We start from the raw sequence: 144,179 nt of genomic DNA, 5'->3' as shown, positions 1-144,179 counted from the left end.
GAGGGGTCAACCAGAAAGCTTGCCTGTGGCCATGGTGAAAATGGCGTGGAGAGGCCGAGAGGGCAGATATAAAGTAGGCATTAATGCCCAGCAACAAAAACCAGTAATACTGGGAAGAGATGTTATGGGAGCCCAAGGGAAAATATATGTGGTGACCAGACAGCAACTTGGCAGAGAAAAAGAAGCCATGTTAAGGGGGGCTGAAGCAAACAGGGTGGAAACTGTTAGCGAGCCTCAGGTCGCCATACCAACCACTAGCAGGCCTGCTGAAGGAGATAAACTGTATCAGCTGGTCTCTGGGGAAGAGACAGAGCATTTCAGAGAAGAACTGAATAAGGATACCAGTTTGAATCAAATAAAGGAACAAGCCCTGACCCAACAGATTCCTTTCACTGACAAACTGAGGAATCAAGTTGTGTGTGAGAATGGGATTTTATATAGACTGTGGATGCCTGCTGAGAGAAAGGATGAATGTGAACCAGTGAAACAAATGATGGAAGTGGTGAAAGAGAATCTCAGTCAAGCTCAGCAGAAGCAAAGTTACTGGTATGACAGAACAGCCAGGGAACGTATGATGTGGGAGATATGGTTATGGCGTTCATACCCAGGAAACATGACAAATTACAGGCTAACTGGGAAGGACCATATACCATCAGAGAAAGGCTTGACACAGTGACGTATGTAATCACCACAGACCAATTAAACAAAAGCAAAGTGGTTCATGTAAATATGTTAAAGCCTTACCATACCAGGGATGCACAGGTGTTGCAAGTTACCTTATTCCCTGAGGGAAGTGGGCCTGAACTTCCGGATTTGGTACAGGAAAGCAAAGACAAAGGAGGGGTAGATCAAGTGGAATGGTCAGAGGAGGTGGAGGAGGAAGTAAAAGAAGAGATTCTGAGAGTTTTGAAAAACTATGGGAATCTCTTTAGTAATAAACCTGGCTGAACCAGTATAGCCAAACATTCCATTAATACTGGAGATCATGCCCCAATCAGATCTATGCCATACCGTGTGAATGGGAAAGTTTTGAGTGAGATCAAAAAGGAGGTGGAAGATATGCTGGAATTAGGAGTGATCAGGGAATCCATCAGTCCCTGGGCCTCAAGTATTGTCCTGGTTCCGAAAAAAGATGGAACGACAAGGTTTTGCATTGATTATCGGCTAATCAATAAAATCACGGTCCCAGATGCGTATCCTATGCCCAGGGTAGACGCAATGTTAGAGTTATTGGGGGCAGCAACCATTATCTCTACGTTAGACCTCTGTAAAGGATTTTGGCAAATGGAACTAGACGAGCAATCCAGAGCCAAAACTGCCTTCAGTACACCAGATGGGTTATATGAGTTTGTGACCTTACCCATGGGACTAAGGAATTCACCAAGTTCATTTCAGAGGCTAATCAATACTGTGTTGCGAGGCATGTCAGATTTTGCAGTGGTCTATATCGATGACGTGGCCATTTTTAGCAAATCGGTGCCTGAGCATGTCCAACACCTGACAACAGTATTAGAGGCCTTAAGAAAAGCAGGCCTCACAATAAAAGCTAAGAGATGCCAGTTTGGGCTAAAGGAAGTAATCTATTTAGGACATAAGGTGGGGAGTGGGAAAGTCACCCCCTTATGGAGCAAGGTGGAGGCAATACAAGCGTGGCCTATCCCCTTAACCAAAAAACAAGTAAGGGCATTCCTAGGTGTGGCTGGTTTTTATAGGAAGTTTGTGAGAAATTTTGGGGAAATAGCAACCCCCTTGCATGAATTGACCAAGAAGAAGTGTTCTGAGCGTGTGGTATGGACGGATGAATGTCAGAAGGCTTTTGATCTGCTGAAGCAAGCCTTGTGCCAAGGACCCATATTAATAGCACCAGACTATGAGCAACCATTCATCGTGGCTACAGATGCGTCAGACCTCGCGCTGGGAGTCGTCTTGCTGCAGGAGAGAGAAGGCACCAGACATCCAGTGGCGTATCTGAGTCGCAAGCTGACGCCGAGGGAGAAAAACTATTCGTCGGTCCAAAAGGAGTGCCTAGCGGTCGTGTGGGGACTGAATAAGTTGCGCCCATACGTGTGGGGACGAAGATTCACGGTAACTACGGATCATCGGGCCTTGTTATGGTTGCAGACTATGAAAAACCATAACACTATGCTGCAGAGGTGGTCCTGGGCCCTACAGGACTATCAAGTGGACTTCCAGTTCATAAAAGGCAAGGACAATGTACTGGCCGATGGACTTTCCAGGCAAGTGGCTGGGACTGCAGTGACGTGACCAGACGGAGGAACAAAGAAAGACATTTTCCCCATAGAGACTTGTGATATTGTTAACGCGACGTATAAATCCTGGAACAGGAATAATACTCTGCCGTTGTTTTAAGGGGGGGGAAATGTGATGTTCCTGTATTAGTGTAAATAGGGTAAGTGCTGTTTGTATAGGAGATACATGGTAAGTGGAATGAAAGAGGAAGGGGGAGTGAATGGGCAGTAGAATGCTGGATGATTGGCTGAATGTTTAAAATGGCTGGCAGTATAAAAGGAAGTGGATGTGGTGTGGATGTGAAGTGGATGTGGTGTGGATGTGAAGTGGATGTGAGGTGGACGTTGGTGGGTTTGAGAGAGTTGTTTGTCAGGAGAGCGTAGAGAAGGAGGGGGGTGGAGTTCGGATTAGTATTAGATAAAACCATATGCTTATGTGCCTTATGAAGAAATCTTGTTAATCTTGTTCTCTGTGTTATTTAATAAATACTTAATTTGGTTTACCAGAGGCCTGATCCTTGGCTGGGGTTTCACAGACCAGAAGGGAGGGTGAGGTAAATAACCAAGGCTGAAGAGTGGCAAATGGTGGCAGCGGGTGAAGGGAAGAATATAACACCACAAGTATTCAGAGCAAACCAGAATTATAAGCAGTCTGAGTAAATCAAAGGGATTGGGACAGTTTAAGCATGCAGTCACAGAGGTAACCTAATTGAGGGAGACTCAGGCAGAGTCTCTAGGAATACTGGTTATAGGACGTGACTGGTGGTGCTGCCTAGCAGGGGGATCTGTTGAGATCTATGCTAGAGCGGAGAGGGAAACCATAAAAAGGACAGTCCGGACTGGTGGAGTCCCTGGTGGTGCCTAGAGACAGGCAGTAACCACGAGCAGGTAGGAACCTGACAGGGAGAGCCAGGGAAGGGCATCACAGTGCTCAATTCCTACTTTGGCTCCGTCTTCTCCCAAAAGAGAGCCTCTGACCCTCCTGGGAAACATGAGGTTGAAGGGGCAGGATTGGAGCTTGACATTGATAGACAAATGGTCAAGGAATACCTAATCACTTTGAACGAGTTCAAATTTGCAGGGCCCGATGAACTGCATCCTAGAGTATTGAAGGAACTGGCTGAAGAACTCTCAAAACCACTGTGTATTATCTATGTGAAATCTTGGGATGGGTGCTGGACAATTGGAGGAGGGCTAATGTTGTCCCAATGTTCAAAAAGGGCAACAAGGAGGAACCTGGGAACTACAGACCAGTCAGCCTGATATTGATCCCTGGAAAAATTATGGAGCAGATTATAAAGCAGTCAGTCTGTAAGCACCTTGACAACAATGCAGTGATTACTAGAAACCAACATGGATTTATCAAGAGCAAATCCTGCCAGACTAATTATACAGCCACAAGAGTGGCTGTATACTATAACCAGCATGGATTTTTCACATTCCGCAATGTTAAATTGAAAATACCTCCCATGCCATTCTGATGCTTCCCATAAGCTCATTTCAAAATAAACCTTACAAAACTTAATAGTCCTGAACCCAGAAATGCTTGCTTAACAACTCTCTCAATTCTCATGGCGATAAACAAAACAGTCAGAGAGAATAGAGAGTTCAAAGTCAATAGAGAGAGAGAAAAAACCCAGAGCCCTTTTGGACTTTTTTCTCTGAGTTCTCATAATCTATTGAAATTGATTAAAAATCAGCCATGTTCACAGAGCACCTGTAATCCTATTACTGACCTTGCCCCATACTCTGACCTTCATCTTCTGCAGTTTAAAGGTTAAGAAAAATGCCTGGCTGATTTTTAATTAATTTAAGAAATTTTGCATTGAACTGAATGATAATGTCGGGCATGCTCAGTAAGAACCAACTGTCAGTGTTCTAAAAGCCAGACTCACAGCTGCTGGGCTTGGCTAATCAGGGGGCCACACCCACACCAGACTTAGATTTCACGTGAGCCAGTCATGGCTTCCCTCAGAGAATGCTGGGAAGTGTAGTTTGTGAAGGGTGATGAGAAGAGACTCCTACTCCCCTGTAAGAGCTCCAGTGGCCAGAGTGGTTTAACAGACAGCTGCTGTGATTGGAGCTCTGTGAGGGGAACAGGGCATCTCCTAGCAACTCTCAGCACCCTTCACTAACTATAACCTCACAGGGCTCTCTTTCTCAGGGGTCCCCCCCCCTTCTCTCCGGAGTCAGCGTGAAATAGAGACAGAGCATTGTACAGGGAGACCTGGATTCAAATTTCACACATCTATGAAACTCATTAGGTAACCTTGGCCTCGTCACTAAGCCTCACCTTCACCTACCTTACAGGGTTGTTGTGGGGATAACTCCATGCATGCTGCCCTACCCTCACTGACAAAAGGGGGGGTACTAATGTTAACAATACCTTGATGAACAGCTCTTTTCCTAACATCTTTGTGGTGAAAATGTAGTTTTTTAAAAAGTCAAACTTTGTACAAACTTTTTTTGGCTGTCTGATTAACTCACCCTCACATCTTTTCCAGCTGCACATTTTGATCCTGAAGTCAAACACAACTGATTCAAGATGTTTTATCTTTCTAGTGATTGCTTTATATTGCCTCCAAAAGTATCTCCCTTCACAAAACAGGGCTCCTTTTCAACCTGATGGCTGCCATTACCTTTTAGCAGCAAGTCACACTTCGCAAAGGCTTGATTACCAAAGCACAGTAAAACAATAATTAGATAAGAGTAATTTGCATCAATACTATAAAGTTGCAAAGAACAATATCGCAAGTAATTGGTCTTGACCAATGTAAATAATGCCTGTCCTTTTTATTTACATTTGGTTTCCTCCATAAACTGCCTACTGGGTTGCAAGGAAGTAAGAGCCCAGCAAAAACTGAATCCCCATCTATCAGTATTAATCTCACACTTTACTGAGGCGCCATCCATTTATCTTTCCGACACAAATTAGAAATTCAAGAGTTTTAACAAATGAGCCTGCAAATGTAAACTTATTAGGCCATATATTTTTACTACACACTGTGCAGTGCCCTCCACAAAGCTGTCCCTTCAGAGAGTGTTTTTCTATTTTGTGTTATTGATGGCAGCTAACTAATCACATTTTTAATGTTGTCTTTGGGGAGGGCTGTTTGAGTGCATGGGCAAACTAAACTACCCAGAATAAATCTACCTTATTAAATGGTTGAAATTATGTGTCTTTTACGATAAAGAAACTCTTGAGCATTGTTACATTTGCTAACCTGTTTTTTTTTTCTCCCCCCAGAAATCAAAGAGACTTGGAGTAATTAAAATAATACATCAAAACTGGGGATTGTACAGAACATGTCTGGGTATGAGAGCGAACAGACAAGAAAAATTGGTTAATTGGTCTCTTTATCCCTATTCACATGCCACCTCCACTGAAATAGGCTAGTGTTTAAAGAAACTCTTAAAGCTAACCATAGTAAATCCAGCAAACAGCCAGATCATGGGAGGGTCGGCTGAAACAATGGATACAGTACACTGTTTGCCAGGTCATGTCTGCCTATTTCACAAAACTACTGTAACCAAATCTATTCTTGATCAAAAAATATCCAAGTGAACCTTAAATGGTTCCATCTGAAGCATCTGCAGTTGGCTATTTCAGATTTCATGAACTATCAAGACCATGGATTTAAATTTAGTTTAACAGTTAATTCCTTCTCTTTAACAATCCTGAGTCCTGTGGTTCTTCTCAGGGAAGGGGAATTCTCAGCCTAACAGAATTTCCAGCTTCTTCTTCATACTATAGTTCTCAGAATCTTTAGTCACCTGTCAAAAAAGACATTTATAGCTCAACTTTCTATTTTTAAAACGCATTCAAGGCAGCTTGCATTGCCAAGATTAAAGCAACCAACAAAACAAATAGTGCAAAAAGAAAACTAGCAAACCCCTCTGTGGTGGGGGTGGGTGGGATTGGATTGGGCAGACGTGACCACCAGCCAGCCCTGACATTCATTGTCTGCAAGTAACGCCAGCATCACTCTTCAGGCATGGAGCCCCCCTTCTGCTCACCAAACATATGGGCAGACGCACCAGCAGCCAGCCCTGAAAAGGGGCATTCTGGAGGCTTGGTGGGAGAGGGGCTGAGCTGGCACAGGATCCCGAGCCAGGCCTGCTCACTGTGCCAGCTGGTACAACAGTCTGCCTCCCCTCCCTTTCTGCCCCAGCCACTAGGTGAGGCAGTGCTCCAGATGCGGCAGTGTGTCCCATTGCTTCGTTTAGCCCCACTGGTCAGTGGGGAAAGTAGGATTCCAGCCTAAGCCATTAAGAGACAGGAATGAATGATGTCACTGCTGACCATGCTATGGCGTCACAACCTCTTGAGCTATTTATTTAGAAGATTTATACCCCAGCTTTCAAGTAAATGTTTCTCAAGAAAACTTATAAACAATTGCAGGAGTTTTGTATGATTTTTTTTTAATGGTATAATGTATCAATGTTTACATTTTTAAATGCTTGGAGACCTTTGGGTAATAAGTGACTAACAAGTCTAATACATCATCATCATCATCAGCCTCTTCTGACTGTTTTTTCATATGTCATACATGGGAAACCTATGGCCCTCCAGATGTTGTTGGACTACAATTCCTATAATTTCTGACTATTGGTCATGCTGGTTAGGGATGATAGGGGCTGTAGTCCAACAACATCTGGACGGCCAGTTTCCCCACCGTTGTCATAAGTGAAAATAATAACACTTTTGTATCTATGTAACACCTCTTTCCTTACAACACAATCATTGCTACAAGCAATCCTTCACATTTTACGCATTGCTGAAGTTTTCTCTCTGCCTACCATTACTCCATTCACTTTGATTGCAGGCAAATGTGTTAGGACCAGACCATAACAGTTTTCTTTTAAAAAAGAACTTCGCAATGCATCTGGTTGCACTTAGAAGACAAACACTCATCCAGTAACATTTACTATCTGGATAAGCAGCTCTGGGGTTAAACGTGGAAGGGAGGCTTCTGCACTCTACTGGACACACTAATGAAATTTTTAAAAAAGTATTCCCAAATGGTAAAAAGGGGACAGTGATTTAGTAAGGACAGATACCAGACAATAAGGAACTATCTCTGGTAAGAAAGAACTTATTCATTTGGGAACTTACAAAACATTCCCACAGAATTCTCTATAATACGTGAGAAATTATCTTAGCAGACAAAGCAATGTAGAAATGGTTCCCTGCAGTAGGAACAAAGTCTTTCGATCAAATATCTTGTGGGTACTTTCTAATCGGTGGCTGTGTTTGGATGCAAGACTAAACCATGGCAACTGGTACAGAATGCGGCGGCTCGCCAGTGCTGAAGGAGTTGCACTGGTTGCCGGTTATTTTCCGGGCCCAATTCAAGGTGTTCGTTTTGATCTTTAAAACCCTATGCGGTCTCGGCCCAGTTTATCTGAAAGACCGCCTCCAGCCTCATCAAGGATGCCGCACAACAAGATCAGCCTCAAAAGGCCTCCTCTCTGTCCCACCAGTTAAAACAGCTAGACTGGTGAGGAATAGGGAGAGGGCTTTTTCTATTGTGGCTCCCACTCTGTGGAATTCCCTCCCAAACAATCTCTGTCACGCCCCTGCTATGATGAACTTCCGCTGGGCCTTGAAGACCTGGCTCTTCAGACAGGCTTTTGGGATGGGTTAGATTTTTGATATTGTTGAGATTTTAATGTTTTAATGTATTTGTATGTTTTTATTCTGTACGTCGCCCAGAGTGGCTGGACAACCAGCCAGGTGGGTGACTAATAAATCTAATAAATAAATAAAATAAATGGCTTAGTGCTACATGAATGAGTTTCAGCAAGATTTAGGTAATATAGAAATATAAAATGTGAAAATAAAATACACAGCAAATCTCAAATAACATGCCAAACTCATTTCGACTTGAAACAAGTCTTCTTCAGTGGCACCTATTCGGAGAGCTTCTCTTTGTGTGTGGATTCAGATTATGTAATGCATGTGAACTATGTTGCTGCTGCAGGTATCATTTATGAAAATTACTTAGCAATTCTTCCATAAAGCAGCATAATACAAACCTCCAAATGTGCTAACTTCTTACTCTTATAGTCACTCTTATACAGCATGCTTTATGCTGCTTTATGGAAGAATTGTTAAGTAATTTTCATAAATGATACCTGCAGCAGCAACATAGTTCACATGCGTTATATAATCTGAATCCACACACAAAGAGAAGCTCTCCAAATAGATGCCACTGAAGAAGACTTGTTTCAAGTCAAAACGCGTTTGGCATGTTATTTGAGATTTGCTGTGTATTTTACCTTCACATTTTATTTCTGTACTAGTACACCTCTGCATTTTATTGCCGTGTTGTCATTGGGAGTGTATGTATATCTAACAATTCACATCATACTCTGTGTAATAAAGTGCATGTGCTTACAAAATTGGGCATTATTGTGCATTCTGTTGGCTATAAGCCATAGAGTATATTTTCTACCATTCATTTCTACATATATTTTTCAGAATCATATAATGTCTGATTAGACCTTGACTTTATGTGCTTGTTTATATTTAGTGTTATATTGTGCCAGAGCTTATATCTATCTGCAAGGTTTAAAATTATCATCTGAAAATAATAAAGCACCATTTTTCTTTATTCTATACACACGCCCATGCTTGGTTACTGCAAACCATAAATAAATATTCACTAATAGGCAAAAAACCTTGCGGTTGTACCTGTAGCCCACAACTATTTCTATCAAACTTTAAAAAGCAGGGAAATTGGGCAGCTATAGTGAATGCACCAGGGGAGCAGGAGACCTGAACTCCTCTCTGAGATATTGTACTGCCCTACAAATTGGTCAAAATGCAAACACCATTTGGGTTGGTCTTTCACAGTCCAATCCACTTCCTGTGTAGCTTGGAAGAATTTGGTAACATGTGCCTCTGAGCATATGGTGAGTGGTGGCAACACCTGATCCCGTGGTGCATTCAGTATAGCCGCCCAATTTTCCTTCTTTTTATAGTTTGATAGAAATATCTGTAGCTATAGCTATATTCTTGAACCGCAAGGATTTTTAACTATTAGTGAATTTCCATGCTTTTTATAATGGAGGTGGGGTTCCCTTGCACGTTTAGCGTTCCTTTGCAAGTTTGCTGAGAATGATGAGATCATTCCTTCTCAAGCTTGGGGGAGGTAATGAGCATGGTACCAAAGGGCTCGGTCCTGGGCCCAGTACTCTTCAACGTTTTTCTAAATTACTTCAGTGAGGAGGTGCAGGGAACTCATATCAAATCTGCAGATGATACAAAATTTAGAGGGGTAGCTAATATCCTGGAAGATAGAAACAAAATTCAAAGTGCTCTTAATATGCTGGAGCACTGGGCTGAAAAGAACAGAAAAAAGAACAGAATGGAGTTTAATAGGGATAAGTGCAAAGTTCTACACCTAGCACGAAGAAACCAAATGCACAGTGATAAGATGAGGGATACTTGGCTCAGCAATACTACATATGAGAAGGATTTTGGGATTGTTGTTGATCACAAGCTGAATATGAGCCAACAGTGCAATGTGGCTGCAAAAAAGGCAAATTCTATTTTAGGCTGCATTAACAGAAGCATAGTTCCAAATTACATAAAGTATTAGTTCCCATCTATTCAACACTGGTTAGGCCTCATATTGAGTGTTGCATCCAATTCTAGACACTGCACTTTAAGAAAGCAAACAAACAGGAGCAGGTTCAGAGAAGGACAAGCAGGATGATCAGGGGACTGGAAACAAAGCCCTATGAGGACAGACTGAAAGGAATGGACATGTTCAGCCTTGAGAAAAGAAGATTGAGGGGATATATGATAGCATTCTTCTTCAAAGATTATCACACCGAAGAGGGCCAGGATCTCTTCTCGATTGTCCCAGAGTGCAAGATACGGAATAACGGGCTCAAGTTGCAGGAAGCCAGATTTTCAGTTCAATGGGATTTACTCCCATGCAATCCTGTTTAGGATTGCAGCTTCAAATTTCATAAAAAATATGTTTAACATGATGTGCAAATCTGTGCATCTGTCTTGCTGACATTTTCTTTTATAATATAGAGACTGCTGTATCTGAAATACAAGGAAGCATTAAAGGTCCAATAATTTGATATGCTGTCTGGCAGAAACCACAGACAATTCCAGATCTAAGGTGTCCACTTTTCCTTATTCTTATTTCTTTTAATGGAAAGAGACTGGTTATATTTTTGGCACTCAGTTCATATGAAGCGAGAGCCAGTGTAGTGTAGTGGTTAAGTTGTTCGAGTACGACCTGGGAGACCAGGGTTCAAATCCTCACATAGCCATGAAGCTCACTGGTGACCTTGGGCCAGTCACTGTCTCTCAGCCTCATGAAAACCCAATTCATAGGGTCACCATAAGTCGGAATCTTGTTATACAATTTCTTGGTGCAAAGTACTGTTCAATCAATAATAAACTCTGTAGCAGAAATGGGTGTCTCTGTTCCCTGGCATTAATGAAAGTAAAACCTTCCTTCCCTACAAACCCTTAATCTCCACCTGGATACAGGATACAGAATGAAAAAATGCTGGGTTTTCTCCATCCTTCCTCATGACCATGCTAAAACCACATTTCCACTGAACAGTCTTTGACTGACAAGGAAGACAGAGAAATTTTGCTGTAATCTACATCCTTTCCCCTCATTTCTCCAAGCTTCTCTTGTTTTTAAAAGCTTGTTAATGTTATGTCTACTCCTCACCCTATTTAATTTCTTGGGGGGAGGGGGTACAAAACACTGCCTCTTCTTCTGTTCTGTCAGATTCAAGTAGTGTTTGTCCAATCAGAATGATTCAATTGCTTGTGCAAACTAAAAGACTCCTACTCAGCACACTGTGACTTAATTCCACTGTTGGAGCCTTGAGATCAGACACTGTATGAACACAGTACCAGTGACAGACTGAGAATTCTGTAACCAGAGCAGACAGAACTGTGAGAAGGCACATTTTATAACGTGGTACAACAGAAAAATAAGAGGTAAGCTAGTGCGTGCTTGGAGGACACAATGAAGAGAATCCTATGGCCCTTGCACTTGTGCAACTGCACTGGTATAGCCATTAAAGTCAAGCACAAGGGCTACATGATTGTCCTTAGCATGTCCTCATGTCTACTGGACGCTATTCTGCAGAATCGTCCATGCCATTACTCCACAGCTGTTCTTGAAGGTTTTCAACATAAATTATACAAAATGTTGCTATACTTCACATATTTACAGAAAGAGAAACAAAAGAGTTTACCACAGGAAACTTCATTAAAAATGAAAAGTAAATCAAATAAAATGAATAAAATGAATATCTGAACATCAACTGCTTTAATATTGTTGCTTGCTCCCTCCAAAACCAAGACCACTACAGTGTATACAGCCACTCTCGTGGCTGTATAATGTCTTGTTTCTGTTATTTAGACTGATTGCAGGTGTTGCCAGCACTTACCATATGCTCAGAGGCACTTGTCACCAATTTCTTCCAAGCTACACAAGAATCCAATAGAAAGGCTGAACATGTTTTGTAATTATGTCACATGCTGTTACAAGAAATCTAAACCTAAATAATGCTCCGCTCACCCGTGCAGCATAATAGTAGCATTAGAAAAAAGATTAAAAACCCCATATATAATATGAACGACACTGGCTTTTAAAATTTCACCAAGATACCTTTTCGTTATGTTTCTATTTATTGCCTAGATTTAATGTTGCATTTTATGGCTTCTATTTTCTTTTTAACATGATCTAATCACCAGTGGCCAAAACCTTTTTTTAAAAAAAAGCATATACATTTTATAATATAATAAAATATTTTAAAATAAGCATTCCTTATTTTAGTCTTTTATGTCTTCCCACCACACATCAGCATCCTAAAAACATCCCTTATCTCAGAATACCATCAGGCAGGACAGCTCAGATTTCTGGAGGGGGAAAGGAAAGAGCTGACCAAATCCATTTTTAACAGGTCGGATATGCACTGCACTCCTTGAAAGTAGCGGGCAGAGAAACACTTTCACACAACAACTCCTACAAAACAGCTACAGTTTAAATAAAAGATTTCACCACTTCACTCGCACGTGTTGGCTGGCTGGCTGGCATGGAAACGGCAACAGTAAGAGGTGCTGTAGCCAGGAGAGACAAAAAGGGGAGGGGAAGAATAACGAGGCCCATTTCCCTAGTTGAGGACGCTCTGCTGAGGAAAACAATGGGAGGATGTGCTTGTTGATGTTTCGTTTCCAGCAGTCATAGCCGCCTCAGTTCACTCCTGACGAAAAGGAGGACAGACTGAGGGGCCAGAGAGAGAGAGAAACAGAGAGAGAGGACCTTGCTCATTCCACCTCCTTCCGTCGTCTGTCTCCTTCCTCAGTTGGCTGCCTCTCAGGGGAGTGTCCGCGCCACAGAGAAACAGTAAAACACACACAGACACTATCACTCACCTCCACAGCTCTTCACCTCCATGCTGCTGCTACTGCCTTCACACTTGCCCTCCACGTGGTCTGGTTCTCCACTTAGAAGGGGGAAGGGAACAGCCTTCGACTGCGCATGCGGTACGTTATAACCTGGTCCAATGCATTTTTTAAAACATTAATTAAAAATAAACTATGCCATTTTTTAAATTTAAACCTACTTCAGATGAAGTACTGTGTATGGGGCAAGCTCAGGGATTTGATTAGGGATACCTTACAGTCATCTCCGAGTTGTAATCAATGACAACAGATTATGTCAATTTCAAGGGAAAAAAGTCCAAACGACTTCTAGTTTTTTTTCCTCCCGTTTTTCACTTTAACCTGTGGATTCTCCGTGGGGGGGTTGTGTATCACCAAGAAAACTTCCAGAGTTGTAGAGCAAGCGATTCTGAATCCAACAGTATAAGACTTGTGTTTGTTTTGAATTGGGACTATACAAAGCACCAGAAAGGAGTGGGGGGGTATTTTCATTTAACATGGTAGAACGCGAAAAAGCCCTGCTGACTATAGTATACAGCCACTCTCGTGGCTGTATAATCAGTCAGGAAGATGGTGAATAACCAAATTGTACTGGATCTATTACATTCTACTGTCTCTTGGCAAATACTATAAAGGTATTTCATTCTGAAACTGGTGGCTGCTTTCTACATAGGGGTATCCCTTGAAGGAAAGGTTTGCCTCACATACAATCTAGCAATAACTATATCCACAATGGGTTTGGGGTATCCAGGATAACCCAGAGAAGGGTGGGATACTGTGGAGGGCCCAGCCTGCGAGTGAAAATATTGCACACAAAGGTTGGTAAGTTTTGAATTACATTTTTACATGTGTAGAGGGTAGATTTTACTGTGTGCAGAGGCAGACATCCTCTTCATCTGCTGCAGGAAGGCAGGGATGAGTGCATGGGGAGGTCACAGGAGCACCTCGAATGCCTAAATAGCCTGACCAATGACATCTGTTCCGTATAATCTCATTATTCTTAACATTGAGCAAAATGATGAAATTACTCTAGGAGCTTTTATTATGTCGTGAAATAGCTTGTTAAATCATTTTAACCAGTGATCTGTAGAAATGCTAATTCTCTTTTCGTAGCTCCCTTTCCAGCAGCAAATATGAACATGGACAATGTCTAGATTTTCATCTTTAAACATCACTGGTATTAAAGGATTTCAAAAACTGGGCTGGTCACAAAAAAGCAGGACAAAAAATAGGAAGAGCCTGCTGAATAAAGCCAATGGCCGATCTAGTCCAGCATTCTATTTTCACAGTGACCAACTATTTTCACTGCCTCCCAACAATGGAGGCAGTACATAGCCTTACCCTCCTTGAATTTGTCTAATCCTCTTTTAAAGCCATCCAAGTTGGCAGCCACCACTACCTCTTGTGGGAGCTTAGGCAGGATTTAAGCAGATCTGCTCCTGATAAGCAACCATTTGCCTTCATCCTTTGCTTTGTCCTACCTGCAGGTTGCACAGGAGTCATGTCTAACATTTCCTGCTTTTGGGAAGGTAGCAAACAGAAGATTCACGAAAGTATAATGACTTGACATTTTAGAGAGCTGAAAGCAATAGCCATAGAAATTAAGTCAAATACCAATTGATCCAGTATCAGCCCTGTAGCCAGCCTTTCTTGTTAGGTGGGACAGCCACATTTCTTGGTGGGGCATTGGGGGGAGGAAAGAGGTGCATAGCGCCAGCCAATCCCCCCCCCTTACTGGTGGAGAGGATATGAAGGCCAGGCTAGGGGAAGAGAAAGGCAGTGACCTCCCCCTCACACTCCTCCTCCTTCCAGAATGTGTTAAATTACATGAACGAAGTTTAATCTGTTGAATTGTCTCACCCTTTTTTGAGAGATCCCCAGGAATACCAGACTCAAAAGCTTGACTTTGCCTATAGCTACAGTCCCCTTTCACCTGTGGTCTGTCTCTATGTTCTGATTCTTCATGAACTGAACTACTTTGGTAAAGACAGTAAGCTCCTGAGCTTCGCTTTGATGCTGCATTAGGCATCTCAGTTTAAGATTCCACCTGAAAAACAAACTTTTCCATACAACTTTAGGGGAGGGCAGAAAGAAAATAAATACTATAGGGTATGTTTGTTAACTCCACCTTGAGAGTAAAGGCTAGAAAGAGGCGTTTAGATTTTCCTTCCTATTGGACAAATAAAGGGGGAAAATTTTTAACTGGCTGCTTTATACAAGACTAAGGATGCAATCCAATACATGTCTACTCAGAAGTAAGCTCCATTGCGTTCAATGGGAATTATTTCCAAATAATTGGGTATTGGGTTGCAGCCTATCAAAGCAAATGGAAACAAACTGCAAAAAGCAACTGGGGTTTTTTTTACTGGTTGCTGGGTTGATTTTCCAGTCCAGAAACCCTGAAAAGGTCTCATGCTGAGCTACACATATTGGGAAAATCAGAAATTGGGCCTGAGTTACAACTTAGGTGTCCAGCCAGCCAGCCAGCTAACTGTAGTGTTCACAGCAATATTTCTATTCCTCTAAGGCTGTTTTCATCCTTTGCTATCAAGTAATCAAAAAAGAGAGAAGAAAATAGCCATTTGTGAATATAGTGAGTGCTTTGAAAGAGTAAAGAGTAACCATTTTTATATCACCAGTTATCGCTTTATTTTACCCTTTAGCAATAAGCACCCATTCCTGCTCTACTCATCATCTTAACTGCAAAATAAACAAATTCTTACTGCCAGCAAACAAGCATGCTTCTTCATTGCTGGCTGTGTAAAGAACACAACCGAAGCTGAATAGCAGATCAAAGGGAAGTCCAAGGGGTGGAGTCTAACTCTAGCCCCTAATAGAAAGTTTGAATATTTAACTCTTCAAGGGTCATGCTACTATACAGACTGTTATTTTTTTCAGGATCACTTAATTATAGAGTAGGTGCAATAAGGAAAAATCCATAGTCAGTCAGGAAAAGTCTTGAATGAGCAGACTTTTGGGGGCTCTTCCAGATGAGGCTTTTGTTGTGCACTCACCCTGCCTTATTCACTCAATTTTTCAGAGGATCCTATTCTGAAATTGCTTCTGTTCTTAAAACAAGCTATCATTCTATAAATGGAGGTTGTCATTTGCATGTCACAAATTAAAAAGACAATTCCCCCCCCCAAAAAATCCTGGTGATGGGTAAAGCACAGCTGTAGGTAGGGCGGTGTCTCGATTTGCTCTCCCCTCCCAGGCTACAGGCCTGTCCAGTATTCCTAATCAAACTGTTGATCTTTGCATAACAGTTCTCCCCTCCTTGACCTTTGAGTGTGTGTGTAGGAGATTGACACAGTCAGTGTCCACTGTTTTTGCTGCAATATACATTGCAACTCTTTTAGGGTTGGCTCCAGCCTAAGTTGTTGAACTTGGAACCCACTGAAGTCAACAGGACAAGTTAGTCATGAGTTAACGTTAGTTCTTGCTGAAATCCATGGGAGTTAAATTCAACTAACGTAGCCTGGACCAAACTCTGAGAAGCCTATGGCTGGGTACAGCTTTGAAAACAATGTCTATGCCTGGGGGCTCCTTATACTGTACCCTGACTCAGTCACAGAATGCGAGGAGAGCAGGGCTGTTGAAGGAATATTCTGATAAGCAAGTTTCTGCCTTATTTAATCTTTCCTGCTGCAAGTATGTAAGTAAAACATTTAAATATTCTAATAGACCAATGTTTTCTTATGCATTCGAAATAAATACTGCTTAGTAATGGAAACCCTGCCAGCAACTTCATTTGCCTACATTCATCCTTTGCTATCCTTGCTTCTTCTCTGTAGCTATCCCCACCACCAAAATGTAGATTTGTAAAAAGCCTGGATTCATGCTCTAGCTAAAGCAGGCCACTTCCACTTGGACAAGGGGTGGCCTCATTGATTTCCACTGACCATTCCCCCTTCACAGCTACAAACACTGTTCTAGAGGGTTCCCCCAGCTCTTAGGAATAGTTTTCCAGGAGGAATAGGGGGCTATAGCAGAAAGCTCATGGGAAAGTGGAACTTTGCTTGCCAGGATGTGAGTGAGCTTTCTTCCTGATGGGTACCTTTCTATCTCAGCAGGTCTACCTCAGCAGACAACAACAGTGCTAAGTGGCTTGAAGCTAATAGTTTAAATATCCCATAACACCCTTGACATAGCATCATTCTGAGGCATTATGGGAAATTTAAAGGTAGCTTCCACATTTCCCATTTTTAAGATGGGGGCCCAGAATAGGCATTACCTATGGGCTGTGCTGGGCCATTGGGACCCCAGGAGCTGCTCAAGAATGCTATATGCCTATCTTAGGATCCAAGCCCAGCATTCATACGGTGTTATTCAGAGTAAAAACCTCATTAATCTCCCATTCTGGTCTGATCAGTTGGGTCAAGGTACCACTAAACATGCTACACAATAAATTATAAGTAGGATGAGCAAGCATGCAAAAGGAAGGAAGGAAGGAAAATGGTTTGCACGTAACAGCAGAAGCTTTACTTCTTATAGGCAAACAGATTTCCAACAGCTGGACATGGTTTGCAGCAAATCAAACCATGTGTGTGGGCATTTTCCAAGTTCCAATAGATAGGAGAGAAAAAAGACGAGAAGGGGGATTGTTATTTGTCCAGGTAGACAGGGGAAAATGAGAAAAATCCCTGCACAATTCACAGAGGTACTAATGGAAGCAGGAGAAAGAACTGTTGTTAATCAAATGTCAATAGATGTCTAATAGGAGGATAAGAGGAAACTGTACACGTGAGACCTAGGGGAACTGTGCAAAACAGTTTCCCACTAATATTGGTTCAAAAATGAAATGGATCGTTAGACTTTGCACATATCTTGTGTCAGCTCTGTATGAACAACCCATCAAGAAATTTCACAAATGGGCGAGAAAAAAAAAAGATACCCTAGAATAATGTAAAAGCAAACTTGGGATCATGAGGTTTCACAAGCTCAATTTGTGCATTTTAGGCATTAAGAATAGGCCATCTGGGGTGAGAAACAGATGTGTATACAGCTTAAATGATCTCATCCTTCAGTCTCTGAAACACTACATTTAGAATGGATGGGTTGTTAACATTTCAGTAGCGATAGATTATTCCACCTCCTTTTTAATTAAGGTATGTCGTTTAAATGAAAGTTTTAGAACTAATAGTGCAAAAACTACATTCCTGTAACATTATTTATCCCTTATAGTCCCTTGTATTGTTAACAATAGTTGCTAATCATTATTAAGCATTGAAAATTAACTAAGTACTGAATACAAATTGCAGAAACGAAGAGGACCTGTCCAACTCTGATCAGTTAAATAATACAGTATGTGGGGAGTGGGGAGAGCTGGGGAACAATCAGATATTGCCATTTAATATATACTGAAGTGAGGAATCTGTGGCCCTCCAGATGTTCCAGGATTACAGTTCCCATGATCTCTGACCATTGGTCATGCTGGCTAGGGCTAATGGGATTTGAAATCCAACATCTGGAGGTTCCCCATCTCTGATATATACTGTTCTGTCTTAATGACATTTAGAGGCAGAGACACTGGTCTGATCCACATGTAATGGCAAATCAGAGTTAAACAATGGCTTAACAGGACTTAGCAAGTGTGCTGGTGCATGCAGCTCAAATCATATCTACCCGTTCCTCCCTATGGTGCGCTAGGGGGTAACAAACTTGCACTTAGTATTACATCATAGACACCATCTTTATTGTCTCTTCAGTGCCCACTGAAGATTTTCCTCTTTCAACAAGCCTTCTAAGTGGAGATTTTTATTCTAGTTTGTATCTGAATTTATTTGAAATTGTTTTTATATATGCAGTTATTTTTACATATGCAGTTGGCTAGTATATGTTTTTTGTTGTACTGAGGAATTGTAAAATTGCTTCAGGATGCTTCATAAGAAATGATTCATAAATGAAATAAAGTAGTAGGAGTAATTGATGACGACGATAATAAATGCAAATCTGCTTTCGTGGTTTGTTTCTCTTCAAACAAACGACGAGAGCAAACCAAGAATGGTGAAAGACATGGGTCTTATGAAAGGTTCCAACATAAATGTGTGCTGTTCTTTCCACCCAATGTAGGTATGCTTGGGGAATATTATCTTTGTGAATTCCGATACAAACTAGCCTCTGCAGGATCCAAGTATTTATGGAAGAGCAACTCAGAATCCAAGCCAATGTTTCTTTGTTCTTAAAAGGTGAAGTCTGGATATTATGTGCTCCACTTCTGTTCTCACATTTACATGGTAAATCCATTGCTGTGTAGAGCCTCGTTATAACCTTTGTCATTGTTGTTTCCTTTTTCAATGTTGATTAAGATGTGGGCTCTTAATAGATGTCAATAGTTCTTATAGTGTTCAAAGTTTAAAAGCCAAACAACGCAATTTAACAGTAAAGCTCCCAGATCCCTTGAGGCATATGCTAAAGTGCCTTTCGAAAGTGGTGTAGCACATTATTCAGATATTCATTTTGAATTAAGGTTGGTGAGGCATGGGCATGTGCTTCCTTGGCATCACACAAATGCATTATAGGGGTTCACACATGTAAACGTATGAACAATTCACACCCACAATATCTTGGCTCACACAGCAACCTTTGCATGGTGGCAAGCACACACATTCATGCAGCTTAGCTTCTCAACATGCATTGAACCAATAACATCAGGTCAAATGTCTGAACTGGACCTAAGATGGAATGTATACTTTTTATTTGTTTTATATTTTCAAGTTTAATGTTTATGTATATGGTGTTGAAAGGTATTTTATTCTGAAAGCTATTTTATTATATTTCTATGCAACTCTTCCTATGATAACCTCAGATAATCTATGCATAGCTCCCCAGCAGTCTCCCATCCAAACAACTTACAGGGCCCATTCTGCCTCGTTTCAAGAGAGCAACGTATTCTCTGGGCACGACTTCTTACAATGGTAAGGCTCACCTTGGTTCCTCGTCCTTTTTTTTTAGCATCACACTATAGCAGGGTTCTTAACCTTTGTTGTGCCATGGACCCCTTTGGCAGTCTGGTGAAGCCTATGGACCCCTTCTCAGAATAATGTTTTTAAAAGCATAAAATAAAATACATAGGATTGCAAAGGAAACCAATTATATTGAAATACATTTATCAAAATATTAAAAAAATAAATTTGTGATATAGTAATATATGTGCTTCTTTATTAACTCATTAAATAACAAGACATTTAAAATATAGGCAAGTTAAATTTTATTTTTTAAAGACGTATCAGTGTGAAGGCTGTTGTTGCTTAGCTTGAATAAGAACATTAAAGTATAGGGTGGTCTCTGACAAGGCAACACGCATGTCATGTTGGACATCCAATCAATTTTGAATTTTTGTTTTGATGGTTACAAGTGCTGAAAATCCGGATTCGCAAAGATATATTGTTGCAAATGGAATTAAAGCTTCCATAGCTTGCTTTACAAGGTGAGCATAGGCTTCTCTCAAGGAACACCAGAATCCTCCAAGGCTTTTTGAGTTAAACTCCAATTGTAGTAAGTTTTTCGTCCTAAGATCAATGAGTTCATCTTTGGCTAGGTCAACATCTTCTGTACAGTTTATATCAGAAATAAAAGGATTGCAGATCCATGGTTCAATTTTAATGCCATCAAGATAGAAACAACTTTTGAAAGAGTTCTAAAGTGTTTTCAGGTGTTCGCAGATTTCTCTTTTCAAAGAAATTGACAGAGAATTTTGTATCTCAACTCCATCTTGGTAAAGCATTTCCTCCAACATTTGAAAGTTTGCAAGGATGTCGGCCTCTACTCTCTTCTTCCGTATCAGCAGCTTAGCCAAAAAAGCTTGTAATTTTTCAGTAGCATCCATAATGGTAACTTCAAGACCTTGAATTGAAAGATTTATCTCATTCATGAAAGCCAGTGTGGTGTAGTGGTTAGAGTATTGGACTATGACCTGGGACACCAAGGTTCAAATCCCCACACAGCCATGAACCTCACTGGGTGACCTTAGGCCAGTCACTGCCTCTCAGCCTCATTCATATGGTTAAAAATATCTGCCAGGTAAGCCAACCCATGGATAAAATCCTTTCTTTCAAAGTGTTCCAAGAGTGGGTTTTTTTTTTCTTTCAGAAAAGGTGAAACTTCTGCCCTTGGTTCGAACAAGCGCTTCAAGACCTGTCCTCTTGAAAGCCAGCAAACTTCTGTGTGGTAGAGAAGCACTTCATATTCTGCTCCCATTTCTTGACAAAATATTTTTAAAATGTGATGATTCAGAGACCTGCTTCTGATAAAGTTGATGACTTTTATGGCTGCTGACAAAACTTCTTTCAGGGTTGTTGGAAGAGTCTTTGTTGCCAGTGGATGTCTGTGTAAAAAGCAATGAGTGGTGACGTGAGGAGCTTCCTTTTTCACTAAAGTAGCAAAACCAGATGTATTACCAAGCATCGCAGGAGCTCCATCTGTGCAAAGTGTATGAAGCTTTTCTTTCCAGTCAAAGTTTTGTTTAACTTCATCATTCTGTGGCTGAACGACTACTAGGTGCAGAGTTGCCCGACAGTTGGCCAGCTACGTCACACGAGCGTCTGTAGACAGGAAGACTGCGATCACATGCAATCTAATAACTACCATAATTTCAAAATAGTGATGAGGGTAAACAATATTTTGAGATATCTGCAACAACTGTAATGTGATATGAAAATATCTGTGATTTCTACTGGTGACAAAGTCACAGGTACTGCTAATACTACTGTGGTTTGTTGCCTCCATTCATAATTGAAGGAAATGCTAAATTTCAGTTAGAGGTTAGTGAAAATAAAGATGTAATATTTTTCCCCATCCAAGTTCACGGACCCCCTGAAATCTATCCAGACCCCCCACCCCAGGTAAGAACCCCTGCACTATAGTCTAGATCAGGGGTACACAGCTCTATAGTCTTGTGGAAGGACTGGCAACAGGGGAGTGAGATGAAATGGAAAGTGAAAACAGAGCAAGTGATGGGGGAGAGTATCTCCTGAACAGGACAGTTAGGAAGTTAGAGACAGGGTGAGATGCGTGAGATCAAAGATGGCATAGGTAAAAGATGAGGATAGCCACTGAAGAGGAAAGTCATTAGTGTTATGTTATGTTATAGATAGAACCAATATTTGTAATTCTTTACTAAATGGCTACTTGTTCTGACTATTGTTTTCCGTAAATAAATATAGTCACTGGTACTTAAATTAATGAATGTATTCTGATCTTAGTTAAGCATATAAAAGGAGAATCCTACTGCTCCCTGGAACTCAGTAGAATGTGGGAACATGTGGGAGTGTTAAGGGAAATCTAGACTCAGTGGACCAGTGGCTGATCTAGTGACCTCAATAAATAAGCCAGGGCCTTGTTGTAGACTCCTGGAATAACACATTCTCAATATTATCCAAACATTAGTCTGGGGAGTAATTCAACCCAGCATGAATTATCAGACTCTGGCATCACCTGGTAGCATGATGCTTATATGAAGCATATCAGCTTGGATGGTATGAGATCATTGATTGTGAAGAGTTGATTCCTGAAAGTTCTTCTGAAGAGGCAAATTGGCAGCGATTCTTTCCATAATACACAAGACAGCAATACAGTAAAATGGATGAAACCAGGATAAATATAAAAAAGTAAAAAAGAGAAGGAGTTAAGTTTAGAGGAATTTAAGAGATTAATATGAAAATTTCAACAAGGGTTTGTCTGTTTTTTAAAAAAAGACAAACCATTTTGGAGTGCAAAGACCAGAATATGGTCTGTTGCACTCATATGGCAACTGTATCTAAGAATATTAATCTAATACCCAAACCATTGTGTTTAAGTCTGAACAGAACGCAAGAAGTAGTTTTAACAACAAAGAAGGAGCAATATATTCTGCTAATAAAAAAAATCACACAGAATGAGAAACAGAGAGGAAGCAAATGACACACACCAATACACAACTAAAAAATCAATTTAGGAGGATGTGACTGCAGTTGTCTTACCAGGTTTTTAATTATGTGTTTGTTTGCCATGGTGGCCTAATTTCGTCAAGTAGATGAGCCAACATTAAAAGCTGGTAGGAGAGGTAAGTAATCCCCAGGGCAGGCAGCTTGTGTAGACAGTTTAAAAGGTACATGTACAGTGGCATAACGCCACAGCAAATTTGAGAAGGGGGTCTGCATGATAAACAGTGAAAAGCCAGCAAATCAGATTTTTCACAATTAGTTGAACAACAACTGTGACAGGTTCAGCGCTTAGCGTTTTCATTTGTGTGCTCAAATTTGGTTATCCGTCCTCTTTTATGCAAATGTGATGTGACAGGAGAAGCTGAGAGCACTCAAGCAGGCCGATCACTCACAACAGGAGCTGGAGCCATACAGCTGAGAGGCCTGGATTAAATGGACTGAGAGCTGATGGAGAAGTGACAAGGAGGAGCTCTTGAAATCTCATGAACTGATTTAAAACGTCTCTGGGAAGATGCACACAGAACCTAAAAAATTATAACCTTTAATGCTGCATTCTCATATGTGGATACAGAATGATAACTAATGAATACCAGTTATGTGTGTACTACCAATGCATTTGCTCACCATTATGAAGAAAAAAAAACATGATGAAGATTGTAATAATTGGGTTATATATCTCTCTACAAATGTATGGCACTTTATGGAATGGAGCTTATGGGAGAAAGGAGGGGGAGAGTGGAAAGAAAGAATGTAGACAAAGAAAAACATGCTAGCCTAAGAGTTATTGGACTATAACTTGTTAGAACGATTCACCTTATGCTTAATACATTTCCTTTATGTATATACAAATGGTTCAGCAATAGAAAGAACTGTCCAGTAAATCTTATGGCACTCCAGAGAATACAGTTATTACAATGCCCGATTGAGCTAGAAAGGGTACTTGGTAGCCTGACCCTAAACCTGTCTTTTCAGAAGTTAAGTCCCACTGAATCCTGCAAAGTACTGCAGCCCTTATCACAAAAGAAAATTATTTTTTAAAAAAGATTGTGTGCACAGCTCTACTGAAGAGAAGTATGACTTTGATAGAAGAATTATAGCTCAGAGATTTTAACCATTTGTTAGCAACAAACGCCAACTGGTAATATAAGCCAAGAGAGAACTGCCCAAGAGCTGGATTCTTCTACCTCACCCACTTGAAGAAATAAGCTCCTTAATTCCTCGACTCATAAAACAGTGCAGTCTTCCACTCAAAAGAGAATGATTTTTTAAAAAAACAAATGGTCTTTTTATATACTTCTATTATGGTCATCAACTCACACATAGCCTAGAGCCTGGAGCCATGTATGCCCACTGTGTAGGAGAAAGGAGAGCTTTAGATATTGACTAATCAAATGTAGCAGCTGTCTTTCCATATCCCTGTGGAAGCCCTGGGTGTTTTTGAGTATCATTCCTCTACCCCAGTGGTCTCACCTGAAAGGTGGTTTTCCCAGGTATCATGCCATCGCGTGGGTTATAGCGCCTCCTAGCATCTGAAGGCAAGAATGCATAGGAATCAAGACCCGGGCTTCTTCTTCTGTTCCCACTCCAGTTCATACATGACAAGGCCGAACTGAGACATCTGAACAGCAGTCATAAACAGAACAGGCAGAACAGCAAAGAAAAAAGGTAACTGCGCAAACAAAGGAGCAGCAACAGCCAGAACACATACACAAAGGTTTTGACTTGTTAACACATTATAAACTTATTGAAATTGAAGGAACCTTGCCACTAAATACGAACATGAAAAGGCGATACAGTATAATACACCCTGGCAGCCTCTAACAGGGAGGGCCATGATGGTATGATACCTGGGAAAACCATCTTTCAGGTGAGACCAATGGTCCATTTTCCCCAAGTAGCATGCCATCACATGGGATGTTCCAAAGCAGCTCTAGTAAGGAGGGACTACCCGCTGCATAAACATGAGAAACAACCTGTTGCAGAACATGCCTCCCAAAAGAAACGTCAGCACAGGCATATTGGTCTATCTTATAGTGCCTGATGAATGAGTCTGGAGTAGACCATACTGCTGCTGTGCAAATATCTGTAAGAGGTGCATTAGTTGTGAATGCAGCCATTGTGGCTGCAGATCTAGTAGTGTGTGCCATGATATTGCAAGGCACTGGAAGCTTGAGGGACTCATAGGCCAGGGCAATGCCCACAACCAACAGGATAAGGTGGATTTTGCCACTTTCTTTTCCAGGGTTCTTGGATGAAAGGATACAAACAAGGATTCAGTTAGCCATATGTCTTGAGTAGGGCTTTAAGGGCTCTGTGGACATCTAGAGAATGCCAGGCTTTCTCAAGCGGATAAACAGGATTAGGTCAAAAGGATGGCAGTACAATGTCCTGGTTACAGTGAAACGCAGAGCTTACTTTGGGTCAGAAGGATGGATCAGGATGTAAAACTAATGAGTCCTTAAGAAAAACGCAGAGGTGGCAGGCTGATGACAGTGCTTGCAACTCTGACACCTGTCTAGCCGAAGTAACAACCACTACAAAAAGGATCTTGAAAGAAAGCACCCACAAGGGCTCAATCCTGAGGAGCTCGAATGGGGGGCACTGCAGTGCGTGCCACACCTGCAAGCTGCAGGATGGAAAATGATGACATACTGTCAGAGCAAGCGACGCAGCTCCCCTCAAAAAACATTTAACCAGAGGGTGAGAGCCCATGGGGATACTCAATGAATTAACAGATAAAACAGAAGAGATAGTAGAAGCTCGGCCACGCAAGGTGTTGGGCTTCAGTCCCATCTTCAAACCTTTGTGAAGGAACTGCAAGACCTGTTGGAGGGTTGTAGACCACGGGAGACACACCAGCTGGAAAATGCCGACCATATACTCTGATAAATTTGATTAGTCAACGGCCGTCTAGAGGCCATGATGGCACCAATAATCTCCTGCGATAGGCCGGTGTGGATCAACTGTGTCCACTCAAATGCCAACCAGTCAGACTCAGCCAGTCTGGATCCGGATGCCAGATCGATCCCTGAAATAGACAATCTGGCCTCACTGGCAACCTCCAAGGATCTGCGACTGATAAGGAGAGGAGAACTGAGAACCACAAACAGCATGGCCAGTACGGGGCTAGTAGAACCAATTGAGCCCATTCACATTGAAGCTTCTTCAGTGTTCTGCCTAGCAGGGGAACAGGTGGAAAAGCATATAGGAGGCCATCCAACCAAGGAGTCCAAAGAGCATCTACAGACTCCGCCTTTGTATCTACTTTGAGAAAAACCGGGGAAGCTGAGTGTTGTGTGTGATGTTCCTGTATTAATGTATATATGGTAAGTGCTGTTTGTATAGAAGATACATGGTAAGTGGAATGAAAGAGGAGGGGGGAGTAAATGAGCAGTAGAATGCTGGATGATTGGCTGAGTGTTTGAATGGCTGGGAGTATAAATGGAAGAATGACAGTTGAATCTGGGTGGAGAATCTGTGGTGAATCTGGGTGGACGTTGCTGGGTTGTTGGAGAAGTGTTTGGTGGTGTTTGGAGGTGTATGTCAGGAGAGTGTGGAGAAAGAGAGAGTGTGGAGTTCGGATTAATACTAAGACAAGTATCACAGGAATAGATGAAACCATATGCTTATGTGCCTTTATAAAATAATCTTGTTATTTCTAATATTTAATAAACACTATTTTGGTTTACCGGAGGCCTGATCCTTGGCTGGGGAATATACAGACCAGAGGGGAGGGCAAGGTACTTACCAAGGCTGAAGGGAAACTGTAACAATTGGTGGCAGCGTTGAAGGGAAGAATATAACACCACAAGTATCCAGAGCAACCCAAAATTATATGCATTCTATATAGATCAAAGGGATTGGGACAGCTAAGCACGCAGTCACAGAGGTAACCTGATTGAGAGAGACTCAGGCAGAGTCTCTGGGAATACTGGTTATAGGACGTGACTGGTGGTGCTGCCTAGCAGGGGGATCTGGTGAGGTCTGTGCTAGAGCGGAGAGAGAAACCATAAAAAAGGACAGTCCGGACTGGTGGAGTCCCTGGTGGTGCCTAGTGACAGGCAGTAGCCACGAGCAGGTAGGAACCTGACAGGGAGAGCCAGGGAAGGGCGTCACATTGTGGTCCAAGACAAACACATGCACAGTCAGAATGCCGAAGCAGTATTGGAGAAAGCAAAACACTGCCAGATGTAGCCTCTACTCCCCCAGAATCACTTGCTGCCTGCTTAGCCAGTCTGCAGTAACATTCACAACTCATCTGAGGAGTTCTGCCCTCAAGGACAGCAGGTGCTTCTCGGCCCAATTGAATATCAGAGTGGCCTCTGCCTGAAGAGTTTGAGACCTGGTGCCCCCTTGCCATTTCAAGTGTGATTTCATGCATATGTTGTCGGTTTGGATAAGGACATGGGTGAGATGAAGCATTGTCTGGAAATGACAGAGGGCCAGATGGACCGCCCTTAGCTTCAGTCAGTTTATACTGTGACCCCTTTCTGACATTCTTACCCAGTTTATACTGTGACCCCTTTCTGACATTCTTACCTTTGGCTGCTCAGAGGCACTATAACCCACGTGATGGCATTCTACCTGGGGAAAACCTTCTGCACAAGTTACAGGGACTGGTCCATCTTTGGAGGCTGCCACTTTGTGTGATAAGAGGTGTATAAATTATGCATGGTATGGAGAAAGTGGATAGGAAGATGTTTTTCTCCCTCTCTCATAATACTAGAATTTGGGGACATTCAATGAAGCTGGAAGTTATTATAATTTTATTCATTTATATCCTGCCTTTTCCCCAAAACTGAGACTCAAGGAGGCTTACAAAAATTAAAACAAATACAGATATATTTGTGAAAACATAAAACATGTGTAAGTGAAAACATACAAAAGTTATTGCTAAGATGTAATTAAACTAGCTATAGAATTAAAACCATTTAAAACATATCTATTATAAAAAGCCAAAGATAAAGATAAGTAGAATAGCACACTATTAATAGCCCTTGCAGTCAGTTCTCAAAGCCTGCCCGAATATAAGTTTTCACCTCCAGCAGAAAGACTGCAAGGAGGGAGCCAGTCTAACCTCCCTAAGAAGGGAGTTCCAGAGCCTTTGGGGAGCCACTGAGAAGGCCCTCTCCCATGTACCTGTGAGGGTGGCGTGACTGAGAGAAGGGCCTCCCTCTGAGGATTTCAGAGCTTGAATAAGCTCATATTGGAAGATACGAGCCTTCAGATAGCCTGGACCCAAGCTGTATAGTGCTTTACAAATCATAACCAGCACTGAATTGTGCTCAGAAATACGCCAGTAGCCAGTGGAGCTGTTCTAACAAGGGAGTCATGTACACCCTGTAACTAGCCCCAATTAATAAACTGGCTGCAGCTCTTTGGACCAGCTGGTGTTTTGGAACATTCTTCAAAGGCAGCCACATGTAGAGCATGTTACAGTAATCCAAATGGGATGTGACTAAGGCTGCAATCTCATACATGTCTACTCAGAAGTAAGTTCCATCGGGTTCAATGGGACTTATTCCCAGGCAAGTGTGTATTGGATTGCAGCCTAAGGCATGTGTTACCTGTGGCCAGATCAGGAATGGATGCCATTGGCACACTAATTTTAACTGTGCAAGTGCATTCCTGGACACTACCAAAACCAGAGGATCCAGGTTCAGGGCAGAATCCAGGAGGACACCCCAACTGTGGGCCTGTGTCTTCAGGGGGAGCGTAACCCCGTCCAGTACAGGTTGAATCCCTATTCCGATATGCCTTTTGACTAATCAGGAGTGCCAAAGTTGGAAGATTCAGGACAGACAAAAGAAAGTACTTCTTCACACAGCATATAGTTAAACTTTTGAATTCATTCCCACAAGATGTAATGATGGGCACCAACTTGGATGGCTTTAAAGGAGGATTAGATTCATGGTAGGAAGGATTTAAATTCATGGAAGGTAATCCTATCAATGGCTACTAGTTATGGTGGCCATGTACTTCCTCCAGTATTGGAGATAGTATGCCTCTGAATTCCGCTTGCCATGAATTGCTAGTGAAGAAGAGGGTTGTTTAACTAAAGTCCTGCTTACAGGCTTCCCACAGGTATCTGGTTGGTGACTGTGAAAAGATATACTGGACCAGATGGGCCATTAGCCTGATCCAGCAGGACTATTCTTCTCCTGTTATATCCAGTTACATGGGAGTACACCCCATTGCACTCAATGGGACACACTTCTAGATAGACATGTATAAGACAATAAGGGTTATTGCTCCATCACAAGTCTAGATTTCAATTTATTACTGTAAAGAATGAAGAAATGGTTCATTCATTCCAAGAATGAATGGTTGCACAAAGATGTATGATTAAATGCTGGGCTCTGCAATTGGCCTCTAGCAGAGCTCCCAGTTAAATTTTTTTTTAAAAAGGTAGAAACCACTGATCAGTAGCTGTATATGGACACAAGCCTAGAGGCTAATAGCCCAGTGCTTACCCCAGAGAGACAAGTAATAAACTTCATGCTGTACAGTTCTAAGAATGTTTACTTAGGAATAAGTTACAATTAATTCAATTGTACTAGGTCCTAAGGAAGTGTTCACAGGATGGTACCCTCAGTGCATTCCCTTGAAAAGGTTATTCCAAAACTACCCACCAAGTAAAGTTTTTATAAACAATTAAAAATTACAACACTTAATGTTTTAAAAATCAAACTTCTATTACATAGGTTATCATTTATTAATTCAGAATAGGTACCCTACAGAACAATTCCAGGGATCCTGGGTTGTATCCAACTAAATCATTGTGCATGTGGAAGAACAACTGTGAACACAAAGGAACTTCCCCTCCTTCTCCTACCACATGCATCCCCCAAACCTGCTTTGAGAATTTCCCCAACCCTCAGGAGAAGTTCTGTTGCGCTCATAGAAGGTGTTCTCTGCATGCAGTGATTTAGTTATACAACCCACTAATTTAATATTTTTAAAGGTGTTATAAAATGTGAACTTTAGCAATGCTAACAGTCAATCAAGCTGCCATCAGTCTTGGCTGACTCCAGCAATTCTAGGAGCTGGCAGCTACTGACTGTCTTTAAAACAATTTTTGAAGGTCTTGCTTTAACATCTGGCACTGTTTCTACAATGATCTATTCCTTAATGTCCCCAAAAACCTGATAGCTTAATAGGAGGCTTGAAGGACATTGAATAAAATAAATGTACAATAAGCAAATTTAAACATAACAGTGGCAAGTTGCAAATGCCACTTTAAGTACACTGCTTTAAAATGTTTACTGTCAAACAAATTAGGGAATCATTTAAAGAGTTTTCTGTATAACTGAAATTTCACAAGTCATTTCTGGACAGACTGAATCACTGCTCCAAGAAGCACAAACATTATGAGTAGTCAGCAACAGAACAAATATTGAAAGACATTGTAGTCTGCTTTGTGCATGCACATGGAAGTTTGTTTTTTGGGGGGCTCCTACTGGGAGGAAGGGCGGGTTATCCTACCCTCACAAACACTATGTAAATTTATGCAGAGAAAATCAAATCAGAGCTATCCCGTGATCTTCATAGCTGAGTAGAGAAACAGTGCTTCTAACCACAATGTTTTTCTCCCCTGCAATTCATCTGCTTTAAATAAAAAGGCTATAATATTGGCAAATTAAATCAGAAAAATAGCCTGTAGAAGACTTATGGTAACTTGCCATGAAATCAGCACCACTATTTTCCTGCATTGCAAAATCTGGTCAAACTGCACCAAGTGGACTTCACCCTTGTTAGTTCCTATCTCTGGACACAGATGGAAAAGTTGTCGGCTCTTTCTTAAGGAAAAACAAAGCCACCAAAGAAACAACTTTTTCAACTTCTCAACCTATGGGACCTTATGCATGCTCTTGACATATTGATTGGTTGTGCCTGTTCTGAATGCTATCTTCATAGATACTTTGTTTAAAAAGTCTTATGAATTTATGCTGTAATTAGTCTAACCATCTCTTGCTCAACTTCCTTCCTTCCTTCCTTCCTTCCTTCCTTCCTTCCTTCCTTCCTTCCTTCCTTCCTTTTACTGTCTCAACTAATACCTTCCCCCCTATTCAGATGATAAATTCCCAAGTAAGGATAGTTAAAATCTCTTTCATTAACCAGGAGATTATCATCATCCCACAGGGAGTATATCCTACAGCTGCAACTCTCAGGGCAGGCTGGCCTTCTAAAAAGTGTGATTGTTTGGGGGAAAGGGGGTGCTTCTCCCTCATCATTTTCATTCAGAGGCATGCTGTGGTTGCTGAGCAGGAGAAGATGGGATTTTTTTAGGGAGTGGAGATGGGGTGAAAATGGTGCCACCTTCTTCTCCCTCTGCCACGCCCCCTAAATCTGTTCTAGAAATTCCTCCAACTCTGCAGAGATTTAGGGAAGGGTGTGGAGTGTGTGCAGAAGGGGAGGAGAAGGGGGAAAGTCCCACTGTACAAGCAGAAATCCTTGTGCTGATGGGACAAGTTAATGAAATACTACCCTTAGCAACTTTTGCCTCCTCTCTGACATAATGAAGTCAACAGGAACAGGATGAATGCACAGTTTTTTTTTTAAAAAAAATGAACGTTTCCAATCTTTTCTACAAGATCCCCAAAATAAGGAGCCTTTGAGTGACTAGGTGATTTGTCTATAATATCTGAATCCCATCCTTCCTCCAAGGATCAAAGAACAGAACTGTAACCTCACAACCTTCCTGTGAGGTTGTGACTAGCTCAAGGCCATCCAGTAACCTGGATGGATATAATGCTTATGCACACTAGCAGTTCTCTTATTATACAAAGTAGTATGTAACATTTATTATCTTCTAAAAAGTTGTAAAGAAAGCAAGCCTTGTTACCATTTGCTTACACGTTTGCCTCCTGGACTCCACCCACCACAGCAGCTATGCAATATCAACTGATCTACAAAGGAGAATCATAGAGGATAGGGAGGAGCCATCCCATCGACACGCCCACTCCTGAATCAGCTGGGAGTTGACCCTCATGTTCAGAGGAGTTAATCATTTTCCACCTAGAGACAGAAGACCAGCAAAACAGGTTTAATATACCAAAGGAGAAAAATGTACTTGTTTATTCCAAAATCAAGAGAGGGTGCAGATGTGAAGGGAAAAACGCACCCTAATCCAGGCAAGCAGTCCCAAATTCATAAAAAGAATGAATTCTTCAAAACTTATCCATTCATTTATTTTGCCAAAGCGGCTTTTTGAAAGGACAGGCAGCAACAACGTGATAGTTCACAGTAATATGATCACCAAGCAATTACTGCTCTGTTAGGAGTAGAGAGAAAAGAAATCCAGTTCGTAGCTCAAGACATCAGCAACATTTTCTCCCAGGGTCAGAGCTGACTTCTGCATGCTTTTGTTCTGGTTTTAGCCATTCAGTTGCTGGTAAGCCTGGGGAAGGGCCGTAGCTCAGTGGCAGAACACACACTCTGCATGCAAAAGGTCTCATGTTCAATTCCTGACGTCTCCAGGTATGTCTGGAATCCTGGAGAGCCACAGCCAATCAATGTATGCAATAGTGAGCTAGCTGGACCAATGGTCTGACTTGGTATAAGGCAGCTTCCTATGCAAGGGTGCCTTTTTGTGACTATGTAACAGCAGACTATTGTATTTCTTTCTCATTGTGATTTCCCCCTCCCAGTTCTTCCCATATTAAGAGAAAATATAATCTGCCTCCACTCCTACTATTTAGCTAGAATGAAGAGGATCAGAAATTGATCACTTGACACAGAATATCAGTGGACAAGGGATTTCAGATACTGACAAAATTTGAGAACAGAATTAAGCTGAGAAAGAGAAAACTCAGGGTTTTTTGTTTTGTAATGTTCGTGCATTAACACAAATATGTGAACAAAGTAATTAGAAGAAGGTTGCAATTGAGTAGAGGAGGATCTACGAATGGTTGAAACAACAACTACTACTGACTGAAGGAAGAACTACTCTTCCCACAAAGGAGCAGATCAAGGCTCGGTTCAAACATAGGAGAAAATATTGTTTTAATGCTACATGAATGAGACCAGAATGATCCTCATATTCTCATGACCTCCCTCCTCTTGTATGCAGATTCTTTCCTTCCCTCCCTTCCTGGCTTGCAGTAAACTATGGTTTGTACTAACTTTGCAAACCAGGATTTGCAGCTATGGCGTTCTGCAAATCAGGGAGCAATCACAGCACATCAGGGGACAAGGCAGTGCAAGAGCCCAAGGCTTATTTACACAACATCAAACCATGGTTTGCTGTTTTGTATGAACCAATGTACAACTCCTTGTTTGCCTTAGGAGCAAACCTTAAGTACAGCTTCCACATTTTCTGGTCCCATGCCACTCTGATTAACATTTGTGAAAAATAGGAGCCAAGTGATCTGAACAGCATCACTGGGAAATTGCTCCCATATAGTGTCCATAGTATGCAAAGAAGCATAGGATTCTTAAGAAAAATGATTTTTTTACACACACAAAAAAGATTGCTGCTCCCACTTGTTGGGATTTGACTTGATTTGACTAATACTGTGGGAGTGCTCTAATGTTGGAAAGGGAATGTCAAGAAAATGGTAGTAGAGATATTTTTAAATTATATACAGCCATGGATCAAGCTGTAACATACAGCAGAGATTCACGAATGCTTTTTTGCTACGTCTTACATGCACTTCTCCCCTTGCTTAGATTTCATAGGAGCAGTATGTCAAACAGAGCTATTCTCTGAAAAGGGAAAGAAAATGGGTTGTAGAAGTATTAAATATGACAAGGAAATGAGGAGAGTGGTGAAGGTATAGAACAGGAATGGGGAACCTCAGACCTGGAGGCCCAATACAACCATTTAGGTCTCTCTATCTGGCCCTTAAGACTCTCCTAGCCCAGATGCCCTCCCCTGCCACAGCTTCCTTGGGCTTTTCCCCTGGCTGGAATGTGTCCTTGAAGTCTGACGATTACTCGTTTGCCCAGAGGTAAGATAGAGAGGGATGTATGAGTGCGAGTAGAAACTACCCTACTGTACAAAGGTAAAATTAACCTTCATTGTTCCACTCACGTTTGCCTCTGGCCCTGTCCACCATTGCATGTGGCCCCCAGAAGATTGCCCAGAAGGGAGCATGGGTCTTGGGCTGAAAACGGTTTCCCACCTGTGGTATAGAGGCAACGGAAAAATGAATGATATTCATTAATCATGAAAAGTTGCTGAAGAGACAGAAATGAAATAGGAGAAGGAACGGAATAGAAAGATTACCCAATTTGCCTGCCTTCTGTTAACCAGATCATGCTGCTGATTTTAGCATGCCAATAGCTGAGAACCATTAGACTAAGCTGTCTAAAGCATTATTATCCCAAGTAGGATACTGGGAACAATGAAAGAAATTTTCTAATATCTTAACATGCAGAAAATGTTTTTTGTATGGTCTGGAAAAAGAAAGTTTCGCATTATTAAAAATCTATTTTAAAACTGCCACAACATTATGAAAACTTAGCTGATCTTTATTGCTGAATTTTGGCAAACATGCAAGTTTCTTAATGCTTACCAGGAATTTAAATGCAAAATGCTAACAAAAAAGCTAAAAAGACATAATTTGTGTCATTTTTTTCCCTTGCAAGTTTAAAATTCATTCCCCCCACCCCCGGACACACATACTCGAACAATTTACCATTATTGTTTGCATATCCCCATGATTGACATGCTGGTGATCATTCTGGTATGGTACTGAAATGCGAGGTGACTGCTCAAACATTTTCTAGTAAGTGTAATATGAACATCAAAATGGATGAAAAATTTTCCTATTACTTATGCAGAACAAACAGTCAAACCTGGAGCAGCTGGCTAACCAGGAAGGCATCACTGTGACCATCTGGAGATTATCAGAAAGGAAGACAGAACTGTAACAGCATCTGGAACTGTAAAGGAAGACAGAAATATAACAGCATCTAGAAAACAAAATAGTAAATTGTGCAGTTAAGGAATCTCTCTTTAGGATTATCTATTTCTTTTTCAATTTGCTGAGCGGCTTCTATGTTCAGTACTCCCTTCAGCAGCTACAAGCTACAGCAGCACTGTACGTGAAGATAATACACGTTACTATAGGGAATTCTTGAGTGCTCCCAACATGCCTTCTATCACCAACTATACATTCTACAGAAAGCAATGCAAAGCCGTACAAGATTAGAACATTCAGATTAGCAAAATACAAGCACATACAAATCACATTCTCTCAATGACTCTCATATCAGAGCAGAATGAACTTTTAACTGTTGATGAAACCAGCTTTTAAGGAGGCCTTTGTAAGAGTATGCAATCTCAGTGGAAAATATTGTGGACAAACATTCATTCATTAGATTAGAAAGGCCCAAGAGAGGAAAAAGTAATTGAAGATGAGCTGGTAAGTGCAAGAAAAAGAATTTGGTTTCACTTATGTAGACAGAGTGCCCCCTAGCCTTCAACGAAAAATATGTGCATAGAGTATTAACAGCCTTAAAAATGTTTTTACTTCATTCTCAGATCTGGCTGATGAAGAAAAATGAAACTTTCCTCAAACTTGGCAAAGATCTGCTAAGCATGGATGTTCTCAAAATTAGGTCTTCTAGCAACTTTTCAGAAGGAAGAAGTATGATCCCCAAGAATTGTTAATGTCACCCCCCTCCCCCATGCAAACCAAGTATTGTATCCATCAGTGTGAATGTTCCCATTCAAATATGTTATAGCCAGTTTCATCTATTAATTTTTTCTATCCATCATGCACAAAAAAGGCATAAGATGTCATCAGAGATTTAGAAACTTTACATTTAGCTGCTGATTTTGAGGCATTTAATTTAACTTCTACATAATATCAAGACCTTTACAGAATAGATAGACAAATCTGCACTCACACTTGCATCTCCTGGATTCAGCTGCAAAGTTGCAATGTATTTGACCTGAAATACTGCTTCTCTTCACTTTAAGCACAGTGAAACAAAATTGGACCTTTCCACTCTACCTATATATAGAATATAGAAGAGGTTTTTTGTCATGGCTATGGCTAAACAAAAGCTAAACGTTCCTCTCATAGCTGGCAAGGCAAGCAAATACATTTCTTGAATAGTTTCTACCAAGTGCAGGAAGGTTTGGCAAAGATGACGGGGGGAGGGAGAGGGACAGATTACATGTAATCTGTTATTGTTTTAGAAGCAAAAAAGGGAAAGAAGTTCACTGTTAATTCCTGGCACTCATTTCTTTTCACTGTGTGCAATTTTACATTAACAAGTAAAACACAACTGCCAGGTACACCATGTTCCAGACACCATACAAAAACGGACCTATTAATATTGTAATTGCCTTAAAAATTGACCTTTTTTACTTCTTTTCCCTTAGAAATGCTGAACAGTTTTGTGAAAAGTGACAGGCCGGCCTTCTTCATGTTGAGCAATTAAATGATCACCTGAAAATCCAGAAAGGAAATAGCAGAACAGAACATTATTAGAGAGGGTAAAAACAAGCACACCGTTAGGAAGGCCAATCGACACAAAATAAGCAACAAAAATTGTGAAGTTGCAAAAACAAAAAAAACACCCTCAATAGAGCCAGGATTTTGACAAAAAGAGAATTAAACTTTTAAATCATACTTGGCTGTTTTACCAGCCAGTTTCAGTCTTTCTGAGAGAAACTGGACCTGACCTTGGTTAGTCATGACCTAGTTAGTGCTAAATTAGATTACAGCAATGTGAGGCTTCCTCAAAAGACTTTTGGGAATGAAACTGGTCCAAACTGCAGCTTGGCAGGATGCTTGCTGGAGCCATGAAATTCTATTCCTGTATCAATTGCCCGAAGATCCTCCGTGGTGCAAAGTGGTAAGCGGCAGTAACGCAGCCGAAGCTCTGCTCACGGTCAGAGTTCGATTCCAATGGAAGGAGGAAGTTGAATCTCCAGTAAAAGGGGTTGAGGTCTACTCAACCTTCCATCCATCCGTGGTTGGTAAAATGAGTACCCGGCATATGCTGGGGGGTAAAGAAAGGCCGGGGAAGGAACTGGCAATCCCACTCCATATATACGGTCTGCCTAGTAAATGTTGCAAGACGTCATCCTAAGAGTCGGAAACGACTCGCACTGTAAGTGCGGGGACACCTTTACCTTATCAATTGCCTATTTGTTTCTGGATTCAACTTAAAATTTAGCTGATTATTTACATCTAGTTTTTCCTATTATAATAGCAATCAAAAGTGGCTAAAGTGTTGGTCTTAAAATATTTTTAACAGCCTGGGACTAGGATGCCTCAATCATTGCTTTCTCCCATATGAACCTACTTACATCCAAAGATTATCTTAAAAGGCCTGCTCTTCATCCCATCATGGCTCGAGATACAAGAGTCAGGTACAAGAGACACAGAGCTTCTTGGGAGCTGTCCTTAAAGCTTTGGAAGTTAATTGTCATACATTACAAGACATTTTGAACAGGAAAAGATTACGTATTACATGGACAAGTTGCTCTTCATACTAAGGCAAAAAATTAAAGAAGTTTAGGCAGAATTTATATAGTCCCCCATTACTAGCTACTCTTTCTGTATTTAAGAACATAAGAGCAGCTGGATCAAATTCAAAGATCCTATCCAGTCCAGCATCCTGTTTCCCATAGAAGCCAGCCAGGTGCCTGTGGGTAGCCCAAACGCCAGGCATGAGGGCAATAGCTCTCTCCTCCCTTTCTAGCCACTGATACTTTTCCTCCATGAATTTGTCAAATCCCCTTTTTAAAGTAATCTAAATTGGGGGCCATCACTACGATCTTCTGACAGTGAAATACATAAATGGAACTATGCACTATGTGAAGTGCTTCCCTTAGTCTGTGCTGCATCTCCTTACCAATCAGTTTCACTTGATATCCCCAATATTCAGAAATTATGGGGGGAGGGGGAGAGAGTCTTCTATATCTACTCGCTCAATACCATGCATAATAGTATGGTATTACAAATGGCAAAAATGCATTTACATTTTACAGGAGAAAAATCTTTCAGAATGCCATAAACACTTTTGGATAAGGCTGGTCCAATGGTTTTCCCCAATGTGACTCTATTATGAAGCATACAAATTGGCTACCTCTAGAGTGGTAGAACACAAGCAGAAAAAGTGACTTGAGTCAACAAAATATGTACCCCCTGCCAAACGATATACTGCAGTTTCCAACCAAGGAAATATTTTAACCATTCTAAACCATTTTAACCATTTCAAAATTCAATCTTTGTTTTAAGCTCTTTAACAACAAGGAAAATAAATCACAATTAATATTTTAATCAACAAATTGATAACAAATAATATTGGACAACTCATTTTTTTTGTGGGGGAAGTGGTTTACATACAGAGCTGTTTTCAATAAAAAAATTTTTTATACTTAACGGATCAAACAGAGCAAATGAGTTATATTCATTGCAATATTTTCAAACTTGACATTATGTTGTGAAGCTGATGAGGAAATATGGTCCAAATAGAGGCCTTACAAAAACTGAGGAACAATAAAATAAGTAATTGATAAATCCTCCCTCTTACAATATGAAAACATTGCTATTTCTGTTGGCTATTAAACCGAGAAAGCAGAGGTTAAATTTCCACAAGTGAGCTACGTGACTTAGCAGCGAAAGTTGGCAGAGCTCGAGCCATCTTCAAGGACACGTTGCTAAGAAACCTAGGCTCGGGCAGCTGGCCTTATCTATATAGAGGGCCAGCAGACACTTATGAGTGTGGGGGTCGAGGAGTTTGTACAGAGAGAGCTTGTGATATATTGTCAGTAAAGTGACTCTTAAAACTTATTGCTTGTCCGGCTCATTGCTTCAACTGGCATCTAGCCTGTCACTATATTGTTCTGCATCCTGGGCATCTGCTTGCGCCAGATACAACATCCAACAAGTGGTAGCAGAGAATGGTTTCCTGGTGCTGATGGTACCTGGTGCTGATGGTTACCTGGTGCTGAGGATTACCTGGAGCGGAGGATTGCAGAAAAGCGGCAGAGAAAAGCCAGAACTGCAGACCAGCGGGAAAAACAGCAGAGAGACAGAGAAACCGAAAGCTGAGCTGAAAGCTGTGAGAGAGCCGTGGGAAAGAAAAAAAACTAACTGAAGGACAGAGGTGAGAAGCTCTAATTACAAAGGCGGTGAACTGTGAAAAGTGAAAGTATGTCTGTTACGTTATCGGCCGGGATTCCCTTGGAAAGGCTGACAGGGAAAAATTATGGCACTTGGAAACAGAGAATGCAGGCTTTTCTAGTGAAAGACCTGTGGAAAGCTATCGCAGAAGACCCACCTGCCGGGGTGCCTATTCCAGCAGATTGGAGAAGGCTGGATGAGAGGGCAAAGGCGTTAATTGTTCTTGCTATTGATGATTCTCAATTACTGCACGTGCGTGATGCAACAACGGCAAAAGAAACCTGGGAAACTTTAAGAAATATTCATGTGAGAAAGACTGCCAGTTCTAAAATATATCTTGCCAGAAGATTGTATCAGATGCGCTTATCTGGAGATACAACCATGTCAGAGCATTTGTTGGAAATAAACAGACTGTTTACTGAGTTGTCAGAACGTGAAATTGAACATTCTCAAACGCAAAAAGTGTATATCACATTAGCTTCACTAGATTCAAGTTATGATAGTCTGGTGAGCTCTTTGGAAGCAATGGACGATGCCAATCTCAATATGGATTATATAGAAGGCAAACTTTTACAAGAATTCCAAAGGAGGCAAGAAATGACAAAGCAGGAAAAGACTGAGTCTAAACACAGCGTGGAAAAGCAGAACAACAAAGCAGCACAAGAGAGACTGTATGGACAAAAGGCATGTTATTTTTGTGGTTCCAAGCAACATCTTCAAAGGAATTGTGAAGCAAGAAGAAGAGAAAGAGGAAGAAAACCATGTGTACAGGTGATCTATGCTAGTAAGAATAAGCAATGTATTAACAATGAGCAGGGAAATAACTGTAAAGATTTATGGGCAATTGACAGTGGGGCAGCAAATAGTATAATCAAAGATAAATCCATGTTTCATACATTTTGTGACGTAGAGGATCATGTAATAATGGCTGATGGGACTAAGAAACTTATCAAAAGTAGGGGTACAGTGAAATAGCAGGTTTCAATACCATTATGACAGATGTGCTGTTTGTTCCTGATATCAAATGTAACATTATGGCTGTGTCGAAACTCAATGAAATGGGGTTCACAGTGATGTTCAAAAGGGGTTCAGTGCATGTAATGAGAGGGGAAAAAATATTCATGAAAGGGATAGTAAAGAAGTCACTGTTCTATATGCAGCTGAGAGTCCTCAGTAAAGACACAGACAGGACACATAGAGGTTCAATAGGGATTAACCTGACGCAGTCAGTGAAAGCACAGACGCCAGTGATTGATGCTGATGTCGTGGCTTATAAAACAGAGCAGGAAAAAGAACCCTCAAGCCTTGGGGATATAAAACAATTACCCATAGCCGAACAGAATGAATGGCATGCAGCGATGAAAGAGGAGCTGGAAGCAATGCGAAATAATGGCACATGGACGCTAGTACCTCTGCCCCCAGGGAAGAAAGCTATAGGGTGTAAGTGGATATTTAAACGTAAGCGGTCGAGTACTGGACAGATACAAAGATATAGGGCACGCCTAGTAGCTAAGGGCTTTACATAGCAATTCGGGATGGACTATGATGCAGTTTTCGCTCCCGTGGTGAAACATGAGTCAATCAGGGTTTTGCTAAAAATAGCTGCCATAGAAAACATGCATGTAAGCCACTATGACATTGGCACGGCATTTTTACATGGGGAGTTGAAAGAAGAAATCTATATGGAACAGCCTCCCGGAAGTGAAACACAGCCAGGTCTAGTTTGCAAGTTACAGAAATCCTTGTATGGTCTGCGCCAGAGTGCGCGCTGTTGGAACGAAAAACTAGATGATGTTCTGCAGTCAATGAATTTCAAGCGTTGTGTGGCAGACCCCTGTGTGTATGTGAAAGAAAGAAAGGGGGGGCTCACATACTGCCTAGTTTATGTAGATGACATCCTGTACTTGTCCCATGAGGAGGAAGACGAAAGAGAGTTCCATAATAGTCTGAAACAACATGTGGTAATGAAAAGTTTGGGACCTGTAAGTCATTATTTAGGTACAGAGGTCATACGGGGTTCAGACGGGAGTTTCGTGTTAAAACAGGAAGGAAAGATAAAACAAATACTAGCAGATTGTGGGATGTCTGAATGTAAGGGAGTAGGGACTCCCATGACAACATCATTTCAACAAGAAAACACAGAGACAGCTTGTGAAAACACTGCTAGGTACAGACACATCATAGGACAGTTGCAATATCTTGTTAAGGTAACAAGACCTGACATTTGTAATGCTGTTAGCATCTTAAGTCAAAAAGTAGAACAGCCTACTGAGACAGATTGGCAAGGAATAAAACGAGTCCTGAGGTATTTGCAAGGTACTAGCAGTAAAGGTCTAGTGTTGTCCAACAGTAAACACGTGAGTATGTGCTGCTATGTAGATGCGGATCATGCTGGCGATCCCAGTAGCCGCAAGTCTACTACTGGTGTTGTCATTCTATTATATGATTCAGTGATTGATTGGTGCAGCAAGCGGCAAACTATAGTGGCAACATCAAGTTCAGAAGCTGAATATATAGCGTTGTCTCTGGTTTGTAACGAACTTACCTGGTTCGACCATCTACTGTTTGAAATTGGAAAAGGCATAGACAAACCAATCAAAATATATGAGGACAATCAGACCTGCATTAAGCTAGCTCAGTCAGAAGCACACACCAAGAGAACCAAGCATATCAGCATCAAATATCACCATGTCAGAGAAACGATTAAACAAGGGTTTGTGGAATTAACTTATTGTAACACTGCTGATATGCTGGCTGACGTTATGACAAAACCACTAAGTGAAGACAAGTTCTCAAAACTGATAAATCAAGTAGGTATGACTGGAAAAAGTGGGATGATGGAAATCATGAAGAGCAATGAAATGTAATGAAAATGATGCTGAGATTGCAATGGAGTAACTGTATTACAAATGAAAGTGATGTAAACTGGAATAAAAGGAAATGTATCAGAAGAATAAAACCAAATGATGTAAATGTACTGACATGTAAAATGTAACACATGTAAATGGAAGAGAAATGTAACTGGCTGAATGTGGAAATTTAAGGTGGGGGATTGTTGGCTATTAAACCGAGAAAGCAGAGGTTAAATTTCCACAAGTGAGCTACGTGACTTAGCGGCGAAAGTTGGCAGAGCTCGAGCCATCTTCAAGGACACGTTGCTAAGAAACCTAGGCTCGGGCAGCTGGCCATATCTATATAGAGGGCCAGCAGACACTTATGAGTGTGGGGGTCGAGGAGTTTGTACAGAGAGAGCTTGTGATATATTGTCAGTAAAGTGACTCTTAAAACTTATTGCTTGTCCGGCTCATTGCTTCAACTGGCATCTAGCCTGTCACTATATTGTTCTGCATCCTGGGCATCTGCTTGCGCCAGATACAACAGAATATGGGAAACATCTAGGGACTCCAATGCCATAACGCATTTGGCAATGGATATTAAAAATACATTTAGTACCTAGATAGGTACCAACCTGAAAGTGGATTTTCAATAGATTTTTGTTAAAAATCAGTGCTACTTGGCACCACACTAATTGGGAAAAAAAACACCCTATGCTGGATAATGATGGTTGTTGAGCGGAACATATTATGCTTATCCAATTCATGTATTTTGGAAATGCGAAAGAGGAAAAAATGGGGAAGTGTTTGATTTTATATTGAACAGATTACAGAAGATGCAATCGTTATTTTATTAAATTGACTTTAAATGTACTAGTTGAGAAGGATGATAGAAAGTGATGGCTAACTTACTAAACTGCAGCAAAAGCACTGGTTGCTTATTACTGGAGGATGATCATTGCTCCATTGGTATCAGGATATTCTGTAGAATCCAGGGCATAATTTCAACTTGTCAAAGTTGACACCTTATATTCAAGCTTGAAAACGTTCTGTAAAACAAGTAGGTTCATTCAAGGATAAGCAAAGTTTTCTTAATATTAGTATGATAAATTATGTGATTACATTTACTCTATACACTTTTTTTCTTAGGGAAATTACTTTCAATTCTGATGATTTGATATTTTATTGTTTTCAAGAATTAACTAATGGTATCTGGGCATCTTTTCTATTCTGTACTTGTTTCTTCTGGAACCAACATTGCAGCTGTTTAAGGATGGAAAAAGATAAAATGGCAAGAGCTAAAACAAAAATTGAGTACTATATCAACTTCTTACAAGCAATTTCTTGGAGGAGCTTTAGAAAGCCAAGCTCCAGGATTAAGGTTCCAGCCCTCATGATTTGTACAGATGCACATGTAAGGATTGGTATATTTGAATCTTAACTAAAAATATTGTACATTTTAACAATGCCAGCATTGTTTTCACAGCTTACAATATATTAATTATTATTACCACCTGCCCTTCACCCAAAGGTTCCAGGGCGGGTTACTGCAGCTTTAAAACACAGAATTAAAAAAAGTTAAAAGCAACCTAAACAATATCACAGAAAATAGGGAGGACCCTAAAAATATACATACATGGATATAGCAGGACAAAGATCTTGCTAATCACAGGAGGCTAAAGATTCTAGCTGTGAAAAGGGGACTCATCCACAGCAGATTCCCTGGCTTGCTTTGCATCCATGTCAGTTTAATGAAATAAGCAAGTTAGCTATAAACTTGTGCCTCATGATATGTTTTCCGGTATGACACTGTACTGAACATGCTACTTTTCCTGGAGCATACTTTTCCAAGCAGGTGTTTCAATCTTCCTTTCAGACAAATTCCAAGGAACTTTTCAGAAAATTGACCTATCTAGTAATCATACATACCTGATTAATTACAAATTAAGGGTACCTTCATAAATCATTTCCCAAGGGCAAAGGTTTATGTGGCCCTCCATTTGTGTAATAATTTTAAAACAACTTTTGCAATGTTGCAGTGATTGCCAGATGATATAATGGAAGACTGCAAGGCAGAAGTCTCTTCACTTTTCCACCTTTGTTTAGTAGACTCAAAGAATGGTAAAATGCAAGTGAATGCTCATTGTACTGAGGTTACCTAAGGAGGAAAAAGACATGACAAGGGTACATGTGCATTTTTAAGGTGGTACAACAGTCTCGTACCAATGCCTCATCCACTTCATAGCTATTGACAACACAACTGATGTGGACTATAAAAGCATCCAGTCACACCAAGAAATAAAATATGGAGTGGATTTAGATTACAATTTACCAGTAATTTACAGTGTAGTGTAGTGGTTAAGGTGTTGGACTACGACCTGGGAGACCAGGGTTCGAATCCCCATAGCCATGCAGCTCACTGGGTGACCTTGGGCCAGTCACTGCCTCTCAGCCTCATGAAAACCCTATTCATAGGGTCGCCATAAGTCGGAATCGACTTGAAGGCAGTACACACACACACACAATTTACAAGTGTGCATGTAGCCACTTGGTAAGCTAAGTCAATCTATGCTGCCCTTTATAGTGGCAAGGAGAAATCCTACCATGCTTCTTGCTTCTGGTGGGATACAAAACTCTGGTAGTTATCCTCACCTCATGTCAGAATGATACAACTGGCTTTCCAAGAGGCTGCATGCACACTATGTAAGTTACCACATGGTAAATTGTATTACTGTTGTTCATAGTAAAACAAGTTGGCTATCATTGACACATTGTTTGAAGTTATTAAATAAGAATATGACTTCCATAAAAAGTCAGTCATCAGAAGAAAGCCTATAGAATTTAATATGCATTTCATTCTTCACTGTATTAAATTTAGGCTTATATGTTTACTTGAGGAATGACTTATTTAGAACTTTTTATCAATATTTTCTTAAACTTCAGTTTATTTTTGTGCACAAAATGAGATGTCTCTTGCAGGGAAGCATTTGCCTCACACTTGTGAATTTTTTAGTGGTGTACAAACCAGTAACCCCACAATTGTGGGTATATTTAATTATTAGATTTAAACCCCACATTTCTTTAAGAGAACTGAGGGAGGCATACATAGGTTTCTCAGCAAGTCTCCTATCCAAATACTAACTAGATCCAGACTTGTTTAGCTTCAACAAGGTTGATGTATTATGTCCCTTCAGATCATAGCTCTGGCAGACTAGAAACTACATTTCATATGTAGAAGGGTGGGATATAAAGCTAATAATAAATAAATAAACACACTCAATGACATGGATCCAAAGATAAATGCCCCTAATTGCAGCCACTGTAACTTCTGAAAAGCCTATCCGAAGGTTCAGAGGACGCCCAAATGTGGGACTGGGCACAGCAGGCTGTTGCAGGAACTTTCCTCCTGCAAATTTCCTTAAGTTAACTTATTGCTTAACTTGGTTATCCAAGTCTTATATTGGGCTATTCCCTCCCCCCCCCCGTCTCCTGTGCCCCATCCCAAATTGTTCAGGAGGCCCCTCAACCTTCAAAAGAGGCTTTTAGGTGCACAGTTAGCTTCAGAGAGAAGAATGGGATGGAAAACTTGCATTCAGATAACTTTCTTAATCCTCTCACACTTTTTAAAAATAGTTCTCTATCTGCATTGAGATGCAATGGACTCCTTCAAAGTCCTAGCTTGAAAAGTCCTAGCTCTGAAGTCTGAGCTTGGAAATACATTCCTGACTGCAAAATGGCTCCAGTTTACAATACAAAAATAAATTTTATTGGTATCATGTTCCAGAAACACAGTCTGACACAAGGGTTATTGGGGTACATTAGAACTGTGTCAAGCCAATTCCTCATTGTGCTATCATAAAACCTCAGAGAAGAAAACAGAAATACTGCACAAATGAAATACCAGGATCACAACAAAAGATAAAATAAGAAACCGAATAAATGTCCAGCTGAAATACTGGGCTCTTAGAAATAATGGAAGGCATCCAATGTACCCCAGTAGTCAACAGAATCCCCTCCAAAATTACAAGAAAGACATTTGCACTATGAGTATTCATAGTTAATTCCTGTGTCAAGCCAACTTGGAGCAGAAGTAAGCACCTAGGGCAATATTTGCCAACCTTTTGAGGCCCATGGGCACATCTGCAAACTAGAAAAACTACCATGGGCACCGCACACACATTTGCTACCCTGTGCTTCTCCTGGGAGGAAGGGTGGGATATAAATCTCAATAATAATAATAATAATAATAATAATAATAATAATAATAATAATAATACACATTCTATTCTACTGGCTACAACAGAATGCTTCTTTCAAGTCTAATTTCAGTGGGAGGATAGGGAGGAAACTCTGTGGGTGCCAGGAAAGGCCTCTGCAGCACATGTGCACCTGCTACATTGATAACCCCTGCACTAGGGTAACATTAACTCCTGGGGTTCAATACACCACTGACTGGTGCTGGTTGTAATGGGGTGAGATGGGGTTTCTTTGGTACACAGAGGACTGCACAGAAAAGAAGGGTTGAACCCTATTAAGTTTTACTCAGAGTAGACCCACTGAAATTAATAGCTCTTAGTTAGCCGTGTCTCTCAATTTCAATGGTTCTACTCTGCATGGGACTAAGATTGGATACAACCCAAAGTTTACAAAAAAAACAGAGAAAAATCTACTCCGGAAGTTGTATAACTACACTCAAACAATTTATGATACAGGCAAAATGCTAAGCTAAAATTTTCCTAGCCTATTTTGAGAAATTGTTTGAGACAGAATGGACCCCAGTTGGCCTAAGTGTTTGGTAATTTAACATTTTCATTCACTGCCGCCCTGGATGTCTTTGGGAGGAAGGGTAGGATATTCATTCATTCATTCATTTGATCAATCAATCAGTAAATAAAATTTCAATTCAGGTAAATTGGACCCTTGATAGCAAGTCACAGGATCTGAAGTGGTTCACGGTTGCTAAAAACGTTTTACAATATTTGAAATAGCTGCTAAAGTCCAAAGCAACCCCATTAGCTTCCAAGTGTTAACCTTCTTAGGTTCCAAGTTTACATGTTTTTCTAAGGCATGTACCAATACAGGTTCAATGCAAAGTATCAACCCAAAATTGAAGAATACTGACAAAGATTGAAAGGGAGGAACAGTTACAGCTTCCTTTGTTGTTTTTCAAACCATCTGCCTTAAATTTAAAAAGTAGGCTATCAGAACAACTGTTCAACAGATAATAACATGTAAAGAATGGCATGCATAATTTACAGTTAAGGAAATATAACAGCAAACAATTCTGTATTTAACAGGTTTAATGGATCTAAAATTAGAGTAATTTATACTATTATTACTATTATTTATAAACTTTATATCTCACCCTTCCTCCCAGAAGCCAGGGCAGCAAACAAAAACACTAAACACATCTTTCATTTACAGCTGATGGTAGTCAGAACAAGTGGTTCACTCACTTACAGAGTGATGAAGTAGAAAAGGCCTTCTGTAAAAAGCAGGGGAATATTGTTGTCTCTTTAAAAATAATAGTTAACATTAGAGAAAGATTCAAAAAGCTGTAAGAACAAAATAGATACATTGAAACTACAAGGTGAAAGGGAAGAACAAGTAGGCCCGATTGGCCTGGTTGGGACCAACTAGTTTTGGGTTCCTCTCAGGGAAGACTCCATGAGGCCATTCCTGTTCATCATTTGTAAAGAGGCAGAACCCGTTTTCTGAATGTTGTTTTCTTCTTCAATCCACTGTCCTTTATGTCTTGTTGATTAGATTATAAATCATTTTGGCAAGAACCTCTTTATCCTGATTTTTGAAAAATTTTAAATGCTTAATAAAAAAATATATAAAATACCTACCAGTCAATTCATTTTGCTATGTTTCTTCAGATTTGAGCCTTGACGAAAAAAGGAAACAAGTCTTCTTCAGCTCCCCAAATGTAAGGGTGATTATCTCATTTTTGAAGAACTCCCACTGAAAGTCTCATTCCGAAGTTAGGTAGCCAGTGTGCAATTGAAAGTGTGTTTCAAAAGATTTCCAGCACACAATATATATGTACATTAAACATATGGCTTCAATGTCACTATTGTTTTATTGTTTATGAAGTTGAAATTGAGTGATTCAGCTCTTTTTTTGAATATGGGGGGTGGGGGTCACCACATGGAATGGTCTTAATTTTTTTTTTCCCCAATTTTTTTTCTCCGTTATCATGGGCTATAGTATAACTTCATTATTGCTTTTTTCTTTTTTTCCCAAGACCATTCCATTTCTTTATTTTTTTTAAACATCTTAAAGTGATAAGGAGATATATGCAAAGCAGTCATACACTGTATAGTTAAAACTCATACGTAAAATACGTACACAAATCCAACAAAAGGCTAGTACATAGTAAAGCCTAAGCATACTACTATGCAATATTATGAATACATAACTTTAGAGACTTCAGTTTAGTACTGTTTTCTATCATTTCTGAAAATATTCACAAAGATCTTAAATGTCAGTTTTCATTCCATATTTGGAATAAAACAAAACAAAAATTCTATGTTATAACAACTCTTGGTCATTTTGTTGTGTGACCAATTCTTTAAATTACAAAGAACCCAAAGAATTCTGTAATGTTTCTGTAGAAGTAATAAAACCATTGCATAATGTTCCTAATATGATGTCTTCAGCAATCATTTACCGAAATGTAAATGCAACTCGAACATCAATCACTCAAAATACAGGATCAATGAGCTGCTTGTGTCTTATCTGAAACCCAACTTCATCACTTTCACCCAAACTCCTTGAAGTACAAATATGCAAAAGTACATTAGGAAATGCTAATGCAACACAGATACAGTTCTAGCAGTCAGTAATCAGTTGAATCATCTTCTCCAAGAACGAGATTCATTGTCGTCGTCATCCTCATCATCATCTTGAAGCAATGAGTCATCTACCAGGGATTCTTCCTGAAACTAAAATGGAAATGCTTCATAAGTAGCTGCCTGAAGAGCTGAAGCTATGAAATCCTCTTACAAAATGGAACACGGGGGGTTGCATCTGAACACTTTTTAAGACTGTGCAAATTACAACTGCAGCTTGAAAGAATGGAAGACACAAGAATTATGAAAATCACAACATTTAATACCTTTCACCAAGAGTAGTTATTTCATTCTTTATAAAGACAACAAAAGGGAGAAAATTTCTATAGACCAAGAGATAATCATCTGATGTTGTGATTCAATTGAGACCCAGCGTAGTGTAGTGGTTAAGAGTGTTGGACTACAACCTGGGAGACCAGGGTTCAAATCCCAAAACAGCCATGAAGCTCACTGGGTGACCTTGGGCCAGTCACTGCCTCTAAGCCTTAGAGGAAGGCAATGGTAAACCACCTCAGAATACTGCTTACCATGAAAACCCTATTCATAGGGTCGCCATAAGTTGGAATCGACTTGAAGGCAGTCCATTTCCATTTTTTGTGATTTATTTATTTATGTCAAGCTGTTATGCTGCTGCAAACCATACAATACTTTGAAAAGCTATCTAAAATTGTAAGCATATTTGATTATTACCTAAGTGACATAAGTAAATATCACAGATATCTGTAGTAGGTCTTGTCTGAACAAACCAACTTCAAAATGTGGTTAGTGACCCTGTCTAGTTCTAACAAACCACTGTTGACATGGTTAGTTGCAAATGGAAGAGAAAACTTCCAATCTCCTCCTTGCAACTTCACCAAAGGATGAGAGGGGCACCTAAGCCTGAAGCTTATGCATTTAAAGTTAAATTACAGTTGAGCTTTACATCCGAACCCAGCCGTTATTATACTGACCAGCCCACATAGGGATTACCAGAGCTGAGGTTCTGTGATCTCTAAACATTCAGAAAATAGCTATAAGGTAGATGCATATTTGTGCCTGGTTCACATGCCACATTAAACCACAGTTAAAGTAAACTATGGTTTAATGTGAATGTGGAGATACACTTGCTAAAATTACAGGTACATCATTCCCCTCCTCCTTTCTTGCTGCTGCCATAACTGCAGGGGAATAAGCCATGACCTGGCTTGTCATTAAGTCCAAACCTGGGCTCTCTCCAAACAAACTACAAAAACAAACCTTCTTATCTATTAATACACATTTTTTACTATCTCCCCTTAATGTTTTGGATAGAGCAGATCAGAACCTGAATTAGAAGCAAGCACCTTGAGCTGGTGAACCAACTGAACCAAAATATTCCTAATCACAAAAAGTAACTTTATCAGCTTATCCAAATAAATATAACCTTTCTGCAATTAACACATGCTACTGGTTCGGAACTAGAGATAATCAATTCTGGTGAGAAGTTACAAGAGTAATTTTCATAAATGAAATATGCATCTTCTAGGAGGTGCTTACACAAAGGTCAGAACTAAAGACCATAAATAATAGAAAATATCCTGACATTGAAATAGCAACTCTGACAAAATTTATGGTGAAAGCAACGCAGGCTCTCACTTATAATTTACTCTACAGCTGATACATTCAGGACCTGGTGATTACAAATATTCTTTTTCAATATCCCTTGGTGTCTATGGTAGAAGCACTGGTGAACTTTTATCTTAGGAAAAGCTGACATTTAAGAAATGCAAAATGCTTGAGGGAACTTTGATTGGAAATCCATTATGTATGGGAATTTATTGAAGAAAGAGGGGACTAGTTCAGTAATAGCGAAAGAGAACATAAATTAATATAACCTGGTTAAGTAAACCAGAAAAAAGGCCAACACATGTAAGACAGGAAACATGGCTTAAGTAATAGAACATATTTTAAGAATATGAGCTAGTAAAAGAAAAGATTTGGAAAATATAGATGCAAGCTGTGCCAAACCTACAAGAAATACAACATACACAATTTTAGAGGAAGCTAAGGATTCCCAATTACAATTCAGGAAGACAGCAAGAGAGGTTGTGCTTCATAGTGAAGGTAAGAATACTGCAAGAGAAGATCTGAATGTTAACTATTTTCAATAGTTCTGTATGAAGATTTTTATATGAGCATGTTACTTTGAGATCACTAGTTTGATGCCACACATAGAATATGAAGACTCACGTTTAAATCTCCACTTAGGCATAAAGCAATCTGGATAACCATGGAGAAATTACTCTCTCACAGAGCTCCTGTGAGGGTAAACAAGGTAACTCTTAAACTACTTTAAAGAGAGGGGGGACAGGACACAAAATGCCATTCCAATGCAGAGTATGGAAAATCAATGAAATGTAGGGATATAAACCTTCTTAAAAAATCTTTAGAACACTCAATTTTCAGAGATCCCTCACCACTTAAGAATCCTGCCCCCTTCTGAAATGCTGCTCTTGAGGATTGGGGGACCCTCCAGAATAAAACTGGTTATGGCTCAGGGGGCTGCAGGTCACAGGGCAGGGGGACTGGTGAAAACTGGGTCCCTCAATTTGCAAAAGCTGAAGCATTTTCTGCTGAGGCAAAGCCACCATTTCATATAGCCCATGGTCTTTTCAAAGTCATGAACCACAAACGTATACTACTCTTGCTGAAATCACTTCTCCCTATCATGAGGGATACCACAGGGCAACTAGGGATGCATATCAATGGAGGTATGGGAGACAAAAATAGTAGAAGTGTGACTTTCCAAGGGGTTTCCGTTTTACTACTTCAACAGATGTCATTATTTCATTATAATAAGTAGAGGGTGGCTAGCATCCAAATGAGAAATCAAAAAGAGGAGGTCAAAGACCAAGATGCTGGAAAATGGGAACTTTTATTTTTGATAAAACCCAACGCGTTTCAGCCTGATACGTTTGATATTGGTACAGTACAGAAAGCGATTTGCTTGTCTTATAATCTTACAAGCTATTATCCCCTGATGAAGGCCTGTAGATAACAGGCTGAAACGCGTTGGGTTTTATAAAAAATAAAAGTTCCCATTTTCCAGCATCTTGGTCTTTGACCTCCTCTTTTTGATTTATTATTTCATTATAACCTCCAGGCTGGATTACTGTAATGTGCTCTATGTGGGGCTGCCCTTGAGGTTGGTCCAGAAGTTGCAATTGGTGCAAAATGAGGCGATGAGACTGCTCACTGGGACAGGGTATTGCCAACATGTCACCCCGCTGCTGAAAGAATTGCACTGGCTGCCCATTTGCTACCGGGCCAAGTTCAAGGTTCTAGTTCTGGTATACAAAGCCCTATACAGCTTGGGACCAGGATACCTGAAAGACCATCTGATCCCTTATATACCCAGTCGATCACTGCGCTTTGCAGGTGAGGGCCTCCTGCGGATACCACCTTATCAGGAGGTCCATTCTGCGCAACATAGGAAACGGACCTTTAGTGTGGTGGCACCTACCCTGTGGAATTCCCTCCCCTTAAATATTAGGCAGGCGCCATCTCTGTTATCTTTTGGCGCCTATTGAAGACTTTCCTCTTTCAACAAGCCTTTTAAGTTAAGACCTATCCCAGTCTGTGTCTGTGTTGGAATTGCTTTTATTATGTTTTTTTTAAAACATTTTTTTTCTAAACAATATTTTTAACCCTTTTTATTTAAGATATTTTTAAAGCTTTTTTAAAGAATGTTTTTTAAAGTTGTTTTGTATTAATGTATTTTAAGGTCTGTCTTTATGATGTTTTAAAGTGTATTTAGTGCTTTTGTTTGCCGCCCTGGGCTCCTGCTGGGAGGAAGGGTGGGATATAAATTAAATAATTAATAAATAAATGAAATAATGCCCACCTCTATTTACAACCTCAGAACATGTTTTTCAAAAATAGCTTGTGAACTTTCCTACCCAGTTCAGCTGGACAAAGCTGAAATTATGTATATTTCAAGTGTGATATCTGACCAAGTCATACTCAAACTAGACCCACTGAAATCAATGAACACAAGTCAGCTGATTTCAATGGGTCAACTTTGAGTATGATTTAGCTGAATATTAAATCATTCAGTTGGATATTGACACTCTTGATAATTGAAAAAGGCACAAGTTCCTCTAAAGAAAACAAGTGGTGTGGATCCCAGACCATATTAGCATCATGAGACTACCAGAGCTGTTATGCTCTGCATAACAAACAGCACAAGCTGTCTTTATACAAACAAAGTTTTCTATTCCTTCATCTTTTTGTAAGGGAGAAGACAAGACATGCTTACTTCTTCTTCATCTGGTTCAGTCTCCTCTGTTTCCATTGTTGACATATTTGTGACTGGCTTGTTCCAGGCTAACTTCAAGTCTTGCCCTTTGAACCGAGCTCCGTGGATAGCAGCCTAAAGAGAACAACAATATTCTCCATGAACACTCCTTTAGAAAAAAAAATGTGTCCTTTCTAATTAACAGCCCAATGCCACCAAATACCAGGGCCACAACTCAGATAAACTGTAAGCACCTCTGCATACCCAGGATGAGATCTAAAGAACCATCCCAACTATTCCTATGCATCCAAGGGATCTCTGGGCTTATGGTTCTAGGGCAGTTACCATGTCACATACACCACTTTTGAAACTGAGTGTACTAACCAAAACAGGTTGTTCAAACAAAAAATAAACATCCCAATGGCCATGCTCAAGTCCTTGGAGCACACCTTAAGTACCTGTCCCCAGGTTTCAAAGCATGTGTCAGCAGGCCTTTGTCAGGGGCTCACTAGAATGTACCATAATCTTAGTATTCTATCACAGATTTCTATTTCAGAATTGAAAAGGATTGCATACAATCTTTTCCTTTAACAAATGTCTCCATGAACCCAGAGTACATAATGCAATGAAGAAAAATGAACTTTTAAGTCCTGAATTATTTCAACATGCAGGTAACATACTGTATAGAGCAACCAGCTGTTACTGAACAATGTCCTCATTGATGTTTTGCTTTTGAAATACTGATCATTTTTAATCTTCATACATTATTACTACTACCCAAAACAAGACATCCTGAAAATAAAATTGAACTGATGTTAAAAAAAAAATAAACTTAAGAGAATATAACTTATTCTGCTGAAATGCATTCCATTTTCTGCAAAGGCTTGGTAATTGAAATGTAAAAAAAAAATTTAACCTATGGGATATTCATGCCTTCTTAAGTACCAGATGCATTAAGTGGCTGCTTTGGAAATAGTATGTTCAAATTAAAGTAACATGAACTAGCATAAATCAGCGTTAGCAACATTCCGAAATAACTGCCACAGTCACAAAAGATTTATAGTACAATCTGAAAGTACAGCATAATGTGAAATGTGGAAACAATTACATGTTCAATGACATCTGAACATGAATTGTGTGACATTGAAGTCCCCAGGTATAAATTTTAAATCTGTACATATAAATTTATGATAAATTTTAAAAGATTCCACGCCTATTAAAATGCAGCTCGGGAGGGGTTTTTTTGTCCATGGTCTCATCACAATGTTACAAACTGAAATTTTTAAGAATACCTATATATGACATTTGGGGTTCAGAAACAACTTGTAATCTGTGAAAGAAATTACTGCAACATAAAAATGCAACATTTTATAACTAGGGAATCATCTTCTCCCTTCCAAGCTCAAATGCACATGACCATAAAACTAAAACCGCCTTCACTCAAGACAGTAAAACATTAGCTAGCATTCCTTCAAACAAAGCTGTAACTACTTTACAGATTAACTTTTACTGCCAATTACTATTTAAAATACATTTGATTTGCTAACAAGTAGAAACTTAACTTGCTGATTTTTGATTTATACATACTTTTTTTGTTAGTTTCAAGTTAAATCACAAATAGGCAAAAAAAAAAAAAACCTTGCAGTTGAAGAACGTATCTATAGCCAACCCATATTTCTATCAAACTTTAAAAAGCAGGGAAATTGGGCAGCTATAGTGAATGTACCAGGGGTGCAGGAGACCTGACCTCCTCTCTGAGATATTGGACTGCCCTACAAATTTGTCAAAATGCAAATACAATTTGGGTTGGTCTTTCACAATCCAATCTACTTCCTGTGTAGCTTGGAAGAATTTGGTAACATGTGCCTCTGAGCAATTTCAACAAATTATGAGACCACTGAGAGAAAAAAGTCCGTCAGGGTTCTGGATTTCCCCCCCTCTTTAAACTTTAAACTCTAGATTCTCTCTGAGTTTTTTGTGTATAACCATGAAAACCTAGAGGGTTATTAAGCAAGCTTTTCTGAGTTCAGACTATAAGTTTTGTAAGGTTTTGTTTTGAAATGAGCTTATGGCAAGCAGCAGAATGGCATGGGGGTATTTTCAATTTAATGCCTTATTATGTATGATATAAGCAAGTATGTTATTCAATTCACAATGTACATAAGTGACCCATTTTTCTAGGTATTCATGGATTTGGAGTACATATTTGGGATCTGAATCTTTCCAAACTAAAAATGAACTAAGTCAAAGAAAAGCTCCAGTGTGGCAAAAACTAATAATAAAGCGAGTAGAGGTCAATATTTCCAACTGTATCTCTCACACTCTCACTCTCTCTCTCACACACACAAAAAAGAAGGGTTTAAAGTTACATTGCCAGACACTCTTCATTGCAGAAACCCCCCCTATTGCCTCTCCAACCTCTGGGCTCCTACTGGGAGGAAGGGCGGGATATAAATCTAATAATAAACAAACAAACCTCCTCTATCTTAAATTGCAAGGGGAAAATATGAAGGAAAAACTTTCTACACACTCACTTTATTACAGCTGTTTGGTCTTCATTATTTAATTAAATAAGCTAAGCTAGAAAAAAAGTGTATGTTAATACACAACACAGACAATAGGAAGAGGAACAAAGAAGCCCCATGCCATAGTTAAAAGCAGGCCAACTCAACTTTGCCTTCTCCTAACACAAAACATCCCCTCCCCCAAAAAAACAAAAAAGGAGGATATACTTACTGCCTCAGCGTCTGCTCTCGTCTTGAAAGTAATTACAGCATGGAGAGACAAGTCATCTATCTGGCAGTCTTCAATTTCACCATATTGCTTTTTAAGAGAAAGAAAATTGTCCTCTTACTGAAATGTGTCTCCTCCATACGAATGCTACACTCATTAAATGCAAAGACTGTAACAGTTCTGGATTGAGAACACAACCAATTATGATCCCAAATCTTCTATGATAGTAGTAGCACAAATCCCCCCCCCCAAAAAAAGTTTTAAAAATTGAAGAAAGGGAAACTGAAGAATGTGCCACAAAACTTCTGCCACATTTAAATATCAGGGGAAACAGATATTCAGTTTTTAAAAGTTCACAGACTCCACTCTGAAGATAACTTATAGCATTTCAAAGAGTAGCCCAAGAATTTCTTACATTAGATATGCCTGAGGTTTGACGTTTGGATTTAAAAAATTATTTTCAGTTCTAAGTTTTAGCTATGGGCAACTTCGCATGACTTAGGCGGCAATCCAAAACATGTCTATTCAGAAGTAAGTTCCATTGGGTTGACTGGGACTTGCTTCCAGGTAAGTGTGTACTGGATTGCAGCCTTATTCTATAAGAAATAAACTCCTTGTAGAAAAACTCAACTGTTTTACACAGGACGGAATGACTGTGCATGCTAGTTTCTTAATTCATTTCTTCACAAACCCTTGTAGCATACTTCAAATTATGGTATAATAAATTTAGATAATTTCCATGGAGAAAAGTCTACATGTGACAGGTGCCCATTAATTTTCTCTTTGAATTACGATTGTTTTTTTCACTTCTTCAGCAGACAGACAAGTTAGGAATAGTATCAAAGTAAACTGCAGTTATGGCTATAAGAACCTGCCTTCCCTGTCATTTAACTTCCTCCTCTGCACTTAATTTCATATATTCTTTTCCTCTCTATAGATTTATTTTATAGTATTTATCTAACCTAAGAATTTCTTCTAGAAGTTCAAGATGTAAATTTGCTTTACAACACTTTGCTTGACTATCTTATTTTCACTCATTGCAGCCACACTGTCATAGAAGGTTAGGTTTCCAAGACATATCACACTGAGATCAGAACAACAGTGGAGCAATGTACATACCGCAAAATGAGGAAGGAGATCTTCTCGGTCACTCTCTGTAAAAGCAGAGATTTCAAGTGCCCTTGGACGGTGATCCACCACAGCATGAACAGGAACACCTCTTCCTCGGCCTCGGCCTCGGCCCCGACCTCCTCTGCCTCTCCCACGAGACACACCCCGACCTCGTGTATGAATTCCTCTCCCACGACCCGAGGAAAGAATCCCTCGTTTCGCAGCCTAACAAGCAGCGGCAACAAAATTTAATATAGGCCCAAGTTCTTCATACACAGTATGCTATTATAAACCCTACAACACTCTAAGATATGCTAGTATTACCACCACCACATGGCAAAGGGCAACTTGGAGAAAGAAAAGAGACTGCTTAATGCTACCTAGTGAATTCATGGCAGAGGTAAGATATGACCTAGAGACTGCCTGATTGTTTACTCCCTCAGTCACTACACTAAACCACACCAACCCTCTTTAAAGAGCAAAACACTTAAAACTAAAACACATCCAGGGTAATTTCATGCAACAACTTTCACACTGAGGGCAAAGATCCTAGGATCTCTTGTCTTCAAAGGTGTTTAAACATTCCAGAGGCTTATGTCCACCTACTAATTTTCTTTCTCTCTGAATGTGTGGTAGTGAGTGTCAGTCTGTTTACTCTTGGGTCTAACTCATGTACGCTCCATTTAGGAAATATTGTAGGCTTGATGGGGCAACATGCTCTCATGCTCACCCCCACCATAGGTATGTTGTAGTGTGTCAGAGATGCAAGGCAGACAGAAGAATATACAGATGTAAAGTTCCTTGAAGAGTTTGCCAACTTTTTATTTCCAAATTCTTGGGGACAACATGACAGCATGGACATGTTAAAGTTACTTCCAAAGAAATGAAATATGAAAGAATATTAATCAAGTTCACATTACTTTCTACTTCATTTTCAAATGCTTTGCAAACAGACTTATCACAGTTTAGGGACTAATAAATAGCAAATTCAGTAATTTTGCAGACAGACTTATCACAGATTAAGTAGTAATTATTTGCAAAAATATTTTAAATATTTTAAAGAGACAGAGACAACTACTTCAAATGAGATGACCTTCAGCCATTCAGTTCTTTAACTCTAGAAGTCTAGGGTTAACATGAACTCATTTATGCTAATGTATAATTGTTAATATGCTCATACTCTTTTAAAGGCAGTGAACCTCTGAAGAAGAAAAAAAAGACACTTCAGTAGCCGTCACCAGTTCTCAATACCAACAGCACCATCTATGGGCAATTCTTTAAAAATGTATGCTACTTACAAAGTTAGACTGAACAGGTTACTAGACAACTGAATAGAAGTCGAGAGAACTTTTCCCTTAAAACAATGTTAATATTATACAGATTAACTATGGTTAAGGGGAAAAAACATATCTGGAATTTTGCCATGCTGACCATCAAAACTGAAATAAACTTACTTCCAGCTGCAGTTCTGTGTACTTTCGCCTTAGTTCAGTGACTTCTTCCCCTGCCTGCATCTTCTTATACAAGTCCAATTCAGTGTCGAGTAGTTCTTTTTGCATCTAGGGAGTCACTGAAGCCATTTAGTATGCATTTTTAACTGATGTCGAAAACATGACATCAAATAACCAGACCCCACTGACGTATTACAAGGCTTCGAATTCAAAGGGACAAGTCCTTAAGACAGACATCTGCTGACCTTTAGGTGAAGGAAGATTGCTAGGTGAGCAAAAGGGCTCGATGCCAAGAGAACAAAGGAGTTTTCTTTTTCTGGAAGTTCAAAAACCTTTTCCTCCTCTCCCCACAGAAGACAAATAATGCTACTTAGAAAAGCCTTAGGATTTGACATAGTCCAGGTGTTGCCATGACCCACTAGTGGCAGGTGAGTGGGGTAGGGGATAAAGCACTGGATAGGGAAGAACTGGGTTCAAACTCAGTGACTTGCTTTAGGGAAGTCACTACTTCTCAGCCTAATTTGGGATTGTTGTGAAGTGTTGAAAAACAGATATTCCCAAGTATGTTATCTTGAGATCCTTGGAGGATAGGCAAGACACAAATGTGATCAATACATTTGCTCACAGCTTTCTTTAGCAAGCTTATACATTAAAACAAAATAATTTAAAGAAAAACCAGATTTAAAGGATTTAATGAGAGCAAAATACAGATACCTGTGTTTTTGTTTTCATGTTTTTCAGTGGAGTGCTTGCTGGAGAGGAGACTCCTTTCAATTCATCCTTTAACTTAGTGATGCTGTTAGTCAAGGTCTCCAGAGTTTTCATGATTTCAGCTTTGTCTTCTGACTTCATAGTTTTATTTTTCTCCAGTTTTGAAATCAGCATCTATTGGAATTATATATATTACAAACAGGAATCCTTTATGAGTGTACCATTTTTCATCTTCAAAATATACACAAGTAATTTTATCCAAGTTCCCCACCACCACACACAAAAAATGTGTGCTAGGTCCATTTCTGAAGACAAACTTTAAAAAACTAATCTCTCTATACTGGCTAGGAAGGAAAGCTGCTATATATCCAAACTGGTTGCAAAAGATAGCACTGAAAACAGCTGAAATGGAGGGAAGAATGTGACACCCATTAAGTTCTGATGCAGGGATTGCCACTGAACTCAGTATGCACAGAGAGGAACTGAGAATTCTTCATTACAAGATCCCATCATTTGTTCTTAGAATGCTTCTACAGAACTTGTAAACTCTCTTTTGTGAAGACATGAAAAAGCAGGCCTAGGACAATTCAAGAAAAAATTTGACAAGAGGTCTACAGATCTGAACTGAATTTGTAGCACCTGTCTCCATAATGTGACTTGGGAAGAACATTAACAGCTGGTTTGTACTATTAAAATTCTTAAAGCAGTGCTAGTTTGGCAATAAGATCAACAAGGTGGCTATGTAGTATAGCATGAATTATTTCCCCTGATAATCTGGAATCCTTTCTCCATTGGCTGGATGCAAAAGATTCTGTTCACAGAAGGAGTTCTTTCATTCATGGAAGCAGTTTTTGCATTCACTGGAGACTTTCATGAACAGAAGTGGGAGGACATTTTTTGCCACTTTCCCCTTCAGCCCTGTGGCACTACCTCACACACAGTTCCAGAGTATCCCTGGACCTTCCGGAGCAGATTTTCACTTTGAGACCCAAGTGAATCCTGTTCCATGAGCAGAATTCCACTCATGGAACTCTAGATCCATCCGTGTTTCAAACACAGCTCAAAACTTTGTTAGTCTCCTCAGGGAAAATAACACCAACCAATATCTAGCAGGATATGGAGGCTCCCACGCCTTTATTTCTATCACCACTTTCTAGTTCACTGGCTTACTCAATAATATCAAGCCTGTCATAAACATTCATCTAGATGTAAGCACACTGATAAATCACTCAAGTTTTACTAATTTTTGTGGGATCTCTGTAAGCAATGGAAATACAAGAAATTATATTTGTGTTTTACCTGAAACACCATTTAACGGCTTTTACAACTCAGAATTTTGTAAGTTATAGAGCTAGATATATCACAACACATCACTGCTCATCAGTATCCTTTAATAGTAGCCCAATGACAAAAATGTATATTACCTTCTGTGTTTCAATGTGCTTTTCTAAGATCTCTTGTTTTTTCTTTCTCACATCTTGCTGAAGTCTTAGTGCCTCCTGGAGGCATAAACACACAATTAGCACTGCAACATCTTATTTATTTATTGTTAAATATAGCAGATGATTAATTACACATTTACCCGTGTATTCTTTCCTATTTGGGGCATTCATCACTATACATAGAGAATATACCATTGGTCTCACCTGAAGGGTGATTTTCATAGGAGGGGGCCATCACTGTGGGAAATAGTTCCACCTATCGTGCGAAGGCAAGAATGTTTTTGAAGTCAAGACTAGGGACGTCATGCCCCTCCCACTCTCCAGTTCATTCGTAGCGAGTCTAAAAAGAGATATCTAAAAATACAAGAACAAGGCCAACAGGCCCGCCAGGAAAATAACATAATAGTCACATGCATAACAACATGACTCTAACATAACTACATAACATAACAGAACTAAAAGTCTTGACTTCACTCTTACATTTAAATATAATAGCGTAACAATAACATTTAACCCATTGATAAAATGTCTAGTCATCCTCCAACTGGGAGGGTCGTGATGGCCCCCTCCTATGAAAATCACCCTTCAGGTGAGACCAATGGTACATTTTCCATAGGAGGTGGGCCATCACTGTGGGATGTACCAAAGCAACCCATATAGGGAGGGACCACCCACATGTTAATCCTCATTAAGAACCTGTTGCAACACTCGTCTGCCAAAAGATGCATCAGCAGAGGCATAACGATCAATTTTATAATGCCTTATAAACGAGTGTGGGGTAGACCAGACTGCAGCCCTACAAATATCGGCAACAGGAGCATTAGTGGCAAAAGCAGCCGAGGTGGCAGCTGACCTGGTAGAATGAGCCGTTATACTAGCTGGAACTGACAGCTTCAGGGACTCATATGCTAAAGTAATGCATGCCCTTAACCAACGGGATAAGGTAGAATTGGATACTTTATGCCCCATAGACCTTGGATGAAAGGATACAAACAGAGACTCCGTTCGTCGAATCTCTTGGGTCCTAGACAGATAGGTCTTGAGAGCCCTCCGGACATCTAACGAATGCCAAGCCTTTTCAAGAGGATGTGTAGGATCCGGGCAAAAGGAAGGCAACACAATGTCCTGGTTGCAATGAAAAACTGAATCGACCTTGGGACGAAAGGAAGGGTCAGTCTTCAGCACAACAGAGTCCTTATGGAAGACGCAGAGGTGTCTAGCAGAAGACAATGCGCCCAACTCCGAAACGCGTCTGGCAGATGTGATTGCAATCAGAAACAGGACCTTGAAGGACAGTATACGTAGGGGCACAGTCCTGATGGGTTCAAATGGAGGGCGTTGCAAAGCCTGCAGAACTTTCGGCAAACTCCATGAGGGGAACCGATGGACGACAGCCGGAGAGCGTAGGGCGACTCCCCTCAAAAAACGTTTGATGAACGGATGTGAGGAACTATGATCTCCAGGAGAGGACACTGAGAGAATGGATGACAGAGTAGACGCATGTCGACGTAGAGTGTTGGGTCGAAGTCCCATCATAAAGCCACTATGGAGAAATTGGAGCACCTGGTGCACATTGGCCTGGGATGGATCGTGGTGGTGGGACTGACACCACTTGGAGAAAGCCACCCAGGTATGTTGATAAATGCGAGTGGTAGATGGTCTTCTCGAGGCCAAAATAATATCAATCACAGCGTCAGACAGTCCAGCTGACCTCAAGTGTCTCCGTTCAAACGCCACGCTGTTAGATTGAGCCAAGTAGGGTCCTGGTGCAGTACTGGACCCTGGGATAGGAGGTCTGGCGTTACTGGAAGTGTCCAAGGATCCATCATTGACATTGCCAGAAGATCTGAGAACCACGGTCGGCGTGGCCAAAATGGTGCTATCAGAACCAGCTGTGCCCTTTCGGTTCGCGCCTTCCTCAAGGTTTTGGCTAACAATGGTATGGGAGGAAAGGCGTACAATAGACCGTCTGGCCACGGTGTTGTCAGAGCATCCACTGCTTCTGCTGTTGAGTCCAGGTATCGGGCAAAGTACCTTGGAAGCTGGCAATTGTGACTGGAAGCAAACAGGTCGACTGAGAGGGCGCCGAACCGACACTGGAGACGATGGAAAATGGCTGGATAAAGTTTCCATTCTCCCGGGAAGACCTGTTGTCTGCTGAGCCAGTCTGCTGTCACATTCCAAATTCCTCTGAGGTGCTCTGCTTTCAGGGATTGTAGATGTTGTTCTGCCCAGACAAAGATGAGGGAGGCTAAGTCCTGCAGAGGACGAGACCTGGTGCCCCCCTGTCTGTTCAAATGTGATTTTACACACGTGTTGTCTGTTCGAATGAGCACATGATGCAAAGGGAACAGAGACTGAAAATGACATAGAGCCAAGTGGACAGCCTTTAGTTCCAGCCAGTTGATGCTTCGAGATTGCTCTGCGTTGGGCCAACCCCCCTGAACGTACTGGGAGTTGCAGTGGGCTCCCCAACCTATGAGGCTGGCGTCTGTGGTCACGACGGTTCTGCGGGGTTCTCTGAACGACGTGCCCTTGGAGAGGTGTTGAACCTTGGTCCACCAGCGGAAGGAGAGGCGCAGAGCGGGGCTCAAACGAACTTTGCGATGGTTGGAGCTGGCAATGTCTTTTTGAAAAGGCAACAGAGTCCACTGAAGGGGCCGAGTGTGGGCTCGAGCCCAGGGCACAATGTGGATTGTGGAGATAAACATCCCGAGCGCTCTGGCGAGAAGCATGACGTCTGCGCATGTTTGTTGCATCAGGGACCTTGCGATGCTGGTGATGGCATTGATGCGATCTGGAGCCAGGAAGACCATTGCCTGCAGGGTGTCCAACATTGCCCCAAGGTGTAGTAGGCGTTGGGTTGGTTGGAGATGGCTTTTGTCGAAGTTGACAAGCCAGCCGTAGGTCTGCAAAACATTGAGGGTGATCATTAAATGATGATGAGCCAGCTCTTCAGACTTGGACCGTATTAGCAGATCATCCAAATATGGGTAGATATGAACCCCTTGGGTCCGAAGGTAAGCCACTAGGATGAGTAGCACCTTGGTAAATACTCTTGGAGCAGAGGAGAGGCCAAATGGCATCACTGTATATTGAAAATGTTGGTGGCCAAAGGCAAACCGAAGAAACTTTCTGTGGGCTATGCAAATGGACACATGGAGATACGCTTCCTTAAGGTCGATAGAAGCCAGGAAGTCTCCTTCATGCAGACTCTCGGTAATGGAATGGAGAGATTCCATTTTGAACCTGCGGTATGTTACAAAACGGTTGACAAACTTGAGGTCCAATACCGCCCTCCAAGATAAATCTCGTTTTGGCACAGCAAATAGGAGGGAATACACCCCTTCCGACCTCTCAGTTGTGGGAACTGGCTCTATTGCCGCTATGTCCAAGAGGTGATGTATAGCTGTCTGCATGATGTTGTGCCTGGCTGGTGCCCTTGGGCAAGGAGACGGATGGAATCTGTCTAATGGGGTTGCTCAGAACTCTATGGTATAGCCGTAAGTGAAAAGGTCCCTGATCCAGGAGACCGTAGTAAGGCGCAGCCATCAATCTCCAAAATTAAGTAATCTGCCACCTATGGGGAGGGCGTTAATACTACTTGTGTAGTCGAGGGCCTCCCCTATATGAGGACGATGAGTTGCCCCTGCGCCCTTGGTACTGACCTCTGCCCTGGAAGCGTCGGTTCCAGGAGCCCCTGAATGCGTTGGGGTCACAGGGTCTGAAGTCGCGGCCTCGTCCTCCTGGCCGCGTTCCTCGAAAGGACTGGTTAGAACGAAAGGAGGGAAATCGCCTGAAGGGCCTGTGGTCGATGTTCTTGACTGTGGCCAGAACTGGTTTTTGGGCGTCTTTTGGATCAACCAGAACTGCCTTTAGAGCTTCCTCGCCGAAGAGTAGAGATCCGGAGTAAGGAGCCTTGGCCAGGTTCAGTCTGGCCGCTGAATCAGCTTGCCAGTGGCGAAGCCAGAGGGTGCGACGAGCGACTATTTGAGTCGTCATGGCTCGTGCCCCTAATTGAGTGGCATCCAAAGTGGCATCGGCCACAAAAGCTGCTGTCTTACGTAATTTCGATAGTGCTCTTCTGAGGGCGACAGGATCAGGGTTAGCATCCTCTAGAAGGTCATCCATCCACATCATAGAGGCTCTGGAGAATATGGAGGCTGAAGCGGAGGCACGCATGGCTAAGGCAGTGGCCTCGTGATTCTTGCGGAGGGCGAAGTCTATTCGTCGCTCAGTAGTATCTTTTAGGTGGGATTCCCCTTCCCTGGGCAAAAGAGATCTTGAAACGAGGCGAGCGATTGGTTCATCTATGCCAGGGACATCTAACTTGGTGGCAAAGTCTGGGGCTAGGGCGTACAATCTGTCAGCCAGGTTCTTGAAGCGTCGGGCTTTGAGTGGATGAGCCCATTCTTCGGAGGCTAATTTGGCAATTGGGTCCGGCACCGGGATGTAGTGTTCAGTAGGTGCAGGGGATTTGAGGACCTTGGCCCCTTTGATAGCTGGGGCGGACGAAGTTGAAGGCGCAGTCTGGAGACCAAGGGTATGAAGTACCCTACGTGCTAGCGGTTGATAATCTGAGGTATCGAACAAGCGATACGAAGTATCCTCCTCATGATCTGAATAGTCGCTCCAGTCGTCTCCTTCAACATGGTCAGTGAAAGTTGACTCCTCCGCATACGAGGCTTCATCCGTACATCTGCCTCTGGCTACATCAAAGGGATCTGGTGAACAGGAAGGATGAGCTTCATGGAACGCACGTTGGTCCATGTTGCGTGGGGGTATGGCAGGAACTTGTGGTAGTGACTGCATTCGCGTGAAAAAAGCCAGCATGGCTTGGAGTTGGGAGAGGAAATCAGGAGACAGCTGCAGACCAGATGTGGGAGATGTATGTGCCTGGTGAACTAATGGAACAGATGTTTGAGGCGGTAAACCAGAGGTAGGTTCGTTAGGCGAACAGTGAGCGGGAAAGCCAACAAACTCTTCCTCGTCAGAGGCAGTAGTAGGAGAATGGAAAATGTCACTTATGTGTGTCTGTGCTGTGGCGGTGGTTGGCACAGAGACATAACGAGGGCGCTTTGGTTTACTATGGCTGGAAAGATGTTTTGTCTTAGCCAGTGCTTTGGCATGTCTGGTCTTAGACGTGTTAGGATGTTGTGGCTTGGCTGATTGTGGCATGTCTGGCTGATCTGGCACCATGTGTGTTGATGGTGACATGCCTGGCTGTTCTGCCATCTTATATGAACCTGGGTGCAGTACACTGCCACGGAGGGGGCAGGATGTAAAGACCCAAACTGGCACAGTGTACTACCACGGAGGGGGTAGGATACACTGGCAGATGGCGAAATGCACTGCCACAGAGGGGGCAGAATGCACTGAGGTATCAGCGTTAATATAATATAGGCTGTTTTAGAGTTGGCACACTCAGATTAGTGCTATAGGCTGGGTTTTTGGCTTGTTCACGGCCCCAGAGGGGGCAGGATATACAATGTAAATCAGATTTAATACAAGTCAGCCACTGATATTAAAGCTCCAGCCTTGATAATGTAATCCAGCCACTAGGATTAAAGCTCCAGCCTTGATAATGTAATCCAGCCACTAGGATTAAAGCTCCAGCCTTGATAATACAATCCAGCCCACTAGGATTGGAGCTCCAGCCTTGATAATATAATTCAGCCACTATGATTACAGTCACAGTAAAAATGTGTGAAAATCAGCCTTGTGTAAGTTTGTCAGCAGCACAGATACACAAACATACAGATAGATAGCCTGCAGGGGAGGTATCCGATGCTTAATAAATGGTAACAAAAAAGGCGGGAATTTTGAATTTCAAAAAATGGCGCCCAGAAAAAAGGGGCGGGAAAAAACGATCAAAAAAGGGCTGAGGGAGAAGGAGCAATGGCGGCCGTCGGAAGCGAACTGGGGGAAGGGCTGCCCAGCACGGTCTCACCGAAAACCGCAGTAGCGGCTCTAGAAAACCCCCGGAAGAAGCAGGTAGGGAAAAAACGGCAGCCGCCGCAGAGAGAGCCGCCGTCTGTAAAGCCCTTCGCAGTGGGATTTAAGCCACGTAGCGAGGGCGATCTGAGGCAAAGGAGTAACGGCGGGAGCCGCAGCTGCAAGCTCCCGCTGAGATCGGATCAGCCGCAGCCGCAGCAACGATCGGGGGGGGGGGAGGGAGATCAAAAGCGATCAAAAAAGAGAACCGCAGCCGCGGTCACTGAGGGAGCCCCCTGGCTACGGATACGACAGATCCGGGGGGGGAGGGGGCTTGAAACTGCCAAAACAAAGAGAGCCGCAGCCGCGGTCTCAGAGGGAGCCCCCAGTCAAGGAAATAAAAGAAATTAAATAGCTCTGAGGAAAGGGGGAAGAGAGCCGCAGCCGCGGTCTCTGAGGGGATCCTCAGTAGGCTAGATACAAAAACGGAAAAAAGGCTTTAAAGAGAAATAGACAAACAAATACGAGACTTAGCTAAATGCTACGTGAAATTCCAATCTTGTTCGTACGAAGGCAAGAATGAACTGGAGAGTGGGAGGGGCATGACGTCCCTAGTCTTGACTTCAAAAACATTCTTGCCTTCGCACGATAGGTGGAACTATTTCCCACAGTGATGGCCCACCTCCCATGGAAAATAAGCCAATTAGCATAGAAGGAAATTATTTGAGTAAGAATGAGCACTCGGGAGGTGATATCCTATTGTCACAGCTATTCCACTAGCGGGTGACTATTTCTTAACAGAGAACAACAGCTGAATCCAATGGCTGCCTTGCAGTTGGTGAAAGATGCTATGCAACCCTAACACAACTGCTACTATTATAATCTGCATGCTACTGCTTACTCAGTGACAACTTTAAAACTTCCTGTACTAAGGGTATGGTCTGAAGGCATATGAGGCCACCACTTTGCTGGAGCTAAGCAGGTCTGGGTCTGATGTTTTTAGTGCTTTTGTTTGCTGCCCTGGGCTCCTTCTGGGACGAAGGGTGGGATATTATTATTATTATTATTATTATTTCATCATCATCATCATCATCAGTAGTGCCTGGATGGGAGACCATGTGGAAATCACATGTATGCTGCCTTGGATTCCTTGATGAAAGAAAGGCAGGATATAAATATAAGAAAATAAATAATAGATAAAACATTACTTGGATCTCATCCTGAATGGCTACATGAGATATTCTCTTCCCATATTTACAATGGACACAGAAGCATCAACTTGAACCAAAACATCAGTATATACAATTACATAATTGTAACAACTAATATTTTTGGACCAAATGCTTGCGCCATTTCTGCTCCTCTGGACATTATTATACTCTAATATCACATTAAGCAGCACAACAGTAATTTAGAACTATGTCCTAACACACACTGGTCGGACAATTCAAATGAACCAATGAAAAGGGTTTATCTGTTTCTAACTTATCTCTAGATTTTAGTATTGAATCAATTTAAGAAATACTGGACACTCTGAGACTCTGGCAGAGGAATCCAGCAATGAATAGTAAATGTCCACAGTGTAGGAACCCATGCTGTGCGGCGGGTCTGTTGCAAGACAGCACTATTTCTTTATTTATATCTTTTGTATAACACTTTCTGTCACAGATGCCACTCTGGAATTGTAAGAATAATGAATTCTGTATGGTTTACACCAGGATTACTTGGGGTATTTCCTAAAGCTTGGGATCTAGAAAATGCATAACTGTTATGCCTAAATTGGACCTTTCCGGTGGCTTAAATTAACTGAAATATTAGAAATTTAATGCCATTTCAAATATAATGGATTTCAAATTAATATGAATTAGCAGCCTAAAAGAAAAATTACATGTAGCAAGGCAATACAATTAAATTAATTTGGAATGCTCTCAGACTGCTTCAGTAAATAATTCTGAGTTCCTTGTTTCCTTTCTTTTTTGACTTTCCATGACTCTTTGTGTAGTGAGCAAAGTTGTTTTATTTTAATATAAATATTTATTAGTTCATCACAGTTGTAACTGAATGCATTTATATGTTAAAAATAATAAAAATGATTTTTTTTCCATTTTGAAGCCTGGCAGAGTAATGACAGTCAAATTCTTCAATTTCATAACTTGAACAAAAGTGAATTTCAAAACAAAAGTTGAAGAGAGAAAATTTGTTACTAAGTACGTAAGAGTTTAAATTAAGACAATAAATATCACAATAACTTTATAGACTTCGCTTATGTACCAATTTTGTTATTCCAGAAATATCTTGTTCTCCTCAAAAACCATTTCTTAGAACACTGAACCACCTACACCATCATGACTTTCAGAGCAAGATACTGTACCTAGAAACTCACTTGCCTATAATTTAAGGTAGCAATTTCATCTGACAAAATATGACTAACATTAAAGTCATACTAGGAAAAAATGATTACTTTTCCTCAGTGATTAAACACAAAAAGATGTACCACAACAGACTGAAGTCTAGTAAATATGGGTTAATCCAGATCATTGGCCTCTTGAAAAAGAAATCTGAATATTTGGTCCTTGTGAGTGAACAAATCAACCTACAGAATTGATACATTAATGGAAGCCAATACTATTCACTGAGGTATCACTGATGTACAGCTGGAAGAGTCTGGCTTATGGAGTCAATATATTTTAGTGGGTGGTTCCCTAGACCGGATGGAGGGGATGTGTCCTGCTCTTGACAGGGTTATACAATCTCTAAAGGAACAGGTGCATAGCTTGGGGATACTTCTGGATCCATTACTATTGCTTGAGACTCAAGTGGCCGCAGTGACAAAGAGGGCCTTCTATCAGCTTCAGTTTGTGGCCCAGATACAACCCTATCTGGACAGGGATAGCCTGACTTCTGTTATCTACATACTGGTAACCTCTAGGCTAGATGACTGCAATGTATTATATGTGGTGCTACCATTCAAGACAGTTCAAAAACTGCAGCTGGTGCAGAATTCAGCAGCCAGACTGCTCACTAGGGCAAGAGAGATGGAGCACATCACATCAATTTTGGCACAACTGCACTGGATACCAACCAGTTGAGGACAACAATATTTTAAATTGTTATACTCTTGATGGCAATCAGTACTGAACGCTCTTTATTTCATGCTTTTAAAGTGTAAGGTCTTCCTATTACTTCTAGCTCACTGTGCTTTATTGTGCAGAGGTCATCCTCTGTGGGCTTCTGACTAAATTCAGAATACAGGGATTCAGGAGGTCGGATATAATTCAGGATGGTATTTTTTTCTGTATAGGTACTCAGTATCAGAAGTTACGCACCAAATTAAGTCCGAGGACCTAATCGAAATCACGAGATAGGAGCAACTCATATGTAACTTCCCCGTCGTCCTCCTTTCCTTCAGCACATAAACCTTCCCTTCATTTTGTTTCATAATACAATGCAGCATTAAATTTGCACCTGTGTTTTTGCTAACCATGGACAACTCAGCCTACAGTTTGCAAACCCGCTTCTAATCTGCATAGCTAGCAAAAAAACTAGTGAGGACATAACACTATAGAACAGTTAGATCAAAAAATAGAAGGGAAGACAATTTGTTTACATTAGGGGAAAGAAATAGAGAGGAGGAGCTTTCAAGCGCTCACAATCTAAAGATGGTTAGACGATCAGAAGCCTCATGTTGCATCAGGGCTGACCCATTGCAAGAAACACACCCTTCACCAAAAATCACAACTGCTATTGCAATTCTATGTGAATGATTCTTCTAATAGATAACCAAAGCACTATCTAACAAGTCTTCAGCAAACCTAGAAGCCAGACAAGATAATCAAATAGTACATGACTGTAATAATGCTCTACCTCAGGTAGCAAGGAGAAAACTACTTCTCTTCTTAAAATCTATCCATGAAAGCAGTTTCAGGTTTAGTCTGTACTGAAAACACACACATCTCAAACTGCAACTTTGAAATAATTTTAAAAACTTTACATAGATATTCCAGAAAAGGCAAGGTATGCAGCTTTTTGAAATCTAAACCAACCTTCCCTAACCTTCGGGTCCCCAGATGCTGTTGGGCTGCAACTCCCATCAGCCCCAGCCAGCATGGCCAACAGTCAGGAATTATGGGAATTGTATTCTAACAACAACCCAAAGGTTGGGAAGAGCTGGTATAAACAATCATGACAAAGTTCCCGAACTGTGGCCTATGACCACTAGTGGGTCTGTGAGCTTCATTCATGTGGTCCACGGCATGTCCACATTAAATACTCCTATTTATTTTATTTGTTTATTTATTCATTGCTTCTTTTATTTCTTGTACATAATGTCAGAAAGAAAAGTAGTAATAAAAATACAATTAAAACTATACAGCACCTAGCACAGCACATTACAATTGCTACAACAGACAGAAAAATAATTAAGTGACCCGTCCAAACCCTCGGCAATTTTCAAGTGGTTCATGGAAACAAAAGTTTGGGAAACTGGGAAAGTTTGGAAAAATCAATTACTGCAGTTTTATAAAAACAAAGTTCAATTTACCTGTTTTTTCTTCTGTGCTTCACTAGAATCTAGCATGGAACTGTTAACAGGCAACATTTTCTGAGCTGCCTTCAAAGCAGCTGGGTTATACACTGTTTTTGTCAAGCCAGTAGAAGTAGACAACACCTACAGAAAAAAACCATTTTATTTTGCTAGTAAATATATAGACTTTGTAAATACACGATTCAAAGTATATTACTCCATGACAGACACTTGTTACTGTGATTTCAAAGATGACAAGAATGTAAAAACAGACTCACAATGACAAGTTAAACATAGACGTACTGCCTATAAAGTCAGACTTCCACAATTGTTTTCCATAGGCTAAGGAAAACAATTTATCAAAATTTAAAACCTGAGCTTTATCAACATGTGCCTCTGTGTCAGCATGAAAGTTGTGCCTGCTGGTTTGTATGCCAGTGAGACGAATGAAGAGATTTGAAATTCCCATTTCTTCCCGTATCTTTAGATGAATATTATAAGTGCTGGCAAATGAAGTCATAGAGCTCCATAGCTGGAGTATAGCTAATAAAACCAACCCTCAGTTGCCAGTGATTGCCCAAGATGTTTGTATGCTACTAGCATCCTGGAAGAAAGCATTATGTACAACATGGAACATAGTTGGTTAAAAAACATACAGCTCAGACTAACAAGCCAAACTACATGAAAAGCAAGCATTATGCATTATGGGAAAGTAAAACACTCACAAGTCATCAGTAAAACTGACCTGGGGAGTAATTCCTTCCCAAAATGGAACATGCTGATCAGTTATGCCTAAGTGTACAATCAAGACACTTAAGAAGTACTATTTTGTCTACACGACCTAGGAAATGTAGCACTATAGCCAAGGGAGATATCTTCTTAGCAAACCTAAGACTTACATGGAAAAACACAAGCTTCCCAGAGGTTAATGATCCTCTGAGAAGCTCATGGAAGAGAAACACTTTAAAACATATTTCCTCCCCCCACAATCACTCAATGCCCCCCACCCCCAAATGGTTGTTCCTTAAAGTTTGGGAATGTCCAGTGGAATTTTTGACTTTTTTCCTTTGAATAGCAGACCACTACCCTGTGATACTGAATTGCTTTTAAACTTTTCTGAGTTACAAGAGAGGTCTGGTAGGCAGTATAGAGAATTACTGTCTAGGAAACAACTCCAAAGCTTCCCTTACTGCATATGGAATTAGTCATGCAGTTCTTTGAATTTAGGCCACTATAAGAAAGCATGTGGCGAACTATGGGACCAAGGTTAGCTGTTCTGTCCTATATCAGTCCAGAAGCCAGCAAGGCCAAACCAGAAATTCCTTTCTGCGTTTCATTCTGAGTTACACAGACTTGCTTTTACTTTCAAGGATGTGAGGTTGATCAATTTTGCCCAGCGCATAACTGAGTTGTGCAATGTAGTTTGGACAACAGCGGGGAAATGTAAGTAAGGATCACTGTGCACTACTCTGATTTGTGACATAAATATTAAGAAGCCAAAAGGTATTGACAATTTACATACTTGCTGAACTTAGGAGAGAAATCAATTTTGCAAAATTAACAATTTGACTCTTAAGAGCACTGTCAATGTATATGTACTTCATAAATGTAGCACAAGCCCTGCTCCCCCCAGGAAAAAAATAGCAAGGCGTTAATTCTCTTGTTTCACACCAAGTCACAAATAGAAGGATTCACAAATCAAAAATTCAAACTTAATCTTATCTTGTATTGTGTGTCATCAAAGATAGAAGTAATGTTAACAAAACAGTTTACTGATATCACACTCACACACATGCAACATGGTATGATGAAGCTATACCATGAGAGGGGTATAACTTTTGTTGTTTAAAGACATCCAAGAGACTTTTCAAAACATCCCTCAAAAGTGACAAGAAATGCATTCCAGGTTGTCAAAACCTATTTTGAGTATTCAGAAACATGCAAAATCTGAATTTGAAGTTTCTTTTTTCTCTCTCTCTCTCTTTTGCAACATTAGCTCTATTCATAAGTTACTTTCACGTACGCTGTAAGAGTGTAGAACAAGGACCTGGCCTGTGCTTTTAGCACACACACCCAACCATCTGATGTGTACTGTTGTGTGAACAGAATGCCCAACACACATGAGCTCCTGCTGCACCTAGTTATTTGGCTTCCCCGATCAGGTGGAGCTGCTACTTATGAAGAGAAGTTTGCACACTGGGCTTTCTGCTAACACAATCCCACACAACACATCATTTAGGGAAGGGGGAGGAGAGAACACACAATGTTGGGGGCAGAGCTAAAAGTACAGCCCTTCTCCTTTCTCTACATGATGTATGCCCTACATGCCAGTAAGACATAATAGGAGCATCAATTCTCTTCTCTTTCCAACTAACCCTTATAATAGTTATAGCACTGTCCACAATTTTATCCAAGTCAAATGATCCTGAAGCACACGTCATGCATATTGATTAAACAAGGCAAAGATGCTAAGTTTGTGATCAAAGGGCAGCAATAGATCAATTAGCAGCTTAAGAGGCTGTCCCCACATTAATCTGCCTCCATTCGTGCAGTTTCACCGGGCAGAATAGGAACACAATAGTTCTAGAAAGGAGTGCTATCCCAAACCTGTGAGATGCAAGTCACGTACCTAAAGCAGGCTAGACAAGAAGCAGCAGGGCAACACCAAAAGCAAAATGCAGCAGAGTCTACCCCTTGCTAAAAGCTTTCATGGTTTTCTGGAACCAGGCAGCATACCCAAGCAGTTCCAAGTCTCCCTGATGAACCTATATTTCCAAAGGGGTGGCATCACAGCAAGGGGTGCTCATCATTTCCAGAGGCCATTTCCAAAGTACCATTATTTATTATTTATTTATTTTGTCCACTCTTCATTCACAGGCCCAAACTCAATTTAGCATTGCTAATAATAAATCTGCCTTGCAAACTCCTGCCCAAACTGCAACAGTTTAGGTTTCATGAAGACACCTCCCTAAACCCAGCCTTTCCTTCACAGATAGTTCAGAAAACCTTCCTCTTTCAACAAGCCTTATTCCAGTTTGCGTCTGTTTTGGAATTGCTTTTTAAGATGTTTTTTAAGCTTTTTTTTAAAAAGATGGTTTTAATGTGTCATTTTAAAAATGTTTAAGATGTTCTGTTTTTGAGATGTTTTAAGTGTTTTGTTCTTTGTTTGCCGCCCTAGGCTCCTTGCCTCCTGCCACAGAGGGATAGAAGTTTATTATTCTTATTCTTAATAATAATAATAAAATAATAAGAATAAGAATATTAGAAGCCGTACTGAAGTGTGCTTGTGACATTGTAATTATACAACAGTTCAATGAGCAGTACTATTTTCTTACCTTTTCAGTAGCTGGAGTAGGTGGTTTAGGCACAAAGCCCAGCCTTTCCTTCACAGATAGTTTTGTTACATTCTAGGAAAAACAGAATGAATTTTTAACCAAGGTTTGTAATCACATATTTTTAGACTACAAAAAGGCATTTCTCACTTTAACTGAAACTTCGTAAAACCAGTATTTCTTAAGCATTTGCATTTTAGATGCCCTTTAAGTTCAATTAGGTGGGCTAAAAGTCTGCATAGGCTAATGACCAGCTGATTGGTCAGCAGAGTGGAGAGAGGGATCTGGCACAGCCTCCTGTAGATCGCAGAAGCAAGAGGTGGTGCTTGCAGCATAGAGAAAGAAGGCCCAGTTTAGCTACCATGGCCAACAGGTGAGAAGCTGTTCCCTTGATGGGTGTAGCAGGGTTCAGCAGCAACATTGCTGGCATGACAGGTGCCTATACTAGCAGCAAAGTGGTCAAGTTAGTTGAATAGTTGTCACATTACCATGGTAACACACCCTCCTGCATTATCACGAGACATGGTAACCTTGACAGATCGTGAAGGGTGGCAGAGATATGAGCAGCTTGGAAGCCATGCTAACAAACAGTCGGGAGAAGCCGGCCAAGGAGAAGCAGCCCTGAAGCTTGCAAAAGGGCAACAGAGAGCACAGGATGGAGAAGAATGCATCTGGATATCAATGAACCCCCTTCTCTCCAAAGCCTTATTGCTTCTACACCTAGGTTTAGTTGTGCACCATCCACCCTCAATATGCAGTAACTATCTTCTGGATCAAATTGCCTTCTAGCTGCCAAATTATATGCATGTCAGTTTGAAACTTGCCTTCATCCAGTTCCAGCTATTTGATCCAGAAGACAATTACTGCATATTGGTTAGGTCTCTGGTTAGGTCTGCCCTCTAGCTAAGAAACTTGCCTTCATCCAGTTCCAGTTGAGACCTAACCAGGAACTGTAAACTCCATTTCTTAAGTAAGAAACAGGAGAAAGGCACAGGCTGATAACTTCTGCACATAGCAATCCCCTAGAAGAACTTCCTATTATTCCCAGTTACATTATGTTTGCAGGTAAATCCCATATCTCCAGGGGGTTTCAAGGAGACCGCTCATTTAAAGTATACAGGTGTCCTAAACTTCTTACTCCCTCCCCTATCCGAAATTTCCTGCCCAATGTGAAAGTACCAACTGTGATAAAGATCACACAAGACCACTCATATGCCAAAAAAACCCAACCGTCTCCCTCACAGCTAAGTTCAAGAAAGGGGGAAAATAAGGACCCTCTGGTCAATCAAGGTACTGACCGAAACTCCTTCCCAGCCTCACTATGCAACAGAAAGCTTGTGTCTACAGTGATCCAGCACAGCAGATAAGAACTCTGGGCAGCCAGTCATTGGGGAGGAAGCTGAATCTGATTATTGTAACTTACTGTGCTATGAGCTACATACAATACTCAAAAAGCCACAACAAGGCTCACCTTCAGATCATAATCTCTATCCAAATGACTTCTCCATTAGGGATATTTAATTTACAAAAATATTTAAGGGGCTTTGCAATTTGCCTGCCAGCCATGAGCATAAAGCTCCAGGGCAAGCCCCTGTGGTAAATTCCACTCGTAATCTGCTGCACCGTGAACATGTAGCTCTTCCATGACAGCAGCAAGAAGAGTCAAGCACCCTTAGCTGACATCCACTGGAGCCCAGTGTTTAGCACATAGCCCAGCAATCGAGACATTCCCTCCCTGACTCCATAGGATTAAACCTATCTCCCTGAAAATTACATCAACACTGACTTATCCAGATACACAGCTGCATTAGCATGCAATGCTAAACCAGAGTTTAACACTATACGAATGAGCCAGAGCAAAGCATTGGGCTCACATGCTTTCCTCAGCTAGGACAACTTTAGCAGAGTTTAGTTTCATTTAAAGCATCCTAGGTTACTATTATGTTCAAAATAAGGGATCCTGGTTTTCAACAAACTCTGGTAAATTTCATAGGAAGCTAACCACAAACTATAGTTTATGAAGCAGGTATGTTAAACTAATCATTTTTTTAAAAAACTGAGGATCTTTAAGTTGGGATCTTCAAAAAGTAAACTAAATTCTGCAAAAATCCTTCTTCTGGCTGTGCGGTAGGAGGAGAAGGGAGAGCACATGAGCCCAACGCTTTGCTTGGGCTTGTTCAGGCTTGTCTATAAACTGCTAAAGCATCATTCATTTATTTGTTAAGTTCTTATGCTGCCCTTCCTCCCAAAGGTTTAGCATTATGTTCAAACCAGCCCTATGTAAGTGTGATTTTAACACTATAGAGTAAGAACCAGTGACAAAAATTAGAACAAAGCAAATGTTCTGCAAATCGCACCAGTCACATAAATACATGGTTTCTGCAATGGTTTCCCCACAATGTGCTCTTTGCCTTTTCTTTGAAGAGTTAATCACTATGTCATCTTATATTAGAACTGGGCAATTTGGGCATTCAGCTGTTGCTGAAAACAGCAATGCCATGTCATTACCCTCATCTCCCTAAAATGTGTGACAAAATGACATGCTATCAATTTCCCACTTGGAAACAGAAATCCAGTTTTTCTTTACCAAGATTTTTCAGCTTAAAGGATTTTGTTTAATTGTACAGATTTCTCTTGTAAAATAACTGATATTTTTTCAATATTGGTATGAAGCATATTTTGCCAACAACCAAGACTTTTAACAATACCCAACTAGCACAACATAAAAGATGTATTTGTCTCATATTTGACCAAATAGTATATATCACAAGTTAATATCTGAGCATTAAACCTCTTTGGTTTCCCAAGATATTATGAAGTAATATGCCATTTCTTGTTTAGGAGTGTGAAACAAAGCTTTTTACACACCTGTAACCTGGCTCACAAATTCAGACACACCTTTTAAAACAAAACAGCAAAAGGTGGCAAGCATCCAAGAGCAAGCAAGAGAAAAAAAGGGGGGGAAACCCCAAAATGCTTGAAAAAAGGGTTTTATTGAAATAAAAGCCCAAATAGGTTATTTAAAATGAAAGCCTTTCATTTTAAATAACCCATTTGGGCTTTTATTTCAATGAAACCTTTTTTCCAAGCATTTTGGGGTTCCCCCTCCTTTTTTCCTCTTGCTTACACCTTTTAAAAAACATCTAGACATTTATTAAAAGTATGTTTGCTAAATAAAGATCACCAATTTTATGCTAAATAGAAGGTTTGGCAATGAGGAATATTCAGTTTAGTTTTACAAGTTTGTAGTTTTGCAAAATAAATATTATACCCACCTGAACAGCTTCTGTACTGGCACTCTGAGGTTCAGCAGGCTCAATGTTACTGGCAGGTACTGGGCCTAACCGTTCCTTGACAGACTGCTTCACAACAGGCAAAATGGGCTGCTGAGCCAAAGGCTGTATTACCTTAAAAAGAAAATCAGATCTTTATTGCAATACACGAACATTTTAACCCAAAGATCATTGTTAAGTTTTTAAGTACAGATGTTCTTATTCTTACAATGCTTTCTAAACTGCAAGTATTCTTTTGATAGCCAAGTATCAAATATTTTCACGTGAGCATTAATATTTTAGTACCATTATTTAAGGTTACAATTCTAAAGTCATTTCTAAGTCTAAAAGCAAATTACTCAAAATCTAACCAGTCTAATTTGATTATTTACTTATTATTAGAACAAATCACAGTACTTCATTTAGATGTCAAAAGGAAGAGTGTTTACTTCTAAACGCTGAAGTTTTCAAATCTCCTTTTGTGAAGGAGGGGCATGTAAACCCAAGGCTTATGCAGGTTTCTGAAAAATGGCCTCATTTGCATATTATATTATGCCATGGTTTCTTTAGCTATAGTGTGGTTTGTCTAAACATCTGAGTTGAACACAGCCAAATAAATTAAACATGGTTTGCTTTCTGGCAATATGAAACCATATGAAACTATGACTTATGAACCATGGCTTGTTTTACCTATGGACTGGTGTTATATCTGAAAGTAACAGCTTTGCTTAACCATTGTTTACTTGGCTACTCTACCCCAGCCACTTGGCAATGTACAAAGAAAGAAGGCAAGAGCAAAGCAAGCCATGCCTCATTTGCTCATCTGTGAGATATCTCGTGGGTAGTTGAACACACCATGGCTTAGTGTTACATGTGAATGCAGCCACTAAATTACATCTGAATCAGGTTTGTTATCTTGCGTTTAATTAGACGTTTAATCGGACATTAAAGGAATTCTCAAAGCAATATAGATAGTATCTTCTATAAAAGGTTTAAATATATATCTTTTCTTACTGCATGGCATTGCATTAAGTGTAAAAATATCCAAGCTGCAAATACAGGGTGTGGGGAAGAAAGATCTATTTATCCCAAAAATGCCTCTCTGGATAGCTCTAGCATATTGGGTGCCAATGCCGGGGGGGGGGGGAGCTGGAAAGGTAAGTGCCATTACCACTTCTAACCTTCTAACATTACCACTTAGGCCTTCTCAAAGACACAGGGTGTTTTAAAATAAAGAAATACATGCATACATAAACACACATGTGCATGCACACTAGCATATATTTACATATATTAAGAAAAAAACCTTAAAGTTTGAACCAGGTTTCTTCCATCCCTTTACCTTCTGTACTGAAGTTGATATTGGTGGAGCACTGCCTTCTCTATGCCAATAGACTTTGATGAAACGATTGTTTAATACTGCTTCTGTACTCGATATAGCTTTCTTTGCCTCCTCATGGGTAGCAAACTGGATAAGGGCACCTTCTGGATCTCCCTGATAGGCAACCTATGATTTTCATGAAGGATAAGCATAGAAGTTCCTGCTAGGTAGCATAAATAAGAGCACAGGGGTTTGCTATCACCATTCAACAGGGTGTGCTTGCAAAATTAGTGAAAATTAATTGAACTGGAAAACCCAATCCAATCCCACCAGTGTGCAAGACATTCAGAAATAAAATGGGTCCTGCCTCAATAATGGAACTTGATAGAGAAAGGGGGGGTAGCAAGAAGGAATGGAGATAGAAGAATTGCTATTAATTATCCATTTGGAATACCATTTCTAAATGTACAATAATTCTCAAATATCTGTACTATTACTTTGAAATTAGAAATGCAAGATAGAACACTGGTTTTTTTCCACATCTGTAAAACAATAGTCACACTTGCAAACACATCGTTCTATGTTTCAATGTGAACAAGATTGCCAATCTTGACTTCTCCTCCTGAACTGCTTCACCATCACAGGCAGAAGTAGTAACACAAAACATGAACACCCTGTAAAAGCTCCTCTCTTTCAGGAACAGCAGTGCTGAAAACTACAGCAAAGCTATTGGAATATACAGTACAAGGCATGACTGTCTTTGTGACATCAGCGGCCCATAGACCAATTCTGCATCATGTTTTTGCACAATCATAAGACCCTTTGCCCTACGACTTGGCAACAGAGGCCTGAAGTAAGGAGACAACCAACAGCAGGAGACAGAGGCAAGGGGGCTAAGGGAATGAGGAAGTGAGATGAATGCATAAAGGATAGCCATTTATACCTGACTGTTATATTAAGGATAAAGTGAAATAAATCAAATAATTTTCAACTCTTCCTTATTATACAACATGGGATAGCAAACCAATGGCCCTCCTGATGTTGCTAGACAATGGTTTCCATCATCCTTGACCACTGATTATGGTGACTGGGGCTCATGAGAGTCATAGTCCAGCAACATCTAGAGGGCCACAGGTTGGCCACCCCTATTATAACTCATGATCCAGGCTCTAAATGGTGAGGCCGTTGTAATAATATTGTTCTAATAATGCAGTAAAGTAGTCAGAGATAGTACTTACCTGCAAATTTACTAAATTTCCAAATTTGCTGAAGTGCTCATTTAGTTTGCTGATATTGTTAAGCTCTGGAGGAACTTTCCTCAATTCAAGTTTGGTATTTTCACTTCCAAACTGCAACTTCTTCTGGAAAGCTGGACTGTTTGTTCTATTAAAGTTTTGTCTGCAATAAAACAATGAATTGAGGATGGTCTTGAGCTACTAGTAGTAGGTTAATTTGCAAAGGGACAGCTAAGATCTAGAATTCAGTGACAAGAAGACAAAAGCTTTATTTTAGTAAATTTTCTGGCATCAAGTGAAGACGCATCTGTTCCTTCAGGCTTTTCAGGAACAGATGTGATGGAGTTCAACAGGACTTTTTTTGTCTGCTGAGCTATGGAAATTGCTATGGCTAAACAAATGTTTTGATATGCAGTATTAAAAGTTTTTAATTGCTGTTTTGTAATTGTTTGTATTTCAACTATTTTGTTAACTGCTGTCTAGAAAGGCTATATAGAAATGCAATATATAAATAGTCTAAACCACAAAGGAAAAAAAGGATTGCACATACTGAAACTGAACAGCTGGCAAAGGAAGTAATCCTATGCTGCTTTGGCAAGTGCCTGAGGACCACAGGATGTTGCGGACCTTCCTCTCCAAAGTCAGAGGCCTTCCTGCTGCAGCCATGGAAAGATCCACCACCACTGCTGACCCACCCTTGGTGTTCTAAGACTGATGGAACAATCATGCACATTTCAGGGATATCTGGAGGAGGGTTTGGATCCAAACCACTGTTTCTCCCCTAGACGTACTTCTGGATTGAGGGAAATTATACCAGCCCTAAAGCTGACTAACTAATGATCAATGTGGGAAGGGGGAGGTAAAATGCACACACCCCTTCTGCTCTGGCTGACGTAAGTCTGGCAGTGCTGAGGAAATAGTGCTTCCTCTATCACAGACTCCACTCACCCACCCCCTAGCCCTTAGGCTTGTTTTGCCCTGGATTAGATCAGCCAATTAATCAGCACATGCCAGCATAAAAATGCCCATGCTAGTTATCCAAGGTACATCCGTGCAGCATACATACAACTATTTCCTTCCACCTACAGCCATACTACACTGAACACGTCTGATCTCATCTGATCTCAGAAGCTAAGCAGGGTCAGGCCTGGTTAGTACTTGGATGGGAGACTGCCTGGGAATACCGGGTGTTGTAGGCTTAGAGGAAGGCATAGCTACCTTGGATAGCTAGCATGGGCATTTTTATAACCATCTCTGAAAACCTCTTACCTTCCACTGAACTACCTCTTCCCAGCAGCTGTCATCACCACTACTAAGACTCCCAGAACACTTTTTAAAATTCACCTATGTTAAAAACGTGGTTGGGTGGACAAATGTAACCAGCAATTTGGATGTACTAATTGGTTGGGAGGGGGCTACAAAATGTTCAGATATGTGATCAAATGCTGCATGTGCCCCTTTAGATCATGCCTTTTAAGGTTAAAAAGTCTTTATTTCTCAAGCAGATACGCTATGTTGTCCTTTCTACTATGAGTTGTAGGTATTCTTCATTCATTCTTGTCTCCGTAATATCCAGCCAGAGCAGTTTGGCTCCCTCATAGGTCAACTAATTTACTACAGTTTCATGCTGTGTTGAACCAGACTTAATTCTTGAGAATTTGGTTTTCATTATTAAGAGGATGTATGAAAGCTCTTCACCACCACCACCACCTAGAAAGAAATCAATAGCAATGGGGAACCAACTAAAAGGCCTATAATACACAAGCTGTCTCCATAATACAACTAGAATAGTAAAAGTGTATGAGCAAATTATGTGTTGCTATTACAGTTTCCACACACAGCTAGTTCAGGATACCAAACATAAAGCAACCTGTGAGAAACAAAAGAACCTAACAATTGTGAATAGCAGAGGCAGAGGGTGATACCCCAATTCAAGCATAGAAGTTTTAACTGAAAGATCTTGGATGGGTTGGAAACTTGAGCATAGAAAAAGCAAACTGGAAATGCATTACAAAGTCCAGGCATTCATATGTAATTAACAGATCTAGCAACCACTTACTTGTCAAACCAATTCTTCTTTGCTGGAACTCCATCACCTGCACCAATAGTTCTTTTTCGGGACTCAGAATCTACCACTATTCTCATGCTGCTTTTATTAGGAGGTTTTTCTGCACAAAAGAAAAGAGCACACTTATTAATTTTTAAAAGATGTTTGTCTGTGCATTTTATAGCAGGAATTTCTCTCATTACCATCAGCTGACTCATTGCATTTTTGGAACATACTAAGTGCTATATGTCTTCAAATCCAAGGTCCCTTTGGTTCAGCACTGGTCTCTACCCGATACCAAAACCAGATGCTTCAAAAGGAAGTGCAAGAAACCCCACAGGGCAACTACAGAATACATTGCCCAGAAAGCAAAAATTCTTTTGAACTTTTAGATATTTAGCAGATGGCTTATGACTTGAAGCCTGAAAGAAATGCCTTTGATATTTTCCAATATTTTTGAAAAAGAAAATAGACAAGAGGTGGGGGAATATCAGAGGCCCAGTGCAAATATACCATGGGTAGGAGATCAGGAGTGCCTTACAGCTTTGTAAACTTTTTCTCCCTTCCTTCTACATGAATATACGCTTCTTTTTCAGATCTACCATGCCATATAATCGTTTGGTACCCTGAGTTAGGCAAGCCCTGTTGGTTCCCAACCTGGCATGAGTAAAGTTCCACTAAACATTTTCCTGAGCAAGCTGCCATGGCTTCAGGTGCCTCAAGGTACAAGCCAGATCCTCTAGACTTCTATCAGCCAGGTGTTTTATCCCTAACACAGTGTTCTTCAACCTTGGGTCCTCAGATGTTGCTGGACTACAACTCCCATAATATGTGACCTTTGGTTAAGATGACTGGGGATGATGCGAGTTGTAGTCCAATAACATCTGGGGACTCAAGTTTGAAGAACACTACCCTAAAGAACCAAACCAGTGCCCTGGCAAAACAAAGAGCTTTGGAATGCTTAGGAAGAATTAAAAGAGTACCATCCCTATAGTGTGTGGTGTATGTGAAAGTTAACCAACTCACTTCAATTCCCCATAACTTCAAGCCAATTTATAGTGGAAGTAGATTAAGGTTAGAAGATGAAGAAAGGCATCATTTGCACTAGGTATTTATGCAACATAGCCAATTTATAGTATCCTGAAGCAATTATTTATTTATTAAATAATATGCTTCATATACTGCTTTTTGTCAGCAAGTGACTTCATGACATCAAACATTAGTGTGGCCCAGTTCAAACGTAACACAAAGCCAAACCATGGCTTAATGTGAACAAGCAGATTCCCAGACATACCTGGGGCTAAGCCATGGTTTGGTTAGTGCTGCTTCCAAACCTGGGTTTGTGGTTCATCTTCCCAGACAAACCATGAGCAGTAAATGAAAAACAAATGTTGAGTACAGGTCATGGTTTGTCTGGAATGAGACAAGCCATGAACCTGGTTTCAGATACAATACTAAACCAAACCATGGCTTAGTCACAGGTAGCATGGCAGCAGTAGGATCAGAGGAGGAGTGCAGAGGCTGCAATCTTAACTTTGGGAACCCACAAGCTTGCTCGTTAGTGCTAAGTCATGATTTAGCTTAATGCTACATGTAAACCAGCTCATAGTATCAAAATGTTCAAGGTAGAATTACAACAAGATAATGTATATGTAAAAAAACCCAGACAGGATATTATAGTAAGGACCATGGGATTGTAAGGCAAACAAGGGAGAGATCCAACACCTAAGTATATTAAATGCCCATATGGTTCAGACCTTCTAGTCCGGCATCCTGTCCCCCACAATCATCAACCAGATGCCTATAGGAATCCCACAGAGCAGGACATGAGGACAACAGCCTTCTCCCACCGTTGTTCCCCAATGACTGTTATTCAGAGTCATGGGTGCCTCTGGTCTTGGAGACAGGATACATAATACATTTACATTTATTAAATTTTTATCCCACTCCTCCTCCCAAAGGAGTCCCTATCTTAGGTAAGCAGCCTGTTTTCTAGGAGGATTCTGCTGGGAAAGATTTATTAATGCTAAGCAGCTACCGTCAAGTTGGAAAGTAATTTGGAACAAGTTCTGTAGATATCACCATGATATGACAAGCTTTCTTGAGTAAGTACTGAATCTTCCCAATTTTCCCAAACGCACTGATTTTTTCTTTTGGAGCATATTTAAAATCAGATAGTGAACCTGTAAACCAGGACTTATCCAGTTTTATCACTGCAAACAAGTCTATTATAACATGCAGTAAGGTAAAACCTTAAATAACATGGCCTTGCATTAAAATACAACTTGGGAGTACCTGAAAAAGGTGAACTCATGGTAGAGCATGAGCTCAAAGGTTCAGAATGAGTCCAGAATGGAATTGGAACAGTAGTAAGGAAAATAGTATGGCCAGTCCAGCATTAGCTTCACCACAGTAAACATCAGTCAAAAACATCATACACAACATGTGGTTTCTTATTATTTTCTATTTTTAAGGAAGAAATTCTTAACATTTCATGACTACAAAAATACTTTCTTACATCAAATAAAAGATGTGGCATACCCAAAAGGCACATTCTGTCAATGCATATATTCACTCTGTTTGAAAACCTACCTTTTGGCACCACGGGAGCCCTCAAGACATCTTATGAATACATAAACAACCTAATAAATTAAGTAAAATAGTATAAAACCAGCATTCAGCTAAGACCACCAAATGCTTTTGAAAATTAAAAAAACAACATTTTAGCCAACTGTTAATAAACAAAAAGAGGTCTCTTAGCAATCCTCTCTGGGTCAGTAGTTCTAAAAAGAGTGTGCTGCTGTCTAAAAAAGTCCAGTATTATCAATACATTTTATTATAACATCATAACAGAGCCTGGGAAACATCCGGTTCCCAGCTTTCCAAGACGGCAGTAAACACAAACTTTAGTATCAACATTTTTCAAAAACTGCTATTATTCCTAGAACAATAAAGCAATATTAAGGCAAGAAGAGTCTGAAACCACAGATCAATAAATTCTTCACAATACCTCTTGGTGGCAGGTCCATATCACCTGATGTAAGTCCTATCAAATTTGGTCTTTGAGCATGCACTCTGTGTCTATACATAGGTCTTGAAGTGATAGTTATACTTGGTGCTTCAGGATTATAGCCATCTGTGTCATATGTTTCTGGTAAAGAAGAAATTATCTTGTTACACTACAATGCGGCAAGGGTTACATAACTCCAAATTCAAACAGGGCAGTCTATACAACACTCTCTCAGTAGCTATGAATCTAAAACTATTTGTAGAAGACAGATCAAAATATTATTTTCCTCTGGAAAATCTTCATCAGGATCTAAAGAACTGCTTTGGCTCATGTGAGGAGCTTGCACAAGATGTATTTGTGTTTTTTACATTTATCTTATTTTTATCTTGCTGTATACAGTTGGATATCATCAAATTGGTGGAGCGGTTTACACATTTGTAAAACACCTCTGAGCTTCAAAAATAACTGCTGTGGGAAATTGGATGCTTGAGAAAAATATATATAATGCTCCTTTGGGCTCAGATAACTAATTTCACAATGCTTCTGATCCTATCCTTGACTGTAAAACTAAATTCTAGATACATTCCAAAGCAAAGGTTGCTATCGTATATTACATTAGCTAAAATGTACATTTCTTGCCAGTGACAAGCTTCTACTGTATGGTAAAATCTATTACATTCTTAATGTCCCCTGTTGACATATAATGAGGAGACGTTTATCATGGGTAATATTTTAGTACTGCACCTGTAAAAAGAGAGGGTGGAGCAGGGGGTGGCTGGTGATGAATACCCGTCGTTACAACTGTAGGAACAGAACTAGTCGCAGAATTTGGGGGAGCATCCATACCAGAGGGTTGCAAAGGTGGAAGCGGAGGTGGTGGTCCTGCCAAAAGCAGACATAATTTTTAATACCAAACATGAAAAGAAAGAAAAAAGCAACTATATATAGCGCAAACTATAGTATTATTAAATCTTGACCACCAAGTGTGTTCTGGCTCTTCAGAGATGGACAGCAACAAAATGTAGCCTTAGGGATAGAATTATCATTCACTTCCTGCTTCTCATAGTTTAGAGTTTAAGACTACACTCAACAAATGATCAAAGCCCCAACTGTTTTAGCCAACATTTATCAAGTCTACAGTCACGAGGGAAGCATCTAGTCATATTTTGCTGGTTCACCATAAAGATATTAGCAAATTAGTATAAGGTGGGGAGTATAGAGGAAGAGAAATAGTGGCTGGTCTAATTATACATTCCAGCTTGCTGCCTGAACCACAAGAAGTTGAAAATTCAGCCACCAGAATTTTAACTGGAGCAGGCAATACGGACCATCTAAAGACTCATCATAAGACAGATATATTGGTAGTCAGTTAGCTTCAATGAAAATTCTATCTGCCAGTTTTGACCTTTAAAGCTTACAGTCTGCACCACATGTATCTACTTCTAAATATACTGTTTCTCAGGCAGGGAGCTCTTCTTTTGCAAGGGTCCTTGTTGTCTCAGATGTGTCAATCTGCTTTAAAATCTAGAGACTGCCCAGTGATGGAAACCCAATTGTGGAACTCCTTACCCAGTGATTTTTTTTCTTGACCACCTCCACATTCTTAAGAAAGCTGGCATTTTTCCTATGTATTTTGAATAGTATTTTAATGGGTTTCAACATAGTACAGTACCTGTAACGGGTGGAAGGCTGGGTGGTAATGGGCCTGGAGGTGGAACAGGAGGTCTAAGGTTTACAGGAGGAGGAGTAAGAATAGGTGGTGGTGGAGGAAGTCCTGGAGGAGGTGGTCCTTCAACAACTGGAGGCTGGGGTGGAAAAGGCAATATACCTGGAAGGTTCACATCTTCTACAACTACAGGGTCACTTCCATGATCGAAAGGACACATATCTCCTCTCATACAGAAACCTTTTTCTGAAAAGTTAAAACAAGATTATTACCAGAAAAAGTTTTCAGGACTTTGCAAATTAACAGATTTCCACTCAGTTTATTTGACATGAGATTGCAATTTGATATATCTTTCCTTTGGGAAAAAAAGGAAAAGGGGGGGGAACAGTCATCTTTACTTTTTATATTTCAGTTTAAAACAATATGAAATACTGAGGACAAGGAGAATATTTTAAATCTTTTAAAGATATAATGGTTATTTTCATCAATGCTTGACAGGGCAACAGATGAACTCTATTTTTGTTCTTACCATCATAGTCTCTGCAACGTTTCTTTGGCAGTGGAGGTCTCCCATAGGAATTATGGTCCAATTGTTCTTCATGAAAATCTGACCAGCTTTCAGTAGTATTATTTCCATGGTGAGCAGGAGCAATAACTGTTATAGTGCTACTTAATGTAGGGGCAGGGTAATGGCTTGATGAAATGTTTGTTACAGAAGAAACAGGAGTGTAGTTGCTTTCTAACGGCTCTGTTCTGTCCAAGTCATATTTTGGCTTCCCCAGATCCCTTTCTGCAAGAACATTTTTTTTACAAAAAGAACAAAGTATCAACATAATGTCAGCAAGAATACGTTATACAGGCCAACGAACATTTTCAAAATTAAAAAAACCCTAATCCCAGCTGGCTTATTCATCAGGAAGCATATAGGGAAACTAATGGCAACCTCAAATCACAGTTATAAAACATGATTGGTTAAACATCTTAAATCCTGAAATACATACGTGAAACTACTTTACAGTGAGAGCCATGAAGTACCAAACCCAAGAACTTGTTTTGATATTATTTTGTCATATTTCACCCAGAGAGAGAGAGAGAGAGAGAGAGAGAGAGACTCTCAGGTGCGTGCACTTCATCCCTAATCATCTCACCACAGGAAGAAGTAGACAACATAACCAGAAGATAGACCAGTTTTTCCCATTTCAATCATTCCCTTCTACCTGTAGTGTGCAGTGAGAAAAACAGCATACTAGGGAGAACACAAGCCAAAGGCCTATGCATACTTACATGAGAGTAAATCTCACTGAACAGTGGTTTTACTTCTAAGTATATATCCATAGGATGACACTGTATTTAAAATGTATGCATCTCAGAACACGTTCTCTGGCATATTTTTAGCTCTTCATCACGGTACTTTCAAATAAAATCCTCATGGGCTTCTTTGAAGTTTACATATTGTGTTCATACTGGAGCATAATCATACCATATATACATATTCCTACATATATACCTGGCTTTCTTCCAAGGACCTCAAAGCAACATATATGCTTCTCCTCCCCTCGAGGACATCCCCAGACTTTTGTTATGTCTGGTATTGGACGTACCATTAACGATCATCTGAATGTATCAAATGATGTCTAGTCTCTAATAAACAAGTTTTATCCATCCGAACCTGAAAGGTTCATCTTCCAGAGAGTAACAATTCATTGCTTGGAGAGAGTACTTCATTTTAATACTGCAGCATATCATATAAAGGCCATTGCTCACCTCTGCTCCTTGTTCTACTTCTACTTCGACTCCTGCTCCTGTCCCTATCTCGATCCCGCAACCTTTCCTTGCTCCAGCTTCTACTGCGACTCCTGCTGTAGCTCCGGCTCCGGCCCCTTCTTCTGTTGTAACGGTCTCGATATGATTCTCTTCGTGGAGGATTCCGATCATACTCTCTCTTGCGAGAGCGCTCCTCTTTCTTTCTTTCATCCCTGCTTCTAAATATTTTGGATTGTTACAGAGAAATAAATTCTAGGCTCTAAACAGAATTGGAACCTCCAATTCATCCCAAAGACAAATGTAACAGTTTGAATCAAAATCAGTGGAAATATTTTAAAAAATCATGAATACACATACTATTTTAAATCACAATGGTGGGTACTGACCCAACACCACTTATCACCTACCACAGGGCATTTTTAAATCCATGAGTGGTATTCAACGCTTGTCCTATTCAGAGCAGACCCACTGAAGTTAAAAGACATGGCTAACAGATGCATTAATTTCAGTGAGTCTACTCCAAGTAGGACTTAGTTGAATGCAAGTAGTGTTTGGGCCCTAAGTAGTTTGGGGGCTTGTCCAGGTACTTGAACAGACACTCCTATCCCCCTCACCATCATGAACTCTCCATGGATGCAGGATCATGCTCTGCTATTTGAATGTCTGAATAGTTTGACATTTATTTCTTTGCTTTATGGACCACTAAGGGCTTATTCAGACAATCATGACATTAAACTATGTTCTCATACATTAAAAGTAAACTGGAGTACAAACAACACAGCACGTGTCTTCCTCGTCCATCCCTTCATCAGAATGGACAGGAGCTGGCAGAGAAAAAGGTTCACCCAGACATGCCCTTTCACAGGAGAAGACAAGATAAACATATGAGACCAGGTCAGTTCAAAGAACCCAGCAAGGTCTGGTAATGTGGTTTGTGTCTGCGCTGTTTAATATTGGGCTTAGAGTGCATGAGCAATAATTGGAACATTCTAAGTAGTAGCTGTGACAGAGTTTGCTTACATGTCTGTAGCGCATTTTCATTCTGCAAGTCATAATTCAAAGACAACATTCCACCCATAATTATGGTTTTGTGGTGAAGAAGCTGTCCTGCATATGCAAATGCTGTGCATTTTTTTCAACATAGCATATGAACTGTATATTTACTCATGACAATCACCATCCATTCAAGTGGGTGACAAAAAACACTGATGTTGTAGAGAAAAATCCAGATGTGGACAATTTCCTAACACAGAATTTTTCACTTCATTTTCACTAAGCTGCTCTTCAGCACTGCCAAATTTCTGAGTGGGAGGGGACAAGGTATGCTTGATAAGTGCACTCCCCTATGAAGCTATAAAAGCTTCATGAAAAATTACACAGTTAGGATTGTGCTTAATAAAACTCTCCCTATATTCTGCAGGGAAGCATGCCCATTTGTGCCTTTGCATCCCTTACATGTATGGGGAAGTAATCATTTGAAATTACTACTACTGCAAACAATTGAACTAAATCAACTTCATAACATTTATATATGAAAAAGGATACCAAGCCTTTGCAAATTCTGAAACTTATATTAAACAACTTCTACTGATATTTACTGCAAGAGTGAGAATAGATGATCACCTTGTTTCTCGGTACCGTGAACTTGACTGAGGGGGACTATGATTTAGCCTTCTAGCAAACTTTTTCTCTCGCTCTTCCTCTTTAATGACCTTGATACAGAAAGAAAATGAAGATGAAGCATGAGCAGCACACACAGAAAAACTTCAGCAACCAAATAAAAATGAACTAGTTCAAAATTCTCCTGTAGAATACTGCTCCAATTTAAGCTGTTACTCACTTAATTCACACATGCACACCTTTGCGACACAGAAGATGCCATGATGTAAGAATTTCCAGTAAGAACAGCAATACATGAACAAGGTCTTTCAGACATTTTTGTAGAGCTCCACTCTTGCTACTGGCTCTCCATACAAATCTTCCCCCCTTGAATGCTGGCCTTATAGCCTCAATCAGATAATCCAAAGTAACACTTTTGGTTACAATCTCTAAGGTCTATATATGCTGTTAGAAGTCAAGTGACGTCCATTCTCAAGAATCACCCATCAGAAGAAGTATGGCCTTAGTAATTAGCATTTAAATACACTGTAACTGAAAATAGCAGATCAAACTTCCAAAACTTAATTACAACATACATATTAAACAGAGTAACAGGCATGACTGATTACTACCTCTTCCTTTTTCGTTTCTTTTTCTTGATGCTGAAAGAAGTCTGATTTCAGGCTTCCCGAAGATGGCTGCTCTGGTGGAGGTAGATAGCTCTTTGTATTCACAGCATCGAAAAGTTTTTCTACAAATAGCTGGGTCTCTAAAACAAGATACAAAGTTAGCACTTGAAAAATAATCCAATGTCTAGTATCACCCAGAATCAAATTAGTCATTTTGCCTCTGTTGTGCAAGTGGCCATTCACCTGCGGATAGTAGAAGTCAAATAGCAAAGAGAACACACCACTGCATTCCCTGTCACCAATCCTCTGCCAGAGTGCTATCCCAGACACCCATCCTCAGAACTTTTAGGCTGGGGAAAAACAATATCTCCAACAAGACACCAATCATCTAAGCTACAAGAAATAAAACATAGGCATTCAACTGCTTTAGCAATAACGTTTTCAGACTGGAATAACCTTTTCAACTGCTGGGATAAGCCTTTCAGGCACCACAAGGAGAAAGAGGAACAGTTCCAGCAAGTAGTGCATTGAGCAGAGGGTAGAGAGGAAGCACATAATGAATAATTGTTTGAATATATGTTTTACACTGAATTGTAGGTTATAGTCTAGTAACCACTCAAAATGATTCACAACTTCTAATAGTGGTACTTGTGATGTACAGAATTTGAGTATCTGTTATATCTTTTAGTTGTTATGCTGTACTTACTATATTTCTAAGGTGGAACAAATCTGTTAGGCTGCTACTATTTTTTAATGTAATGTACAGTTATTCAATCCAAAATACAGAAAAAATCAAATACAATGAATCCTATATGGAGTCAGAGTTTACAAGTCACTGAAGCTCTATATCCAGAAGTGCTTACCTTTTTGAAGAAACACATCCAGCTGATCAACACATAATGCCTTCAGTTCTTTCTCACTTTTATCCTTCTTTACTAAAGCAAGAACATACTTAGCTAGGGCTGATGGATCTGCATCACATCTGTAAATGATGCAAATCAAAACTGTCAGTAATGAAGATATAACAAATTGCTCAAAAACAACTTGCAATTAAAAAGCAGACATAAAAGGGAACAAAAATCAAACCATCAAATCAGAAATTAATGTGATCACTTTTCACAGACCACTTTAGATGACCACCATTTGCTGTTCACCTTTGCAAAATGTATTGTTGAAGGTTATTTTTTACCAGGGCCTCCTTCAAAACAATCAATAAAGTCACCTGATTTAACCGCTTCAATGTTGAAGTGCCAAACTTGACCCTGTGCATGACCTGTGAGATTATGTTTACCAACACTCTCCTGCGATGCTTTATGCCATATAAGAATGATACAATTGATGAACTATTAGTGGCATTCAAAGATGCTCAATGAGGCAATATATGCCATACAAACTTGCAAAGTATGATATAAAGTTCTGACTATGTTGCAATTCCAAAACATAATATATTTATGGTGCAGGCTTATGTGTGGAAGGTACCCCAGCAACTTTAGATTTAGGTCAGGAGATGGTTGTGAAACCAACACATTTATAGAGGTCTGAACATAACAAGGGATAACTTCTTCACCAGCATGCCATTGGCCAAGGGATTAACTGAGAAAAAAGCACACTGAAACAAAGCAACCAACCACGTTTCCCCAAGAGTTCCTCGCCCACAAATCCACAGCAGTGTCATAATTAATAGTTTCCACCAGGTATTGTATTTATATGGCTTTCTTAGAGTGCATTTGACCTCAAAACTTGATTGGTATACTCAATTTTTTATTGAAGGAGGTTTACAAAAAAATTATAAAATAGTAGTTGGATTTTTATCAACGTAACAAAGCAATTCCAAGTGGCAAAATATTTATTAGATTTGTATACTGCCCCACAGCTGAAGCTTTCTGGGTGGTTTACAACAATTAAAATATATTTTTTATCTTCAAGAATAGTGCTGTAGAATCCTTCTGAAAATTAGCTTTGAATATAATATGAAACCATGGTTTGTTTTAATAGCTGTGTCCATGTTCTCTCCTCTGCAGTGGCTGCAAGGAAGAGATTAGAAGCATTTGCAACTCACTGGGTTTGTCATTATTTCCAACTCAATATAAACTGTAGTTATTCTTAACTGTGGTTTCTCCAGACACACCAACTTCAAACAGTAGTTTAAGATCCAGGCTTATTTGAACAAACCATAGTTAAGAGCAACCACAATTTGTCTTAAGTCTGGAAATGACGACAAATTGCAGCTATTTGAAAGTGGAAGCAGATGCTCCCAATATCATTATAGCTGCAATAAAGGATGAAGAGGGCAGTCCCATGCATGTGCCTGTAGCTTCATGATTATAGTCTGGAAATTCAAACAATGGTTTATGTTGTTAACTAACCATGGTTTCACATTGCATTTGAATCTAGACATAGCTTGACATAAAATAATATCACCTTTAAGCCCAGATTACCACAAAACTGTTGGCATCCTTATCAAGTGATATTTACTGCCTACACTTATTTATGTATTTATTTATTTATTTAAATTTATATCCCGCTCTTCCTCCCAGAAGGAACCCATTTATAGTAGATATCTCCTATGGTTTTGGAATAGAGCAAGACAAATATTATTTGCAAGTTCTGGACAGTATTAACACCAACAGGAACTGAAATGTTATACAGTGGCAAGAAAAAGTTGGTGAACCCCTTAGGATTGTTACACATTTCCAATCAAAAATGTTAATAGATCTTAATCTAACCCTATCATTCTAGATAAAGAGCAATAGATAACCTGATTTAACAAATGATAGGCAAACATGATGCGTTTTCAACTTTTATGTATCGACAACTGATTCAACAGTTAATATCCATGTGTGAAAAAGTATATAAACCTTTAGATTCAGTACCTGATGGCACCTCCTTCAGCAGCAATGACTTCAAGTAAGCATTTCCAATAACTGTTGGTCAGTCTCTTGCATCAGTTTCAAGGATTTTTGGCCCATTCCTCCTTACAGAACTGTTCCAACTCAGTGACATTTGAGGACTCCCTTGCATTCACAGCTCACTTCAGGTCCTGCCACAACATTTCAATGGGTTTTAGGTCCAGATTTGACTAGGCCATTCTAAAACACGGAATTTCTTCTTCCGCTGCCTTTATTTGGTAGATCCACTTGTATGTTTAGGATCATTGTCGTGTTGCATGACCACTTTCGGTTCAGCTTCAGCTCTCGGATGGATGGCCTGACATCCTCCTCTAGAATCTTCTGATACACTGCAGAATTCATGGTTGTGTCATTGATGGCAAGTCATCCAGGTCCTGAGGCAGCAAAGCAGGCCCAAACCATCACATTCCCACCACAATGCTTGACAGTTGGGATGAGGTTCTTCTATTTGAACTCAGTGTTTGCTTTTCGCCAAACATAACATTTAACTGAGGCCAAAAGGTTCTACCTTTGACTTAGAGGACATTGTTCCAGAAGTCTTGGGGATCATCCATGTGATCTTTGGTGAACTTCAGATGGGCAACAATGTTCTTTTTAGAGAGTAGTGGTTTCCTCCTCGCTATCCTCCCATGAACACTATTCTTGTTCAGGCTTTTCCTGATCATTGAGTCATGAACACTCACATTATCCAAGGCAAGAGTAGCCTGGAAATCCTTGGATGTTACTCTGGGGTTCTTTGTGACTTGCTGGATGATGTACCGGTTTGTTCTGGGAGAGATTTTGGTAAGATGACCACTCCTAGATAGAATGACTGTTGTCCTGAACCTACTGTATTTGTAGACTGTCTGACAGTGGATTGGTGGAACCCCAAATTCTTCAAAATGCTTTTGTAATCCTTTCTAGACTGATGAGCAGCAATAACTGCTTTTCTGAGGTTCTCAGAGATGTCTTGTGATCGTGGCATGACACGTTTTCACACAACCGTATGGTGAAGACCAAACTCACAAAGTTTCTAATCCTTTTATAGGGTGAGCCCTCTCAAACTCGCTCTGTAGATCTACCTAATTACTTAACCACCCAATTTCTAATTATTCCCTTTAATTGAGCTGATGCAACCAGGGGTTCACTTACTTTTGCACTTATCCTGACTCTTATGTACTCATTGTTTGCCAAATTTATACATCGTTTTCTTTCACAAGACACGGAATTGGTTAGGATAAACCCTACTGGATATTTATAAAGGACTGGTTTTGATTCACAAAGGCTATCAAAACTATGGAATTTCCATAATTATCATTAGGAAACTTCTTCTTGCCACTGTGTAATATTCAATCAGAAACCAATGCTCTTTCAATGTATTATTAATCTTAGTTTAGTTTGGTTTGTGTGCGTACGTGTGTCAGATTCTATCAATATCCAAATACACTGAAATGTATAACTGAATATATTTCAGAATTTAGTGTTGAAATGTGTCAGTTAAACATAAAAAGAGTAAGCAACAGTAAGATGAAACAAAAACCTAATCAGTACATGCAAAGAAAACATGACTGTTAACTGGAAAATTTTTAGAGAAAGCCCAAATTCTAAAATGAAGGGGAGGGTCATAAATGTATTGATACCATACAATAATACAAAGTCAGCCACTTTAAACTCATAAGGAAATTGTGTTAGTATTGTTTTTAAAAGCAAAAGAAATTGAATCCCACCAATAGCTACTGAGGTTGGTTTGTTCTATTTTTACCACAACATTTCTAAATAACCCATGGAACCCATGGATGCACATAACTCCAAAGAGGCCTTCCCTGGTTCCCCCAGACTCTTGTCCCTCCCAGAGCCGGCTCCAATACATGCTGCCACAGATTGCAGTGCCCGCCTGTTCCCTCACACTGCCTATCTTTCTGTCTTGTGTTTTGCGGCTACGCACACACAGGGCTGCCATCAACCAAGATGGCAGCAGATGCTTCAGCTTCTTAGGGAAAGCCCAGCTGCCATCTTCGTTAAGGACAGCGCTGTGCACGCAGCCACAAAACACAAGAAAGGTAGGCGGAGTGAGAGAAAAGGCGGGCGGTGCTATCTGCAGCACCGATTCTGCCGCGGATCGCGGAAGGAGAGCGCTACTCCTCCGTCCTAAACCATGGGACCCTCGGCCAGGGCCCAACCTTGCCGCCCTGGTCCCTCCCCCTGTGGAATTAAGCTTGAAAGAAACTTCTATTGTAACTGATCATGGTCCGTGCATAGTGCCCACAACAGTTTATTCAATGTATTAATGTCCCCAGGGGACCAAAAAGGTTGGCGGCTCCTGCTTTAGCCTGGGTAGTTATTTTATAAATCTTTAGCAACGTAACCTTAAATAATGAACAAGATTTTTAATTTATGTGTTTACTAGCACATTCCCATATAACCTGGTCACTTGTAAATCTGAACGGCTTCAGCTACACAAAGGAATCACAGAATATGGCTGTCTTCTCCCAAAAGAGGGTCTATGCCCCTCCTGGCAAACACAAAGTACAAATTGAAGGAGCAGGATTGCAGTTTGAGATTGACAGACAAATGGTCAAGGAACACCTAATGACTTTGAACAAGTTCAATTTTTCAGGGCCTGATAAAGTGCATTCTAGAATAATGAAGGAACTGGCTGAAGAACTCTCAGAACTACCACCTATTATCTTTGCAAAATTGTGGAGAATGGGTGAAGTGCTAGATAACTGGAGAAGGACTAATGTCCTTATCTTCAAAAAGGGCAAAGAGGAGGAACCTGGAAACTACAGACCAGTGAGCCTAACATCAATCCCTTGGAAAATTCTGGAGCAGTTTATAAAGTGGTCAGTCTGTAAGCACCTTGAAAACAATGTAATGATTACTAGAAATCAACATGGATTTGTCAAGAACAAATCCTGCCAAACTAATCTCATCTCATTTTTTGATCGGGTTCTCTCCCTGGCAGACTGTAGGAATGTTGTGGACATAATATATCTCGATTTCAGCAAAATGTTTGACAAAGTGCCCCATTATATTCTGATTAGCATGCTAGCTAAATGTGGGCTGGATGGAACAACTGTCTGGTGGTTCCACAGTTGGCTACACAATCGTACTCCGAGTCCTTATCAATGGTTCCTTCTCAAACTGGGGGAAGGTAACGAGCAGGGCACCGCAGGGCTCAGTCTTCAACATTTTTATTAAAGACTTGGATGAGGAGATGCAGGGAATGCTTATCAATATTGCAGATGATACAAAACTAGGAGGGATAGCTAATACCCTGGAAGACAGAAACAAAATTCAAAGTGACTGTGATAGGCTGCAACATTGAGCTGAAAACATCAGAATGAAATTTAACAGGGATAGATGCAAAGTTCTACAGCTAGGAAAAAGAAACCAAATGCACAGTTATAACAATACTACATGCAAGAAGGATCTTGGAATTTTTGTTGATGACAAGCTGAACATGAGCCAACAGTGCAATGTGGCTGCAAAAAAAAGCAAATGCCATTTTAGGCATCATTCACAGTAGCATAGTTTGCAAATCACATGAAGTAATAGTTCCCCTCCATTCGGCACTGGTGAGGCCTTGTCTTGAGTACTGCATCCAGTACTACTGCACTTTAAGAAGGTTGCAGACAAACTGGAACAGCTTTAAAGGAGAGCAACAAGGATGATCAGGGGACTGGAAGCACAGCCCTATGAGAAGAGACTGAAAGAACTGGACATGTTTAGCCTTGAGAAGAGAGAACCGAGGGGAGATATGATAGCACTCTACAAGAACTTGACAGGTTGTCATACAGAGGAGGGCCAGGATCTCTTCTTGATCGTCCCAAAGTGCGGGACCTGGAATAATGGGCTCAAGTTACAGGAGGCCCGATTCAGCTGTACAACAATGGAACCAATTACCTAGGGAGGTGGTAAACTCTCCAACACTGGAAGCATTCAAGAAGCAGCTGGACAGCCACCGGCTGGATGTGCTTTAAGTTGGATTCCTGCATTGAGCAGGGGTTAGACTCAATGGCCTTATAGGCCCCTTCCAACTCTACTATTCTATGATTCTAAGGAGGTACTTAACTGTGCAAGACTCAAAGAATGGACTCTCTAATTATATGACACCTGTAGAGCACAGAATCTAGAATTTATTTATATGCATTTCCTTCTCTGAACTCAAGATTACACTAATTGGCATATTTACACATCTTGGTCTCTTCTGCTATACTTATTTATGGAATACTTTACAATAGTATGAAATTGTAAAATCAGTTTCTGGCATTTCAAACAATGAAATTATTCAAGTGTTGAGTTAAAGCTGAAATTCAATAATGTTTTCATTGTGTACAAATTGGATTATTGCAATGAGCTTTAGATGGAGCTGGTTTTGACCAGAAGCTCAACTTGTTCCCAATAAAGTATCCAGACTGTTGTGTGGCATGACGTATTTTTATCCCAATACTGTTTCAGTAGGCTGCTTATCTGTTGCCAGGCCAAATTCAGAGTGCTGGCATTAATCTTTAAGGCTCTAAATGGTCTGGGACCAGGAAGTCCAAAGCTCACTTCTTTCTATGTGGTATTCAGAGCCCAGATGTTAAAGAAAATGCCCAACAGATTGCCTCCCCCCCGTGTCATTATTGTCTGAAGTATGGTGGCTCCATTAGGAAAAGGGAGATTGTCCATACATCACTGCAGAGGCCTCTGGGGATATCTTCCATTTCATGTGCTGCTTTTGAACCAACCAGCCATCTACCTGAAGCTTAGTTTCTCGGAGGCTGTGAAACCAATCTTTATGGCTCTTCTGAAATTAAAGGGTTTGGGTTCTGTTTTGTTTTGGTCAGTAGCAGATGGTGGGCCATAGGGGGTAGGGTGGCATAGCTCACCTGGCTGCCCAATATGCCAGCCTCGTCCAGTAACCAAGAGAGGGAGGTACAAGGTGGTCAGAGTGGTGCAGGCACAGTAGAAGTGTGCCCGCACCGTGTCAACCTCCCCTGCCCCCTCTCTCCATATTGGGAAGTCAGGTGAGCAACAACACCCCACTCCCTTATGCCAACACTACTGGTCTGACACACTACACCCAGAGAACAGAAGAGGTAAACTGCAGACAGCAAGATAACCCTGCTCTATTGCCAATAAAGGGGTATCTAGGCTTTTCAAGATGCCCATACCCTTAGTGTCTCCAAATTTACTTATCCAACTACAGGTTCCTTAAACAGTAGTGGGTTGGTGGCAGCGATATCCTGACATAGGGTCTAGCTGAGACCTGACAACATTGTTTCATCATGATGCATCTATCTAGTAGGAGACAAATCTCAGTGTATCTTTGGAGGAATACGATAGTCCATTTAAATCAAATGATGTTCTGTGACTCTCATGGTCAAAGCAGATTTAAGAGATGGTTCAAAGAAACTGAGAACATCTGAAATCATCACAAGTCTTTGGAAGACTGGGTGTTCTTTTATATTAAAAATTAACTTTGTACTATTTTAATTATACCTCATCAAACATGCCCTTCAAGACAAAACATTTGGCCACTTGTAAAGAGGCCAGAATACTATTTAACATATAATTTAACATAAGCCCCCCCCCGTTGTTACACACACAATTTCAGGGGCTTCTTTTTTAAAAATGAAGTGATTGACCACCAAGCAAGTGAAGTTTGTGTTCTGTGCGTAACAAGACACCATAAAGTTCCGAAGTTATCAGTGAAAGGTCCCATGCCGACATTATGTTAAAACTTCTGTACACTTCATTTACTAATCCAGCTAGAGGTTGATTGTGTTATCAGTCAGTTCATATGTCTAATATATATTCTGCACAGTATATGGCAACTGAACGAATGTTTTATTTTGTGGGACCCACCTCTTCTGTTGAATTTATATTGTTCTGTTCTATTTGGAATAGTTTTATGTATTTTATCACTGGAATGATTTTATCTGCTTTTATAATTGTATATTTTATTGTTGTAATCCACCCTCAGACATTATGGCAAAAGGGGGGGGGATAGGAAACAAAATGTAACAAGGGTTTCTTCCCCTCACTTGATTTTCAGAAGTTCACCCATCTGGCTCGAGAGTACCTTGCCAGAATTAGAATGATATCAAGTAAAGAAAAAACAAACAGAACACAATGAGAGGAGCAATAGCTGACAATGGTGCTGGAAAGATAAACAAAGCCATTGCAGGGGATAACTGACATGTTGAGAGTACTATGTTGTGTACTTTTAAAAACTTTTAACATATGAAGTTCCCAGGTATGTTTCCGTGGGATACATCTAGTTCAGAGACCTACATCTGCTTTAAATGCTTCAAACCCATGCTTCAGTGATTCAAGCCATGTACCCATTAAAATCTATGCATCTACAGTTAATGAGTAAACCTTTCAAGGCTGGACAGACACAATAACACTATACAAGAATTAAAACCTAAGAAAAAAATTCTGAATAAAATAAAACTTTGGCTTTCTCGTAATTACAGAAATTCTTCCAGCTTATGAAACAAAGAGTTATGTGTGTGACAAACTCATTAAAGCCATTTGCATGCAGTGCTTCCCATTCTTTATTGACTTGTTACACGAATCCTGTTGCCAATATGGTATAAAATCATAATTTGTTTACTCTAACATTCTGAGCAAAAATGTCCAGTAATCAAGTTTCAGAAACAAATGAAATACATAATTGTATACTATAATTCTTAGCCATAAACTCTACCAATTCACCAACATTCAGTTGTACACACACTTTAACTTTGTCTTCTTTCTGACAACAGTAAGGAAGAGTGGCATTAATAGCAAAGAACAAATCCAACAACTAATGACTACCTGCAACATTATATTTTCCAACCATAGAACAGTTTCTGGGACCACAAAGCATGATGGATTTTTCTTGGAATGGGTCATTCATAAATGAAACCATGGACTTATGTATAAAAAGGATTATCTAAATGACACACAAAATGTGAGAAAACATAAGAAAACAAGAGGCCAACAAGGATTAGAACTCGAAAGGGAAAGAAATTTTCCCAGAAAGGAAAAATGAAAAGTCCCCAAAAGGAGGCAAGTGCAGAAATTCATTAGAAAATAAAATATTCCAACATGTTACAACATATCTTTTCCAGGAAAGAGATTTCTGTTCTACATTCATTCAAAGCATTTTAATCACTTATTCAAGCATAAGTGGAATAGAAATCTCTTTGCCTGAGAGGATGATACAAAATTGGGGGGCATAGCTAATACCATGGAAGAGAGAAACAAAATTCAAAGGGACCTTGATAGGCTGGAGCATTGGGCTGAAAACAACAGAATGAAATTCAACAGGGATAAATGCAAAGTTCTACACTTAGGAAAAAGAAACCAAATGCACAGTTATAAGATGGGGGATACTTGGCTAAGCAATACGACATGTGAGAAGGATCTTGGAATTGTCGTTGATCACAAGCTGAATATGAGCCAACAGTGTGATGTGGCTACAAAAAAGGCAAATGCTGTTAGGCTGCATTAACAGAAGAACGTTTCCAAATCGCGTGAAGCAGGGCTGTGGAGTCAGAGTCATGGAGTCGGAAGCAATTTTGGGTGGAGTCGGAGTCGGTAGAAATGTATCGACTCCAAAATAAATTTTGATTGACAATTTTTTTTAAATATAAATTCAAAATGTCAAAGAAGCTTGTCAGCTGTAGCTGAGCATTTCACCATAACTCAAGATGGAAAACATTTTGTGTGTCAGTGTATGACACAGGACCCAGATGAAGACAAATGCTGTGATGCCAAAATCAGCGCATATTCAGGCTGCGATAAAAATGCTCCTATGAAAGCTTCCAATTTAAAAAGACATTTACAGCCCTTTCCAGGGCTGTGGAGTTGGAAGCAATTTTGGGTGGAGTCGGAGTCGGAGAGTAGAAAAATAGAGGATGAGGAGTCGAACGTTTGGCGTACCAACTCCATAGCCCTGGCATGAAGTATTGGTTCCCCTCTATTCAGCCCTGGTTAGGCTTCATCTTGAATACTGCGTCCAGTTCTGGTCTCCGCACTTCAAGAAGGATGCAGACAGACTAGAACAGGTTCAGAGGGCAACAAGGATGATCAGGGGACTGGAAACAAAGCCCTATGAGGAGAAACTGAAAGAACAGGGCATGTTTAGCCTGGAGAAGAGAAGACTGAGGGGAGATATGATAGCACTCTTCAAGTACATGAAAGGTTGTCACATAGAGGAGGGCCAGAATCTCTTCTCAATCATCCCAGAGTGCAGGACACGGAATAATGGGCTCAAGTTGCAGGAAGCCAGATTTTGACTGGACATCAGGAAAAACTCCTTAACTGTTAGAGCCATACGACAATGGAATCAATTACCGAGAGAGGTAGTGGGCTCTCCAACACTGGAGGCATTCAAGAGGCAGCTGGGCAGCTATCTGTCGGGAATGCTTTGATTTGGTTTCCTGCATTGGGCAGGGGGTTGGACTTGATGGCCTTATAGGCCCCTTCCAACTCTACTATTCTATGATTCTATGAAGGTGATACAATATATCTAAATGCATTTCAGCTTATAATTCCAACAAATGTTTGCACTAAGCATCGCTTTGAGACTTTGCCTCCATTCTGGGCCTTACAACCCTCTTGATGTCTTCCTTTTCCTGTCCAGAGATTCCACACACAGAGAGACTTCCCTTATTTACTATAAAAGACAGGAAAGAAAAGTGATCAAAAAGCTATGAACCACATTTAAACCATCTCCCTGATTGTGTTCCCATTATAATAAATTACAGCAGCAAGGTACCAAGGCATTTAACAAGCACAAGGAACACTTTCCATTTTAATGAGCCTATGACTCCACAATGTTTCTGTACAATCCAAATGTTTAACCATGAATTTCTCATAAAACCTGAATTAGAACATGATAAACTTGTGCAAAAATGTAGCATCAACAGAAGTAAAGCACTATAGGTGGAATATCCTGAAAAAGCCAAATCAAAGCAACAAGTTCGAATGAGAAATAATATAGTTAAAAACTCTAGGGAGAACTCGGTGAATCAACACAGAAACAACAACGACTGAAGGTGTTTGCCCAGTCTGCATGGACATCATCTCTAGGGATGCTTCTAAACTGGGAGACAGACAATTAACAAGGAAAACAGGAAGAAAGATATTTTGTTCAGAATAATAATCAAAAGCTGTTTTCACACTAACTATTCCACATTTACTAATTGCATTCATGAAGCTGCTGTCTTAAGAGGCCACTCATCTTTTATCAGTAAGAGTAGATTTTCTTAATGTAAAATTTATTTGATAAAAGATGAGTGGCATCAGCAATCTCATGACAGCAAAATTACAACTACAAGTTTCTCAAAGAGAGATTCATCACTAAAAGTCACCATGTTTGCTATCAAAATTATATTGAATTCCAAGTCAATGTTTTTCTTAGACATATATTTAGCTGCAAAGAATAGCCTCATCTAGACATACAGCAGAATGAACTATCATATCACTTCAGATTGTGGAAGGAATGGGTTTGCATTCAATTTAGTGCTAAGGTGAATGTTCCATCAGCGCAAGGATTTATCCTTGCACAATGGAACATTCTCCCTTTCTCCTTCCACCACACCACCTAAACCTGCTCTGTGGCTCCCCCCAAACCTCCAAAGCAGATCTGGGGATGGTGCGGGATAAGTTTTGTTGAATACCACCCAATCGCTTTTTTGGTATAAAAAATAGGTACCATCCCCTTGCAAAATAAAAATCCTAGCACAACAAGAAGCAGGCTGAACATCTTCTATGCAATTTACTACTCACCTCTTCTTAAAGATCATCCAAAAGGGGAAAGAGAACCTGCCCAGGCTGATGTTGCTGCACTATGCTACTCTTCTCAAGATGGATAGATAGTATAGTGCTATCTATAGTGACTGTATTTATTCCCTTATCTCTACTGAGAAGAAACCTTTTGCCTGTCAAGGCCCCACAACAGAACACTAGGAGTGCATCAGCCAGTGTGCTGCATTTTCCTGCTCCACAACAAACAGAAAAGTACTGTGCAACACAGGAAACTGCCATATACTGAGTCAGTCCAATGGTCCATCCAGTTCAGTATCATCTACACTGATTGACATTGGCTCTCCAGGGTTTAAGGTAGAAGTCCCTCCCAGCCCTACCTTGAGATGCAGAGAATTGAACCTGCGACCTTCTGCATACAAGGCAAATGCCCTACAACTGAACTACGGCCCTTCCCTATTTATGAAGCGAAAGTGGCTAAATATGCCACTTAAGGCAGAGAGCAACCATTAAGCAGTGCTACATTTCCAAATGAGATGGGGCTTCTACACAAGCAAGTAGAGGGCGAACAGTCACCCCTGAACATTTAATTCCAAAACTGCACAAAAATAGTTTCCCTTATTCATGAATGCACACTTGAATGTTGCCAACACATTGGTGACTTTTACATTAAGTGACACCATAGCACTTCACTTCAAGATTCCTTAATATATTTTCAATATTGATTTGGCATCCAAAAGCACACCTTTAGAATCTAACTGGTCGTCTGCTCCTTCCAGGACTTGGATGTTAAAATTTCCCCTTGCACTTGCATCCAGTTTCATTAACCTGGGCCAAATGAAACAGCTCTACCAAATTGTGTGACTATTCCAGTTCCCTACTTCTGCATTTGAAACAAGAATCACTGGGGTGACCAAAAACCGCACATAACTGAAAACCAATGAACACCTGTTCACACAATTTCTCATCATGGAGGCTAACAGAGGCTTAATCTGTGCAAAACCTAATTGCAAACCCTGAAAGGAACCTACAGTGTTCAGCTTCTGAAATAGTGAAATGGACAAGTCCAGTCATGACATTTTCTTAGCAATTGTACCCCTCATACACACAAAGCTTTTATGCAGTTTTGTTAAAATGGGAGAAATAATAATTCAACCCAGCAGTGCTTTCACTACACCAACACCCTGCTTTGCCACATAACACAATTCCTACTTTTTTTCTTGCAGGTCAGATGCACATTATACATGGATGGTGGCCCAGTAATAGCTAGTGAAAACAAACTTCACATAAAAACAAGCTGTGCACTCAAGCTCTGCTGTCTAAGCATCAAGACAGTAAACCAAACAATTTCACTAAATATCTTTAGCAAGAGTCTCAAACAGGCAAGAACTGTAGTGACTGACATTTTGAAAACTACTTATAAGTTTGGATTGTATTCAACATACAAGTAAGCTGAATGTTCTTATTTTTCCTTGCACAATGGAATGTTCTCCCCCATCTTCTCCCTCTCCCCACCCCCCAAATCTGTTCTGGGTGTTCCCCCCAACCCTTCAGAGAAGATTTGGGGACAGCATGGGACATGCACGGGGGGGAATCCCCCTGCCCTCACAGAAGTCATTCCGCTAGCACAAGAGTTTAGTTGAATACCACTCTGAACTTTTAATTCCTTAATCACAAGGAATTGTGAAACATGGCTCTGTGACAGAAGCACAGCGAATACTTATTAAATAGTGTGATTTTACATACGGAAACTAGCACAATTTAAATGCTGTCCAACAGGATGGTTGTATAATTCTGTAAAGCATCACCTATCTAAACATACACTGCTCTGGAAAAGTATTTGCCCCATCTGTTCACCGCCCAGAGAGCTATTCGCTATGGGCGGTCTATAAATAAAATAAAATAAAATAAATAAATAAATCTGATTTTCTGCGTGGTTGCATACTTTTGGCACTGAACGTTATCAGATCTTGAACCAAAACCTAATATTAGAGAAAAGGGAACCTGAGTGAACAAACAACACAAAATTTTGATACTTGGTTCATTTATTTATTAAAGAAAGTTAAGCAATACCCAACACCCCCATGTGAAACTCAAAATGTGGTTATGCCACCTTTAGCAGCAATGACTGCAACCAAACGCTTCCTGTAGTTCTTGGTCAGTCTCCCACAGTGCTGTGGTGGAATTTCATCCCACTCCTCCATGCAGAACTGCTTTAACTGTTGGTTTTCGTTCATGAACTGCTCCTTTCAGGTCCTGCCACAACATCTCAATGGGGTCTACGTCTGGACTTTAAATTTCTTGTTCTTCAACCATTCTGATGTGGACTTGCTTGTGTGTTTTGGATCATTGTTTTCCTGAATTACCCAGCTGCGCTTCAGCTGACGGACAGATGGCCTGACATTCTCCTGTAGAATTCTCCAATACAAAGCAGAATTCATGGTTCCTTCAATGACAGCAAGTTGTCCAGGTCCTGATGCAGCAAAGCCTCCCCAAACCATGACACTGCCACCACCATGCTTGACCATTGGTATGAGGTTCTTCATGTGGAATGCAGTGTTTGGTTTTCGCCAGACATAACGGGGCCCATGTTGCCCACAAAGTTCCATCTTTGACTCATCTGTCCAAAGAACATTGTTCCAGAACTCCTGAGGATCATCCAGGTGCTTTTTAGCAAACTCTAGACAAGCATTCATGTTCTTCTTAGTGAGCAGTGGTTTCCACCTTGCTACTCTGCCATGAATCCCATGTTTGCACAGTGTCTTTCTGATGATGGAGTCACGAACACTGACCTTAGCTGAGGAGAGAGAGGCCTGTAGATCCCTGGATGTTGTTCTAGGGTCCTTCTTGACTTCATGGATGATTTTACACCGTGCGCTTGGATGGAGTCTGGCAGTATGGCAACTCGTGGGAAGATTCACTACTGTCCCAAACCTTCTCCATTTGGTCATAATGGCTCTGATTGTGGTTTGGTGGAGCCCCAGAGCCTTGGAAATGGCTTTGTAACCCTTTCCAGACTGATATGCATCAACAACTGTTTTCTGGACATGTTCAGTAATTTCTTTGGATCGTGGCATGAAGTGGCTTTGGAACCTGTGAGCTGACATCAATTTGATAGCAAGGGCCAAAATTAGTCAGATTTATGTTGGGAAATGATAGCCCAAATCAGGCCTGATTGTTTACTAAAGTATTCCAATGCCTGGTCCTAATAATCCCTTTCACTGGGTTGAGTTAACTAGATGGTTATTACTTTTTCACACAGGAGCATTGGGTGTTGCTTAACTTTCTTTAATAAAGAAATAAATATCAGAATTTTGAGTTGTTTGTTCACTCAGGTTCCCTTTTGTCCAATATTAGGTTCTGGTTCAAGATCTGGTAACATTCAGTGCCAAAAATATGCAACCACGCAAAAAATCAGACAAAGGGCAAATACTTTTCCAAATGAAGATCAGTTAAGCATTAAAGGCACAGCAAACTTGTAAGGCAAACACAGTAAGGGGAAGATCAAGTTACATACTGTCTTGTGTAAGTGCCTTACCACCAACACTCTGGCAGCAATATTTTAACTTGTATGGGCTATTTTTCACGAAGACAATAAATTTGTATTTGAGATGTACCACTACAGACTGCAGGTAGGGGCTGCCATGACTAAATGCACCTCCATACTCACCCTCCCCCACACCAAAAAAGACACCTTCACATATTAAGCTAGGTGTCAGGAAGAAGGGAGTTTGGTTTGCACATCAGACCCCAATGGACCCTGCACTATCGGAGTGGCTATCTCTGCAACTGGAACTGGTACTCACACATGGCCGTGTTTATACGTTATAAGGCCTTATAAGGCTCCATAGTGCGCCAGGGAGCAAACCCTTACATCACGCTTGTACGCGCGCACCTAAATGTATTCCCAGCACAGACGTTACAGGGGCAAAAGGGGCGTGTGTGTGGGTTACAATCGGTTCCGCAGCTACTCACATGGGCTCCAAGGTTTTGCTGAGCCAGGATTTCAGCGCCTCGAAGTTTTCTATGATCATTTTAACCACCATCCAGAGCGGCCCAAGCCCCGCCTCCCCAGGCAGCGATGACAGAGGTGGCAGCGAGGGCCCAGGGGCCCAAGCCAAGAAAGGGGCGGGACTAGAGACGGCAGCCAACACACCACAGGGTAACCCTCCACAAGCAGGCCAGCCAGCGGTTCTGAAGCAGTCTGAGGCACAAGCTGGAATCTCTTCCCACTTGCTCCCCCTGCAACCCAGGCACGATCCAACCGGCCCACCGCCCGTTTGCAAAGCCCTCTCCTTTTTCTTCGCCTTCCTCCTCCGCCCCCTCTTTCGCGCAGCTGCTACAGCTACCGCCGCTCCAGAACAACTAAGATGGCGACCCGGAACTGTCGCGAGACTTGAAGAAACCTCGCGAGGAAAGAACGGAAGGAAGCGAAGAAAGGGTGCTCTTGACGTGGGGGGGGGATGTGATGCGTGCGCATTCTTGACGGGTCTTTTTCTCAGGAAAAGTCTATCAAGGATAGCTGCTCTGTGCTAGAGTCAAAATAACTACACCTCCTATTTCTTTGACTCATAGGGGCTCTCTAATTGTATTCTGAACTGATGGCCGCTCTTTGATCCTAAAACAGGGGCTTGTATTTTAGAAATGGTCTCCCTTGGCAGGCACAGATACACGGGTTGCTTTTTGGAGGTGCGTGATGACAGAGGCGGCAGCTAGGGCCCGGGTGGCCAAAGGCAACATTTACAGTCTTAGAAAATCACATCCGCCATTCATAATTGCCCACCTTGTGTTTGTGTGGCTTCCTGGTGCATTTGATGGAGTTCTAGTCCAGTCCATTGTGCCACAATTTGCTAGCCGTTATGTTTCACGAGAGTTTTGTGTTTGTTATTTCAGTCTAAGCTACTCTTCTGGGATTTGCCCTAATCCATTGTTCTGCTATTCTCTTCCCACTGAGCCCAATTACTTTGCAATAGTCGTTACTAAACTCAGGGAGACTAGATGCGCAGGATTGATTGCCTCACAACTAATGTGAATGAGAATTTCAGCTCCATAGAATCGAGTGTGCTATAAATCAGAAAAGAACAGACATTTCACAGAGCTGCAACTTTCAGCACCCTTAACAAACTACAGTTGCCTGTTTTCTTTGAGGGAAATAACTTGCTTGAAATGTATGGTGTGTTTGCAGCTGTGCTCTTGAATATGCTAATATGGAATGGCAAACTATTAGTGACACAGTTACAGGAAGAAGCATACCTGATTTAGCAGGGATGGACAACAACACTAGTAGCTATCCATATGTATTATGAAGGTACATTTTTTGCCTAAATTACAGTACTTAGCAACTTGATGTTGTATATGCGCATGTTGATGCTTACTTCTGTTCACATTCTGTGAGATATGTATGGCACATGTAAACTATTCCTGAGAACATTACTCTTGTTTGATGTTTCATTAAATTTTGGGGCTGTGTACTGGGGGGTGAAGTACACAATGCATTCAAATAGTGGCTGCTTTTTTCTTTAAGGGAGGCACCATTTTGAGGAGAGACCTTGTGGGGAAGTTTTGCTGTTCCCAATTTGACTATTTATCTACTCCAAGTGCCTCCAAGCTGCTAACCCCTCTTGTGTTCATGAGGGTATCAATTAGTATTAATACAATCTATGAAATAATATTATAACCCCCTCTAGGATGCACACCTTAATGTGGTGAGGGGGGTTGAGAGTGTTGAAGAAGCTAACAGCAATGCCGTCAGGAGTCTAGACCAAGAGGCTAGACTCCTAGCAGGGGCACCCAAGGCGGAATGGTCAAAGCTGAAACACCAGACTAAGATGCATCCAAACTCAGAGGAAGGCAATGGTAAACCACCTCTGAATATCTCTTACCATGAAAACCCTATGAACAGAGTATCCAAAATTCAACACAAGATAGTGCTGGGAGATGATACCCCCAGGTCAGAAGGCACTCACCGAGCTACTGGGGAAGAACAAAGGACAAGTACGAGCAGTGCTGTGACTAATGACGCAGCTGGGTCAAAGCCAAAAGGAAGCCCAGACGCTGATGTGCACAGATGCGAAAGGAGAGTCCAGAGTTGTACGATGTACACCATAGGAACATGGAATGTGAGAAGCATGAACCAGGGAAAGTTAGAAATTTTCAAGCAAGAAGTGGAACGTATCAACATTGCAATACGTGATGTGAGTGAATTAAAATGGACGGGAATGGGACATTTCAGTCAGGCAACTACGAAATATTTTGTGCAGGAAATGAGAAATTAAGAAGAAGTGGGGTTGCTTTAATAGTGAGAAGTGATGTAGCAAAAGCAATTAGCTACAACGCAAGGTCTGAGTGAGTTATATCAATGAGATTAAATGGGAAACCTATTGACATAACCATCATCCAAGTCTATACTCCAACAGCAAAAGCAGAAGAAGAGGAATTGGAGAGATTTTACACAGAAGTACAGGAAGAAATAGATCACACATCAAAACAAGATGTGCTGATAATCATGGGAGACTGGAATGCAAAAGTAGGGAACAGAAGAACTAGGAATTGTGAAGAAATGGGGCTTAGGAGACAAAAATGAAGCAGCAGAAAGACATTGAATTTTGTAAAGCCAATAATTTGTTTCTTGTGAACACTTTTTTTGAGCAACCAAAACGCCGACTGTACATGTGAACATCACCAAATGGTCAATATAGGAATCAAATTGATTATATAATTGGAAGCAGATGATGGAGAAGTTCCATACTTTCTGCAAAAATGACCAGGAGCAGACTGCGGTATAGATCATGAACTGGTTGTATTGAAAATCAGCTTAAAGCTAAAGAAGAACGATAAAGCAATTCTAATGCCAAAATACAATTTAAATAACATCCCAGAAGAATATAAAGATCAAATATAAGGAACAGGTTTGAGGCTTTAAGGTTAGTTGACAGAGAACCAGAAGAACTATGGAGTGAAGTCAGAGATATTATTAGGAAAGAATGCAAAAAAAAACACATACCTCTAGTTAAAAAGAGAGAAAGATTTCAATGGATGACTGATGAAATTCTTAAAATGGTTAGAGAGAAGGAAAGCAAAAGCAAAAGGAGACAGAAACAGTCAGAACCCTAAATGCAACAATGCAGCGACTAGTACGTAGGGACAAAGAGAACTATTACAATAGTTATTGTATATAGAAATAGAAGAGGGCAACAAAAAGGGAAGAACAAGAGCCCTATTCCAAAAGATTAGAGAAATGAAAGGAAAATTTAAACCAAGAGTAAGAATGTTGAATAATCAACAGGGGAACACACTGACTGACAGGGATGAAATAAAAGGAAGATGGAAGCAATACACCGAAGAACTCTATAAAAGAGATGCCAGGATGACAGATTCATTCATGGAGGAACTGTATGATGAAGAACCAGAAATTCTAGAATGTGAGGTCGAAGCTGCTCTTAAGATACTTGGAAAAAACAAATCACCAGGAACAGATGGCATACCAATAGAGTTGCTATAAGCTACTGAGACTGAATCTGTCCAAATTTTGACTAAAATCTGTCAAGAAATGTGGAAAACTAAACAATGGCCCATAGACTGAAAGCTTTCAATGTACATCCAAAATACAAAGAAAAGGGATCCCAGAGAATGCAGTAATTATCGAACTATTGCCTTAATATCCCATGCGAGTAAAGTAATGCTCAAGATTCTATAACAAAGGCGCTTGCCATATATGGAGTGAGAAATGCCAGATGTCCAAGCTGGATTTAGAAAGGGAAGAGGCACCAGAGATCATATCACAAACATACGTTGAATAATGGAATGGACCAAGGAATTTCAGAGGAAAATCACCCTGTGCTTTATGTTGTTGTTATGTGCCTCCAAGTCGACTGCGACGTATGGCGACCCTATGAATGAGCGACCTCCAAGAGCATCTGTCACGAACCACCCTGTTCAGATCTTGTAAGTTCAGGTCTGTGGCTTCCTTTATGGAATCAATCCATCTCTTGTTTGGTCTTCCTCTTTTTTTACTCCCTTCTGTTTTTCCCAGCATTATTGTCTTTTGTAGTGAATCTTGTCTTCTCATGATGTGTCCAAAGTATGATAACCTCAGTTTCATCATTTTAGCTTCTAGTGATAGTTCTAGTTTAATTTGTTCTAACACCCAATTATTTGTCTTTTTTGCAGTCCATGGTATCCGCAAAGCTCTCCTCCAGCACCACATTTCAAATGAGTTGATTTTTCTCTTATCCGCTTTTTTCACTGTCCAACTTTCACATCCATACATAGAGATCGGAAATACCATGGTCTGAATGATCCTGACTTTAGTGTTCAGTGATACATCTTTGCATTTGAGGACCTTTTCTAGTTCTCCCGCAGCTGCTCTCCACAGTCCTAGCCTTCTTCTGATTTCTTGACATTGTCTCCATTTTGGTTAATGACTGTGCCGAGGTATTGATGATTCTTGACAAGTTTGCTGTAATCTATAAAGCACAGGGTGATTTTCTTCTGAAATTCCTTGGTCTGTTCCATTATCCAACGTATGTTTGCGATATGCTCTCTGGTGCCTCTGACTGTGTACATCATGAAATACTATGGAATGCTTTAAAAGAAATGGGGGTGCCACAGCATCTGATTGTCCTCATGCACAACCTATACTCTGCACAACAGGCTACTGTAAGGACAGAATATGGAGAAACCGATTGGTTCCGAATCAGAAAGAGTGTGAGGCAGGGGTGTATTTTATCACCCTATTTGTTTAATCTATACGCAGAACTTATCATATGGAAAGTGGGATTGGACCAAGATGAAGGAGGTGTGAAAATTGGATGGAAAAATATCAATAATTTAAGATATGCTGATGTTACCATACTACCAGCAGAAATCAGTAATGATTTGAAACGAATGCTGATGAAAGTTAAAGAGGAAAGCACAAAAGGAGGACTACAGCTGAACGTCAAAAAGACTAAAGTAATGACAACAGCAGATTATGTACCTTTAAAGTTGACAATGAGGACATGGAACTTGTCAAGGATTAGCAATACCTCGGCACAGTCATTAACCAAAATGGAGACAATAGTCAAGAAATCAGAAGAAGGCTAGGACTGGGGAGGGCAGCTGTGAGAGAACTAGAAAAGGTCCTCAAATGCAAAGATGTATCACCGAACGCTAAAGTCAGGATCATTCAGACCATGGTATTCCCGATCTCTGTGTATGGATGTGAAAGTTGGACAGTGAAAAGAGCAGGTAAGAGAAAAATAAACTCATTTGAAATATGGTGTTGGAGGAGCACTGTGCGCATACCATGGACTGCAAAAAAGACAAATAATTGGGTGTTAGAACAAATTAAATGAGAACTATCATTAGAAGCTAAAATGATTAAACTGAGGTTATCATACTTTGGACACATAATGAGAAGACATGATTCACTAGAAAAGACAATAATGCTGGGAAAAACAGAAGGGAGTAGAAAAAGAGGAAGGCTAAACAAGAGATGGATTGATTCCATAAAGGAAGCCACAGACCTGAACGTACAAGATCTGGTGGTTCACGACAGATGCTCTTGGAGGTCGCTGATTCATAGTTGTAGTCGACTTGAAGGTACACAACAACAATAATAATATAAATACATTTGTCTAGTTGAACAAAACAAACTAATTCTGTAATGTGCCTACTACAGTCAAACATTAAGTCCTCCAACAGGTAAGGATATAAAAGGCTACATACCGAGGATGAACCTGAAAAGAAGATCTCAAGCTGAAATTCTCCATGTTCCTGGAATGCATCAATATCCTTAGCAACACAGAGACTCTTAGCTGTTAAACAATTGTTTGTAGAATAGAATGACTGTGCATGGAACTTGGTGACATCGGGATGAAGCTGTCAAGCCCATGGAGTGGCTTTTGTGTGAAGAATGAGATTTGACTACTGTCTATGAGCCAGATTTTGTGTCCATGAAGTATGGAAATTGACACAAGAGGATTTTCACCATCTGGCATAAGAAACAGGCAGAATGAATTGCAGGTACTGCATCTTTCCTGATTCTATAAATATAATAGGAGGAGAAAAGTGATCCCCTATGAATAAAAAGAACAGGAGTCAAAGAAATGTACTACAATCTGTAAATATCAATGTGAGTTATTTTTAGTGGAAATGTGGGAGGAAATGATTCAGAAAATTCAAATGGAAGTCCCAATATTTCAAGTTCAACATTGGAAAAAATGATTAATTCCAAATCTTAGAATTTTGATACTGGCTTTCTACACGGGGGGGGGGGAGGACTTCGTTGGAACTCCTGTTATGGGAAATGGCTCTCCACAGCAATGCTCAGATGCTGACATAATGTAAGAGTGTACATATTTGAACTTTTATAATGAAAAATTAATCAGTTTTGCATTTTGACAAAATTTCTTTAACCTCATGTTCTTGTTTTGGCTTCAAGCTGACAAAAAGATACTTGACAGTGTAAACATACTGTATTCTGTGCTTGCTTCTTCACTTTCCATAACTGGCGTCTTTGGTGTTGCCTTCACTGTCAGAGGCAGTGTGGCTCTGAATTCCAATTGCTGGGAATCACAAGTGGGGTGAGTGCTGTTGCACTCAGGTCCTGCTTGTGGGCTTCCCATAGACATCAGGTTGTCCCTTTGAAAACAGTATGCTGAGCCTTTGGCCTGATCCACTGAGCATATGTTCTTACACTCCTTGTTCCTGCCTGTTTTCTTGCCTATGGTACAGTGGAGCTGTTGTAGCAGCAAATACAGCCTAATCCTGTGCATGTCTACTCGAAAGTAAACCTCACTGAGTTCAATGAGATTTATTCCCAGGTGCATGTTTGATTGCTGCCTGAGTTATGAAGCAGTAAGTCCTTGGTTCAAATCTTGCTACTGCCATGAACACATGAGGTAGCCTTAGACAAGGACCAGTATTCCCTTAGCCTCAGCTCTTCATGCACTATGGGCACAGTAATACTGATCTGCCATGCAGTGTTCTTACAAGGATTAGAATAAAGTTAATGTTTGTTTTTAGGGTGGTTGTCATTTACTTCTGCAGACCTTCTGCAAACCTTGGAATTCCCCCTATTTCTCCCCATTTTGGTTACAGTCGTATCAACACATTCACAACCACCTCTTAAAATAAATAACATTCTTATATGAATCCACATACCAGTTAAGATTGGGCTGGAAGGCTAGTTCTACTAGAGGGCCACTTTGAAGAGGAGATCGTGGATGGTGGGCTAAAATCCCACCTCACATCCAGGGTGTAGTGATGGGGGGGGATAAGGACATTGCCCCCCAAATGATAATTCTGCCCTCCAAAATGAAATTTCCCTTCAGTCCTCAAATTTCAAGCGTTATAGTAACTTAAAACTTAAGTTGAACTTTTAGAAATACAGGGAATGTGAACATGGCAAATATAAGTGTTAAATGTGTGAATGAAGTGAACACAAATCTTGACAAGATGAAGGAGGGAGTTGGCAAACCCAAGGGTCTACAGTTGGAGGAAAGGAAGAAAGGACAGTATTATTATGCATCATCTCCCCCTTCCCTGCTAAGCCTGCTTTTGTAGGTGGTGGGTGTTATTAGTGCATCTGGTGGAAGTGCCTAGGCTTTTGGGCCTAGAATGTGCAGCAGCCAGGCCTACTCCAGGGCAGGACCTGAGAAGAAGCAGAGAGATGAGTGAGCTGGCTCTTCAAGGCCCAGGAAGCCTAATGAGATATAGACCACATTCACACCATACATTTATCCCACTATTACTCCACTTTAAACAGTCATGTCTTCCCCCAAAGAATTCTGGAGGTATAGCTCATGGAGGGTGCTGAGAGTTGTTAGAAGACCCATATTTACTTCATAGAGCTACAGTTTCAGAATTCTCTGCGAAGAGGGACTGACTGTTAAATCACTCTGACAATTGTAGCTTTGTGACGGGAATAGGGGGTCTCCTAACAATTCCCAGCACGCTTCATAAATTATACTTCCCAGAATTCCTTGGGGGAAGCCATGACTGTTTAAAGTGGAATAATAGTGGATGAATGGTGTGAATGTGGCCCTCACTAACAGCCCAAGTAATGGGCAGCTGGAATATTGTGTGTGCGTGCATGTCTGAAAGGCATTTCTTCCCTAGTTTCTTAAAACAGTTGAAAAATACATCCTTTCAAGTTGGTTCCATTTTGAAATGGTTTTGAAGAGCATAATGTGACTAGAGCCTTAGTTGCAACAGTTTTAGACCCACTCAACTGTACAAATGATCATTATTCACAAAGGCAAAAACCTTGCAGTTTTAGAATGGCCCTATAGCCCACAGATATTTCTATTAAACTTTAAAAAGCATGGAAATTGAGCAGCTATAGGGAACACACCAGGGGAGCAGGAGGCCTGACCTCCTCTCTGAGATATTGTATTGCCCTACAAATTTGTAAAAATGCAAACATAATTTGGGTTGGTCTTTCACATTCCAATCCACTTGCTGTGTAGCTTGGAAGAATTTGGTAACATGTACCTCTGAGCATGTGGTGAGTGTTGGCAATACCTGCTATCAGCCCAAAAAACCACTCTGGCCACTGGAGCTTTGTCAGGGGAATAGGAGTCTCCTCTCAGTACCCTTCACAGACTACACTTCCCAGGATTCCTTGGGGGAAGCCATGACTGTCTCAAGTGAAATCAAAGTCTGGTGTGGATGTGGCCCCCTGATTAGCCAACCCAAACAGCTGTGAGTCTGGCTTTTAGAACACTGACAGTTGGTTCTTACTGAGCATGCCTGACGTTGTCATTGAGTTCAAGGTAAAATTTCTTAAATTAATTAGAAAATCAGCCAGGTATTTTTTTAACTTTTAAACTGCAGAAGATGAAGGTCAGAGTATGGGGCAAGGTCAGTAATAGGATTACAGGTACTCAGTGAACACGGCTGATTTTTAATTAATTTCAACATATTATGAGAACTCTGACAGAAAAAAAAGTCCAAAAGGTGTCTGGGTTTCTTTTTTCTCTTTTTACACTTTGAACTCTTGATTCTCTCTGACTGTTTTGTGTATCACCATGAAAATTTACAGGGTTGTTAAGCAAGTGTTTCTGGGTTCAGGACTATAGGTTTTGTAACATTTTGTTTTGAAATGAGCTTATGGGAAGCATCAGAATGGCACTGGGGGCTTATTTTCAATTTAACTGCAGAATGTGAAAAGTCCATGCTGGCTATAGTATACAGCCACTCTTGTGGCTGTATAATAAATAATTCACCTTATTTAACTTTTCTTATGTGAACCTATGTACTACCAATATAGGGTGTGTGAGATTTGCTGGTAGCACCATTGGAAGCAGTGTTAGCTGGCTGGCCCAGTGCCTTTCTGGAGAACAGAGATTGTGTGTTTGTACAGTTGATTCTAGCATCTGTAGTTCAGACATGCTGTCAAGCATTTCCTTATGAAAAGTTATGTTTAGAGCAGAGCTTGGAAAAGTTACTTTTTTGAACTACAACTCCCATCAGCCCCAGCCAGCATGGTGACTGGATTGGGCCAATGGGAGTTGTAGTTCAAAATAACTTTTCCAAGCTCTGGTTTAGAGGTATTAATTTAATTTTTAAAGTGAAACTTCTCTTTTGCTTTCCTGGTATGGCAAAGGAGACCAAGGTAGTTAGTTCTAGGAAGTAGCTGCCTCAGGAGAACTGAACTCACAATTCACGAGTTTACTAAAACATTGTACCTGTACAAGGAAGCCTTTCCATGCAGATATACTTTGTATGTTGCTGGACTCACCTTTGGTGCATCTACAGCTGTGTGTGAAAATTCATTCTCAACTTTGACATAAACAGAGCTTGGAAAAGTTACTTTTTAAAACTATGGTTCCCATCAGCCCCAGCCAGCATGGCCACTGGATTGGGCTGATGGGAGTTGTAGTTCAAAAAAGTAACTTTCCAAGCTCTGGACATAAGTACTGACACTATAGAGGTGTTCAGTGCTTCATTAGAGAAAAGCAAATTTAGTAATCTTGGCTTTTGAAAGTAACATTTTTGAAGGAATTTCAAGTGAACAGTTTCTCTGCAAGTTTACAGAGAAATCACAGAGCATTAGACTTTATTCAGATCATTATGGTAGGAAGACTTGTGCAATATACATTTACTTCCTAGTCACTGTTATTTAGTTTACATAACTCTTGGATGTGCAAAACACTGTATTTTAAATTGATTTGGTTTTTTGTAAACTTCATAAGTCAGAGATCCTAATTAAAATGCATAAATTAGTGTTTATTTTTGCCATTACCTATGAAAACCTTTCCCCTAGAAACCTCTTTTATGGTGACCAATGCCTCAACCCTTCTGCTCCCCCCATTTTTATCTCTGACTGCCCAATGAAAATTGTATTGCTACACTCCTGCTCACACCTTCTTAAGGGAACTGCCGGGCAATCCTTGAATTGGAATAACCAGTTTCTACACAAATATACCCTGGCTTCTTAGCTGGCAGTTGGAGAGTAGCAAATGTGGCCGCGGAACAGAAGGAACCTGTGGCCCTCCAGACTTTGTTGGACTACAGCTTCCATCATTAGCATGCTGGGGCTGATGGTTGCTGGAGTCCAACAGTATACAGTTGTAAGTTCCGTAGAACAACCAATTGCAGCTTCTCACAGTGGGTTAGGAAAAATCAGACATAAAATATCCGCACAAACCTGATTTTAAATATGATGGGAGACTGTTTTCTTGCTATTTAGCCTTATTTGATTAAATGGAATGCTTTCTGAATATAGTCTCAATATCATATTCATTAGTTGTTAACACTTCAGTAGCAGTTTCAGGCAAAGAAGTCATAAAGGTGTCTTCTTACAATTTCTCTGTGTGTGTGCATATGTGTGTGTGTAGAATAATTATTTTAATGATAAAAAATGTAAATGTACTGCCTTCAAGTCGATTCCGACTTCTGGCGGCCCTATGAATAGGGTTTTCATGAGGCTGAGAGGCAGTGACTGGCCCAAGGTCACCCAGTGAGCTTCATGGCTGTGTGGGGATTCAAACCCTGGTCTCCCAGGTCATAGTCCAACACCTTAACCACGACACCACACTGGCTCTCAGTGTGAATTAAAAATTTGGGTTGAATCCAACAAAATTGTTCTGTTAGCCCCCCCATCTGCTCCAGAGGATTGAGGGACGGGGCACATGGGGAGAGGAAATCCCATTGTGGAGGTGAAAGTGCTTGTGCTAATAGGACGATTTCATTGGATACATAATCTGTTGCCTAGTGTGATAGTTATTTGAGAACAAAAAACTCCCACAATTTGCTTTTAGATCCAGACCTGGATCCTCTAGAAAGAATAGGGATGGGGATCTTGTGACCTTCCAGGTATTGTTGGACTGTAGATCCCATGGTCGCTGATCATTAGCCGTGCTGGCTGGTGCTGATGGGAGTTGGGAGTCCAACAACTTCTGAAGGTCTCCAGGGTTCCCAGTCTCTGCTCTAGAAATTGAGGGCTCCTCCAGATAACCTGTTTATTGAGCACTCATCCTGATTTGCTTGTACAAAGCTTATGTGGAGTTTATCAGACAATATCTGGTCTTTATTGAGCATTTGTTCTGATTTGTTTCCAGAGTGGTCATAATCAGATTTCATCCTGATTGCTTGTGCAGTAGTTATGCATCTTCCTTTAAAATTGGATTTGTTGTCCCACAAATCTAAATTTCTGGTATGCGATTGAATCGCTCCTGCAAAATACTGACAGTCTGGAGGGGACTTGAGTTTATTTTCTTTACTGCGTCTATGGTCCCACCAGAGGGAGCTCAAGCATTATTTCTTGTTCTCTGTATTTCACGGTGGTGCCCCTGTATGTTTGATTTTAACAATTCACATATTTCTCTCATAATAATATGCAGTTCAGAGGTAAGCAAAAAGAAAAAGCTAAAATTCTTTCAGCTTGTAAAAAATCTAAATCTTTCCAAATGGGTATATAATACAGTAACATTAACAAATATGCAAATATTTATAAATGCCCAAGTGAAGACTGTTTATACACCATACATGTAAAGCTCCCACCCCCAAGAAAGCTGGGAACTGCCATTTATTAAGGGTGATAGGAACTGTAGCTCTGTGGGGTAAACTACAATTCCCTGGCTTTGGGGGATGTGCCTTAAATATATGGTGTCTACAGACATGGCAATATATTGTGGATTTGGTGCTGCTCATGAATGCAAATTCTTCGCAGCATCTGCACAACATTGTACTCTTTAAAGTGCCATGCCTTATCCATTCTCCCTATGTAATCAGGATTTACTGTTTCCACAAAGGTTGTCTTTATTGAATTTTCTATGGGAATGGCAAATCCAGATTAAATAGGAAAATAATATGGGATAGCATTTTGATGAGGATAACATTGTGTGGAAACTGCACAAAACTTGCATGCAGGAACAAGACTGAGTCCACATAAGCTGTCATGTGGAAATGTGCACATGGGCAGGTCTATGCAGACAGACGAATGGCTGCCTGTCTTATTGAAAGCGTACAGTGGACACTGGACTGCAGGAAAGAGGAAAGAAGAAACTGGAGCTCTCTTCTGCCACCACTTCTTGTTTTAGCTAGTTTTATCATACTGTAAGATTCATTGATGATGCTTCAAAGAAATTAGTAAGACTCCTTTTTTAAAAAAAGCATATTGCACAAGTCCTTATGAATGACTTCCTTTTATCCGAAGAATGTAACATATTCAGCTCATTCTGGTTCTCTCAGGAAACTTCCAGGGAGTACAAATTCTGAAATCTTAGAAGTGTTTGTTGTGGTGGAAGTTGTACAGAAACAGAGAGCAAGACATCAACATTTATACTTTTTATGTCCCTTGCTAGGAAACAGAAGGCAGTGAGTAGAAATAAATGAACATTCTCCCAATAGAGGGATGTAGAAAGTGGAGTCCCCCAAGGATTGGTATTGGGGCCTGTGCTTTTTAACTAGTTCATAAATGAGAGTTATGGGTGAGCAGTGAGATGGCAAAGTTTGCTAATGATGCTAAGTTGTTCAGGGTTGCTAAAACAAAAAAGGATTGCGAAGAGCTCCAGAAGGACCTCTCCAAACTGAGTAAATGGGTGGTAAAATGGTAAATGCAATTAAATGTAAACAAGTATAAAGGTACGTATATTGGAGCAAAAAATCTTAATTTCACAAATATACTCATGAGGTCTGAACTGGCGGACCAGGAATGAGACTGTTGGAAATGTGACAGTGCAACTCAACTTGAAGCCTGCTAGAAGCTCTGAAAGAAATGTATGTTGCTAGATGCAAGGTTCCGCAACTACTACTGGGAAGAGGAGTGATGACAGCCGCGTACCTACAAAATAGGCTGCCAACTAAAGCAACAACCAAAACTCCATATGAGCTATGGCATGGGCGAAAGCCAAATATGGGACACATCAGAGTGTTTTGGTCCAAGGCTTTTGCTCACATACCAAAAGAAAAGAGAAACAAATTGGATGACAGAGCTGCAGAGGAAGTCATGGTTGGATATGAGCCAGGATGTAAAGGGTACAGAATGCAGGAGCCACTATGAACGCAGCTGAGACTCCTGAACCAGAACTCAGATGTTCATCCCAATGCAAAAAGCTATACCAGACAGACTGCCCTATCTTGCAAAGGATATGTCACTGTGTGAACCTTCAGCATGGGAAGACATTGAAGGGTTGTCTACAGCTCAAGCTGATAAATGGAGAAAGGCAGCACAAGAGGAAATAGAGGCTCTACACAAGAATCAAACTTGGACATGCACAGAATTGCCAACAGGAAAAAGGCCTGTGCAATGCAATTGGGTATTCCAAGCCAAGCGAAATGCAGAAGGGAAAGTTGAACGCTACAAGGCAAGACTAGTAGCCAAGGGCTATTCCCAGAAACTTGGGGAAGATTATGATGAAGTATTTTCCCCAGTGGTGAAACACAGTACAGTAAGAACATTTCTAGGTGTAGCAGCTGCAAGAAACATGCATGTTGAACACTTAGATGTTAAGACTGCATTTCTACACCGAGAGATCACTGAAGATATTGACATGCAACAGCATCCTGGATTTAAAAAATCAGGAGACAAGCAGCTTGTATGCAAACTTCAGAAGAGTACATATGGTCTGAAGCATTAAAAGTGAAAACAGAAAACCAATTTCTACCAAGCTGAAGTATAGCTGCTGCTTAGTGTTTACTGCACACACTTAATTCCTCAAAAATACTATTATAATCCATAGATCCTAACTAGAGACCTTGGGGTTGTAGTGCATAGCTCACTGGAGATGTCGATCCAGTGTGCCGTGAAAATGTCAGATTCCATGCTAGGGATCATTACAAAAGGTATTGAAAATAAAATTGCCGATATAATGCCATTATACAAATCTATGGTGCGGCCGCATTTGGAATACTGTGTAGGTTCTGATCATCTTATCTCAAAAAGGATGTTGTAGAGCTGGAAAAAGTTCAGAAAAGGGTGACCAAAATGATTGAGGGGATGGAGTGACTATCCTGTGAGGAAAGGTTGCAGCATTTGGAGCTTTTTAGTTTAGAGAAAACGCGAGTAAGCGGTGATATGATAGAAGTGTATAAAATTATGCATGCCACGGAGAAAGTGGATAGACGTTTCTCTCTCATAACACTAGAACTCGTGAACATCCAATGAAGCTGAATGTTGGAAGATTCAGGAGAGAGAAAAGGAATTACTTCTTCACAGCGCATAGTTAGTATGGAACTCGCTCCCAGAAGAGGCAGTGATGGCCACCAACTTGAACTGCTTTAAAAGAGGATTAGACAAAATCGTGGAAGACAATGCTATCAGTGGCTGCTAGCCATGAGGGCTATGCTTTTCCTCCATAGTCGGAAGTAGTATGCTTCCAAATGCCAGTTGCTGGAAGCTGGAGGAGGGGAGGATACTCTTTTCATTCAGGTCCTGCTTGCATGGGTAACTGGTTATGTAATGTGAGAACAGGATGATGGACTAGATAGGCCACTCACCTGATCTAGCAGGTTCTTCTTATGTTCTCCCATATGTTTATTTTAAAGTTACAACTGTTGCTTATGTTTCTCTGTACTCCTCAATGGTTGAATTTCATGCACCCTCCCAAAGTTTTATATGCAACATTTTTTTCTCTCAGGTATAATCTCTGGACCAGGCTTTCCCAACCAGTGTGCCTCCAGATGTTGTTGGACCACAACTCCCATCAGCCTCAGCCAGCATTGCCAATGGTCAGGAAAGATGGGAATTGTGGTCCAACAACATCTGGAGGCACACTAGTTGGGAAAGGCTGGACCATTGTGAAATGAGAAATACACCCGTGATAAATGGTTCTTCTTTTAAGTTGCTCAAATCATCTTCAAACGTTTGCACATCAGTTTTTAATAATGCTGTTGTAGTCATTCTCTGCAGAATTGTACTTTCCTAAGTTTGAATAGATTTGAACTATTGGTGTGATTTGCTGTTGTTCTTTGGATTTATTTTATTTTAAACCAATCAGCCAGATGCACCTAAGGTACTCAAGGCAAATCCCTTGAATAATGTAATGATAGATGTTGTATACTCAGAGTAGGATATGCTCTGTGTCATTCATCAGAGCCAACAATTGTTGGTTATTGAAAAGTTTACTGTATTGTAAATCTGAAATTGAAACTCCTGGACTAGAGTGGACTAAATGCATTTCAGCTAAATATAGAAATTGCCACCTGACTGAAGGAGATATTATATGCTAAGATACATGCAGGTTAGAATAATCTTATCAAGGAGAAACAGCCAAGGACAATGCTTTGAGGCAATCAAATCTGTCAAAAATGATACAATGAAGTAACATGGCCTGCTTAAACTGCTACTTTTTAATATGAAATTAATTCAAGATACAATTTTGTTGTTAACTGAAAGTGTTAATTTAGATTAAAGCAACCTTGCAAATAAGCTTATAAATTTAACAGTTTGCAAAACATTTTTTATTAAATTGCATACCTTCATAAGCCTGTTCTAGTCATTGTTGGCATATTTAAACCCTCAAAGAATAAGAAAAAAAACTCTCTTCAGATTTACAATAGCATCCTCACCCAATTTACTGAGGGCAACTCCACACTCTACTATATTGGTGACACACCAGTGGTTTTTTTTTAGCAAACCCATAACACTGGATAATATCATACATGTTTAATCTACATGTGGACATCATTTTTAAACACCAGTTTACGTGCATCTGAGAGTCTTGGCCTGCTCAGATTTCCTAGACACATATACATGGTGTATTGGTTAAACATACATGCCCCTCGGCTTGGGGGCAGGAAGGTGGCAAATGCATGTTTTCATTTGAAGGGCTTTTTCCTCCCATCTCTAATTCACAACAGGGTGCAAAGTTATGATATCTAAGCACTTGAAACAGGCTCTGATTACCATTATCCATTCCCTGCTTCTAGTCCAAAGACATGTATAAAGTGTCTCCGAATTTATTGTTGACTGTTGAGGAGAATAATTAAGGATCAAAACATGAAGGCTGTAATAGACGGTGCCTGAAAGTCTAAGTTGTTATCATACATCTCTTTTCCTAATTAATTGCATGCAAGTGCATCAAGTGCTGCAAGGTAAAAAATGGTCAGCATTACATTCTGTATTTCTACGTTATATTTTTGTAAGTGTCCACAGGTAGCTTGACACTTATAAGCGAGGCCCCGAGCAGCAGTGGCCTCGAGCAGTGAGACCCCAGGCGACTTCACCAAGTGGGTGGGAGGCCAGCCAAGGAGAGGAGAGGAGTTCTGCCACCTCTTGGGGTGGTGGGGGGAAGGGGAGTTCTGCTGCCCTGTGGGGGGGTGGGGATAAGGGGGAGGGGAGTTCTGCTGCTCCTTGGGGGGAGGGGAATTCAGCCACCCCTGGAGGGGTGGGGGGAGAAGAGGGAGGGGGTTGGTAGTGGTAGGCAGGGTTGGTGAGTGAAACGAGCAGTGGTGGAGCCCCTAGTTATAGAGATTTAATCAGAAGTAGTTCCCGAAATTATGTGTAAGCAACTCTGGGCAGCCCTTATAATGCAGCAGATTGAAGAGAGCTTTCTTCATGTTGGTGCATTCATGTCTTGTGCTTAAGAACTAGTTTTTAAAGTCCTGTAGGTGTTTTGGCCTGGTCTCACACTATTCTTCTGCAGGCCTGTGTATAAAATACAATAAGATGGTATAAATTCTTAAACACTCCCTGTTGATCAACCTGGAGTGCTTTGAGGACAAAAATAACATCTGAGCCATTGACTCATTCAGAACTTATTTTTACTGATAAAGCAATAATATAAAACTTTACAAATTTGTTCACAGAAACTTACAGTAATGATCACAGAGTACAAATATTCACTCAGCCATGAAGTTCATTGGGTGATCTTTGGCCAGTCACTGTCTCTCAGACTAACCTACCTCACAGGCTTGTTGTGAGGATAAAATGGGGAAGGGGAGTACACCACCTTAGAGGAAAGGTGAGATACAAATGTAAATAATGTGCAAAATGCATAAAACCACAACTGCATCTTATTTATAAAAGGCCCAAATGGCTTTCATAAAATAAAGCTATCCAATTTAGATTATTTGCAGGCGGTGGCTGCTGGTGCCCATTGGGCCTGGTGGGGCAAAGGACACGGCAGCTAATGATATCCAGCTAATGATAACTGTGAGAAATGTGGTCAGTTCAGGGATTCAGACAGGGACCACATTCCTGTCTGAACCACCCAATACATGTAGGTAATTAATCGTGGCTGTGTGTGTGTAGGCACAACTTGCAGTGTAGGCTAGTTTATTAAAGTGAATGGGGCACCTGGCTGCCTTCTTACATACATCCAATCCAGGGAGTGACGCTGCCTGTCACCCTTCTCCTTAGTTTCAATGTTGCCCCTTGTAGTGAGGAGGATGGGGGCAAAACTAGAATTAGTTGACTCTGCCTGTCATTGGCTCTGGCTCCACCTACTGTTTGCTTCTCTATCTTCTGCCCCGCCAGCCCCAATGGGCACCAGCCACCACCAACAACACACAGACTCATCCACTCTACTCATGCTAAGAGATTACCTCTTCTCATACTAGAAGTTCCTTCTCGGAGACTCCTGCAACACATGTGGCACTTGGGTTTTCCGCCTTTCTCAACAAAGGTCTTCAGGAGGCCACTAACCTACATACATAAACTGGTATAGTGGGTATTAGTTCCAATTTCTGTGTCACCCGTAGCAAACACAGAGCATCTTTTCAAAGCAGAGGAAGGAAGGTCCATGCAACACCACCATTCAGCAATGATTGCAGGTGTCGCTTCCTTTTCCTGTTAAATTTAGGTTGAACAGATGGCTAATGACTCATATTTCCTGCATGGCTGAAGAAAATAAATGGCCTCTTCGTGAAACAAGCTTCTCTCTCTCCTCATGCCCCTTGCTCCCTGCCCCCTGCTTGTTATGATATTCTTGTGAGACCTTGGTTAAAGTTCTCCTGTCCTCGAGAGGTGAAAGCTGGGCTGGATGGAGCAGCAAATACCCCACAATACCCCAAGGCTTCTTGAGCTAATCAATTTTGCATGTGCAAGTCACTCTGCTTGGCTAGTACCTTTATTTCCTTTATACTTATTTGGAATATATATGGGCCCCTCTTCAGCAAATTCTTTCAGAGCAGCAACTACAATAACAAATCACAATTAAGCAATCAAGCATAAAATCACAACAAAACAATGCACAGCATCAAAACACATACATCACAATATTACATGTAAATTTCTGTTCACATCTTTTTGAAAATATGTAGGTATATGAGCTTGGAAGTGTAGCAAAGCAGGTAATATATCGATTTCAGGCCTCATTCACACAGAACATTTATTCCACTGGAAACAGTCATGGCTTCCCCCAAAGAATCTTGGGAAGTGTAGTTTGTGAAGAGTGCTGAGAGCTATTAGGAGACTCCTATTCTCCTCACAGAGCTACAGTGGTTCAACAATCAATCCCTGTTCCCAGAGGACTCTGGGAATTGCTGACCTGTGAGGTGAACAGTGGTCTCTGTAATATTTGCAAGAGTTGAAATGAATCACAAATGCTGGTTAGAAGGAACAAACTTTACTTCACAGTGTGTTGCTGCATCCAAAAACTCTACTTTTGTTTTCCTACTGGTCCCACCCCCAACTGATTCCCCCATACTACTTCTAATTCACTTGAGTTCCTACTCACATTACATCTCCCTTTTTATTTTAAGAAAAAGATAGAAACTACTGCCTATATTGAATTGATTTTCTGATCACTCTGCCTCTTGATGTAGTAACAGGTAACTCAGAGTCCAAAATCTTCTCTGGTATACCACTGGCACTTTGTGCTACAACTGTTCCATTTTTGTTGTCTTGAGACTCTGATAGGTCTACTTCTGATGGAGGTGCAGTTGCAGTCTCAGTAGTCTCATCCATTTTTGGTTCACAACTTGGAGTGCTTTGAAGATCTCTTCTGTTCCTTCAGTAGACAGCTAAATCATCAGTCTGAACCGAATATGATCTTGGAGTCATGTTTTGTCCAGTCATTCTCACTGGTTTCCACACTCCATTTTGCCGAACATTAACAGAATCACCAACCTGCAAAGGTGGTAAAGACTATGAACCTTTGTCAAAGTAAAGCTTCTGTTTTTCTTGTCTTCTCTTCAGATGTGTCTGTATGTCACCTTTTACCTGCTGAGGTAGTAACAACGGTGCTGAGGTAGGCAACCTGGTTCTTAAATGTCTCCCCATTAAAAGTTGTGCAGGTGAGGCTGTGTCTACTGTAGGCGTATATCTGTAATCCAATAAACTAAGATAAGGATCTGTGTTATTCAGACTAGATTTCTTAAGAATCCTCTTTACTGTTTGGATCGCTCTTTCTGCCATTCCATTTGATTGAGGAAATAGTGGACTGGATGTTGTGTGAACAAAGTCCCAATCTTTGGCAAACATTTTAAAGTCTCTAGAGCAAAACTGACGGCCATTATCACTGACAACCTCTTCAGGTATACCATGTCTTGCAAATATAGATTTGCAGTGTAAAATTACTGATCTACTTGTAGCGTCTTCAAGCAAACGTATTTCCACATATTTTGAATAATAATCAACCAAAAGTAGATAGTCCTTTCTTTGAAATTCAAACAAGTCCATTCCTAGCTTCTGCCAAGGTCTTCTTGGAATTTTATGAGGTAACATTGGTTCTTTTTGGTTTTTATTTCTGAAGGTGTGACATGTGCTACATGACAGTACCAATTCTTCAATTTGGGCACACATACCTGGCCAATATACAGCTTCTCGTGCCCGCTTTTTACATAATTCAACACCCGGATGACTCTCATGTATAATATTCAATATCTCTTTCCTCAAATCTTGTGGTACTACGATTCTGTCACTTTTAAAAATGAGTCCATCATGAACACTGAATTCCTCTCTGTAATTCCAATAAACACGTATACACACTGGAACTTCTGCTCTGCTATCTGGCCACCCCTGCAAAATGGCATTTTTCAGGATTTGCAAAATGCTATCATTTTCAGTAGCCACCTGAAATTATTTCAGTTTTGATTCAGAGATTGGTAAATAAGAGAACATGAGGTTAACAGCAGCCTCAGCTTCTTCAGAACTTATTCCTTCACCCTGTTCAAGATATGCTCTGGACAGGGTATCAGCAATTATTAATTCTTTGCCTGGTCTATAGTGCACTTGTAATTGATATTTCTGCAGTGTTAACTGTCATCTTTGGATTCTTGGAGGTGCATTATGCAAAGGTTTTCTGAAAATTGCCTCCAATGGTTTGTGGTCCGTTTCCACAGTCACTTTTTTGCCATAGAGAAATTGATGGAATCTTGTGCATCCAAACACTATTGCCAACATTTCTTTTTCTATTTGAGCATAGTTCTGTTGGGCCACAGTCACTGCTTTAGAAGCATATGTAACAGGTGCACCTCTTTGCAACAGTATAGCACCTAAGCCTGTAGAACTAGCGTCCACTGACAGTGTTACAGGTTCTTTCACATTATAATATTTCAAAACAGGAGTTTTTATTAATAGTTCTTTCATCTGTGTGACTGCTGTTTCATGAACTGACATCTAGCAAAATTCAACATCTTGGGCCAACAGCTGTCTTAAAGGGGTTGTTACTGTTGACAAATTTGGGATAAACTTTGCTAGGTAAGTCACCATTCCTAGAAATCTTTGAAGATCAGCTTTGTTACTTGGACTGGGCATATCAGTGATGGCCTCTATTTTAGATGAATCAGGTTTTAGTCCTTCTTTGGTTAAGATGTGTCCTAGATATTTTATTTCAGTCATGGCAAATTTGCATTTCACTTTGTTCAGTTTCAGATTCCTCTCTCGGCACCTGTCCAGAACTCTCTTCAGTCTCTCATTATGTTCCTGTTTGGTCTTTCCCCACACCAGGATATCATCTATGTAGCATGTGACCCCATCAATACCCTCAAATCTCTGTTGGATCATCCTCTGATAGACTTCAGGAGCTGAAGAGATACCAAATGGCATTCTTGTAAATTGGTACCTGCCAAAAGGTGTATTAAATGTACATAGCCTGGAACTGTTGTCATCTAGCTGAATTTGCCAGTATCCACTACTGGCATCAAGAACCGTAAACAATTCTGCTTCTGCTAGTTTACTGGTAATTTCTTCTACAGTAGGCAATTGAAAATGTTCTCTTAAAATTGCTTTGTTCATATCTCTTGGATCTAAACATATTCTTATCTGGTCCCGGCCAGGCTTGTCTACAATCACAATTGAATTCACCCACTCTGTAGGTTCTTTTACCTTAACTACGACTTTTAATTGCTCCATACGAGTCAATTCATTTTGGACTTTATTCCTTAGTGCCACTGGAACCTTCCAAGGTGCATGAATTACAGGTGGAACCTGTGGGTTGATTTTGATGGCGTATTTCTCTGGTAAGCAACCTAAGCCTTCAAATACATCTTTGTATTCAACTGCAACATTCCATTGATCTACTGGAGCTCTTTTCATTAAATTAACTCTTTGCACCAAATTTAAATTAGTCACAGCCCGGAGGCCGAGTACAGCTTGTGCATCAAAGTCTTCTAGGTGAAATTCCAACTCAGCTCTTTGATTATATTTGCAATCCAGGTTACATTTACCAGACACGTAGTCTTTCTCCAGAGTAGGTTATTAATCTGGCATTTGAATGCTGAAGTGGTTCAGCTTGCAAGGCTTTGTATGTTTTTAAAGACATTGCATTAGCCTGTGCTCCTGTGTCAATCTTAAAGGTCACATACGTGATAATTTATGAGAAGATCCACACACCATTCATCTTCCAGAGCTGTAGAATTCAATGTGCCAATGAAGAAATCATGAGCATTTTTAGTTGTATCTGCTACTGAAAACATTTGTCTGCGTTGAAGTTTTCTATATCTAGTTTTACACATTTTAGCAAAATGATTAAGTTTGCCACATCTTCTGCATTCCTTCCCATATGCAGGGCAAAAATTTATGTCATGATGACTGATACCACACTTGTAGCAGGCCTTTGCTGCTTCTACAGGCCTCTGTGGCATTTCCTTTTCTTGGGGGCTGGTAGCAGTGCCAGGGCTCCATTTGCTCTGAGGCTGGCTTACATTTGGCTTTTCAAATGTACTTGTGCCCTGTAAGGCATCCATTTGTTTTTCTGTTGCCCCAAAATCTTTCATCTGTTTTGCAGTCACTTCTTCTGCCCTGCATATATTCACTGCACACTCAAGGATTAAATCACTCTCTCTCAGTAACTTGGCTCTCAATCTGTCTTTCTGAATGCCACACACTATGCGATCCTTAATAAGAGAATCACACAGCTCCCCAAATTCACAGGTCTGAGCCAACAGCTTCAAATCAGTCACATATTGGTCTATACTTTCTCCTTCACTCTGTATTCTAGTGAAGAACCTGTGCCTTTCATAAGTAACATTTCTTCTGGGCACACAATATCCTTCAAATTTATTCATCAAAACTTGAATTTTATTTTTATCTGCATCATCATCAAACTGGAAAGTATTAAATACCTCTCTTGCTTCTTCACCTGCCACATGCAGAAATAATGCTGACTGGAGTCTCTCATCTTTCTTATCTGCTCCACTTGCAATGCAGTACAATTCAAAGCCTTGCTTCCATCTTCTCCAGTTCTCTGCTGCATTTCCTTCAAACACCAACGTTCCTGGAGGCTTTAGCTGGTCCATTTTTCAATGCCTTATATTTTTAGGTAGTCTTCTGACACCATGTAATATTTGCAAGAGTTGAAATGAATCACAATGCTGGTTAGAAGGAACAAACTTTACTTCACAGTGTGTTGCTGCATCCAAAAACTCTACTTTCGTTTTCCTACTGGCCCCACCCCCAACTGATTCCCCCATACAATACTTCTAATTCACTTGAGTTCCTACTCACATTACAGTCTCCTAACAACCCTCAGAACTTGGGTTGCCAGGTTCTTGGCCTGAGACTGATCCTGTATCTTTAGGAGAAGAGAAAATCAGCCAAGTGCAGGTGTTCTTGCAACTCTGTAATGAGAAAAACCACAAGGTGGAATTCTCTCTTCCCCCTGCACACCTTTTAAAGATACAGAAGACCTCTTGGTTGCCAGGCCCAGCCTCCAAGAGGACTTCTGTATCTTTAAAAGTTGTGCAAGGGGGAAGGGAGAATTCCACCTTGTGGTTTTTCCCATTATAGTGTTGCAAGAACACCTGCACTTGGCTGACTTTCTCTTCTCCTAAAGATACAGGATCAGTCTCAGGCCCTGAACCTGGCAACCCTGGTGGGGACAGATAATCTGGTCTACCAAGCCAAAAAGCTTTCCCACTCCTGCTCTAGGGCATTGCTCTGACCTGTTAATGTCATTGAACACAAGTTGATGCCTAGGAACCTGTGAGAAGATCAGATCCTTTGGGACATTTTCAGCCCTAATGTAACCATCTATTGATTTTGAACAGACACCCCAAACCAGAGTATGCAAATCCAACATAAAAATTCTGCCAAGCTAGAGTTCACCAGCAACCCTAATCATTCTTCATTTGAAAACTGCTTTTCTCCCAAGGAGAAGGCACACGTAAGGCGAGCTTTGTGGAGCTGGTCTTGCAATCTTTAATCTACTTTCCACATAAACATCCAGATAACATAGATGTGTGTTACCCTTCTGACACTCCGTTACCTTGAGATACTGGAGTGATTCTGGTGAATGCGGCTGTGTCTTTCAACATTTGGGTAGTGGCCCATGAACTTTTCTTAAGCTTTTTGTTTCTGTTAAAAATACTGTGTACCTTTAGAGAGAGATAAGAACGTAGGAAGCTGCCTTATATTGAGTCAGACATTTGGCTCATCTAGGCCAGTATTGTCTTCTCTGGCTGGCAGCAATTCTCCAGGGGTCTTCCCTACCCCTAACTGGATATGTCAGGGATTGAGCCAGGAATCTTCTACATATGAAGTATGTGCTCTGCCACTGAGCAGTTGCTATTCCCCAAGGTGTGTCCCCTTGTTCCTCCAGTAGAATGCTTTGTCTGGAAATTGAACCCAGGACCTCTCACTCTCAAAGCAGGAATTGTGCCACTTGACTTACAAGCTGGACATGATAAGAGAAATAGGAAAGATTTATTTTAGATGACATTAAGATTCTCATAAGACATGCCAACACTTGCTAATTTTCTGTTGTGCAATCAGCATGTAATGCCATATCCTACCCTGAATTGCAATGTATACCACTTTGATTGTTTTAGGGTTAACATTAGTACCTCACAAAAGAAGTATATGAATGTGTCTACAAAATTACTTAGTAAAGGGTTTTGAAATTCCTTTCATCCTGCCTATTGTTTCATGAATTCTCTTGTGTTGTCATCTGAGCTTTTGACCTTATATTTTTAAACTGGAGAGTCTTGATGTTCACCAGAAGTTTCATCAGAGAGATACACTTTCAAAATTATACTTTTTGTGACTTCTGAATATCACCATTAGTTTGTATCTCTCGGTCTATCCTCTCCCCTCCTCTCCTCTCCTCTGCAGTAACTGGGCAGTATGGAATGAAGTGGGCACCCAGCCAGATGTATGCAGATTTGGCGTGATTTGATTCATAAACAAACTTAAGCCATCCTTCAATAATCACAAGAGAAGGAACTGTGTATGTACTGTAAACAGGGCAGAATGAGCACAAAACCTTCTGCATGGGGCAAACATGAAGCCACACATTAACAAAACATTAACCTTCAACCCTTACCCTTTGGGGGGGAAATTACACCCCTGGAGCATTTTTCATTGCAGAATTTTCACAGACGTAGAGCTATAATATAACCCTTCTAGGATATTGTCACTTGCACAGTAGTGAACCTTGTCCCCAGACTTCAGCCACTTAATTTTCTTTCTTACACAAAAGGCACTTGGCATAAGAAATATCTCAAGAAAACCAATTGAATTTTACATGTGGGTGTTTTTGTCTCAGCCAACATAATGTGCTGGAATATATTCCACCCTAGGAATGGTAGCATCTGTCAACTGTCAATATTTGACACTACCTGTCAGTTTCTCATTTTTCCAATCTTAAATTCAGCTTTGCGCATTTCTGCAGTAATTTGCAAATTGTTTTTTTAAATCCTTATGAAAATTCTTCAGCATTCTAGTGTGAATTTCTCCTAATAAACATATTTTGATGCGGTTTTTACTAATGTACATATTTTTGCAAGTAATTTATCCTAATGCATTTTATATATTTTCAATTATATATTTATTTTTATATATATTTTCCTCTAATATATGCATTTTTTGTAAACACTGCTTGACTGAAGAACTGCATTGAAAAATTTGGATAGGTGTGAAGTTTGAAGGATGGCTGTGTTTCATTTCTCATTGTTTTGGAAAGTGGAAATTTGATGGTCAATTTTAAATTTGAATTGAATCAAATCTCCTCCATCCTTATCCCACCCACCCCGAGCAAAACACACACGTGCGCACCCCCCCTATTGATGTATATTTAAAAGGCCTAGAGTTTTCTTACTTAAAGTCAAAAAGAGGTTGGGACAAAAACAACTCACCCACGCCCAAGAAGTCAATTGATTTTTGCCACTGGGTTGATTTTTTTGTTCCTGCCAGTGTTAACATATTGTGATTAAAATATGTCCCATGGCTTTTCAAACAAAAACAGATCCAGGGAATCAGACCTCTGACACCACATCCTTGGTTTGATTTAGAAACCTGAATATGAGCACTCCTGTGTCAGGCATTTTACTACTCCAACATATGTTGGAGTATAGCCTGAGGTAGAAAAATCCACCCCAAAAAACATTTTTGTTAATTTATTTTTACAGGTCTGGGTTGGTGCATTATATTAGAGCTCTACCAAAGTGGACATAACCTTAACATAAACTGTCTTCCATTGCAGAGCTGAAGGACCCTTCTTTTTCTGTTTATATGAAAACAGCCTGTGTGGGTTTCAAGGATAGATTTATCTGGTAATCAGATGTCTACCCAGCTGTCAGCTGTCAACCAAAGAGCTCTTCTAGATCTGAGGGTGTTCAGTTTGCCCTTTCATGTAATCCTAGTGCCAGTACACTTGGGAGTGGATATTCTTTCCTTACGTTTTGGCTCAAGTGTTATATCAGGCTTTCTAGTCTGCAAGCAACTTGCATGAAGTTTGTAGGCTTTTAAAGTTCTGTTCATCATTGCCATTTTTTTAAAACAAATGTTTTTAACATTACATTATGGATATAATGTTAACATACAGGGGAGGTTAGCTGCATTCCATGCATGTCTATTTAGCTAATGAGAAGAAAAAAACTTTTCATTTAATATAATTAACATGATAGGTAATCTACAGCTGTGGTGGCAGAGTTGATGTTATTTCTTTGTGTTAATAAATTGAAAGAAAAGGTGTCATCTTGTGCACACTTACTTGGGAGTACATTCTATTGAATTTACTGGGACTTATTCCCAAGTAAACATGCATAGGCTCAGGCTGTTGCTTGGTTAATCATATGAATTTTAATCCAGGAGTGGAGAACCTTTTTCAGCCCAAGGGCCACATTCCCTTCTGGGTAACCGTTGGAGGGCCACATGTCAATGAAGAGCGGGGCCAAAGGCAAAAGTGGGTGAAGCTAGTAATGTCAGTTTTACCTTTGTACTGTAGAATACATATACTCACACAGCCCTCTGTATCCTCTAGGTAAGCAAGAGTCATTATCAGAGTCCAAGGACACATTCCACCCAGGTACCCAGGGTGCAAAGCAGGGCACTGAAGGGAATGTCCTGAGGAGAATTCCAAGGGCCAGACAGAGAGGACTGGAGTGCCACATTCAGCACCTGGGCCTGAGGTTCCCCACCCGATTTAAACTTATTTAATTGGCTAAGTCAGCATACAAAATTTATTTATTTATTTTTGTTGTATATTTCACAGCAGGCATCATCTGAGGTCCAAACTGCATGTAATGCCAACAGACTGGCATTAATTCCTAAACATGGAATTCTCCCATTCTCATCTAAAGCAGAAAGAGGGGATGCAATTTCAAGGGATACAAGGTAGATGGTACCAAACCCTCCCATTCCTCCTTGTATTTCCCCTTGCTGCCCACCTCATTCCATGGCCTTTGTCACCCAGCTGGGCTCCATCTGCTCTTGGAGTTTGACGGGGAGAAAATAGCACCTATGGACACAGACAGCAGGGGAAGAGGTGGGTGGTGGGGGTGAGGAGGGGGAGAGTGCAGTACCTCCACTTCTGTGTCCCTTTGCCTCTTAACATAAGCATGCCTCAGTGAAAGGGGCAGACAGTCTACTTCTGTGGTCATGTGTAGCTCTTAGATGGGGCATTCCTTCTTTGTGAGAGAAAGGGGGCATGCTTTTTTCAGGATGGAAACACTACTTGAAATTTTTGTTTATGAGAAATAAACAATGCTTTTTAAAAACAATTGTGTTTCTTGCAGACTATTTTTTTAGTCTACTGAAAGCACAGCTGGCTTGTCCATTACCTAGAGATGAGAGCGGCAGGAAGCCAGTTTGGAGGCTTCCTTCCCTACTTATCTGATGACATGCTGTGGGCCTTCTCGTTTTGTATTTCAGGATACAATTGTGCTCATCAGATGCGTATAGCTTGTCCGTCAAGGAAGGCTTAACAATTGCTTCACTCCACTGATGTGAATTGAAACAAGTCTCCTAAAACATCTTTTATCAGAGAGCTGATGTTCAGTCAGCCAAGACACTCATAGTAAACAAACCAAAAGAGGCGGCCCCAGGTTGAGTTAGCCCAGCTCTCCCCTGTAATGTTTAGCTACACTTTATCAGTGCCATGATAACATCATATTGTGTGCAGACAGTAACATGGAGCTTGGCTGTATAGGGAAGAGACATACAATGTGATGACATCACAACATGAGTAAGTGTGCTCAGTGTTATGGCATGGGGAGAAAACTCAACATAGGCTTGTAATTTCCAGTTACACCTTTATCAAGTATATTGATAAATGCTCCAGCACCAGCTCGAGGGAGAGGGGGAGGGATGTATCTCAGTTGTAGAGCATCTGCTTTGCATGCAGAAGCTTCCAGGTCCAACCCCAGAATCTTCAGGTAGGTCTGGAAGAGAACCCTGCCTGAAATCTTGGAGAGCTGCTATCAGCCAATGTAGAGAATATTGAACTGGATGGACCAATAGTCTGATTTGGTATGAGAAAGCATACTATGTTCCTACTTTTAGCCAGAGAGAAGTGGCTATCTCGGGTGACAGGTGCTGGCAGTGGCCAGGCAAGCTCCACCTCTGCCATTCTCATCTGCCTGAACCAGTAACCCAGCAGCTCCAGTGCTTCCTTACATGTTAGTCATCTGGTCTGGCTGTCTTGCTGTCTTGTCGAGCTGCCTTCTCTCAACATGTCAAAGACAGTGCCATTGGGAAAGGTCCCAGGCCACTTGACCAGCTAGAGAGGCAGCCGTCCCATGCCATGCCGTTTAACGGTCATGGTGCATACACAAGTGTTATTCAATTCATGTGATTCAAGAAAATGTTGCATTCCAAGAGTCTGTGGCTCTTTTCGTGAGACTGATTTCGTTTGCATTTTTTCCATTCTTGCTATGATGTACCCTTTATTTCTGTTGTCTGTTATCTGTCCTGAAAGAAAGAAAAATCCCCAAAGACTACTGTATTCATCTTACGAGTACACAAAGAATAGATCTGCAATACCAGTATAGACGTTATTGTCATTGTTGAGCCCTTATGGACCAATTTAAACAAATGAAAATAGTTAAAAACAGGTTTAAAAAATGCTGCAGTGAACAGGTTTCCAGCCACTCCATTCTATTCCTCCTCTCCCTGATTGTCTCTTTGTTTCCCACTCACCCAATCAGTTAGCATGCTTTGGCTGCTGAGCAAGCTTAGCCGTCATTGGGCTGTTTTGGAAGACTTCCCCCCCCAAAAAAGTTTATTTCTTCCTTCTTGTCTGCTGATAATTCCCTGATGTGCATTGATGGTGCTGATTTGACTATGTAAGACTAAATGAGACACTCAGAGAATGAGTTTACTATTGGCACGTAGAATCAAATATACAGAACTACCATCAGTGGTAGGGGAAATTTGGGTTCCCAACTTTTCTACTGGCTGCTGCTGCTTTCACAGCAGCTTGATCTGGTAAATGAGAGATGTTTTATGTGCCTGCCATGAAAAAAAGAAGAACAAAGCACTCATAATGCCAAAATACAATTTAAATAACATCCCAGAAGAATATAAAGATCAAATCAGGAACAGGTTTGAGGCTTTAAACTTAGTTGACAGAGAACCAGAAGAACTATGGACTATGGATAATGTCAGGGACATTATCAGGGAAGAATGCAAAAAGACAATACCTCTTGTTAAAAAGAGAGAAAGACCTCAATGGATTACTGAAGAAACTCTTAAAATGGTTAAAGAGAGAAGGAAAGCAAAAGCAAAAGGAGATAGAAACACGGTCAGAACTATCTGCAACTATACAACGACTAGTATGTAGGGACAAAGAAAACTATTACAATAGTTATTGTATAGAAATAGAAAAGGACAACAAAATGGGTAGAAGATTAGAAAAATGAAAGGGAAATTTAAACCACGAGTAGGGATGTTGAATAATCAATAGAACATACTGACTGACCGAGATGAAATAAAAGGAAGATGGAAGCAATACACTGAAGAACTCTATAAAAGAGATGCAAGGATGACAGATTCATTCACGGTGGAACCATATGATGAAGAACCAGACATTTTAGAATGTGAGGTGAAAGCTGCTCTTAAAATTCTTGGAAGAAACAAATCACCAGGAATAGATGGCATACCAATAGAGTTACTACAAGCTACAGAGACTGAATCTGTCCAAATTTTGACACAAATTTGTCAAGAAATATGGAAAACTAAACAATGGCCCACAGACTGGAAGCGTTCAATATATATCCCACTTCCAAAGAAAGGGGATTCCAGAGAATGCAGTAATTATCGAACTATTGCCTTAATATCCCATGCAAGTAAAGTAATGCTCAAGATTCAACAACAAAGGCTCTTACCATATATGGAGCGAGAAATGCCAGACGTCCAAGCTGGATTTAGAAAGGGAAGAGGCACCAGAGATCATATCGCAAACATACGTTGGATAATGGAACGGAGCAAGGAATTTCAGAAGAAAATCACCCTGTGCTTTATAGACTACAGCAAAGCCTTTGACTGTGTAGATCATGAAAAACTATGGAATGCTTTAAAAGAAATGGGGGTGCCACAGCATCTGATTTTCCTCATGCACAACCTATACTCTGGACAAGAGGCTACTGTAAGGACAGAATATGGAGAAACCGATTTGTTCCCCATCGGAAAGGGTGTGAGACAGGGGTGTATTTTATCACCCTATTTGTATAATCTGTACGTAGAACATATCATACAGAAAGTGGGATTGGACCAAGATGAAGGAGGTGTGAAAATTGGAGGGAGAAACATCAATAATTTAAGATATGCAGACGATACCGTACTCTTAGCAGAAACCAGTGGTGATTTGAAATGAATGCTGACGAAAGTTAAAGAGGAAAGCACAAAAGCAGGACTACAGCTGAATGTCAAAAAGACTAAAGTAATGACAACAGAAGATTTATGTAACTTTACAGTTGACAATGAGGATATTGAACTTGTCAAGGATTATCAATACCTCGGCACAGTCATTAACCAAAATGGAGACAATAGTCAAGAAATCAGAAGAAGGCTAGGACTGGGTAGGGTAGCTGTGAGAGAACTAGAAAAGGTCCTTAAATGCAATGATGTATCACTGAACACCAAAGTCAGGATCATTCAGACCATGGTATTCCCAATCTCTATGTATGGATGTGAAAGTGGGACAGTGAAAAAGGCAGATAAGAGAAAAATCAACTCATTTGAAATGTGGTGCTGGAGGAGAGCTTTGCGGATACCATGGACAAATTAAACCAGAACTGTCACTAGAAGCTAAAATGATGAAACTGAGATTATCATACTTTGGACACATCATGAGAAGACATGATTCACTAGAAAAGACAATAATGCTGGGAAAAACAGAAGGGAGTAGAAAAAGAGGAAGGCCAAACAAGAGCGGGATTGATTCCATAAAGGAAGCCACAGAACTTACAAGATCTGAGCAGGGTGGTTCATGACAGATGATCTGAGAGGTTGCTGATTCATAGGGTCACCATAAGTCGTAATCGACTTGAAGGCACATAACAACAACAATGAAAAGCTTAACCTGCTGATTTCTACAGATCAAGCTGCTGTTTAAGCCACAGGAACTGGCTTTTTCTTTCTTCCTTTTTCCTGGCCAGTTGGCAACTTAGAAGAAATGTTGGATAACAGCATTCTCACCAATGTCCTTTATAGTTTGCTCATGTGCTTCTGTATCCAAAGCATTATGAAATAATTGTAATTGCTATTGGATAATATTGAGCAAATATATATTAAAAGTTAGCATTTCAAATCTAGCATTTTAAATATTTGGCCTAAACTAAAGTGATTAGTTTAAAATTAAATCACTGTGATGTCATTGTCATTCTCCATGTCAATGGAGATGCTGTTTCTCTACCCAGACACCTATGTCTGTATTATTTATCTCTAGAGTTATGATGACTCAGATATCACTAAGGCTGGCAGCTTACCATAATCAGAAATAATTGGAGACCATAGCAGTGCCTACATTTAGAACTAAATGAATGTGCTTAATGGTGGCTTTGAACAAAGCAAATGTGTAGGACATGGAGTGGGCAGCAAGAAGACTTCTCTGTTAGATCTGTTAGTGATCTAACTTAATTTTCCATCCTTGTATAGTCACTTATAAGTGCTTATAAACAGGTAGTTGCCTACATAAATAAAGACCGCTGTTGCTATGATACTTTATTCACCTTACAGAGGTACAAACAAGAACTTCTGTGAAGCAGGCTTCAGGAGAGAATTAGAGCCACTGACCTCATAACGTGAGAGAGTGGCTAAATAACTACCAACTCCAAATCATAAATGTTCCTGTTTCTGGGTCCCTTTACAGAGGCAGCAGGAATGAGGAAAAACACAACTTTAATCTTCAGACTATCTGAACAATTCATGCAGCAGTCTCAAGTCTTATTCTGTTAACAGTCCCATGTCATTTTAAGGCATGGAATGGGGAAATGGTAGTCTTCCAGATGGTGTTGGACTACAGCAATACAGCAAGATCCTAGTAATCAGTTATTTATTTATTTATTTATTTTGTATCCCACCCTTCCTCCCAGCAGGAGCCCAGGGCAGCAACCAAAGCACTAAAACACTTTAAAACATCATAAAAACAGATCTTAAAATACATTAAAACAAAACAGCATTAAAAACATTTTTTTAAAAAACAACTTTTAAAAAAGGGTTAAAAACATTATTTAAAAACATATTAGACAATTCTGACACAGATGCAGACTGGGATAGGTCTCAACTTAAAAGGCTTGTTGAAAGAGGAAAGTCTTCAAAAGGCGCCAAAAAGATAGTACATATGTTTATATTTTGCAAAAATAGACTTATTCAGGTTTGTGATACTAGCTTTTATTTTTAAAGTTAGCCTAACTTATCTCACAGGGCTGTTGTGATAACATCAGGAGAGGACATAGAGAACCATGTATGCCTCTTTGAGCTCCCAAAGGTGAGATGTAAATGTAATAAATAATACAAAATAAACATAATTTTCTGAAAGTCCTGCCCTTCAGTATTATATTGCTCTTGCAAGCAGACCACTTGCATGAACAGTAATTTGCATGTACAAGGCGGCTTCAATAATGCCTGTGTTTGAGTAGGAGATAGAAACTCCCGCGATCAAATCGCATCAAAGCCATAAACTCTCAAGCAAGCTAATCTCAGTGCACATCTGCAATATGTGATTAATAATATCAGCCAACCTTACAGGGTTGTTGTAATGAATACTGAGATAATACAAGTGAAGTGCTATATAAATGCAAAACATTTTTTCCATACAAGTATGAAGCCACTGTAAGGAAATATATTTATAAATGATAATACCTATAGTTTAATAATGAATTCTGTTACAGTCTTATATTTTAAGAAACTATTGAATTTGTGAGACTGCCCATGTTGAACCTTTTTGTAAGTAAGCATGTTGGTCCTGAGCTTGTAATTCCATTGCTCCTACTTTGTGAGCAGTTGCTACAATTCCTCTTTAGAACAATAAATTACATAAGCTAATGAAAAGTCAGCAAGACAAGAAATGTGACATTCAAATTATCAATATCCCACTGACTATTCATATCTAAACTGTAATGATTCAAATATTGTTATGTTACCCTGTTGCAGCAAAAACAAAAGTCATGTGGTATCTTCAATTCCAACAAATATATAGTGGCATGAGTTTCTGTGGGCCAGACCCAATAACCAGATAGATATAGTGGGCCTCAGAGTGGGTAGATACATGTGTATATTAGGGTTGCCAGGTTCAAGGCCTGAGACAGATCCTGTATGTTTAGGAGAAGAGAAAGTCAGCCAAGTGCAGTTGTTTTTGCAACACTGTAATTGGAAAAACCACAAGGAGGAATTCTCCCTTCCCCCTGCACAACTTTTAGAGATACAGAAGACCTCTTGGAGGCCGGGCAACGAAGAACACCTACACTTGGCTGACTTCCTCTTCTCCTAAACATACAGGATCAGTCTCAGGTCCTGAACCTGGCAACCCTAGTTGTATATTGATTAAAGAGGAAGTGGGGGAGTTTTTACAGAAAAGGCCAAGCAATGGAAGAGATAGATGTGTCACAGCAGAATATGCACAAATGAATACAGAAGCTAACTAGTGGGGGACCTGTAACAAAACATTTCAGTGGAGAGTGTAAAATTCATAATTGCAATCAGCCAGCCTGGAAGGATACTCCATTCCGTTCACTCTCCCACTCTCACAGTAGATGAACAGGATAGCAAAATGCAAATAAACTGCTAAAAAGGGACAAATGAAATATTTTCTGTAATAACCACACTCCACAATGTGTAATATCCACATTAGTCAGTGTCAGAATTGCTGATGAATTCCAGTGTGGCACCTTCATGCCTTTGGCAATGTTATAATCTGCTACAGAAGGTCCTGGGAGTTTGAAATGCTCCCCCATTGGTTTTGGAAATATTTTAAATGTTTGGTTTTTGTCCTTTTATTTTCTAGAATTGAGACTGACTAATTTGGCTTATGTAAATTGCAGAAAGTCATTGTTGACAGATGATGGCATATATTTTATTAGAAGATGTGCAGGTGAACAAGCCTTTGATGGCATGGCTAATGTTATTTGGTCCAATGAGAGTTTTGCCTGAGTCAGGGATAGGGAATCTGTGCTCCTCCAGATGTTATTGGATAATAACTCCAATCATCCCTGACCATTGGCCTTGCTGACTGGGGCTAATGAGAATTGGTGTCAAACAACATCTGAATGGACACAGGTTCCCCACCCCTGGCCTAAGTAAATATGGGGACAGAACTAGCACCAGGTATTGTTATAGGGATTTGTTCCTGGGTAGCCTATAATCGCTACTGAGTAGATGTTCCATTCTGGGGCTTTGTGAGCGATGGCAGGTCTGCCACTCAAGGCCTGTCAGTGCAACAGTGTGAGTCATACCACATAAGGGCCTATCTATATAACTGGTTAGTCTACATTGTAGGCCCTACAATAACAACCCTTGACATCCCTTTGACCTCTGATGTCAGTACATCCTCAAAGGGTTAATTAAGAGTGGTAGTGAAGTAGGAAGCTCAGCAGTCCCTAGTAAGAACTCTCTACTCATCTCCCCTTTATTTCATTTCTTCATTGATTTAATTAAACTATTTGTTCTGTATATTTCAATCTACTTGAATCTATAACACAGCTTAACAGCAATATAACACAAGCAAATAAAATGGAAAACCAGTGAAATATTAACGTAAACCAGCGATTCCCAATGTGGGCAGTAGCGCCCCTCTGGGGGGCGTTACAGCTTTTCAGGGGGGCATTGGCATGACTACAAACTTTAAGGGGCGTTTGAGTTCATTAGGGGGCGTTGACATTTGGCAGTCTGATGCAACAGTTGAAGCATTTAAGTTTAATTTTATTTAATACATAAATCATTAATTTTTAAACTGTTTTGTCCCTAGTCAGAATGTATTTAATAGTCTCAATTCATGGAAATAACACTACAAATAGTGCGTGCTCTTTCGTAAAGAAATTCTGAATAGCGGCCAGTCTCATATCAAGGAATGGGGATATTAGCCATGCCCCGGCACTAGGTAATGTTCCGATGCTGTCTTGAGGGATGTTGGAACCAATCACGAGAGAGTGTTTGATAAGCTGGGTGTATTGGTGGAGAGCGCATTCTTCCAACGGATGAGTGCCGTGTGCAAACGGGTGACGCAGACAGTCAGTTATTCGCTGGTTTTCTTCAGGAATGGGACACACTTGCTACCCGTTCTTTCTGTGATGTTTAAATGAACTTGTTTAATGAAACGATGCAAAATTTCCTGCTCTATGGAGAAAAGCAAAACTTCTTTATATTGCCTTTCCATCTTCTTATCTCGTTGAACGAGGATTTAGTGCAGTGAATCGCATACTAGTGAAGAATCGAAACCATTTGGATATTGTTAGTTGTGGTGACTTAAGACTATTACTATCCAAGTATGCTCCAGATATTGTGAAGTTAGCCAAAACTCATCAAGCTTCAAGGATCACACTAGTATTTTATAATAAATCTCATTTTATTTACTTTTCTATAACTATGTACCGTATGTATATTAATAAATCATACTAAGAATTCAATGTGTAATATAAGTGCAATAAAAAGGCATGATAAAAACGATCAATAATAATAATTGAAAATACCTTTTATGCATTACTCATATTTTAAGGGAAGAATAGGAAGCACTGGCATATACTTAATCTGAGGGGGGTGTTGGGCACAAAAAGATTTTGCAAAGGGGTGTTGGGTCGAAAAAGGTTGGGTAACGCTGACGTAAACAGACAAAACAACTACAGCTGAAGCACTAATGAAACAACAAGAATTAAATGGGGAAGTGCTAATTATTTTATTTATACTATTTATATGCTGTCTTTCTTGCAAGGAGCCCAATGCAGCATACATGGTTCCTCCCCATTTGATCTTATTTTATTTATTTTTATTTATTGTATTTATTATTGCATTAATATCCCACCTTTCCTCAGGATCTCAAGGTGATGTACATAGTTCTCCCCCACTACATTTTATCCTCACCTCAACCCTGTGTGGAAGATTAAACTAAGAGGCAGTGACTGGCCCAAGATCACCACAATGCGCTTCATGGCCGAGTGGGGATTTGAACCTTGGTCTCCCAAGTCCCAGTCTGACACTCTAACCTTTACAGCACACTAGCTGTCTTCACAATAACCATGTGAGATTGATTAGGCTAAGAGATGTTGAGTGGCCCAAGGTAACCCAGTGAGTTTCATGGCTGAGTGAGGATTTGAACCTAGGTCTTCCCCACTACTAATCCAACAGTAATCCAGGAGTGGGAAACCTGTGGCCCTCCAGAAATTGTTGGACTCCAAGTGCCATCTTCCGTGGCCATTGGTCATGCTGGCTGGGGCTGATGGGAAATGATTCCAACAACTTCTGGAATGCCACAAAATCCCTATCCTATCTCTAACTGCTATACCACATTGACTCCCTGTTAAGTATGACTGACCTTGAAAGCCTTCTGAAATGAGAGTCTTAATTTACCATCTAAAATCCAGCAATGAGGAAGCC

At 40.4% G+C, this 144,179-nt stretch overlaps 2 protein-coding genes, 1 long non-coding RNA gene and 1 other non-coding gene across 4 annotated transcripts; 1 reads left to right on the top strand and 3 right to left on the bottom strand.

Moving 5' to 3' along the window:
- Positions 1 to 31,102: 31,102 nt before the first annotated feature.
- LOC133385802 (uncharacterized) lies at positions 31,103 to 34,494 on the bottom strand. The gene is made up of 3 exons (XR_009762966.1): positions 34,413 to 34,494; positions 33,646 to 33,736; positions 31,103 to 31,628 (listed from the first exon to the last, which is right to left on the bottom strand). It is a non-coding gene; the product is annotated as an uncharacterized LOC133385802 (long non-coding RNA).
- Positions 34,495 to 46,878: 12,384 nt separating this feature from the next.
- RBM26 (RNA binding motif protein 26) lies at positions 46,879 to 107,448 on the bottom strand. The gene is made up of 22 exons (XM_061626548.1): positions 107,039 to 107,448; positions 91,292 to 91,410; positions 90,432 to 90,568; positions 89,824 to 89,912; positions 88,201 to 88,418; positions 86,966 to 87,226; positions 86,443 to 86,682; positions 85,515 to 85,652; positions 84,771 to 84,911; positions 81,773 to 81,881; positions 79,717 to 79,876; positions 78,500 to 78,664; positions 77,161 to 77,292; positions 73,889 to 73,960; positions 70,572 to 70,697; positions 60,080 to 60,154; positions 58,659 to 58,829; positions 57,948 to 58,052; positions 56,503 to 56,718; positions 55,387 to 55,473; positions 52,672 to 52,785; positions 46,879 to 48,488 (listed from the first exon to the last, which is right to left on the bottom strand). The coding sequence occupies exons 1-22, from the start codon at positions 107,107 to 107,109 to the stop codon at positions 48,399 to 48,401; spliced, it is 3,036 nt and encodes a 1,011-aa protein (XP_061482532.1). The 5' UTR covers positions 107,110 to 107,448; the 3' UTR covers positions 46,879 to 48,398.
- LOC133384818 (uncharacterized) lies at positions 60,113 to 63,374 on the bottom strand. The gene is made up of 2 exons (XM_061626549.1): positions 61,088 to 63,374; positions 60,113 to 60,189 (listed from the first exon to the last, which is right to left on the bottom strand). Exons 1-2 carry the CDS (start codon positions 62,843 to 62,845, stop codon positions 60,175 to 60,177), a joined length of 1,773 nt encoding a protein of 590 aa, XP_061482533.1. The 5' UTR covers positions 62,846 to 63,374; the 3' UTR covers positions 60,113 to 60,174.
- LOC133386407 (5S ribosomal RNA) lies at positions 80,794 to 80,912 on the top strand. Its single transcript, XR_009763151.1, has one exon. It is a non-coding gene; the product is annotated as a 5S ribosomal RNA (ribosomal RNA).
- Positions 107,449 to 144,179: the final 36,731 nt, after the last annotated feature.

This window comes from Rhineura floridana, chromosome 5, assembly GCF_030035675.1.
Source record: "Rhineura floridana isolate rRhiFlo1 chromosome 5, rRhiFlo1.hap2, whole genome shotgun sequence".
Lineage (NCBI taxonomy): Eukaryota > Metazoa > Chordata > Lepidosauria > Squamata > Rhineuridae > Rhineura > Rhineura floridana.
This window is presented reverse-complemented; position numbering and strand designations above follow the sequence as displayed.

What these genes read in the sequence shown, in the direction of transcription:
- LOC133384818 (XM_061626549.1), bottom strand. Translation starts at nt 62,845, where the DNA reads ATGCGCAGACGTCATGCTTCTCGCCAGAGCGCTCGGGATGTTTATCTC.
- RBM26 (XM_061626548.1), bottom strand. Translation starts at nt 107,109, where the DNA reads ATGGTGGTTAAAATGATCATAGAAAACTTCGAGGCGCTGAAATCCTGG. An exon ending in ACATGAAAACAAAAACACAG is followed by an intron (nt 58,053 to 58,658) that starts GTATCTGTATTT and finishes GTGACTCCCTAG; the next exon opens with ATGCAAAAAGAACTACTCGA. An exon ending in ACACAGAACTGCAGCTGGAA is followed by an intron (nt 56,719 to 57,947) that starts GTAAGTTTATTT and finishes GCTGCTTGTTAG; the next exon opens with GCTGCGAAACGAGGGATTCT.